The sequence below is a fragment of the Notolepis coatsorum genome, assembly GCF_963971535.1.
Source record: "Notolepis coatsorum genome assembly, contig: SCAFFOLD_293, whole genome shotgun sequence".
NCBI lineage: Eukaryota > Metazoa > Chordata > Actinopteri > Aulopiformes > Paralepididae > Notolepis > Notolepis coatsorum.
In genome coordinates this window covers 48,068-192,246 of record NW_028173127.1, presented here as the reverse complement: position 1 = coordinate 192,246, position 144,179 = coordinate 48,068, and the positions used below count along the sequence as shown (strand labels likewise).

General features: G+C 43.1%; 1 protein-coding gene across 1 annotated transcript; it reads left to right on the top strand.

The window, feature by feature from the left end:
* Positions 1-40,919: 40,919 nt before the first annotated feature.
* On the top strand, positions 40,920-100,378 carry tbx4 (T-box transcription factor 4; the record flags this gene model as incomplete). Its single annotated transcript, XM_084338856.1, has 8 exons — positions 40,920-41,063; positions 52,057-52,151; positions 77,855-77,974; positions 85,526-85,673; positions 97,465-97,617; positions 98,768-98,856; positions 99,093-99,325; positions 99,762-100,378. The coding sequence occupies 8 exons, from the start codon at positions 40,920-40,922 to the stop codon at positions 100,376-100,378; spliced, it is 1,599 nt and encodes a 532-aa protein (XP_084194982.1).
* Positions 100,379-144,179: the final 43,801 nt, after the last annotated feature.

Sequence of the window (144,179 nt, the reverse complement as noted above, 5' to 3'; positions counted from 1 at the left end):
GGCGTTCCTCTGTTGAGTGTTTTTGCCATTTTTTGTAGGTGATGATGGGTTGTGTGTGTCATGTGACCTACAACTGGGTTGTACTGGCCACAGAAGCACATGTGTATGTTGGACCGGGGTTCTTAGAGCCCTCTCTATTCTGTGTTTTTCCTTAGTAAAAATCAGATAGCAGGTTAGCTCATGCGCTGTGTGGAGCTGTGAAACGCTTCATAGAGCTGACTATGACTGTGTCATATTCTCTTTTTGTCGTTACGTCGTATCATGGGTGTGGGGTCGTAAAGGGGTGAACTGGTAACCTTTCCTCTCCCCATTGTTCTGTCGGTCAGGGGTACACCCCCTGTCCTTCAAGGTTCCCGTCACGTGGCGGTTCGGCACGTTACGGGGGGGGGGGGGGGGGGGGGGGAGGGAGTTCCTGGTCCCACGGCCTGGTATATTGGGCGTGTGCACCGCAGGAATTCCCCCGCCATAGAGTACGTCACCGTGCGCGTCTCTGTTGGTAGGACTTCCGTGTGCTGTTCAGGTCCATGTGATGGATCTGTTTTCAGGGGGGGTGGTCAGGGCTCCTCCTCACCAAGCGCCTATTCAGGCCTTCTGTGAGTTCGGACTCCTTCTTCCATGTGAGGAAGCCTCCATCAGAGTACAGAGCCTTCCTCCTCAGATTGTCAAAGTGAGTGGACCCTCTAGAAGGGTCCTTTTCTATTGTATGTATATTCGATTCAATTCGTTTATTGAGTGTGTATGGGTTCAGTGCCTCTTCCCCGGAGGCCCTAAAACCAGTTTTTTACATGGCTCAAGGTGCAATATATTCTTTTCAATCTGTACAGCTCGCGTGGGAAGTCTCTCTGGGGATCCCCGTCTCTTTCCTATGGGAGGGTGGTGGGATGTAAAAATGTGAACATTTTTTACCCCGGCTATGTAGACTGGGATACATACTGTTGATGCTTCCTTCTTTCTATTCCAGAAGTGTTGGAGTTAGGGAGTGTCACACCCCTCTTGTCGTTCCCCTGGGCGCCTTGGGGATTCAATGACAGGTCTGAATAGCCTGTTCATTGATGGGGGTGTGTCCCGACGCACGTATAGTGCTAGCTCGCTGTAAACAGGCGATTGACTGGCACGCCTTGGTTGCTTGTGGTTGAAACAGCGTTTTTATAAAGCAACTGAGATGGGGGTTTTTCCTCTTCCGACGACCACATCCCATGACCTGGGTGGGTTGTCGACGGATTCTCGTTCATGTCTGGGGGATGATGACGGGATGGATCTGAACATATGTAGTGGGGTCTCACGCCCTTGGGGTGGGCCACCAGGCGCGGTTCGTCCGAACGTCTGGGTGGCGCCTTCTTTTCATGTTAAGATCAACACGCATATCTGCCCTTCTCCTGGAGTAGGCATGTCGGCGTGGTTAGGGCACGGGACTGGTTCTGGTCACGCTGGTCCAGATCAGTTGAACCCGTTGTCCGCCGGGGATGCAGATCTGCTGTTCTGGTACCCTGAGGGACTTGGGCTTTTTTCAGGGGGAAAAATGCCAGGTCGGTCTGGGTGTCACAGGGTTAAGCGCTATGGAGACCCTGGTTGGGTATGTTTTTACTCAGCACTGTCGTCATGGCTTACAGCCATGCCATTCTGTACGCGCTCGATCTCGTCGGATCTCGGCCGCTACACAGGTTGGTCCTGGTTAGTACTTGGTTGGGAGACCGCCGGGGAATACCAGGTACGGTGTGCTTAGGGGCTGGTTCTCCATTATTTTTCGCTCCTCTCTCACGCATGGCGAAGAGGGGCCTGTGGGGGTGGTTTTTTGACCTCCTCTGGTGACCCTGTGCTTCCCGTACCGCCAGGCCCGGTCCGAAGTGATGTTTGCGACCCGTAGGCCTGGGTTAACCCTTTTTGGAAACTGGAACACTTGTACTGCGGTATAGCCGGTGTATACCCGCAGGTGTGTTTTGGAGTTTTTTCTTGAGGGGTTATAGGAACAACCACCGCATTGGGTAACACCGAGGTGGTTGATTCCCTGGTGTGTTGGAGCAGTGTCAACTCCCCGGTTCACCGTTTGAGGGTGCCCCTGCACGTTCATGACGTCTGCCAATCGTGTCAGCCTTCTCTGCCTCGACCCCTCTGGGTGGGGGTTGTTAAATGGAGGCTTGGTCATGCAACACCGCCAGCTTACGCTCCTTCCGCCGGGCGGCTGTGTTCAGCTGTCCCCTCTGGCGCCTGTCTCGTCCGCAGTCTCCAGGCTAGGGTTAACAGCCTGTTGCCTGGTTTTTCCCCGGTGCGCTGCCTGCTTCCGTTGGTTAACCTTTTTTGTGTGCTTACGGCCATGCTGACTGTCTGTTCTGCAGGGTTAGTGTGCCAGGCGGTGTACTGTTGGGGGGACGGGGCCCGCTCGGCTTACGGCCATACCGACCTGAACGCCCGATCTCGTCCGATCTCGGAAGCTAAGCAGGTTCTGGCCTGGTTAGTACTTGGTTGGGATACCGCCTGGGATTACCAGGTGCAGTAACTGGGGGGCCTTTGTCCGAATACGCTGGCGATGTGGGGGGCGGGGCACTACGTGCCCACCTGGTGGGGTCTTGATGCTGGCATCATGGACTTCTCCGGGCCCCCATTCCAGGGAGTCCAGTCCTTTTGGTGGGTCTGGGTCTTCCTTCGCGCTCCGCTGCTACGGCCTTGCCACGGGGTTGGGTTTGCCCTTGACCCGTGATTCTGGGGGCAGTGACGAGGTTGTTCCTCCGTTCGTTCCCGGGTGGCATGCGGGTTGTGCGTGTGTGTAGTCGTGGGGTCAAGCCACGGTCTGCTCACCCTGTGCGTTAAGTTGCTTGAGTGCCTCTTCGCACGGTCGGGTCCGTCGCCTTCCCGTGAAGCCTCTAATAGGGGGGATACCCTCCATTAGGGGGGGTCGGGGGGGCTCGGCCCTCCCTGTTCTGATGGTTTTGGGGGGCTGTCAGCGGGGTGTATTTGTCAGCCAAGTGGCTCCGCTTGGCCTCCCTTGTGCAGTGTGATGCCAAGCTAAGCCACTAACGATACAGAACGTTGGGTTATGACTATAACCAAGTTCTGTTAGTTAGGGGCGATGCTTGGCATCAGACGGCCGCTGCAGCCCTTGTCCTCACCTTGTGGTGAAAGCTTGGGAAGGAGGAGAGCAGGTGACCACACACCTGCTTATGAAGGTAAGCTGATGAGGGGTGTGGTCAGACTAATACTGGTATTAGAGGTACATTTGTGGTTTATTCAGTACGCGTGCACGTACGCGAGATAGTGCAGTGTGATGCCAAGCATCGCCCCTAACTAACAGAACTTGGTTATAGTCATAACCCAACGGTACTCTACTTGTACATTTGTAACTTGTACATCTACTTGTAACTTGTAAAGTTAAGGAATCAATACTGATTAATGTACATTTTACATAAAAATATTGCTGCTGATATGTATACATCATAACATTACATGTTTTTTTCCTGCTGTTAAACACACTATTGTTAAATAAATAATAATAAAATTCTTATATGACCATATTTCCAAAAATGTGTGAACAAAAATGACAACATGGCTTTAATATGAAAATTTATTTTTTTCTAGGGTATCATACTTCCAGTGACCATACCTTTTACACACAAAAAAAATAACAGACCTTATAACAGGCTTTCATTAACAATACATATATAGCCACTGCCAGAATAGTGACACACATATTGTGTGTGGTGAGCACACGCATTCATGCACAACGAAGACAAGATTGCGTTGTCTCAATCATTTTAACTATAAATTTATGAGCTCAAAGTATGAGCTCACTACTGACTGAAATGTCCAACAAAAAGCATCAATTGTCAAATAATATTGATCACATTAACTAGACTAGATGTTTGAGGAAATTAGAAAGGGAACAACAACTTAACCCTTGTGTCTGATCAGATTCGTATTTGTTTGATAACTTTGCAGTGATTATGTTTGTAGCCAACATAATATGTGGCATAATCTTTTAATTATCTTGTATTTTTTTTTTACTCTTCATAAATTGTTTATTCCACTTCAGCCCGATCATAACCACCACATATTCTTTTTTTTGTCATATTTAACAACTCTTTTCAGAAAAGTGGCAGTATTTCATTACAAAAATAATATAAAAAATGGTTATGATCAGGGCTGAAGTTGAATAAAATATTTATGGAAAAGAAAGTGGGAAATTATTTCAACATAATCTTTTTATGGAGTTTTTCAATTTAGTCCCCTAATAAGAGTATAATACTTTAGTTTTCAGACACAAGGGTTAAATAACAATGGCATAGGATTTGAATTTAAACACAGTGGAGCTTAGATGATCTACAGTTGTCCACGACTTATCCTCCAAGGCATCTGCTATATAATAATCTTCAGATTTACTTAAATGTTATTAGTAGGTTACAGCAGTAAGCATTAGTTTGCTCAGTCAATTATGGCCAATTCGTTTTATATTGTTTAATACAGTTAAATAAATAGATAAATGAAAAGCCCCCCCCCCCCCCCACTGTACCGAAAATAATACCGAACCGTGTCTTCAAAACCGAGGTACGTACCGAACCGTGGATTTTGTGTACCGTTACACCCCTAATGTTTCTATAACTCTCTCCCATATAACTCTCTCCCATACCCTTAACACCAACCGGTGAAGTGCCCTTGAGCAAGGCACTAAACCCCCAACTGCTCCAGTGGAGTTGCTCAGTGGCCAACAGTGTCAGACTGTGGTTGTACTGGGGCCTAACAAAATTAATAGTTGGTTTCAGGTTGGTTGTCAGTTTGGCCATGGGTAGGTAGGGAATTTATTTAATTTTATTTTTTTATTTTATTCTTTCCCACGGCGACTATGGATAGGGAATTTCTTTATTTAATTAAAATGTTCACAACAACATGGATGCATGTACTCTGCCAGCATGTTTAATATCCATAATACTAAATGTTTGACTAAGATTTCTATGAAACTTTATAAAAAAAAAAAAAAAAAAAAAGGATTTTTTTTTTTTTTTATAATTTTTTCTAAAAACTCATAAAATATATTGGGTCGCACCTAAATCGGCAGGGTCGGTCGGCAACCTGAAACCAACTATTAATTTTGTTAGGCCTGGGCAGCTCCCAGGTGTGACTGGAACTCTGTAAATGTGAAGCAGGGCGTAGCTGAAAAAGAGCATCCGTGCTCAGCGAACCTACCCTGGGTAAATAAAGGTTAAAATAAAAAATAAAAAAAATAAACACTGCAAGAACAGGCTGAAGCAGCATAAGTCATTCAAGTAGATGCCGTCCATGGAAGAACAGTGTCCATGAGGGTAATTCCTTGTACTGTATGAACCAGGGAAACAGTGTGCTGGGGTACCCCAAGTTTGACTCTGGTTCGCTTGACAATTAAGTTTGGGTCACTTCGGTTCCAAGAACAGGCTGAAGCAGCATAAGTCATTCAAGTAGATGCCGTCCATGGAAGAACAGTGTCCATGAGGGTAATTCCTTGTACTGTATGAACCAGGGAAACAGTGTGTGCTGTGCTGGGGTACCCTAAGTTTGACTCTGGTTCGCTTGACTTAAGTTTGGGTCACTTCGGTTCCTTGAGATGCCTCCCTCCCGGTCTGGCGCATAACGAAGCCACTTCTTGACAGTTTCGCTGTAGTCCTGGTCGGTCAGCTTGGGGTAAAACTGTCGAGCAGCAGCTGATAGACACAAAAATAAAAAAGTGAGGAAGAGAGGTGGGTGAGATGATGTACGATGATAAGAGCACCCCTCACTTCACACAAGTGCGATTTTTTTTAATCACTCAATTACTCACTCTGTAGGTCTACAGTAACAAGCTACAGTCAGCATCCAGTTAGACTGGACAGGAAAGAGAATTAAGCAATCGCCTAGCCTGACACCATCTAGGCAATACAATGTGTATCCATGCACCTCTAAAGCTCACCAATTACGTTTTCCATTTCTTATAGGTTGCACTTTCATCACTTTATTCCAACATAACACTTTTTTTTTAAGTTTTTGCAACAGCATAATTATATTCTGAATCACCAGCATCACCAGCATCACCACCTCACTACCTAAACTTAACCTATGAAGTAGTTTGCAGGGGAGGAAGCTCACCAAACATGCAGGCTTGTAGTGTGGTGTGCTTGAATGGCTTCTTGCTTTCTGAACAACGCTTGTCTTTCTTTCCAGCCCAGTTGAACCCACTGGCCAGGGCGTTGGTCATAGCAGTTTTCAACATCAGTCTGATCAGGTTCTCTGAATTGGTGCCTCCTACCAAAGCCAGGCGAGAAATCTAAATCAGAGAGAAGAAAATGAAGGCCCTGCGTTAGAAACAGCATAACGTTTATTTTATGAACACAGAGCAACCAACTTGTTTATACACACACTTTATGCATGCACTGATATTCCAGCCCATGCCAGTCATTAGGTTTAACCACATTAACCCTCCTGTCCATATGTAAACGGTATATTTGAACAATTTCAAAACGTTTCATAAATAGCAGATATACAAGCTCTAACACGTTTTGAACTAGAAAGTGCTAAACACATTTTTCCCCTGAACAAGACCACACTGAAACGATCTACATTTGATAAATGAATGCAGTTCAATAAATTACCATCTTTTGACGGACTGATTGCTCCATCAGTAATGATTCTGCCTCATTGAAGTCTTGTTCACTGGCGATTGGCAGCTGGAAGGGGAGCATAGTGGTTGTGGTGGCCACCCCGTGTCCCCTGGTCCCACCAGATATGTTGCCCTCAGCCAACTCGGTCTTGATGAACTGCACATCTCTGGATAGATCCTTCACCACGACAAGTAATTCAGCAAGCATTGAATTATTCTTCTGGATGGTAAGGTCTTCAGAAGAAGAGTTAAAATCATTAAGTGAGAAATAAAAATAAGCAGCAAATCACACGAGGAATTACACCATGTCCAATAGACTTGCCTTTCATAAGCTGCCCGTCATCGCCGGCCATCTGTCTACGCTGTGAAACACCAGATGGGGTGTTGTAGTTCTCTAAAGAGTGATGGTTTGTCCTTGAATTAGCAGCAACAATTAACTTATAATCAGTGAGGATAGCCTGCTCTGTCTCTCTCAGTAATTTGTTGACTCTACGTCTTTTAGCCCGAGAATAAGATGACATAGTGATGAGGTGCTGTAGTCAATGTAATGGTACATAAATTGTGGTATTTACTTGGCTAGAACAGGTCTTTGCTTCAATTGCTGCAACGTGCGGCTTCTTGAAACTGGTACGTGATTCTGGAAAAAGAAAGAAAAAAGGGGGGAGGGTCCTGATTAATGTGCTGCATTGCAATGTGCAGGGTGAAACGCTTGCATAATTCTACATTTTGATCAATATCAAGAGAGTCCATTATTATATTATTGTTATATTGTTCATTAGAAAATACCATGCATATAACCAAACGTCTAACTATATAGTCAATGTAATGGTACATAAATTGTGCTATTTACTTGGCTAGAACAGGTCTTTGCTTCAATTGCTGCAACGTGCGGCTTCTTGAAACTGGTACGTGATTCTGGAAAAAGAAAGAAAAAAGGGGGGAGGGTCCTGATTAATGTGCTGCATTGCAATGTGCAGGGTGAAACGCTTGCATAATTCTACATTTTGATCAATATCAAGAGAGTCCATTATTATATTATTGTTATATTGTTCATTAGAAAATACCATGCATATAACCAAACGTCTAACTATATAGTCAATGTAATGGTACATAAATTGTGCTATTTACTTGGCTAGAACAGGTCTTTGCTTCAATTGCTGCAACGTGCGGCTTCTTGAAACTGGTACGTGATTCTGGAAAAAGAAAGAAAAAAGGGGGGAGGGTCCTGATTAATGTGCTGCATTGCAATGTGCAGGGTGAAACGCTTGCATAATTCTACATTTTGATCAATATCAAGAGAGTCCATTATTATATTATTGTTATATTGTTCATTAGAAAATACCATGCATATAACCAAACGTCTAATAGTCAATGTAATGGTACATAAATTGTGCTATTTACTTGGCTAGAACAGGTCTTTGCTTCAATTGCTGCAACGTGCGGCTTATTGAAACTGGTACGTGATTCTGGAAAAAGAAAGAAAAAAGGGGGGAGGGTCCTGATTAATGTGCTGCATTGCAATGTGCAGGGTGAAACACTTGCATAATTCTACATTTTGATCAATATCAAGAGAGTCCATTATTATATTATTGTTATATTGTTCATTAGAAAATACCATGCATATAACCAAACGTCTAACTATATAGTCAATGTAATGGTACATAAATTGTGGTATTTACTTGGCTAGAACAGGTCTTTGCTTCAATTGCTGCAACGTGCGGCTTCTTGAAACTGGTACGTGATTCTGGAAAAAGAAAGAAAAAAGGGGGGAGGGTCCTGATTAATGTGCTGCATTGCAATGTGCAGGGTGAAACACTTGCATAATTCTACATTTTGATCAATATCAAGAGAGTTCATTATTATATTATTGTTATATTGTTCATTAGAAAATACCATGCATATAACCAAACGTCTAACTATATACTATCTGTATGTCATGTATGTCCCTCCCTATGCCATAAATGTCATCATGTGTATGTCATAAATGTCACTATGAATTGAAAATGGGGGACCCTGATGTAAACGAGACAAAAACGTCTTTCTCTGGTCTGCATCCCCTTAACAATTGTGTGTATTGAGCCATACTGTATTGTACCCCTTCTGCAATCTGTTAAATAAAGTTTTCATTCATTCATTCAACATTAGCAGGACCAGTGGCACGCCAAACAGCCTGCAAACTACCTGGCGTTCTATCGCCATGCTCTAAGACAAACTCTAACCTTAACCAACTTCGAAAGAGTGCCTAAGCTTAAAGGGGAGATGAAGCATATAGCGATATAAACATAGTCATAGCATTAAATTAGTATTTAGATAAGCCACAGAAAAAATCACGTTATAAAAATAAGCAATAGACACAATATTTCTGACAATGTGAATACATTCCCTGAGGTCCATAGATGTCCCTAGATACCAATAATATGCAAATGGTCTTTCGATTTTGATTACTATTATTGTGAAATAATAATTAAATGTGAAATATTGCTATGTTATTGTGAGATTACAAAATCTGATGTGATATTACAGAGGATTTTGATTACAGCATTTTATTGTGAAATAATAATTAAATTATGTGAAATCAAAGGATACTGTATGAATGTCACTGTAATATGACACTCATAACAGAATTAGTTATCAATAACCTACCTGTATAAATGTTAAAAGTTGTTGCAAATATGCTTTCCCCTCATAAATATACCACTATACATTAATTTCTTATATTAGTTTTAAAATGACCATTTAACAGTTTAACAGTGCTCTGAAAATGCTCTGAGAACATGCGGTCATCATTCACTGTTTTAAGCACAAACACATGAGGGAGGGAGGGAGAGAGACAGGCCCGGCCTGTATGCCTGCACCAGCCAGGTATCAACGTTAGCTCCCGGAACGATAGCCAGTTAGCCAGCACCAGCCAGGTATCAACGTTAGCTCCCGGAACGATAGCCAGTTAGCCAGCACCAGCCAGGTATCAACGTTAGCTCCCGGAACGATAGCCAGTTAGTTAGCACCAGCCAGGTATCAACGTTAGCTCCCGGAACGATAGCCAGTTAGCCAGCACCAGCCAGGTATCAACGTTAGCTCCCGGAACGATAGCCAGTTAGCCAGCACCAGCCAGGTATCAACGTTAGCTCCCGGAACGATAGCCAGTTAGTTAGCACCAGCCAGGTATCAACGTTAGCTCCCGGAACGATAGCCAGTTAGCCGGGAGCTAACGTTGATACCTGGCTGGTGCTGGCTAACTGGCTATCGTTCCGGGAGCTAACGTTGATACCTGGCTGGTGCTAACTAACTGGCTATCGTTCCGGGAGCTAACGTTGATACCTGGCCTCTTATATTCTTATATGCAACAGGTGGATATCACTAAACACCAAAATCAAGAAACATTATAGCTAACTGCTAACGCTACTAGCTAAATTAGCTTCAGCTAGCAGGCATGCATAACGGTTAATATAATATTCTCTACCATGTAAAAACGAACACGGCACTACTCCACTGGCGTTTGCAATCGAAAGCATACATACAACATACAACATACAACATAATCGACATTATTGCCATGCAGTACTCACCAGTCTTAACTATGCAGAGAGACATGAGGTAGCTAGCTGCCAGGAAGCTGCCGCACAGGTGCATTCTGGGAGGCGGGGCACAAGTGCAGTGCAGTCTGGGTGATGAGACAATGACGACAGCATACGTTGAGCAGCATACGTTGATTCAACATTTATTAGATATTGGCATTTCAATCATTAAAATGCAACCACAAAACAATATTGATTCAATGACATGTTTTCAACATTAGTCAATTGCTTCATCGGTTAATGGGTGATTCACCATCAATCGTCGACCTTAACCAAAAATCAAGCATTTTGACCATAAATCAACATTGAATTAACACCTTTTGCTATCTGGGGAACCACCATGAAGCTTTAGCACTAGAACCACCATGAAGCTTTAGCACTAGAACCACCATGAGGTCATTGTACCTCCCTCACCTGTTCACATACATGTAACTCTGTTTGAATAAAAAGCCCTCTGTCTCCCAGCCAATGACCTTAGAACCCATGTGTGAAGCTTCACATCCCAGTCAGCTCCATCTTTATAAATCATTGTGCTCTGAAGTTCCACATGTTTGAGCGATAGAAATACAACCTCGACCAGGGCTTCTTTACCTAAATAGCGTGTTGCCGATTGTTATATTATCTAATTCTGTGCGGAATATCATCATCATTATTCAGTCTTCTTAAATTATTTAAAGGTGCTATAGATCAGTGGTTCTCAACTGGTCTAGCCTCGGGACCCAACATTTTCCTTAGTCATTAAGACGCGACCCAATTCTTTTAACCACTATGATTTATTTCAAAAAAAAATGTTGCTGTTAAAAACATGAAATAAACACAAAGAATTGCAGCAAAAGTGCAACTAGGGCTAAAAACCCAATGAAATTAAATATGCTTCTTAGCAGATTTCTTAACTTAATATAACAAACCTAAGTTTGGGGGAACTAATGGGATAACGGGTTGCAACAAAAGTGCAGCTAGGGCTAAAAATCCAATGAAATAAAATAATAAATAATATATGTTTCTTAGCAGACTTCTTAGCTTAACATAACAAACCTACGTTTGGGGGAACTAATGGGATAACTGGGGTTGCAACAAAAGTGCAGCTAGGGCTAAAAATCCAATGAAATAAAATAATAATAATAATAAATAATATTATGCTTCTTAGCAGACTTCTCTACAGTAAGTTTGGGGGAACTAATGGGATAACTGGGGTTGCAACAAAAGTGCAACTAGGGCTAAAAACACAATGAAATAAAATAATAATAATAAATAATATATCCTTCTTAGCAGATTTCTTAGCTTAACATCCCAGGGAATGAATGGGATAACTGGGGATGTTGTTTGCTCCTGACAAGAGTCTCAAAGTCTGGGGTGATGGTAGACAAAGCAACTCTGAGGTCATGCTCAATGTCCAATCTGTTCCTCTGCTTTGTCTTCAGCTGGACCAGAGCTGAGAAGCCACTTTCACAAAGATAGGTAGTTAAAAAATATATATATATAAAAAAATAAAACTTTTTTTTTCTTCTTTTTTTACACATACATTCGCGACCCACTCAAAATGGTCCCGCGACCCACTTTTGGGTCGCGACCCACCAGTTGAGAAACACTGCGTATAGATAACATTTTTATGTAGAGAAATCATTAAAAGAATAAAAACATAATAAATCCACAGAGCTTTTAGAAAGGTGGGGAATAAAAAAATTGATTAATTGATTAAACTTTTGGCGGGTCCAAAATTTATGTTTTGTAAATGGATACATGCCGTATATACATGACGGCATGTATCCCATCCCTACTTACCATCTCCCCACGTGGAATGCACCCGATTGGATAGATGACATGCTGGTGCTCTAGTGCGACATCTAGCGGCTGAATATTATCTATAGCTCATTACAATTACTATTGATTAATGACAAATTCCATTTATGTGTTTCTTAGCTCAAAGTTGATTAACCTTTAAATGGTTAATGAACAGTTTATTAACAAATAAAAATGCATTTGCCATTTTCCGCCTAAAATAAAATAAAGCATAATGTGCCAAATTTATAAAATTTATAAATTGAAAAGATAATATGTTATTTCATCCATTTGTACTTGCTATTTTGAAGAAAGACTGACTTCTAATCTGCAATTGTAAAGGTTGTAGTGGTGTAACATGACCTCTCGGTGGTCAGATGAAGTACTGCATTATTAATCTACAGGCAACAAACGAAGGTTATCCTATAACCCTAGTTATATGAATACTGGCTGAGCGTCTCGCTCTGCCATTATGAGATATCATCTCTCCAGCACCTACTGTGCCTGTGGAAATTTTTTACATGCACCCCACTTGCACGCCTACTCCCGTGCGTGCCTCTACAAGACACCGGACGTGGTCACGTCCACACCCTTCCAAGTTTGAATTCCATACGTGGAAAACAGCCAAGGGACCTCAGGGCGCTGAAGAGCGAGACGCTCAGCCAGTATTCATATAACTAGGGTTATAGGATAACCTTCGTTATATAGCATACTGGCCAATCGCATCTCGCTCTGCCATTATGAGATCAAAAGGGGCAGAGTGGATGCCTGGCCACGTCAAATGCACCCCCTGAGGGCCCGTAAGCCCCCGCCAGGGAGGAGGGGAGTCCCGTCCACCCGCCCATCCTAACGAAGGGGGGGAGGCAGTCAACTACAACCAATGTGCGAAAAAGAGAACCAGGCACCCCAGAACGCACAGTGCAAGCGGGACCACGTGTGACACAGCACCACGCGGTCCACACCCACACACACCTGCTAGCCCACCTGATGGCGGGATGCAGGAGAGGTCCCGGACCTCAGGACTGCCTAGGAGACAGAACCCCCAGTCATGTCCATGAGGTAAAACCTAACAAAAGGACCCGGGGAGGACCAGGAGGCCGCAGCGCAGATGTCCTCCACCGAGGCCCCCCCCAACAGGGCAGCGGAGGCCGCCACTCCACGAGTGGAGTGCGCCCTGGCGCCTGCGGGGGGAACCTGTCCGGCCAAGTGTAGCAGAGGGCAAAGCCCTCGCATAACCAATGTGACAGGCGTTGCTTGGACAGCGCCTTACCCGCGTGAGAGCCACCGTAACAAACAACAGTTGATCAGTAGCCCTGAGATCCTGCGTGCGACTAGGGTAAACCTTCAGCGCACGGACAGGACACAACAGGTGAAGGCTTGCCTCCAACTCACTAGTGTGAGGAGGAGGGTGAAACGCCTGAAGCACAATATCCCTCGAGCGATAAAGCTCCGGATATTCTTTGGCACGAAGGCCGGATCAGGCCACAGAGTCGCCTGCTATCAGCCCGAATAGACAGGTACTCTGACCGCATGAGAGAGCACACAGCTCACCCACGCGTTTAGCGGAGGTGATGGCCAAAGGAACGCGGTCTTAAGACAGACGATCCAATGGCGCCTGCTGAAGAGGCTCAAACAGGGCCCCCAACAGCCTTTCCAGGAACAGTTGGAGGTCCTGACTTGGAGACAGAACACGTTCCACAGGCTTGAGACGCCGTGCGCCAAGCAGGAACGTCCCACGAGAGGGCGGCAGAACAGTGTTCTGCCCTCAAGCCCACATGATAAGAAGATATAGCTGCGGCGTATACCTTCACTGTCGAGGCCGACCGCCTATCCAGGATAGACTGGAGAAAGGACAGCACCGAGTCCCCTTAACCACAGTAGAGTTAAGACGCATCCGCTCCAGATTCACCCTTTCAGAAGCCAAGCCATTAGAGGCTGCCCCAGAACAGGAGGCAGAAACAGAGTTCTGCGTGCCTGAGAGAGGGCCCGCGGTGACCACAGAACAGGCCATGGCGGGGCCACCAAGAGCTGAATCAGGGCCGGGAACCACACAGCTGTGCCCCGGTCCGGCGCGACCAGGATCAAAGTCCTGCGCTCCTGATGTAACCGCCCAAACAGCTGAACTATCAGGTGTATGGGGGGGAACGCGTATAGAATCCCGGGCGGCCACGGACCGAATCGGCCGCCGCCTGGCGGAGACAGGGGGAGCGTACTTCTTCCTGTCTGTTGATATATGATGCCGACGTCGTGCTATCCGTCCTGATCAGAACATGCTCGCCCATCACATGATGGCCGAGCTGTCCGAGGACTAGAAGCACTGCCACATTGATATGTAGTGCAGACCGGGCAGCATGGTCCTTGGCAGCTGCCCCCTACTGCGTCGGTCCGACACGTCCCCCCCCATCCCGTGAGGGAGGCGTCGGTGAAGACTGTGACGTGTGACAGCCTGCTGCCATGGGAACCTTCAGCTGCTTCCACTTGACTCTCACAGGGTCTATTTTCATACTGAAAAACCCACCTCTGTATCCTCCTCATGAAGAGGAGGCCAAGAGGGACCACAGCTTGAGCAGATGCCATAATACCGAGCAGGCGCATCACGGACAGCGTCGTAACCGTCCCGCCAGGACGGAACCTCCCGAGCGCGCCGAGAATATCATCTCGCCGCCGCTCTGAGAGGGATGCCCACATAGACCTTGAGCTTAGAATTAAGCCCAAGTACTCCACCCGTTGACTGGGAAGAGGAGTACTCTTCTTCCAGTTTACAGCAAAACCCAGGCTGGTGAGGAATTCCACCACCTGCCTGGTATGAGACCTGATGATCTCCTCTGACCGGCTGAGGACCAGAACGTCGTCTAGGGTAGAAAATTCGTATCCCCTGACGACGCAGAGGCCCCAGCACGGTCTCCACACACTTGGTGAAGATGCGAGGAGCCAGAGAGTAGCCGAACGGCAGCCTCTGGTACTTGTACGCTAAGCCCTGAAACAGGAAGCGTAGGTATGTCCTAGGAGGGAAGATCGGGATGTGAAATACGCATCCTTCAGGTCTATGGAGGTGAACCAGTAGCGCTTCCAGAACTCTGATAGCGCTTAACAGGTGGTTGACGGTCACAATCTGAACCTTCCAGGGCACCAGAGAATATCGGTAGTAAACGCCACTCATCTCTTCGGCCAGGGCTGTCACTGCCGCGGACTCTGACAATAGTCTATACCAAACCCAAAAACGGAGGGTGGGGGTGTGCAAACTGTAACACAAGCCCCGCCCTCAGCATTATCTCCATCCACACCGATATATGGCACTACTGTAGCCATACGTGGTAAAAATCCCAAAGCGCCCCCGCCGCCAACTGGCGCCGGTTCGCTAAGAATCGTAGACAGGTGGCCCAGTCCCTCCCGCTGTGCGTTGTCAACCCTGGACTCGCCAACCGCGCGAGCAGGGTGTCTCGCGGAGCCGGGATATCGCACCCTGACTCTACCAACGAGGCAATCACACCCAAGGGGGGGACCCCGACAGAAAGGGCCGGTCTGATACGGGGGGAGCGACCATAACCCCTGGTGACAGAGGCTCCCCCGTTGAGCATCTTCCCGGATTAGCTTGCTGGGGACAGCCTGCACTGCACCTGGACATGCATGGCGTGTGGTCCCCACACTGCCCGATAGGGTGAGTCCCTACACACCGTAGCCCTGTAGTGATATTACTACCACCCAAATTACACATGCCTGACTGACCACCGTCGGACGTCCGGCCGGGGGAGGCACTAACGTAATACCCGGCCTGGCGAGGGCGGGGCTGGGGGAATCCATGCTGCGACCTCCTGGGCCCAGGGTTCCCCCTCTGACAAAATTGTTTAGATACAGGGAACCCTGCTCTGTCGACAGATACAACACCAGGCTCACCAAACACAGACGCAGGACGTGTGGCGTGGGAGCCTCCTGACAGCACAGCATTCTCATAGACAGACCCAGGCCTAGCTAGCAACTGGGTGTCAGCCCCTGTCTCCATGAGAAGCGATATGTGGGGCCGCTTGCGCTTCACTGGAAGAATGCGGCCCGCAGCCAAAGGGGACAAATCAGAGCCTTGAGTCCCGTAGTGTAGCGGGGGGGGAGTAACCGGAGAGCGTGCTAGACACAGCTAGATGGCAACGGTTTTTCAGGGCGTACCCATCTAATATAGCCGATCCCTCGGCCGCCGAGGCTGTCGGCACCGTGACCACCTGTTCTCTTTGTGTCCAGGTCATCTCAGGCGGGGGACACATGGCCGCTGGCCGGGGCCTCACCGCAGCCGCTGGCGAGGCCGTGCTCTCACCTCTGGCTGCGTGGTGTGGGGCGGCGTGGAGCCCAGGTCAAATACCGCCCGCGCCTCCGTGGACAGACCAAAGGTCCATCCGCGGAGAGGGGAGCCCTGAGGAGGAGAACCCTCCTCTCCTCCTCAAGGGGAGATTGCTCCAACCAAAGATGCCTGTGAACAAGCGTTGACAGCATCCTAGCCCTCCCTGCGGTTATAGCTTGCGGCTGGGTCAAAAGCTGAATAACCTCAAAACCTTGCACGATGGTTTTGACGTCGGCTGGCCCTAAGGCCCCACCATTTTTGACAGAAAAACAGCCAATTGAGCAATGTCATTAGTTGCCGCTAATTCTGTACTGCGGTGGTATAAGCTTCATCAGCCCACTCAGCCACCTGCCGGGCCGACTCGCCTCTTGGCGTTGGCCGGACGGGATACCGCTTTACCATGTCAGGGCAAAGGACCGATGCCACCTGCTTCTCTAAGCATGGAACACCAGTGGCGGCTGCTGACCAAAGTCTAATACTAGTGAAGCACTGCTTCGTGACTAGTAGTCATGCAATAACCTCCACTGCGGCACACCTGTGCACCCGTGTAAGGGATAAATGAATGAATGAACGAAAACTCCATTAACAGATTGCAGAATGGGCACACTTACCACGGCCCAATACACACAATTGTTAAGGGGATGCACATTACACACTACATCAGGGTCCCCCATTTTCAATTCATAGATCCATAAATGCACACCTGTCGTCAGGCCATCCACCCGTATAAAGGGTAAATAAGCCCCAGCCAAACCCCCAACATTATACACCGATTGACCGTCAGTAATGAAATGGTTAAGCGGAGGGAAAACTGGAGACAGTCCCGGCGGGACACATGGAACGGAGCCCCAAAACATTAGCATTAGCAGTAGCTGCGCGCGCCAGGATAATTGGAAAACATTCAACAAATACCCAGCCCCCCCGCGCCAACACATCGCCCGGTCGTCTCACGGGACAACGAGTAGTATTGAATACGCTAGTACCAACGCCTGTCAGCGTCGGTCCTACCTGAGCGCAGCGTGGCTCGACTGCCAAACGCTGCGCATAGTCCATCGGTCCACTGCCAAAAGATGAGGAAAGTTCAGAACAGGACCAACGATCCGTCCGGACGTGCCGAGAAGGGTCCAGGGGCTGGCGTACTTCTGGCGAAACTCCAACATTGCGTAATTTCTCCCTTTGCTTCATAACAACGTTCCACCTGGTTGAAGTGCATATAGCAGCTCCACGGATGGAAAGAAACAGGAAGGGCGTGGTCACGTGCAAGTGGGGTGCATGTAAACATTTTCCATGGGCACAGTAGGTGTTGGAGAGATGATATCTCATAATGGCAGAGCGAGACGCGATTGGCCAGTATGCTATATAACGTTAGGTTATGACTATAACCAAGTTCTGTTAGTATAGCGACGCTCGGCATCACTAGTCTGCACTATCTCGCATATGTGCACGCGCACTGAATAAAGACCACAAATGTACCTTTAATCCAAATATTCGTCTGACCACACCCCTATCAGCTTACCCATATAAGCAGGGGTGGGGCCACCCACTCGCCTCCTTCCCAAGCTTTCGCCACAAGGCGAGGTCAAAGGCTGCAGCGGCGTCGGATGCCGAGCGTCGCTATACTAACAGAACTTGGTTATAGTCATAACCTAACGTTCTGTTTCGTATTCGCTCTCGCTCGGCATCACTAGTCTGCACAAGGGAGGCCGAGCGAGAGCCAACGGCCGACAAATACACCCCGCTGACAGCCCCCCACAACCATCAGAACAGGGAGGGCCGAGCCCCCCGACCCACCCTAATGGAGGGCACCCCCCCTATTAGGGGCTTCACGGGAGGGCGACGGACCCGACCGTGCGAAGAGGCACTCAAGCAACTCAACGGACAGGGTGAGCAGACCGTGGCTTGACCCCACGACTACACACACGCACAACCCGCATGCCACCCGGGAACGAACGGAGGAACAACCTCGTTACTGCCCCCAGAATCACGGGGTCAAGGGCAAACCCAACCCCGTGGCAAGGCCGTAGCAGCGGAGCGCGAAGGAAGACCCAGACCCACCAAAAGGACTGGACTCCCTGGAATGGGGGCCCGGAGAAATCCATGATGCCAGCATCAAGACCCCACCAGGTGGGCACGTAGTGCCCCGCCCCCCACATCGCCAGCGTATTCGGACAAAGGCCCCTCAGCCGAGCGGGCCCCGTCCCCCCAATAGTACACCGCCTGGCACACTGACCCTGCAACAGGCAGTCAGCATGGCCGTAAGCACACAAAAAAGGTTAACCAACGGAAGCAGGCAGCGCACCGGGGAAAAACCAGGCAACAGGCTATTAACCCTAGCCTGGAGACTGCGGACGAGACAGGCGCCAGAGGGGACAGCTGAACACAGCCGCCCCGGCGGAAGGAGCGTAAGCTGGCGGTGTTGCATGACCAAGCCTCCATTTAAAAAAACCCACCCAGAGGGGTCGAGGCAGAGAAGGCTGACACGATTGGCAGACGTCATGAACGTGCAGGGGCACCCTCAAACGGTGAACCCGGGAGTTGACACTGCTCCAACACACCAGGGAATCAACCACCTTGGTGTTACCCAATGCGGTGGTTGTTCCTATAACCCCTCAAGAAAAAACTCCAAAACACACCTGCGGGTATACACCGGCTATACCGCAGTACAAGTGTTTCAGTTTTCAAAAAAGGGTTAACCCAGGCCTACGGGTCGACGAAACAGTACTTCGGACCGGGCCTGGCGGTACGGGAAGCACAGGGTCACCAGAGGAGGTCAAAAACCACCCCCACAGGCCCCTCTTCGCCATGCGTGAGAGAGGAGCGAAAAAGAATGGAGAACCAGCCCCTAAGCACACCGTACTTGGTATTCCCAGGCGGTCTCCCAACCAAGTACTAACCAGGACCAACCTGTGTAGCGGCCGAGATCCGACGAGATCGAGCGTGTACAGGATGGCATGGCCGTAAGCCATTACGACAGTGCTGAGTAAAAACGTACCCAACCAGGGTCTCCATAGCGCTTAAACCTGTGACACCCGGACCGACCTGGCATTTTTCCCCCTGAAAAAAGCCCAAGTCCCTCAGGGTACCAGAACAGCAGATCTGCATCCCCGGCGGACAACGGGTTCAACTGATCCGGACCAGCGTGACCAGAACCAGTCCCGTGCCCTAACCACGTCGACATGCCTACTCCAGGAGAAAGGGCAGATATGCGTGTCGATCTTAACATGAAAAGAAGGCGCCACCCAGACGTTCGGGCGAACCGCGCCTGGTGGCCCACCCAAAGGGCGTGAGACCCCTCTACATATGTTCAGATCCATTCCGTCATCATCCCCCAGACATGAACGAGAATCCGTCGATAACCAACCCAGGTCGTGGGATGTGGTCGTCGGAAGAGGAAAAACCCCCATCTCAGTTGCTTTATAAAAACGCTGTTTTAACCTCAAGCAACCAAGGCGTGCCAGTCAGTCGCCTGTTTACAGCGAGCTAGCACTATACGTGCGTCGGGACACACCCCAATCAATGAACAGGCTATTTAAACCTGTCATTGAATCCCCAAGGCGCCCAGGGGAACGACAAGAGGGGTGTGACACTTCCTAACTCCAACACTTTTTGAATAGAAAAGAAGGAAGCACCAACAGTATGTATCCCAGTCTACACAGCCGGGGGTAAAAAAATTCACATTTTTACATCCCACCACCCTCCCATAGGAAGGAGACGGGGATCCCCAGAGAGACTTCCCACGCGAGCTGTACAGATTGAAAAGAATATATTGCACCTTGAGCCATGTAAAAAATTGGTTTTAGGGCTCTCCGGGGAAGAGGCACTGAACCCATACACACTCAATAATCGAATTGAATCGAATACATACACAATAGAATAGGACACCTTCTAGAGGGTCCACTCACTTTAACAATCTGAGGAGGAAGGCTCTGTACTCTGATGGAGGCTCCCTCACATGGAAAGGAGGAGTCCGAACTCACAGAAGGCCCGAAAAGGCGCTTGGTGAGGAGGAGCCCTGACCACCCCCCCGAAACAGATCCATCACATGGACCTGAACAGCACACGGAAGTCCTACCAACAGAGACGCGCACGGTGACGTACTCTATGGCGGGGGAATTTCTGCGGTGCACACGCCCAATATACCAGGCCGTGGGACCAGGAAACTCCCTCCCCCCCCCCCCCCCCCCCCCCCCCCCCGTAACGTGCCGAACCGCAACGTGACAGGAACCTTGAAGGACAGGGGGTGTACCCCTGACCGACAGAAACAAGGGGGAGAGGAAAGGTTACCAGTTCACCCCTTTACGACCCCACACCCATGATACGATGTAATGACAAAAAGAGAATATGACACAGTCATGGTCAGCTCTATGAAGCGTTTGACAGCTCCACACAGCGCATGAGCTAACCTGCTATCTGATTTTTACTAAGGAAAAAACACAGAATAGAGAGGGCTCTCTAAGAGCCCCGGTCCAACATACACATGTGCTTCTGTGGCCAGTCCAACCCAGTTGTAGGTCACATGACACACACAACCCATCATCACCTACAAAAAATGGCAAAAACACTCTACAGAGGAACGCCGTTTTTCATAATGAGAGAATACATAATTCTCGATTAGTATCGGCCACAGGCCTTGCTAAGCACACACGACAGCGACCAAACAATCTTTTCTTTTAGGAAAATAAAGTTTCTCCAGCAGTTTTAGCACAACCTCAGCAATCAAGCTAAGGGTTACATCGCATCCCTACCACACAAAAGACACAATTTAGTGCACAACATGTCTGATAGGAGGATGAAAAAGTCCCCAGGGAACCGGGGGGAAACACAATCCTCTTATTTTACCCTTAATACGGCCAGTTAAAACAGGAAAACCTGTTAATATGTGAACACACTGTTCATTGTCATCACAGGCTGAGAAAAGAACATTCTTTTACTCACTTGTCACTAAGCATAGCTTTATAGGTTAGTTACCTTAGTTGTGAGTACACGGTACATATAAACACCATGATGTTTCTCACACAACAACCAGATCATTTTCACATCTGTAACAACAACCCGATTTGCACGGAGAAGCTAACTGCCAGTGACAAAAACAGTTCACACATAACTCGCGTCGTATCCTAAATGCATTGCAGCAACACACGTTTTGGGAAAACATCGTTATTCACAAAACATTTAGAAAAGTAAAACCAGAAGACGTGTTATAAGGTCTGGTCAAACCTTGTCCTACCCGGAACGTAGATCAGCGAAGTGCAGACTCAAGACCCCGTAGACAACACAGCCGATCCTGTGTTGCTCGAACTGGGCAGCGTCGTCGCTCCAACCAGTCGCTACAGTCCTCTTTGTTGACGCAATCCCCGTCCAGGCTCAGGGCAGGGTCGACGAACATCCCTGTCAAGGATGACGTCGTAGTCAAGAGTGTAAAACATGTTATAATCAAAGCACGTTCAACAGAGTAGCATTAAGCTAACGGTCGCCCCAACCGTCGGTCGCTACCGCCCCTGCTCGCGAGACGCCGAGCGAACGGCGCACGCGACCAGAGGGAAGCGCGCGGCGGCGCGCGAAGAGCCGGAGCTACCCCGCGCTGGCCTTGTCCGATAGCAGCAAGCTAACGTTTCCTAGTGATCACAACCGGCTAGCGCCGCAGCTAACAGCTGACTGGCTAACAGTAGGCCCACCTCTGTAGGCCACGCAGTGATCCCAGCAGGCTAACACCGCAGCTAACAGCTGACTGGCTAACCGTAAGCTAAGCAGCTATCACCTGAACTTTGTACACAATGACATAACACTCACCCAGACAGGCCGCCGTTCTGAAAACCCTCCTCACTTTTTAAGCGAAAAGAGAAACAAGATGTCACACAGCTTTACAACTGTGATTTTACCAACACCCGACGGAATCAGCACAATACCAAACTGGCTTGTGTAGCTGACTTGAACATGGATCTGCAGCTATCGCACATCCATGCACATATCTCCTCGTGAAGGAATACTCTCATTTGGATATGAAAGAAGGGGCTTAACACGGGACAGAGAGATATCCACTCGTCCAGAACACACAGGGATCACCAGTGTTAATGGTCGCGGCCCACTAGTTAAACTAAAATGGCTTCAGACCAAGGTCTTCTGTCGTCTAGGAGACTGAACAAAGGACCCTAGCCTGGGGCCGGTTTTCATAAACATTGTCAAGTAGCCCCCATAGCACTAACAGACAAGTGAAGCCTGCCAGCAAACATAACTCACCAGAACCAGGAACCCACCGCGTCTCACAACAGCGGCGCGTCCTACAGCCCAGCTGTGCCTTTACCGCAACTAGCACACAGCAAGGACTGCAGTTGGAAAAGCATGTAGCGGCACGAACTCCCAATACGAAAACCGGTGGAGGATTTTTAGAATGATCATCATCTTCCAGACACTCCAGTACGAAGACAATATCGCCGTATTTTCTCGAAAATAGTGAGAGAGAAATAAAGATATGATGTCAACGTATCCTTGTTTCCCAAAGCTGCTCCTAATTCTTTCTTCCAGCATGGTGTCAAGTGTGGGGATCTACCGAGGCACTTCTTCCTTGTGGTGAAAGCGAGAAGGAGGCGAGTGGGTGGCCCCACCCCTGCTTATATGGGTAAGCTGATAGGGGTGTGGTCAGACGAATATTGGGATTAAAGGTACATTTGTGGTCTTTATTCAGTGCGCGTGCACATATGCGAGATAGTGCAGACTAGTGATGCCGAGCGAGAGCGAATACGAAACAGAACTGCAGAAACAGGGTCACAAAACCAAATTTCTTTAATCCACAGTGTGCAGGTAAAGGGTTAACCACCTCCAAACAAAACCACAGTCCGGCTGCAAGCTAGCCTATAGCTTAGCACAAATTAATGGAAGTTGATACGGACCAGCTATCTTAGCTGTCGGCCAAAAACACCCCTCACTGAATTTTAAGCTAGGCTAGTGGTCCCTATCCGCTTCCATTAATTTGTGCTAAGCCAGAGAGGAAATTGGTATCTATCTTTTTGTCTGACTCTGGGGAAGACGGTAAGCGCATTTCCTATAACAAATGACAAAACTGAGGAAAACTGAGGAAAACTAAAATAAACCCTGTGAACTTTGGAAATTACTCAATAATCAACTAGGCTGCAGTAAAAAACTTAAAACCAGATTTTCAAACATAAAGACAGATAACACGCTCATCACAGACAAGCTGGATGTGGCCATTTACTTAAAAGAAAATTCACAAACATAGCCACAACACTGGTAAATAAACTACCCTCCCACTCAGGGCATTTGGGGTAGAACACATCATAGACTACTACAATAACCTAGGGGTCCGCAAAGACGACTTCAAACTAGAAATGGTAACAGCTGAGGTACAAGAAAAACTGAGCGCCCTACAACCAAACAAGGCCACTGGCCATGACAATATCCCCTCCAAATTCCTCAGAGACTCAGCAGCCGCCATCGCCCCAGTCATCACACACATAATAAACCTCTCCATAAAACAGGGAAACATACCCAAAGACTTCAAAATTGCGAGAGTAACCCCCTGCACAAAAGGGCAGCAAATTGGACCCAGGCGACTACCGCCCTGTTTCTATTCTTACCTCCATCTCGAAAGTCATGGAAAAAATATACGAACAGGTCGAAAAGTACCTTGCGGAAAGAAATCGAATCTACGAATTCCAATCTGGCTTCAGAACATCCCACTCCACTGACACATGCCTTCTCTATTTGAACGACCACATCAAACAAGAGGTGGACGCGGGCAAATACTGCGGCATGGTCATGCTGGACCTACAAAAGGCCTTCGACACTGTCAATCACTCCATTCTGATTGACAAGCTAAACGCAATTGGTTTTGATAGTCTATCAGTGAGCTGGATGCAATCCTACCTGGAGGGGAGAGAACAGATGGTTGAGGTAAACGGTACCCTTCCTCCCCCCCCCCCCCCCCCCCCCCCCCAGTGAGCTGTGGTGTTCCACAAGGAAGCATACTAGGACCGTTACTGTTCCTAATTTATGCAAATGACATGTCGTCAGCTTGTGACTGCAACTTGTTCCTGTTCGAGGACGACTCAGCCCTGCTGGTCTCTGACAAGAACAAGCTACAGGTTGAAAAAACCCTCAGCTCGGAACTCGGCAGAATCTGCACCTGGCTCGCTGATAACAAACTATCATTACACCTGGGGAAAACAGAGTCCATTCTCTTCGGTTCAAATAACAAACTCAGCAAGCAAGATATTGTCACAAGGAAAGATGAAATTACATACCTGGGTTCCATCCTAGAGGCAAATCTTTCCTGTGACAAAATGGCATCCAATGTAATCAAAAAAGTCAACCAACGAACTCGATTCTTGTACCGGATCTCCTCACTGGTAAACAAGAATACCCTGAAGACTCTGGTAGGAGCACTCATTCAAGGATACTACGACTATGCCTGCACTTCATGGTACCAAAGCACCTCAAAGGCGCTAAAAACAAAATTACAAACATCACAAAACAAACTGGTCAGACTACTGCTTGACCTTACTCCTAGAACCCACCTCACCCATGCCCACTTTGACAACCTAGGATGGCTTAGAATAGACAACAGAGTACAGCAACTTGCAATGGGCCTGGTCTACAAGATACACTACACCACCCAGGTACCCATGTACATGTCAAAATACTTCCCAAAGGTCAGTGAATACCACGACCACAACACCAGAGGGACCTCCACAAATCATGTCAAACCCAGATTCGGCTCGAACAAGGGACTAAACACATTTCGCAATTTATGCCACATCACAATGTGGAACGCCCTACCCACAGCTGTAAAGGAATGTGAAAGGAACCTGCTTTCAAAACCACTCTCAAAGAGCACCTACGGGAGACTGCAATTCTAAACTGGCCCCTGTAAATGTCCAAACCCAACCCCCTCCAATGTACAGTTGCCCCCACCCGTCTACCCAACCCCCCCCCCCCCCCCCCCCCCCCCCACCCCACCCACTCAACCACCTCCAATGTACAGTTTCCCCCCCCACCCCACCTCGTTCCAGCATGGCCACCGCTTGAGACAGTGATGGTCACGTTAAGTCTTCTAGCTACAGCCGACTCCCGAATGTGTCAAACCCTTTTGTTTGACTCTATTCAAACACATGCTGTCCAAATCTGGAAAGCAAACCACAGCCTTTTTGTTAATTGCACAGGAGATTTACAGGGAGGTCTCTTTTTTTGCTGTAATTTTGCCTCCCAAATTAAGAATAATTACTGTTTGACACAATTCAAAGCAACATCTCCCCCGTCTCCCTGTCTCCCTGTGAGTGGATGTCTCGTGGTGATGACCAGAGTGGTGGACGTCCCGTGGTGATGGCCGGGAGGATGCAATCCTCTCGACTCTACGTCGCCCCCATAGCTCTATTTTCAATCTTACAAAATGTTCTTATGTACCCCAGTTGCTATTGCATGTACTTATTTGTGTTTCATTACACGTATATGTACATGCTTACCAACTGTTTCGCCTGTTTTATAGCAACACTACTATCCCCGACATCTAAGAAGGGAGATCCCCCCTTGAACGGCCCTTCTAAGGTTTCTCTCCTCCACATTGCCTGTTGTGCTTTTTTCTAGGGATGTGCGATATTATCGGCCTACCGATATTATCAGCCGATATCGGCAATAAAATGTGATATCGGAAAATATCGTATCGGTTTCAAAAAATAAATATATATATATTATATTTACCCAAACAAGTAAGAACAAATTCTGATTTTATTTATTGTCAAAAGTATGCATAATGTTGTGTTAATTCCACAACAAGAGATATGTAATGTAATTACCTGAAATTATTCCGTTTTTCCTTACCTTCGCGTGGGGTATGTTGCATTCAGTTATTTATTTTACATTTTATTTTGGATTTCATGGTGTTTTTGTTTTGTTCTTGATTTATTGTGATGTTTCTTCTTGACTTGTTTAAAGAAGACGTGTCCGGCCCATGGGGACATTAACGTGTGTTGTCGGGCCTTACAAATACATGTGATTGATTTGATTTTGATTTAACATTGCAGTAACATGTCACTTATAATTGAAATAAAGAGAAAAAGGTATTGAGTTTGAAGAAGGAAACCTAGTAACATTGCCCTTGGATGTTGATTCACACAAAACCACCTGCAGTTGGAGTGAATGACTCTGATTCTGAACTCCTGGGCTGCCAAGAGACTACTTTGCAAGAGTTTTTGTAAAAACAACAATTTGATACTAAAATAATCAGACTACCAAATTAAATGTTAGCACTTACTGGATGTTCCACAACACAAGAGACTTTTAAAATCAATAACAGTTCAACAGTTCAGCAATAACACTGCAATACTACTTCTGCAGTAGCACAGCTGAACATGTCAGGGTATGAAGTAACTGTAACATAACATGTAATGTCCACCATGACGACATATATACCTATCATGTTCATTCTTGGTATTGTGTTGGCTGTCACCCATAATGCTCTGGGAGCCTGAAGGAGCTGGGAAATCTAGACTCAGGACCACCAGCTCTATCTAGAGAGAGAGAGAGAGAGAGAGAGAGAGAGAGAGAGAGAGAGAGAGAGAGAGAGAGAGAGAGAGAGAGAGAGAGAGAGAGAGAGAGAGAGAGAGAGAGAGAGAGAGAGAGAGAGAGAGAGAGAGAGAGAGAGAGAGAGAGAGAGATAGATAGATAGATAGATAGATAGATAGATAGATAGATAGATAGATAGATAGATAGATAGATAGATAGATAGATAGATAGATAGATAGATAGATAGATAGATAGATAGATAGATAGATAGACAGACAGACAGACAGACAGACAGACAGACAGACAGACAGACAGACAGACAGACAGACAGACAGACAGACAGACAGACAGACAGACAGACAGACAGACAGACAGACAGACAGACAGACAGACAGACAGACAGACAGACAGACAGACAGATAGATAGATAGATAGATAGATAGATAGATAGATAGATAGATAGATAGATAGATAGATAGATAGATAGATAGATAGATAGATAGATAGATAGATAGATAGATAGATAGATAGATAGATAGATAGATAGATAGATAGATAGATAGATAGATAGATAGATAGATAGATAGATAGATAGATAGATAGATAGATAGATAGATAGATAGATAGATAGATAGATAGATAGATGATAGATAGATAGATAGATAGATAGATAGATAGATAGATAGATAGATAGATAGATAGATAGATAGATAGATAGATAGATATAGAGAGGGAGAGAGAGAGAGAGAGAGAGAGATTAAGGCCAAGCAGTTGCCAGAGTTGTAAAAACCTGTAAGTTGTATCATCATAAGAGCATCAGCTAAATTACTAAATAAATGTAAGGAGTGAAAGTGACCAATCAGAGATTAGATATGAAGCTGCGGTGGCCCCGGCTGAGTGCATGTCAACGCTGTAGCAAGCTAAGGAAAGAAAGAGAGAGAGAGAGAGAGAGAAGAGGGGGGGGGGGGGGGGGGAGGGGGGAGAGAGAGAGGGGGAGAGAAAAAAGACAGAGAGATAGAGAGAGAGAGAGGGGGAGAGAGGGGAGAGAGAAGGAGAGAGAGAGAGACAGAGAGAGAGGGAGGAGAGAGAAAGAGAGAGAGAGACAGAGAGAGAGAGAGACAGAGAGAGAGAGAAAGGAAGTGGGCGAGGTGAGGTGGGGTGGGACGTCATCTCCCTCCCTGGTTGTTTATTAGCGCCCCCCCCCCCCCCCCCCCCCCTCTCTCTCGCCCACTGCCAATTACACAAGAAAATGTTTTCCCAAGGAAAGAAAAACCCAGACTCCCATCACTGTAAATCAGCCCCTGGACAACTGGGCTCAGACGCCCCGCGCTGCTCAGGTCTCCATGCTGCCTGGTTCCTGCACAACACTGAGGCCAAACATGGCCCCCAAATACAGCAAGAGGGCCACCACCTCTCTCACTGCGAGGAGAGGGCAAACACGGCCCCCCGAATACAGCAAGAGGGCCACCACCTCTCTCACTGCGAGGAGAGGGCAAACACGGCCCCCGAATACAGCAAGAGGGCCACCACCTCTCTCACTGCGAGGAGAGGGCAAACACGGCCCCCGAATACAGCAAGCGGGAAGGGGACCAAACAGAAATGGGCAGGATTTTCCATCTGCTCTGTACAAAAATAAATGAGATCATATAATTTCCGAGCTAATTGCATTCATTCATTCATTCAACCTTTATTTAAACTCAAAGATCGTTGAGGGTTGCTCTCGTTTACGGCGACGTTTGAGATCACAAGCTAACTAAGAAATAAAGAGAATTGCATACTGATGCAGGGAGGTTTGTAATCGTGTTCTTAAATTCTCCATAACTTATTGGCAAATTGATATTTAGTGTGAGTTGAAGATCATCCAAGAGGCTGGGGCATTAAAACAAAAGGCTGACTTTCCAAGTTCAGACCGTGCTCATGGGACCTTAAAGGAACACGCCAACATTTGGGGAAATTAGCTTACCGTCTTCTCCAGAGAGAGACAAGAAGATAGATACCAGTTTCCTCTCTGTGCGTTCAGTAGAAAGCTATCTGGCTGCATGTTAGCCTAGCTTAGCACAATGAATGGAAGCGGACATGGCCGGTTAGCCTTCGGGAGAGGTGTTAGTTGGACAATGCGGCTAATTGGCTATGTCCGATGTCCGCTTCCATTCATTGTGCTAAGTTAGGCTAACGTGCAGCCAGATAACTTTCTACTGAATGCACAGAGAGAAAACTGGTATCTGGGCTTGTCTCTCTCTGGAGAAGACGATAAGCTAATTTCCCAAAATGTTGGCGTGTTCTTTTAAGAATAAGCTATTTGAGGCGCCGCGGACTAAGCGCTCGTCACCAACGCGAGAGACACTGGTATCGAATCCGGCTGTCAGCGTTGCCTCCGGCTTGGCCGGCCGTCATACTGGCTCAATTGGCAGAATCATTGGGAGGGAAGCCGGTGGGGTGGTATTCTGGTCATTGTAAACTGCGACTCCTACAGGTCGGTCAGGGCGCCTGCACAGCGAGGGAGGGAGATGGTGAGGGTAGTGTGACCTCCCGCCTGTATTCTAAACCCAAACGGTGCATGCTTCCGCGTTCGCTTTTTGCGCTCTGATTGGGCCACTGATGTTTCTGGTCGCACCAATCGTGTGACGGCAAGTTCTTTCCCCGGTTAAGCTTAGGCACTCTTTCGAAGTTGGTTAAGGTTAGAGTTTGTCTTAGAGCATGGCGATAGAACGGTTAGGGTTAGGGTTAGGGACGGTTCGGGTTAGGGTTTGCTGCTGGTCGAGGCGGAAATGGGTGCGTCACGCGATTGGGCACACATGTCACATGACCAGAAACGTCAGTGGCCAATCAGATTCGCAAAACGCATGAACCGTTTGGGTTTAGGAATAGACGCTGACCTCCCACACGTTACACCTCACCAATGAGAGTCCGCGCTGGCAGGTGAAAAGATGCTGCTGGCTGTCTCCTATGTCTCGGAGGAAGCATCTGATAGACTTCAGGGCTCCCTAGATCGACCAGTGGGGGGGCACATGCGAGCAACGACCAGGAAGGGGAGGGGGGAATTGGCATAACAACAAAAATTGGAATGGGAGAAAAACACAGAAAAACAGGAGGAGAAAAAGTGGATAAAAAAATAAGAATAAGCTATTTGAGCGACTTACATAGGGGACCATAGTTCCATTCCAGCATCATTGCAATATAAAGGTGATCATTTTCCAGCAATGGCCTTAAAGATAAACAGACACCCCATGTTTATTTCTCCTCTCTGCCAGAGAAGACCAACCCACTTCATCATACGAAATGCAACGGTGAGCACCATTCATCACCAGTAATAAAACCTGAGTGCAGAAAGAGTGTCTAGGGGTTTAAGAGTAGAAGGAGCAGCATGTATATAAATGACATCGCCATAATCCAACTCTGATAGGAAAAATATGCAAGCTATAAAACAATCAAAAGAGAAATATGCACAGTTTCATTTATTCACATGTTTGGGGTAAATGTTTTCCGCTAACCAAATGCTAATTCGTTAGGATTGCACAACTCCAATAACTCTGATCCCCCCCCAGGATTATAAACTGAGTTTGTCCTCTTCTGGATGATCTGCAGTATGCTACGCAGTGGCTACTCCATGAAGCAGTGTAGAATGTCATAAGCCAGACATACGCAATAGTCTCTATGAACACAAACGTCTATTAATATCGGTGTTCGACATGTGGCCCGTTTTACCTGATTGGAAAATAATCGGATAGAACTCTGGATCAAAAAGGACTAAACATATACAGGTGTGTGTTGAGGAGCGACACACTGCGTGTTAATAGCAGCACAATTCATTTTCTAACCCGTGTTTAACACATCTGCGTGTGTTTATTTAACACGCTTTATGAGGGAACCTGAGGATCTGGTGATTTTAACTGTCCTTCAGTAAAAAAAAAAGTCAGTGTGCTGTGCCTGTGCATCCCTTTTAATATATGTCAGTTCTACCTTTAGATAAATTCAAATGTGACCAAAAGATTCATCAATTAATTTATTAATTAAAGCCCCAATTAGTGTTTTTATTTTTTTTGTCAATGTGTGGTATATTCACATCCATTCTTGAAGAGTTTACTGTATAGACTATATGGGAAATAAGCTTTATGGAATTTCTCAACAAACTTCTTACAGCCACAAAAACACAGCAAATACAATGAGAAATGCACACCTGTTGGTCTAGCGTTGGCCCTTAAATCACAAGAAAATCTAGAGAATGAAATCATGTATCCTCTACTTTACAATACATGGATCACTGATTGGACCTTTGATATATTTATTTATTTCAAATTGATTAGATAAATGGAAACCACACTTACTTTTCTTTTGGAAGGCATTGATATGATCCTTTACATAAACAACCTATATGTAAACCTATATAAATCACCACACTCTAAAAGAAAAGAAAAAGGGAAGTGTTAAAATAACAAGGATGATTTGTACTTAACTAAACACATATATGTCTTATATGTTTTTTATTTATTTTTTTAATAGACAAGTTGTGTTGCTGTTAACACATGGCGTGTCGCTTTTCAACACACCAGTAATACACATGTTTGATTATTAAGGACAACACAGTCCGTTGTCTTTAACACGTGCCTTTTGAGAGTGCAGAGGGGAAAAAGGAAATTGTCTGTTTAAGAGCACAATTATCCAGGGCTGAATAGCTTATAATGGGCCCTACACATGCAAATAGTGTATACTATTAGAAACCAGCCATAGCCTATTTTTCTATTTCATAAACAAAACAAAACAAAACAAAAGAACACAAATAGAGTGGGTGGCGATAATAAAAAGATGGACAAATAAACATGAGAGTGTTTAACTAGGTTTAACTGCGTCCCACAGTCTACTCCCTGCCAACTCCAAGCCCACTGACTGCAGCCTCTCAGCCTCCTCCTGTTCCTCCTGCTGCACCACGTGACGGTGGGAGTGAGTGAAGTTTCAATTCCCGTTCAGAAAGCAAAGCTCAATTCAGCTGCTGCTATAAAAAAATATATGTCAACCATTGTATTGCAGCCTATAGCGCGGCCAGGGCTCGTCGTGCGGGACTGAGACTCCCCGGTGAAAAGGACATTAAGAAGACAAGGGGTCACGTTTGACGGGAGCAGCAGTGCATCAGAGCCGCGCAGGTAAGGATGACATGACTACAGCCCGCTTTAAACACCACGTGCCGCTCTTTGTGGAACAGTGCCGAATAGAATAAGCGTTCGTTTCTATTTAGTGGCATTAATTTTGGCCTTTTAAATTACTCCTGTTATTTTCAAACACGTGTTTTCCTGGTTCCATCTGGATTTATTGTCGTTCGATTTTTTTCCCCCAGACATCTTACAAATTAAAACCTAGCATCTCTGACAAAAAAGCAATAGCTATTATTTTATTTATTTTATCAACATGAAACTATAGTAATACGCTATATTTAGTTGCATCTCGTATGATATTTTATTTGTGAAAGGAGTTAGCAGGGCAAACGCATTAGTTTGTGAAAAGGTTGGATGCTGAGGAGACTTCAGGGGCCTTGCCCTCCGGGCGCCATGTGTCACACAACCCTCTGCTCTTCTCCAAGACGCGACACACGCGGCGGCACAACATGCAGTGACTGAACAAACAAAACGTTATACACACAGGTAAAAAACAATACACATTTAAGAATAATTATAACAGCAATTACAGCCCAATAACTCAAAGCACTCCTTTTGACTGTCACATAATAACTTTCATAAATAGGGCTATAAACTGTTGTTTAATAAATAATATAAACGAACCCCATATCCTATGTATATTTTAAAATATTGCTATTGTTTAGTAGCATATGGATGCGACTCTTCAAGTTCTAGTACGTTTTGTTTTATTTGTCACAGTGAAATGCTTGGTTCTGGTTCTGTATATGAGCCCCCCAGATTTGTGATTCGCACAGTAAAAAAAGTAAAGGATTTAGTAATGGGTTAATAGGTAAAAGTAATATATCCAAATGAGAGCCTCGTGTGAGGAGAAAGAAAAACACTATTTTCATTCGTCCAACGCAGTTACATAAATGTTTAGGCTGTTCGACTGCATGGTTAGTGGCTTATTTCAGCTCACAAATCAAATTGCATTTCGGATAGCTGTCATATAGGCTATTGCCTCAAAATATACCGAATTAACAAAACATAGCCTATATTGAACTAATATTATGGGCTAATATGAAAATTAGAAAAAGATATATATAGTCTTAATTTAAAGCACATGTCCGAATAGCCTACTGTTCAAAATAAGTGGGGAAAAATAACTAAATAATTCTCGTTGAATAATCTGATGTCTTGCCATTCACCAATATTATCAGACCTGAGCCTGAGACCATTGAGCAAGAGTTGAAAACACAGTGAAATAATGACAAACGGTCACGGGGAGAACATTTAGGCTGTTCTCGTTTATTTGGCCACGTCGCCAACACAGATATAATAAGTCATACTCCCACCGCCTCTTTCACATGATTTATACGTCTTTCGGCCTTATGCTTCGACCCGTTTACTCTAAAACCACAACCATAATTCACCTGGAAATGTATGAGCGTTTTTAATGTCATTCATCGACGACTGGGGCTGTTTACAGAGTGATGCGGGGTATAGGCATGAACTGTTAGGCCTTACAGACTGTATACCGTCTGGACACAGGATCACCTGCATGGAGACTCTTTTCAAATTAAACCCTCATGGTTTGGAGATGGTTCACATCACAGGTCGCTCACAACAAGCGATAAGATAAGATAATAAGATATTCCTTTATTGATGCACTTGGGGGGAAATTCGGGCATCATAGCAGCATGGGGAGGGGAGGATATGGGCAGGGTAATAGAAAGACATAAATATAGGCAATCAAAAATAAATATCAATATCAAAATACGAGGACAATAAACAGTGTAAACAATATAATTAACTCTGAATATAAAGATATGAGAAAAATAAACAGTGTATAAACAAAGGTGCAGGTCTGTACTGGCAGGTTTTGGTCGTTAAAAGTCAGACACACTTAGTCAGTCATTCCTATAGTAGTTCTCGATATAGTTCATGGTTTACAATGTGCCACCATGACGACACATGTGCCAATATATGGCAGAACGTAAACACCACCTAACACAATCAGCTGGAAATATAAACAGCACCAACACCATCAGCTCAACATATAAACACCACCTAACACAATCAGCTGGAAATATAAACACCACCTAACACAATCAGCTGGAAATATAAACACCACCTAACACAATCAGCTGGAAATATAAACACCACCTAACACAATCAGCTGGAAATATAAACACCACCTAACACAATCAGCTGGAAATATAAACACCACCTAACACAATCAGCTGGAAATATAAACACCACCTAACACAATCAGCTGGAAATATAAACACCACCTAACACAATCAGCTGGAAATATAAACACCACCTAACACAATCAGCTGGAAATATAAACACCTGCACCTGCAATCAGCTGGAAATATAAACACCACCTAACACAATCAGCTCGAAATATAAACACCATCTAACACAATCAGCTGGAAATATAAACACCATCTAACACAATCAGCTGGAAATATAAACACCACCTAACACCATCATCTCAACATATAAACACCATAACACTATCAGCTCCCATGCATATACACTATAGTTTGAGGATATAGCTATGCTGTGGATTGTGGTCTATAATTTTTATAGCCTAAATATAATAATATGGTTGTTCTGTCCATTTGCAATTGCGTGGGTTTTTTACTATAGTGACGTAATCAACCAGAGAGAGAGGGTGTTTATTAATGTCATAAGAGAGAGAGAGAGAGAGAGAGAGAGAGAGAGAGAGAGAGAGAGAGAGAGAGAGAGAGAGAGAGAGAGAGAGAGAGAGAGAGAGAGAGAGAGAGAGAGAGAGAGAGAGGTGTTTATTACAGTAATGTCATGCTGCATACACACCGATTTAAAACCTTCTCATGGGCTATTCTGGTTCTGGAAGAGCAGCATGAGCGCCAGGACATGCGACGTGGTGAGGGGGGGAGAGAGAGAGAGGGGGGGGGGGGGGGGGGGAGCGAGAGAGAGAAAGAGAGGGGGGAGAGAGACAGAGGGATATGTGCATAGAAACACGAGCTAAACAATTCACCCGTTTTTGTTTTTTTTTTAAATCAAGGGGTTGAAATCTGTGTGTGTGTCTGTGTGTGTGTCTTGTGTGTGCGTGTGTGTGTGTGTCTGTGTGTGTGTCTTGTGTGTGTGTGCGTGTCTGTGTGTGTGTGTCTTGTGTGTGTCTTCTTGTGTGTGTGTCTTGTGTGTGTGTGTGTGTGTGTGTCTTGTGTGTGTCTTGTGTGTGTGTGTGTGTGTGTGTCTTGTGTGTGTGTGTGTGTGTGTGTGTGTGTGTGTGTGCTTCCAAGAAAACATCACATCACATCGCACAGTCACTGCACACGCACAGTTGTAGCTCCAGTTCACGAGCGCTCCATCGCACCGAGGTGAGGACGCGCGGGAGTTTATACTCTGAACCGTTATATCGCAAAACCAGATAAGAGAATCTATTCGCACCACGTGACGCCAGACCACCTGCACCCGCGCGGACGACGCCCCGGAGCGGGATTATAACTTTATGTACCGGGTGGAGGAAGAGAGAGCTCGTGGAAAGAGATGGATCTCAGCAGCATATAATAGCTTATTTCATGAGGTATAGTACAGCCTTATAACTTACTGCTTATCTTCAGTGTTAATCTACTGGTTTGTAAACAAAGATGTCTATTATGGCGAAGGCATTATTAACGTGGCTCTTTTAATAGATCGCTTTACCATGGTAACCTATAGGCCTAATAATGGTTACACTATAGTGAGTGCAACGTGAAATGGTGTAATAATGTTTGGGAACAGGCAAACGTTTCAGATAATATAGCGTTAGCAATCCAACATGCAGGGTTAGGCTTACAATATGGGAGAATGTGAAATTTAGTAAACACTGACACATAACCCACACGAAGTAAAATAAAAAAATATATTATGCAGGCTATTTCAGTATAGGCAAGCTAAATCAATTGTATAAGTAAATGCATTCATTATTAGAGGTTAATTCAATAAACATTCGTATTGAAGTAAGATATAACAAATAATCCAAATTAACTACACAAAATCCGATTATTTGAAGTCTAAAACATTTATTTTGTAGTAAGCAAATGTTTCATCCATAATGTTAACCTATCACCTTCAATATTTGTAAAAGTATTATAGTTTAGTATTCATAGTATTTACGAACGTATACTATTATTATTGATTTATTCAAATTATTCACATTTTATTAGAAAATTACCATTATTATTATCATTATTGTTATTATCATTCATTATTATTATTATTATTATTACTATTATTTATTCATAATAAATAGGCTATACAGATCATAGTGTTATTCACATTGTGTCATTCTAATTTCGTTGTGTTATCAGCACAGCAGGAAGCAGGTGGGCCACAGGCCAGCAGCCTATATGACTATTGCCGTTTAACCACCAGTTGGTTTAGACTTAGAGTAAACTGCTTATCCAACGTTTTTAAAAGCCTTTTAATGAGTTATTTGTAAATATCCTATTATCAGTCTGGAGCTTTTCAACATTGACCTATATAAAACATTATCTTTGAGGAAAAGTTTGTACAGTTCTAGTTGTATTACAGTAACATGTATTGTATCATCATATCATTAGTGTGGTTTTGTTTGTACAGTTCTAAGATACAGTTGTATTACAGTAACATGTACATATTGTATATCATCATATCATTAGTGTGGTTTTGTTTGTACAGTTCTAAGATACAGTTGTCTTAACATGTACATATTGTATTATCATTATTATCATGTTTTATTATTAGTGTGGTTTTGTGGCACACTATTCAGATAATATGTATAGAAGATACATCTATACTGCAGATTAAGGGGTACTGCAGACTGAATACATTTTATTTGAAGGTATACATTTCTATGATGATTCAATTTTCCTCGCTCCCCCTTTTAATCAATGGCCTTGCGTCAACAGAGTCTTTAAGTAGCAGCTATGCAAAGTATGCAACTTACTTTTGCATGTTGCAAAAAGTGTGTGTGTGTGTGTTAATATTGCTTGCTCTATAGTATTAGCTGGTACAGGTATACGAGAAACCATACTGCCACCATATGTCTGTGTGTGTGTGATAATATTGCTTGCTCTAGTAGTAGTATAGCTGCAGGTATCAGAGAAACCCAGTGTACTGCCACCATTATGTCTGTGTGTGTTAATATTGCTTGTATAGCTGCAGGTATCAGAGAAACCCAGTGTACTGCCACCATTATGTGTTTGCTGACACAGGATCTCGTTAGGATTCAGGGCCTTCTTTGAGACAGACACAAAATGGCGGCCAGATTGAAATTTATGGCAGCTGTCTCAATAACATGATTCATGTCTTATACATTTCATATGCCAGACAGCGAGACGACACTCACATGCATGAAGACACTGCACACACACACATGCAAACACACACGCAAACATTCATTAATTCATGTGTGTGTACACAGACATGCGCACACTCACATACTGTACACACCGTCATTATCGATCTCATGCATTTGTATGTGAACACAGGCACGCACGCACACACACACACACACACGCACAAACATGTCCACATGTGTGCGCACACATGCACATGCTCTCAAACAAAACCACCGTCAGTCAAACGCACACATTGGCAAGAAACATGCAGACACACATGTACACAAACACACACACTATGTTTTGTAAATGCAAAATGTTAAAGGTGCACATAAGTGGTGTTTTTTTCTTTGTTAAAATAATAACTCTACACTCCGACAGCCGTCACTGATATAGAGTTGTTTGATCAGTAACATGGGTCTCCCAGTCCCTCCGCTCTGCAGTAAACAGGAAATACATTTGCTGGTATACCATTGCCACTTTAACCAATCAGGAGAGAGAACTACACACTGCAAAATTGTCTGACAAAATTAAGAAATAAAAACAAGTTTTAAGTAAATATGTCCTTGAAACACGTAAAATAATCGACCAGTGCAGTAAGCTAATTTGGCTCGGCAAGATTTCTTGAAATAAGTAAAATATCTAGGGTTCTCTCTCCTGATTGGATAAAATGGGAAGGGATACCAGACGATTTATTTCCTGTTTACTACAGAGCAGAGGGACTGGGAGACCCATGTTACTGATCAAACACTCTATATCAGCGATGGCTGTCAGAATGTAGAGCTATTTAACACTTATACAATAAAAAAAAGAAAAATACCATACAACACCGTTAATTCCCATCAACATACAGGTTACAGTTCTTTAATCCATGACATACTTAGAATGATCTAACAATCTCTAACAGTCGCAAAATCACAGCTGCCGAAAAGAAATGAGCACGTTTCTGATAGGAGTTTTGGTCAATCACAGTATCATATATTATATATCATACTGAATCACAGTATCATATGGCGAGGGGTAGGGGGATAGGGGTTCTGTGGGAAGGGGTGGGTAGACTGTGTGTGCATACATCAGACGACTATCTGCCATGAATAGTTTAGCGGATTATATGTCTGGAGTGACAGAGGTATAAACAGAGCGCTCGCTTACTGTGCTTAGTTAAACAGGGTAAGTGAAAGGCCCCGGTTTCACACTGTAAAAAAAACGAGGCTTGGCGCTGCGGGGTGCGCAGGCCGAGGGTCGTGGCCGTCCGCTCTTATCTTTATTAGCTTTCCTAACTGTCTGAGCAAGTTTACACTGGGGGCTGCTTCTCCCCTTTCATCCCCTAAGAGTGTGCACTCACTTTGTTTACATGCGTGACAATATGGCGGAGAGAGAGAGTGCGTGCGTCCGTCCGTGTCTGTGTGTGTGTGTGTGTGTGTGGGTATAAGCTTCAGGAATGTACAATTTTGGAGTTGGTGAAAAGGGCAGAAAGCATTGTTGTTGTTGTTGTTGTGAACGGAGTGGAGGTGGTGGTTCCGTTGCTCCAGCGCTGGTCTCGGTCGGTCTCCGTGGTGGAGGATGATGTTACCTTGCCAGGCAGCTGGATTGTGTGACAAGCCATCTGGCGCGTCAGGTTAGGGGACGATGGGCCGTGAGAAGGAATTGGATGACCCCCGGCTAATGGAAGAGACGCTGTTTAAACCTGTTACATAAACCGGCCTGTTGTAAGGCTTGCGGAGCGGGGGGAGTAAATATTTAATCAAACTATTCATGACGCCAAATGGATTCTTGACCTTGGAAGTGAAGTTGAGATCTTATGAAAAGTCAGTTTGATTAATTAAGTGATACGCCGTCCTGTTATTTATGTATTCAGGAATGTGCTGCTCACTCCATCATGTGAGATCCAAGTCTCAGCTTGGAAATGATACTCTGTTGTCCATCACGATAAACAAAAGCCTCTCTATACGATTAAACTCTGTCACACGTCAAACATGCCATGGAGACGGCAGACATGTTCTTTCAGATTCAAACAAGCCTTTGCGCTGAAAATTATATTTGCTGTATCGTGCATCATGGGGGCCCTTCACCATAACTTGGGTACAATAACAATAACTGGCACATTTATAAATCGGCAAATGACCCTGAGAGATCCACCTTGAAATGACTTCACCTATAATATAAGATAAGATATTCTTTTGTTGATCTGAATTTGGGCATCATAGCAGTATGGGAGAGGGGGGGGGGTACAGGTAAGGGCAGGGTAATAGTAGAAAGACAATAAATATAAGCAATAAAATTAGATCTGAATATATTTTTTCCATTCCATTTCAAACCTTTATTTGAACTCGAAAGGCAACTGAGGTTTCCCTCATTTCCAGTCACGTCGAGTGTACAGACAGAGTTAATCAAAACATAGAGTTAAGAAAAAAAAGCATATAAAATCACACAGCATATACAATCCTAACAATTAGACAAGTAAGGATAACAATCAATTAAAACACTACAAATTGATTGACAAATCTTTCCAACAACAGCTAATAAAAACAAGATCCCCAAGGGGATCGATGAAGGAATATCTTATCTTATCTTAATTAAAACAACTGACCTGATTTCAACTGTTAGCAAGAAACCTAACTGTTTCTCATACATTTAGCAAGCGTATGCTATGTGCTGCAAATAACTGTAGGGGTGAGAATAATTAGTCCGTTTTCATATACAAAAAAGAACCATATTGATTTGTAATATGTGATAACTAATAGCTTAGCTGCCATTCTCATTCAGATCAATTATTATCTGTGCTGGTCAAGTGTAAGTGTGCTGGAGATCCGAGATTTGCGGTGAGACCTCTATAATATAATAGCACCTCCTTGTTCAGAGTTCATTTATTTCAATCCAATGTAAATGTTGGAACTAAGTGTTTGATATTTCAGTTTATATCTTTTTTTATTTGTTTTACCTAGGCCAATTTACAGTTGGCAAATATATTTGGTGGTCTAATAAAATTAGACATTAATTTGTGTATAGAAGTGTATTTGCTTTTTCTTTTCTTTTTATATATACAATACTGTTATCAGCACACATGTTATTGCTTATTGGATTCAGACTGGGTTGAAATATATTGAACTATTCATCAAATTCTGTGAGTCAACTAAAAAGCCTTAATACAATTTCAGCATGCTATACATCCTAAAACTTAAACTCTGAAAGGCTGCATCTTGACCCAATATAATGATCTTCTAACAAGGAATTGTCTTTAAATGATTAAAACTAAATACATTACAAGTCCAAGGACCTGTGCAAACTGATTGCTTTGTGTCAAAACATATTGTAACTTAAAATCAGTGAGCATTTTTATTTTTGTGCTGTATAATGACAATACATTTGAATCTAATATAATTTTAATTTCAACAATTATCTACATTTCCTGAAATACATTGTATTTGCAAACAAGGAACAAAACATGCTTTCTTATCACATTCATTTCTCTAATAATTGGTGGATCTGTTGTAACCTGTTTTAAGAAAACAAATTAGATTTGATTTAGAATATCCTTATTGTCACTAGGTTTTAACCCTTTGTCGTGTGGTAGTGAAATGGTTAACCTTCTGTATTGTCGCAGTGAAAGGGTTAACCCTTTGGTAGTGAAAGGGTTCAAATGTGTTCCTCTCACCTACTACAGAGATGTTGCAGAAGAAGACCTCAGCGGTCTCAGATGACAGTGTGACGAGGGCCCCATCTGGAGCGCCCCCAGAGCCTCCCCCAGACCCCCCAAACCAGGCTCTGCCTACAACTCCCAGCATCCCCGCTGGCACTGAGCTGGACCAGGTAAGGAATGGAGAACCCACATTTCACACCGACTCTGATACTTTTTTTTTTATCCACTTTTTCTCCTCCTGTTTTTCTGTGTTTTTCTCCCATCCCAATTTAGTCGTTATGCCAATTTCCCCCCTCCCCTTCCTGGTCGTTGCTCGCATGTTCCCCCCACTGGTCGGTCTAGGGAGCCCTGAAGTCTATCAGATGCTTCCTCCGAGACATAGGAGACAGCCAGCAGCATCTTTTCACCTGCCAGCGCGGACTCTCATTGGTGAGGTGTAACGTGTGGGAGGTCACACTACCCTCACCATCTCCCTCCCTCGCTGTGCAGGCGCCCTGACCGACCTGTAGGAGTCGCTGTTTACAACGACCAAAATACCACCCCACCGGGCTTCCCTCCCGCTGACTCTGCCAATTGAGCCAGTATGACGGCCGGCCAAGCCGGAGGCAACGCCGACAGCCGGATTCGATACCAGTGTCTCTCGCGTTGGTGACGAGCGCTTAGTCCGCTGCGCCACCCAGCCGCCCCAATATACAGTCACTTCTTGATACAAAATGAATGTTTGCTGCATTTGCTGTTGCTTTTATATGTATGTGTACTTTATTATAGTCGTGGCAGAGACACTGTACTAAGCATCATGTTTAAAGGGGAACTCCACTTTTTTTGGAAATTAGCTTATTTAACATCTTCCCTGGAGTTAGACAAGAAGATACATACCTTTTTTGTCTCTGTGCGTGCATTTTAGCTTTGGGAATAGACGCTCCGTTAGCATAGCTTAGCGAAGTGAGGCAGGACAGTAGCCTTACAGTGCCTTACAGTGTATTGCAAGGTCTGACATTGACCAAACTTGATATGCATGACCTTGGTGGGCTCTAGGTCAACTCCTGAAAAGGGGGTCAATGTCAGACTTTGCAATCAAAAGTTAGGGGGCTAATAACCCTTGCCATAATTTCAGTGCGCCCCCTAACTTTTGATTGCAAGGTCTGACATTGACCCCCTTTTCAGGAGTTGACCTAGAGCCCACCAAGGTCATGCATATCAAGTTTGGTCAATGTCAGACCTTGCAATACACTGTAAGGCACTGTAAGGCTACTGTCCTGCCTCACTTCCAGTGATGAAGCTAAGCTATGCTAACGGAGCGTCTATTCCCAAAGCTAAAATGCACGCACAGAGACAAAAAAGGTATGCATCTTCTTGTCTAACTCCAGGGAAGATGTTAAATAAGCTAATTTCCAAAAAAAGTGGAGTTCCCCTTTAAATATGAATATTTACTAGGTAGTTATCTCCACCAGGTGAAGGGGGGGGGGGGGGGGGGTTATGCATCTGGTCACATCTGTCGGTCTGTAATTTTCTAATTATTTAACAATTTATTAATAACCATTTAATAATAATAATAAATTATATTTGTAACACACTTTATATTTGTAACAATCTCAAAGTGCTAGTAGCAATCTCAAAGTGCATTTGTCATAGAGACTTATGTGAGGTGTCAATGAACTCACTCAGTACAAACTACTACATTTATTGATCTAGGTTAACCACGCCCCCATGCTTAAGTGTGTAATAGTGTAGTAATGTAATATTGTGTAATTGTGGTTGTAATAGTATGATAGTGTAATAATGTGTGATAGTGAAATAATATGAGTGTAATCGTATGATAGTGTAATAGTGTGTAATAGTATGATAGTGTAATAGTGTGTAATAGTATGATAGTGTAATAGTATGATAGTGTAATAGTGTGTAATAGTATAATAGTATGATAGTGTAATAGTGTGTAATAGTATGATAGTGTAATAGTGTGTAATAGTATGATAGTGTAATAGTGTGTAATAGTATGATAGTGTAATGGTGTAATAGTATGATAGTGTATTAGTGTGTAATAGTATGATAGTCTAAGTGTAATAGTATGATAGTGTAATAGTATGATAGTGTAATAGTATGATAGCGTAATTATATGATAGTGTAGTAATATAATACTTTGTAATAGTATGATAATGTGTAATAGCTTAATAGTGTGTAATAGTATGATAGTGTATTAGTGTGTAGTAGTATGATAGTGTAATAGTGTGTAATAGTATGATAGTCTAAGTGTAATAGTATGATAGTGTAATAGTGTGTAATAGTATGATAGTGTAATATTGTGTAATAGTATGATAGTGTAATAGTATGATAGTGTAATAGTATGATAGTGTAATATTGTGTAATAGTATGATAGTGTAATAGTATGATAATGTAATAGTGTAATAGTATGATAGTGTAATAGTATGATAGTGTAATAGTGTGTAATAGTATGATAGTGTAATATTGTGTAATAGTATGATAGTGTAATAGTATGATAGTGTAATAGTGTGTAATAGTATGATAGTGTAATAGTATGATAGTGTAATATTGTGTAATAGTATGATAGTCTAAGTGTAATAGTATGATAGTGTAATAGTATGATAGTGTAATAGTATGATAGCGTAATTATATGATAGTGTAGTAATATAATACTTTGTAATAGTATGATAATGTGTAATAGCTTAATAGTGTGTAATAGTATGATAGTGTATTAGTGTGTAGTAGTATGATAGTGTAATAGTGTGTAATAGTATGATAATGTAATAGTGTAATAGTATGATAGTCTAAGTGTAATAGTATGATAGTGTAATAGTGTGTAATAGTATGATAGTGTAATATTGTGTAATAGTATGATAGTGTAATAGTATGATAGTGTAATAGTGTGTAATAGTATGATAGTGTAATAGTATGATAGTGTAATATTGTGTAATAGTATGATAGTGTAATAGTATGATAATGTAATAGTGTAATAGTATGATAGTGTAATAGTATGATAGTGTAATAGTGTGTAATAGTATGATAGTGTAATATTGTGTAATAGTATGATAGTGTAATAGTATGATAGTGTAATAGTGTGTAATAGTATGATAGTGTAATAGTATGATAGCGTAATTATATGATAGTGTAGTAATATAATACTTTGTAATAGTATGATAATGTGTAATAGCTTAATAGTGTGTAATAGTATGATAGTGTATTAGTGTGTAGTAGTATGATAGTGTAATAGTGTGTAATAGTATGATAATGTAATAGTGTAATAGTATGATAGTCTAAGTGTAATAGTATGATAGTGTAATAGTGTGTAATAGTATGATAGTGTAATATTGTGTAATAGTATGATAGTGTAATAGTATGATAGTGTAATAGTGTGTAATAGTATGATAGTGTAATAGTATGATAGTGTAATATTGTGTAATAGTATGATAGTGTAATAGTATGATAATGTAATAGTGTAATAGTATGATAGTGTAATAGTATGATAGTGTAATAGTGTGTAATAGTATGATAGTGTAATATTGTGTAATAGTATGATAGTGTAATAGTATGATAGTGTAATAGTGTGTAATAGTATGATAGTGTAATAGTATGATAGTGTAATATTGTGTAATAGTATGATAGTGTAATAGTATGATAATGTAATAGTGTAATAGTATGATAGTGTAATAGTATGATAATGTAATAGTGTAATAGTATGATAGTGTAATAGTATGATAGTGTAATAGTGTGTAATAGTATGATAGTGTAAGTGTGTAATAGTATGATAGTGTAATAGTATGATAATGTAATAGTGTAATAGTATGATAGTGTAATATTGTGTAATAGTATGATAGTGTAATAGTATGATAGTGTAATATTGTGTAATAGTATGATAGTGTAATAGTATGATAGTGTAATAGTGTGTAATAGTATGATAGTGTAAGTGTGTAATAGTATGATAGTGTAATATTGTGTAATATTGTAATAGTATGATAGTGGGGCGGCGTGGCTCAGGGGTAGAGTGGGTCGTCCAATGATCGAAGGGTTGGTGGTTCGAATCCCGCTCAAGCCCATGTCCATCCCACTGCCGTTGTGTCCTTGGGCAAGACACTTAACCTACTTGCCTCGTATGAATGTGTATGCATGTGAATGAATGTTGGTGGTGGTCGGAGGGGCCATAGGCGATGATTATTCGCCACGCTTCCGTGAGTCTGCCTCAGGGATTGTAGCTTACCACCACCGGTATGACTGTGTATGAACGAATAATGGACTCTGTAAGCGCTCTGGGGTCTCTGGGGTGTCACAAAGAGCGCTATATAAATCCAATCCATTATTATTATTATTATTATTAGTGTAATAGTATGATAGTGTAATAGTGTAATAGTATGATAGTGTAATATTGTAATAGTGTAATAGTATGATAGTGTAAGTATGTAATAGTATGATATTGTAATAGTGTAATAGTATGATAGTGTAATAGTGTGTATAGATGGTCTCATTTAATGCATTTGTTAAATATTGTAGGCTTGTTTGGTTTGTTTGCTCTGTGTGAGAGAGACAAGAAATGTGTGGTGGAGAATTGCGCTCTTCTGAACACACAGTTAGAAATGTGTTGAACCTTACAAAAGCGTTGACCGGGATATTTCTTTTAATCCATTCCTCAGATATGTAATTTCATAACCAGTGTTGGGGGGTCACATGGTACAATAATCACATAACCAGTGTTGGGGGTTCACATGGTACAATAATCACATACTGTAACCAGTGTTGGGGGGTCACATGGTACAATAATCACATACTGTAACCAGTGTTGGGGGGTCACATGGTACAATAATCACATACTGTAACCAGTGTTGGGGGGTCACATGGTACAATAATCACATACTGTAACCAGTGTTGGGGGGTCACATGGTACAATAATCACATACTGTAACCAGTGTTGGGGGGTCACATGGTACAATAATCACATGACTTTTTCCATCATGCTAGTTTTAGATCCTCTTGCCGGTTCTGTTTGCTCTCACATAGCTGCGGTTTGAAGAGTGCTGGTTGAGAGGATGAAAGGAGAGACAGCGTTAACCCTCTGCTGACAGTCCAGCGCTGCTCTCTCTTCCTGCTGACAGTCCAGCGCTGCCCTCTCTTCCTGCTGACAGTCCAGCGCTGCCCTCTCTTCCTGCTGACAGTCCAGCGCTGCTCTCTCTTCCTGCTGACAGTCCGGCGCTGCTCTCTCTTCCTGCTGACAGTCCAGCGCTGCTCTCTCTTCCTGCTGACAGTCCAGCGCTGCTCTCTCCTCCCTGAAGAGCAGCAGGAAGGTCTGGCTCTGCACCAGGCCTTAGCCTCCTCCAGGCCTCAGCCTCCTCCGGGCCTCAGGCTCCTCCAGGCCTCAGCCTCCTCCAGGCCTCAGCCTCCTCCAGGCCTCAGCCTCCTCCAGGCCTCAGCCTCCTCCCTCAGCCTCCTCCAGGCCTCAGCCTCCTCCAGGCCTCAGCCTCCTCCAGGCCTCAGGCTCCTCCGGGCCTCAGCCTCCTCCAGGCATCAGCCTCCTCCAGGCCTCAGCCTCCTCCAGGCCTCAGCCTCCTCCCTCAGCCTCTTCCAGGCCTCAGCCTCCTCCAGGCATCAGGCTCCTCCAGGCCTCAGCCTCCTCCAGGCCTCAGCCTCCTCCAGGCATCAGCCTCCTCCAGGCCTCAGCCTCCTCCAGGCCTCAGCCTCCTCCAGGCCTCAGCCTCCTCCAGGCCTCAGGCTCCTCCAGGCCTCTCAGCCTCCTCCAGGCCTCAGCCTCCTCCGGGCCTCAGCCTCCTCCGGGCCTCAGCCTCCTCCAGGCCTCAGCCTCCTCCAGGCCTCAGCCTCCTCCAGGCCTCAGCCTCCTCCAGGCCTCAGCCTCCTCCAGGCCTCTCAGCCTCCTCCAGGCCTCAGCCTCCTCCAGGCCTCAGCCTCCTCCAGGCCGTGGGGCAAGAACACACTGGAGATGTTTCAGGGTGTAATGCAGAAGTAATTAACGAGTAGTGTAACCGATTACTTTCCCCATGGAGTAATATGAAAAGTAATTACTATTACTGTTACTATTAAGAAAAGTAGAGCAATGTGTACGAACACTGCTTAGAACTACAATAATAGTTACTATTACACATTACCTCAGGACATCTTCCATTTCCATCACATTATTTACACAAACAGCCTAAACGGCTGTTTACACTGTATCTGATTGGCTGTTTCAACAGCCTGCACAAAAATTATTCTGGAGAAGATATGTACGGTAGTCAACAGAGAGAGACAAATTATTATTATTATTTTTACAGTTTGAGCTGAGCCATGAACGTATGACGTTTGTCAATAAAAAAATATATGTTGCGTGTCTAGAAATTTGCTCGACAAGCAAGTTAGTTAACGTTAGCTAACATTATCTATAGCTTTTGATGCTATAGCGTAACGTTAGATAGTTGACAATTACACTTTTAAATTGACAAACATCCAAAACGTCAGAATGTGTAATTCATGGCACAATTTAAAACGGTGTCAAAAAAGTACTTGTCTCTCGTCATTGACTACCGTACATATTTTTCCCGAAATATGTTGTCATGGTTGCCTGGCGGAAGGGGAGGCTTCTCCTCCTTCTCCTCCTATGGGGGCAGTCCCTCAACATAAATACTCAGCATACAATTTCATGAATCTTCTGTGAAAGTTATCTATACATAATTACCAAGGCTAGATGGCATGAATGGAATATATTATAATATATTTATGTAAAAATTATTAATCATAAATGGAATATATTAATACAAAAAATCTGACATAAACATTGGTTAAGTACTGTAGAATGGTTTTGTTTCTACATATAATGCAGTATTTACCATATACCTTCGTAAGTTATTTACATTTTGTCATTTAGTCATTTAGCTTTTATCCAAAGCGACTTACAAGTTCTGTATGACAAGTCATCAGGAAGGGTACAACTATCAGCTGAGTAACAATGTTCATCAAAGTGTTGAGTGCTACAGTTTATACAACGGCATGCAAATTTCTCGATTCTGATTGGCCATTCACACGTCTTTATTGGGAACAATCCACGGTCCTGGGCTCAGGACCCGCCCACAACCAAATCACATAACCCTCCCCGGCTCACTCCGGGAGAAAACAGGATCCCGGACAACAAATGGTTATGTTGAAAGCACCATAACGACTAAATATGAAGCGATTCTGTCAAGGGGAATGTGTTAGTATTTTAAACAATGTTGGATGATGTAATTGATGGGTCTTGACTCAATCTAGAACAAAAGAAAAATCGCGGATTGATTGATAGATTAATTGATTGATTTAAATTTCTTCCTTCCTACTTTCCGACTGCAGCGTTCTCTCTCACACTGTCCGACGCTGGCGTACCCACAAACACACACATACACACACACACACACACACACACACACATACACACACACACGCACACACACACTGTGACACACACACACACACACACACACACACGCACACACACACACACACACACACTCCTGTCTGCAACAGCGGGGGAGTCAGACTGAGAGAGAAGCAGCGCTGTTTTAAGTGAGCATGGTCTATTGAATTGATTGATTGGTTGATTGCTAATTTTATTACTGTACCCCTGGTTTCCAACTGGTTAAGTTTAGGCTAAAAGAAATAAATAAAAAAATAGGGCGAAGAAAACGTTTTTTTTCCTATAGGGCAAAGAAAACGTTTTAATAAATTTTCAATCAATCATTCCAATAATACACAGTTGGATGTGTTAGTTGGTTGGATGCACTTCAAGCTGCTTCCACATGAGGCAACTTCTCTCAATCATTCCAATAATACACAGTTGGATGTGTTAGTTTGGTTGGATGCACTTCAAGCTGCTTCCACATGGAGTTGTGGGAACTACTTTTTCTGGCGGATGGTTTTTTCAATAAATCTTCGATTAATGTGTGTTTATTGTATAGAAATAAGGTTGGATGAATCTGGCAGTTGTATAAAAGCTTTACACCACGTGCAGTCGTGATTTGTGACCAATACACCATGCCTAGGGGGGTCTAACGACCCTCGGCTGCGCCTCGGGCCTAACAACCACCCCTAGGCATGGTTTATTGGTCACAAACCACTCCTGCGTGTGATGTAATGCTTAAGTAGGTTAGTATTAGGACAAGTGCACAACATTAAGGTTAGTTAGGGTTAGACTTTTTTAAAGTTTCAGATAATGGTTGAAGAAGTGTGTGAAAAAAGTTATTACTTCAGGGTATTAATATGCAAGGTTTAACATTTAATAATCGTAGTTCGGGGTTGTCCATTTGAACGTGGGGATGGAGGGATATGGATTATTTATATTTACATTTAGTCATTTAGCTGAACGCTTTTATCCAAAGCGACTTACAGGTTCTGTATGACACGTCAGCAGGAAGTGTACGACTTTCAGCTGAGTAACAAGTATAGTAGGTAGTAATTTAGGCAAGGAAGATTATTTAGTGGAGGAGTGCATGATAGTCGAAGACGGTATGTTTTATTTATTTTTTTTGATGGAAAGATTGTGTCATCATCATCAAATATTTATTTAACCAGAAATAAAAACCCAACAGATTTCGTTCTTAACTAGCATTTCCTCTTACTTTGTTCTTAGGATTCAGCAACGTTTTCTTATTGTTGCTTTTTTCTCAGGCAAGAACAAATTATAAGAGTGGTCGAGAGCACTCTTACCGAAATAAGAAATTCGTACCCCCCAAACATAATAATAAAAAAAAAAAGCCTACCATTGGTTAATTGCCACCAAATTTTTCAACTTTTCAATAATCATAATAATAATAATTATTATAATTTATTGCGTGCGTTCTGTCTGAAATGGATTATATATTGCTGTTAGAACAGTTATGTTATGGCCGCCCAGGCCATTGATTGATTGAAGATTGTATTAACAGATTGCAGAATGGGTACAATACAGTACAGCTCAATACACACAATTGTTAAGGGGAGGCAGACCAGAGAAAGACTTTCGTCTTGTTTACATCCGGGTCCCCCATTTTCAATTCATAATGACATTTATGACATACACAACATACAGATATATATCATGACATTTATGACATGACATACAGATGCAGTACTGTATACGTAGCATAGAACGCATATTTAGAGATCGTCTATATCAGTGGTTCCCAAACTTCTGTTTTATGCGGACCACTAGATTGTTATCAAGAACATTTGTGGACCACCTCGTATGCAAACAGTAAAACATAAATAAATAAACAACTGACTTAAACCCAGTAATACACAAGACCCTCTTCTTGGACCAAGTAGGTTTTGTCGATAATCCAATACAGTTACCCCCACCCCGCCTACCCATCCCCCCCACCCCACCCAACCACCTCCAATGTACAGTCCCCCCCCCCCCACCTCCTCCAATGTACAGTTTCTACATCAAATGTATATACCGGTACTCTTTTTTTTTTAAACTCTTTTTGTATCACAAACAGTACTGTATTTGTAGATCTGGTATGTCATAAATGTATAGATGTAGCAGTACTGTCTATCTGTATGTCATGTATGTCATATATGTTATGATGAATTGAAAATGGGGGACCCTGATGTACAGTAAACAAGACGAAAGTCTTTCTCTGGTCTCCATCCCCTTAACAATTGTGTGTATTGAGCTGTACTGTATTGTACCCATTCTGCAATCTGTTAATACAATTTTCAATCAATCAATCAATCAATCAAGACCGCGTCGCGGGCACTGTGTTTCGTTCTCAGAATGGATTTGAGAGAGATGTGTCATCCAGTTTGACTTGGAGCACGCACTGTACTATGCGCACTGCCAGTCATCAGGCTATATATGCGGAGATATTCAGACTCTAGATCTATTTGCAGAGCCAGATGAGTTGCAACCTGTGCGATTGGCTCTTGACAACGCACAGTCGTTCAGTATTGACAAAGCCTACAGTACTTTGCTGGAACGATTCATTTTGCACGTACTGTATACAGTACGTGTGTATGCGCGCACTGCGGGAGGTGGCCAGAAGCGCGCAACTAGCCAACACTATTATATTACTATATTAATACAGTATATTCCACTATATAGCTATAGGTGCTGTATGATGACAATACATTTGATTCCTATCTAATTTTGATCCATCGCAATACGGCCGGGGGATCCGATGCAGACCCACGGCTCTCGTATTATAAAGAGCCCGCGAGGCGTGTCTCTGTATGCAAATGACTTGCGCGAGAACGCGCATCCAGTTTAGAATGAGTGGCATTCACCATTCAAAAAACCTGGGTAAGAACAGATTTGGACTTTAAGAACGGCTTGATGTGGCGGTGGCTTTTCTTAAGCAAGAATATAAGAAAGAGAGTATTGTTGAATGAGGCCCAATGAGACCGAGGTCTCTTTTTCAAGGGTGATCTGGCCAAGAAGGCAAGCATGAAACATACATAACAAAGCACAATACACATACACCTACCCAAAGCTGTAAAGGAATGTGAATCACTACCCACTTTCAAAAACACTCTCAAAAAACACCTAAGGGAGACTGCAACTCGAAACTGGCCCCTGTAAATGTCCGAACACAACCCCCTCCAATGTACAGTAAATTACCAAGTATGGTCTTGTCAATAATCCAATGTACAGTTTTGTTTGTACAGTTGTACAGTGTCGCCCCCCCCCCCCCCCCCCCCCACTCACCCAACCACCTCCAATGTACAGTCCCCCCCCACCCACCCAATCCAATGTACAGTTTCTACGTCAAATGTATATACTTTTTTTTTCTGGACTCTTTTTGTATCACAAACAGTACTGTAATTGCAAATCTGATATGTCATAAATGTATAGATGTAGCAGTTCTGTCTATCTGTATGTCATGTATGTCATATATGTTACGATGAATTGAAAATGGGGGACCCTGATGTAAACAAGACGAAAGTCTTTCTCTGGTCTGCATCCCCTTAACAATTGTATGTATTGAGCTGTACTGTACTGTACCCATTCTGCAATCTGTTAATAAAGTTTTCAATCAATCAATCAATACATAGACTACCATACAACCGACATTTTAAATAAACTTTTTTATTCAGCTTAATAAAATACAAGCACAATAAAACAGCAACAATCAACCTGTAGAAAAGTGCTACACATCAAAGCAGGAGCAGCAGTCTGAGTCTAGTGAGCTCAAACGGTTTGTTCACCTCTTCCCTCAGAACATCGAGAGCATCAAGGTGGTTCTTCACGAGAGGGAGCTGTGGAAGAAGTTCCACGAGGCTGGAACAGAGATGATCATCACTAAAGCAGGCAGGTGAGTACGGCAGCTCTCTGACACACCGACTACACAGCGTGCTGGTCCACAGAGCCACATTCATGACCAACCTCATCTCAAGTTCAAGTTTTATTTGTCACGTATAAAGTGTATATATATATATATATATATATATATATATATATATATATATATATATATATATATATATATATATATATATATATATATAATATGTTACATTACAGTGAAATGCTTGGTTCTGTATGAGCCTCTAGAGATTGTGCTTCATACAGTAAAAAAGTAGTAAAAAGACCAAACACTATACAAAATAAAGTACAAAATGCAAACAAAATGCAAAAATGAGGTAGAGATGTAGTGCAAATCCTTTAGTAATAAATAGATAAAATATACAAATATGGTGTAGTGATAAAAAGTGTTTAAAGTGTCTAAAGTTAGTGTTTAAAGTGAGTGTGTGCGTGTGGATGGATGGGTTAGTGTTGCATAGAGTCATTGAGCCTCCTGAGGGTACTTTTGAGTCTCTCTGTACTGGCCATGAGACTCCGGTAGCACTTGCCTGACCGCAGCAGTGCAAGGAGGAAGTTGTTTGGGCGACTGGAGTCTTCTTCTACTCTACTACTACTCTCCATTACATTTTTAGCCCCTCCCCCAATTAAATATCAACCATTTCAATATCGTCACCTTCTTAAAAGAATGGCTTAAGTCACATTTTGAGGAGAATTATGTTTTTTCTCGTCATGACACTGGCCAATTCTGTTTAAAATGGCTTACATCCTTATTTGAAAATATGATGCTGTTCCAACCCAGTGTTGTGTGATTAATAAATATCATATATTCTATATTTGGTTCAGTTAATTTTTTCAGTTTTTCTCAAAACTAGAAAATATGACTTAAGTCATTATTTTAAGAAGGTGACAATATATATATGGGCGGTCAGGTGGCGTAACGGAGATTGCGTTCGTCACCAACCCCGGAGACGCTAGGATTCGCCTGTTCGAATCCAGCTCACAGCTCCGGGGTTGTCACCAGCTTGGCTGGCCGTTCACACTAATACAATTGGCAGTATTAGAGGGTGGGAGAAGCTGGCGGGGTGGGTCCGGGTCGTTGTAAACAGCAACTCCTACAGTTCGGTCGGGGCGCTTGCTAAGCGTGGATAGGACTTGAGTGGGATAGTGTGATCCTTCCACACGCTACGCCCTCTCAATGAGAATCCGCGCTGCCAGGTGAAAAGAAGCGGTTGATTGGCTGGACGTGTGTCGGAGGAAGCACGTGATAGCCTCCACTCTCCCAGACCGACTGTGGGGGGTAAGTGCGCAGCGACCAGGAAGGGGGATTGGGAATTGGCATAACGACTAACATTGGGATGGGAGAAAATCGGAGGAAAATGGAGGGGGAAAAATTTCAAAAAAAAAAAAAAAAAAGTGACGATATGAAGCCTGCCTACCACTGTACAACTTGTGTAATATTGAGACTCGGAAGCTAGAATCCCATGAGCAGTGATATCAGCTACAAGCTTTTCACTTGAGTTTCAGCAGTACGCATAATACCTCTTGTTCATTCCAGCGCTAAAGACCACCTTAAACAACGTCTCACAGTTGCTCCGAGACGCCTCACAGAACGCCATGACTCAAAGTCTCTCAGATAAGGCAAAGCCCTCGGCCCGTTTCAACACCACAGAGGCTGGTTTTTACAGGAAGCTAAGTAAACAAGACTTTCCAGGGAGTTTTAACGTGTTGTCAAATGTTCGTTGTTGATCACATCTCATGCTTCTGGTCTTTTACTGCACACAATCATAATATTTATGTAATCCCACGATACGATCTTGTATGTGGTAAAGTAGGCTCCAGTTAAAGTGGTGGATTCATGGTATAGCAGGAACACCACGTCTCAGCCGGCTCAGTTAAAGTGGTGGATTCATGGTATAGCAGGAACACCACGTCTCAGCCGGCTCAGTTAAAGTGGTGGATTCATGGTATAGCAGGAACACCACGTCTCAGCCGGCTCAGTTAAAGTGGTGGATTCATGGTATAGCAGGAACACCACATCTCGGCCGGGCGGCTCAGTTAAAGTGGTGGATTCATGGTATAGCAGGAACACCACATCTCGGCCGGGCGGCTCAGTTAAAGTGGTGGATTCATGGTATAGCAGGAACACCACATCTCGGCTGGGTGGCTCAGTTAAAGTGGTGGATTCATGGTATAGCAGGAACACCACATCTCGGCCGGGCGGCTCAGTTAAAGTGGTGGATTCATGGTATAGCAGGAACACCACATCTCGGCCGGGCGGCTCAGTTAAAGTGGTGGATTCATGGTATAGCAGGAACCACCACGTCTCGGCCGGCCGGGCGGCTCCTAACATCCAGTAGCAGGAGAACAGTCTCTGCACCGGTCGATACATAATTGAACACAGGAATGACCGGCCTCGTTCCTTAAATTTAATGCGACCCCTGGATTAGACGGCGGGGCACGTGGACATTAACCAGAGAGCGAGTCGACTTCTTCAGACCGACCTCCGCCTCTCATTCTTCAGGCCCGTTTCTTTTTTCTTTTCTCCCTTCTCGTCTAAAGAAAAGAAAAAAGTAAAAAGGTCACCACATTTTTCCTGTAATGCTGCATCGCCGTGAGATATGGGCTTTCCCTTGTCCAGCTGATGAAGTGGGCTCTGAATCCTCTAAAGCCCTTTGAAGGGCCAGGCACTGCTTCAGCTATGCAGCTGCGATGGAAAACCTGACTGGGGCTTACGCGTACATTCAGCCCTCAGCTAGGGGGGCTGTTTACATTCGACAGGTCACAGAGAAAAAAAACCCTCTCTCTGTCATTCTTGACCGGTGACACAAAAAAAAAAGATTATATGAAGACAACATTAATTATTCCGCAGGGTTATGAATAGTGTAGGACACTCACTGTGTTGTCCCGGCAGAAGGCTTCGGGGGGGTACTGAGGTCTGTCGCAGGAAGAGGTATGCCGTGTTATATCTGTAATATAGAGCAGCGCGGTATCACCTTACATCTGATAATACCATGGATATCCACGAGGAATGTATCCGATTCCCTGCATGACCATTTCAACCATTCCTAATTTCGGCATAGAAATCCTAAAGTATGAAGTAATCTGGGAGCAATTCTTTGTATATATATATATATATATATTTTTTTAAAGTACAACACTAATGCTGGGAAGATGAACCACAGGGTTGATAAGCAAAGGTGCATATCTGGATATTTTGGCTTCAGAGTTTTTCTTGTTTTGAATCTCAATGTAGGGCTCATTCATACTTCAGTAACATAGTTAACCAGCCGTGGCTTTAAGGAAGCTCTTCTTCAGAAATAATTAAAAAAAAAATGTATCCCAGAGGGGAGATTCAGGTGTCCATCAACAGCCATTTAAAACAATTAATACAATACATACAATTAATACGTGTTCAAAACAAAGACGGACATAATAAGTAGGGCTAAAAAAAAGGCTAAAATAGAGCTAAAAAATGGCGAAGGATAAAAAAGAGTCTATTCAGGTAATGGGGTTGTTATTAGTCCACAAATCAAATGAGACAGTGGTCTAGGTGCCACAGTGTCAGCCATCAGAAAACAGTGACCATAAGGAATCATTTGAGATGCAGCCCAACTCTGTACGTCAATCTTATAATATGTAATAAAGAAATTATATATTGAATCTTGCCTATTCAAAATGTTGAATGAAGTGCACCATTTAGCATTTAGAGGGACGGTGTGATGCCTAATGATTGCTATTCCCATGTTCAGTTATGACTAATAGGTTGCTGTAGCAACTTTTGGGTTGATAGCATTAGTTACACAGATTGGGGGAAATACCGAACCATTGTTGAAATACTGGGGAAAAAAATGTATCCGAAATATATATATTAATTTATATATAGATCGAAAAATGCAGCATTAGTGTTGTACTTTTAAAAATATTGGAATTGGAAATGTGTCTTTGGCTTCACCATGCAATCAACAAGACAACACAACACAACACAAACCACACACACACACACACACACACACACACACACACACACACACACACACACACACACACACACACACACACACACACACACACACACACACACACACACACATCTGAATGGCCTACATCCATCTCTAGTTTATGGTTGTAAACTTTCATTAGGCTGGGATTATTCTAGATGTCACTTTTTATACAGGGAAGTAAAGTAAAAACAACAACAACAACAACAACAACAACAACAACAACAACAACAACAACAACAACAACAACAACAACAACAACAACAGGTATCATCACATTGAAAGACGGCTCATCAACTCTCTGTCCGGCTGAAGAGGTTACGTCACACAGTTGAGCTCAACAAGAGAAAACCCAGAGGGACCCACACAAGCCTCTCTGGTCGGCACAGAGAGATCTTTCCGTATTAGAACTACGGACAAGGCTACATGTTCCTTTCTAGGGCATAAATGTGAACGACAAATGAAAAACAGTGCACAAAGTTATCTTAGAAATTGTAGAAATAGTGCAGCTTTAAGCCATGAAACTATCAAAGCAGCAAAACAACAGTGACATTGTTAACTAATCAGAGTCAGACAATAAGACAAGTAACTGAACCCAGATCATTTAATGCGCCAGGATCTTTTAATCTTCTCATTCAGTCCAACCGTGAACCGAAGTAGGTTACAGTTATATTGGAGGTTATGTTATAATAACACCGCTCTTTAATGTTTGGAACAATTACAATTTATTTACGTTTTTGGTTCTGTATTAATCTATTGTCTACTGATGTCAATTAATACCATTACTTTGTATTTTGTCAGTGAAGACACTCGGCTTTAATATGATGGTTATTCCCTCCATTTTGGAAAATTCCGCCAAGAACATTTGAACAGAAATATAATATTAAATAAAGTAGTTATCTCTTTACATCATACATTTAAAAAAAAAATATGTATACATGCAGTGACTTCTAAAGGTCTGCAATACAACCAATAAATACCAACAAACTCTTGATAATGTAGTTAAATCAGATGCTCAGATGCACAGTCACTGGACCCCAATGAAGACTCAGTCATGGAACACATTGTGCTCCAGGTGACAGTGGTGTGGTCTGAACACAATCCACAACTCCTGCTGAGACCTGATTGATTGATTGATTGATTGATTGAAAACTTTATTAAAGATTGCAGAATGGGTACAGTACAGTACAGCTCAATACATACAATTGTTAAGGGGATGCAGACCAGAGAAAGACTTTCATCTTGTTTACATCAGGGTCCCCCATTTTCAATTCATCATAACATTTATGACATACATGACATACAGATAGACAGTACTGCTACATCTATACATTTATGACATACCAGATTTGCAAATACAGTACTGTTTGTGATACGAAAAGAGTCCATAAAAAAGAGTATATACATTTGACGTAGAAACTGTACATTGGAGGAGGTTGGGTAGGTGGGGGACACTGTACATTGGAGGTGGTTGGGTGGGGGGGGGGAGGTTGGGTAGGAGTGGGGGGGAGGTTGGGGAGGAGGGGTGGGTGGGGGACACTGTACAACTGTACAAGCAAAACTGTACATTGGAATATTGACAAGACCATACTTGGTAATTTACTGTACATTGGAGGGGGTTGTGTTAGGACATTTACAGGGGCCAGTTTCGAATTGCAGTCTCCCGTAGGTGTTTTTTGAGAGTGTTTTTGAAAGTGGGTAGTGATTCACATTCCTTCACAGCTTTGGGTAGGGCGTTCCACATTGATGTGGCATAATTGCGAAACGTGTTTAGTCTCTTGTTTGAGCCGAATCTGGGTTTAACATGATTTGTGGAGCTCCCTCTGGTGTTGTGATCGTGGTATTCACTGACCTTTGGGAAGTATTTTGACATGTACATGGGTACCTTGGTCGTGTAGTGTATCTTGTAGACCAGGGCCCTGTTTCTTGTACCTGGATAACTGAGTTAGCCGGATAACTTTAACTGGATAACTGGGTTAGCTGGACTTTCCGGTTTCATGTACGTGGATTTTCCAAATCACCATGACAACATATCCAAAAGTTTGAGCCTGGTCGAAAGCAGAGTTCAAGTTCAACTTAGCCTGAACCATCGCCACGCCCCCGCAAAGAAGTGACGGCCCGTTTCCTGAAACTATTCCCACAGTCTACGATCTGCATTATACCATTCTGAATTACGTTCTTGTGCTCCATTCTTCCAGAGGGGGCTTTTGAAATGTAAAATAGACCCAAAATGCTGATACTAAATTCACTTTGTCCTAAATAATGCACGTTATATATACCGTGGCGACGGTGGCGCTCGCTCGTGCGATGTACACATTATGTGGTTATTTTAATTGTAACTGGGATTAAGATGTCTGATGAGATGCGCTGTTTGACGGATTTGAGAAATTGAATGAGCCGTTGACGTCACATTAATGAATGAGGATAAAGAGATAAACTTCATTCATAACAAAGGATATTCTAAACACGGGTCTCTCGTTCATTAATGTATAAACAATGAATTTATCCCATCTGGCACAGTGGTCCAGCGGTAGTGCTCAAGCCTGCCAACCCAGCGACCCGGGTTCAAAACCCGGTCTTTCCAATATGATTTTTTTGAATATAATATTAATGATTATACGCCAAAGTAGCCTGGTTTTAAGTTAAAATATTATAAATCTACATGCATTGAGGATGTCATTCTTTATATAGCTCTCAACGTGCACCAGATTGAATTATTCCTATATTGCAAAAAGAAGGAGACGACTAGGGTCTTGAACCCCGGTCGTCTGTGTGAAAGTCAAAAGAACAACCCGTTAGACCACATCGGAGATAAGTTAAAGATTGACTATACATCAATCAATGGGTAAGAGAGCCGTATCGTAATTCTGTATAACAGTTAACTAATTATTTTCGCTAGCAAGATCTCATTTGATTATTCAATCCAGCAGGCAAGTTTAAAGAAATATAATCTGATTGATTGAGGTAATGAGGGACTTAAAATTAGCCTATAGATAACGCATTTAACTTGTCGGCGAGGCGATTGAGCCGTACTGCAATATGTTAATAAAGTTTTAAATCAATTAATCAATCAATGCCGCTAGAGAATCAGGATTTCTGCGATCGACACCTGCTGTCTTCTCAGCTGAGGCGGGCGCGCGCACTGATCCTGAGAATCAAGTCTGGCTTGAGTTAACGAGACTGAATCCACCTTCTTGGAACAGGAAAATCCCGGCTTCAAACATCGGGTTAACTGAAGCTGGATAATGACATCTTGATCGACTTAGTTGAACCACGTACAAGAAACAGGGCCCAGGCCCATTGCAAGTTGCTGTACTCTGTCGTCTACTCTAAGCCATCCTAGGTTGTCAAAGTGGGCAGGGGTGAGGTGGGTTCTAGGAGTAAGGTCAAGCAGTAGTCTGACCAGTTTGTTTTGAGATCTTTGTAATTTTGTTTTTAGCGCCTTTGAGGTGCTTTGGTACCATGAGGTGCAGGCATAGTCGTAGTACCCTTGAATGAGTGCTCCTGCCAGAGTCTTCAGGGTATTCTTGTTTACCAGTGAGGCAGGGTTAGAAATTAAAAAAAAATTTCAAGGGCTTTTTTTGCCCCCCTTAATTGATTTTCGGGGGCTTTTTTATTTATTTCGGGGGCACAATATTTTTATAATGAAAATTAACATAAAGATTATAAAACATTGTTGACACTTATTTTTTTACAGTCTTCGTCCCTATGTTTGATAATGTAATGTTAATGTCTCCATATATAGGGCTCTACGCTAACCTTTTTCCCAAGGAGCACATGTGCTCCTAAATAAAATGTTAATAAATAAAATCTAAATACAAATTTAGGAGCACACAGAAATTTAGGAGCAGAGTGACAATTGTTCAAGTAACACACACACACACACACGATGTGTGACATGGCTTGGTTTCATGTTTTGAGGTACCTTCAATTATCTGTAAATAATACATACATACTCTATCTAAATAGATTAAATATGATTGTCCCTGAGGGCAAGTTGTGTTGTTGTCTTGATATATCTACAAATAGCAGACGGATAGCCGGTTGCCTCTGGATCAATGAATGTCTAATATTGAATAATATTATTAGCTATTTTATTTTTAACATCCCTAATTCCAACAGTCAAGAGGCTTGTTTCAAATTGATACATGAAAAACCCCACACGCAACATCCACCTCAAACACAACAAAAGAACAGAGCATCTCAGTGAACTTATGTCATGGACTATGTCTATGGACTGTCAGCTGAACTCGCACCAATGCATAGGGAAATAGTCAGACCTCCCAGAATTATTTCATAATACAAGTTTTGAATGGACGTTTGGATTAAAATCATCTCGAAGACAGCACTGGAACGTTTGTGAGTATAGGCTCTGGCCAGATCGATCAATAAAATACGTTGCACGCTCAGCGCTGTGGAATGAAGGAAATGCGCATCGGGATCGGATTTGGATGTTATTCTTTGGAGTTGTGTTACAAATGGAACGGTCTTTCCCCGCCGAACACAAGTTACTTAACGTTACACAGGTCGCGCTATGCAGATGCTTAGCTTGCTAACGTTAAGTTACACTATGCATGCTTGATGAAAACAGAGCTCTCTGTCTGTCTGCGTTCGCAGCACCTCTCAAGCACCCTGTAACACGCAGCGGGCCCCGCCTCCCTCCTTGCATTCCACCCAAAAACTGAATTTCAGTCCAGTTTCTGAACTATTAACAGCGGAGCTGTTTTGTAATCTTCACTCATCTCGCACACTGCAAGTAAATAATTTTTCCGGTTCGCACACACACATATTATTAGGGGCAAATACGAGGGAAATGCTCGCACTGTAGAGCATATATATAATTATATATATAATTAGTAAACTGTCGGGAGCTTTTCTTGCCCCCCTTAACTGATTTTCGAGGGCATTTGGTCAATTTTCGAGGGCATTTTGCCCCAAGCCCCCGTTAATTTCGAACCCTGCAGTGAGGAGATCCGGTACAAGAATCGAGTTTGTTGGTTGACTTTTTTTTATTACATTGGATGCCATTTTGTCACAGGAAAGATTTGCCTCTAGGATGGAACCCAGGTAGGTAATATCTTCTTTCCTTGTGACAATATTGTCACCTACTGTAACTGAGAAGCCGTCGGTCTTGCTGAGTTTGTTATTTGAACCGAAGAGAATGGACTCTGTTTTGCCCATGTGTAATGATAGTTTGTTATCAGCGAGCCATATGCAGATTTTGCCTAGTTCTGAGCTGAGGGTTTTTTCAACCTGTAACTTGTTCTTGTCAGAGACTAGCAGGGCTGAGTCGTCCGCAAACAGGAACAAGTTGCAGTCACAAGTTGACGACATTTGCATAAATTAAGAACAGTAGCGGACCTAGTATGCTTCCTTGTGGAACACCACAGCTTATTGTGAGGGGGGGGGGGGATAGGGTACCATTTACCTCCACCATCTGCTCTCTCCCCTCCAGGTAGGATTGCATCCAGCTCACTGATAGACTATCAAAACCAATTGCTCTTAGCTTGTGTCGTCTCCTCTAATGGACTTGTCTCATGAAGTATAGTAGTATCTTAACAGTACAGTACTCTGCTGTTGTTCTTTCTCTTAGTTGCTTGCTGCGTTACCCATAGGAGAATAGTACGGTGATGGAAGAATCATCAGGCAGAATGCAGAGCTCTCATCTAAAGTTGTTGCATTTATTGCATATAAAACACAATGTATTTCTATATTAAAAGGTTTGAAATGTCCCACAAAGTTGAGTCTTTGTTGAAAAGAGTCTATATCCAAATAAATGTTGTTCAAAACAGCGTTGAATCTATCTTGCTAATTCGAGTTCTTTGTTGTCTGGAGAAACCAGGAAGTTCTTTGTCCGATCTCTTTTGTTGTTGTTTAATTTGTTGCTATGGTGATGAGTTCCTCCGTCTATTCTCGCTTTGCCGTCCTGCCGCTGGGGTGGTGTGTGTTCTGTCTCTGTTCCCAGCGTTCCCTTTTATCAATGAGAAAGACACGTCTGTGTGACGTCATCAAAGGCCGTCCCCTAGACGTTTTCCACCAATCACTGACTTTCAGTTTGAAAGTAAAAATGGGTTGTCTTAAACAGACCATCTGACCTCTGTTTTGTTTTCCCATCAGAGAAATATATTACTGTCTAAATATGCTTAATACAGTTGGCATTAAACTCCAGGGTGTATTTAGTTGAACTGGGAGGCATTTTCTAAACATAACCATATTATTCCTGACTTAAAAGCATTTGGTTTCAGTTGAGAATCACTGTTTGTATCATCAAGCCCAGTTTTATAGCAGTTTAATCATTCCTTTTAGCTTAAATTAATATCGATGTTAATAGTTGTACTTAGTATCCTCTTAATTATTACAGATTAGATTCCGAAATGGCTTGATTTGTACAACTCAATGATCCTCTTCATAAATACAACATGTTTCATCTTATTCCATTCAGCAGCCTTTGTACAATATAACAGTAATATTTGCAATTTAACTTGAAGCTTCATTCAGGATATAAACATTCATTTAAAAGTATGAGTTCTTCTGTATCCTGAAACTAGGCCCTCCTATGTTCCAGCTGCCTATTTCTGTGTGTCACTAGAGACCCCACAGATAACAGAGTTACGTGATGTGCCCAGCTCTATTGTTCTAGCTGTTGCCAACACTTGTATGTAAATTTACTCAGTGGTCACATTCCAAACCCCCTAACCCACACACTCTATTCTGAGAACAAAGTCTTTAATCACATCATGTTTCTAGTATTCTTGCTGTGTCAATTATTAATCATTAACTTTTATAGACTAAAAGTGTATTGCATTCATTTTGCCTTTAGGGACATTTCTCAACACATTTTATGAGCTATAATTAGCATAATTTACGACACTTGTCAATCAGAATGGTGTGATTGACAGTGTCGAAGGCCTTTTGTAGGTCCAGCATGACCATGCCGCAGTATTTGCCCGCGTCCACCTCTTGTTTGATGTGGTCGTTTGAATAGAGAAGGCATGTGTCAGTGGAGTGGGATGTTCTGAAGCCAGATTGGAATTCGTAGATTCGATTTTTTTTCGCACGGTATTTTTCGACCTGTTCGTATAAAAAATGTTCCATGACTTTCGATCCTGCTCAGACCTGATCCCAGACCTGATCCCAGGCTCCTGCTGAGACCTGAATCCTTTACTAGTCGTTTCCCCATAGAACGGAGCGGCCATGTTTACACACTGGACCAAAACCGTTTACAGTAGAGCAGCATGTCTCTGCTGAACTGAATAACTGAATATTGTTGTCTGCAGGAGCATGTGGAAGATACCAGAGGTCTGATCTCTTTGTGATGCAGATATATGTTTATTCAAGTCTGCTTTTGACAACAAACCAAAAAATATACTAGACGTAAGTGGTGATTCCGGGGTTCAAGCCAACATGGAGTGTTAGATGTTTTGAGAGGTCAAGACTTTGACTCTTTCCAATGCCTGTATTAAAGATGACAGGTTTGATGATGATCGGACTGACGCTCATTAATTTATGGCCAAATATGTGGTAAGCCACGCCCCTGTTCAGCAACACCATCACCCCCTATTGGCCAATTTCCAAAACATTCTGGGGACATGTTTCAACAGCTTAATTAAAAACATCCACCAAGTTTAATGATGTTTGGACATAACTGTCATTATGTCCAAATTTGCGCCAGGCCTATGCACATGTTTGAAACTGGTGGCCCCCCCTATTGGGTGATTTAAAGATAGTTTTACACACATGGTTTAACAGTGTTATAAAACATATCCTGTGAGTTTTGTAATGATTGGAGTTTGGACAAGCAATCTTTGATTTATAGTCTGATTTGTGTTATGCCACGCCCAGTTTGTTGAATTTATAGCCCCCTTGTAGTCGACTTGAATACAATTTTCAGAATATGTTTCAGGTACTTATATGGACATATCCTGCAAGTTTGATGATTGGCCCAACAGTGACTTTTGTCTATTTATGTGCCACGCCCTGTTGATGTTCATTGGTCAATATCTTTAAAACTAAATAACTTATAAACAAGCTTTATTTAGTGCTGAACTGAATAACTGAATATTGTTACAGAGAATTTGGTAGCAATTGGACCTACAGTTTAGGAGATGTCAGAAATATGTTGGCGGAGCCTTTAGTCAGACGGACTTCAGTGATTCATATTTGTAGACTGAGGATAGATTGATGTCTGTAGCAAGTCTTGTGTAGAGTTATGTTTAGATGTTCAAAACCTTTACCTTTAATTATAGTGCCCCCATCCGGCCGATCAGGGTCATATTTCTTGGGAAGAACTTGTACACAACTTCCAATCAATGGGCAGAATTTCACATCTCTACCGTTTACCATCTCACGGGAATTTCCGCAAACATTTCTGAAGAAGAAGAAAAATAATAATAGCACCAAAACTATAGGGTTTCATTCCCTTCTGAGCTTGAACTCCTAATTACTGCTGTATCTAAGAAAATGTACTTGTGTTTTGGACCCTGAAAAGCATCCTATTTTGTTGATAGCGGTATACGCCCCAAATTTGTACGAAGAGGATTTCTTCACTACACTAACCAATGCAATGTTAGACATTCCCGATTACTCATTTATAATAGGAGCGGATTTTAATGCCATCTGGAACCCAAGGATGGACAAATCTTACCTCGCCTTTTCCAGCGAACAAAAGAATTCATCGAAGGCATTAAAGGATTGGTCGAAGATTACAGGTGTAATTGACTTATGGCGGTTACTTAATCCCACGACCCGAAAGTACTCTTGTCGATCTGCGAGACATAATACACTATCCAGAATAGATTATGTCTTTGCATCACAGAGACTATTTGATAATTATGAAGTGGAAATGATACCCAACGCACTATCAGATCACTGTTATTTACTCCTTAAAGGTACATTTGGTTTACTATCCTCCCGAGCCCCAAGATGGCGATTTAACTCGTTGCTGCTTAATAACAAGGAATTCATTACACAACTCAAAGAAGCTCTTATAGTATTCCAACGGGAGAATGCAAACTCGGTGCAAGACCCCAGAATAATATGGATGTCGGTAAAGGGAATGATCAAAGACTTCACGGATAGCTTTTCCTCCAAAATGCGCAAGAATCAATGCACAAAACTGGCTGAGCTGGAAACGCTTTACTCAACGTTATTTAATTCTCTGAAATACAACAACTCAACTCGACTAGAAAATCAAGTTAACGTACTAAAAATAGAGATCAATGCCATATACAGACAACAATCGGAAATACAAATACGCAGCACAAGACAACAGCAGTACTCCCATGGTTCCAAACCCAGCCACCTATTAGCCATGCGATTAAGAATTAATGCAACATTTGCAGATATAACTACCATTAGAGCACAACAAGTACTTGTAACAGATCCTGTAAAAATAAACGATACATTCAAAGTATTCTATTCCGACTTATATAAATCAGAAATGACCTTCGATCAAAACAAAATGGACACATTTCTTAATCAAATTATTCTCCCTAAACTTTCAGAGGATGACGCTAAACAGTTAGAAACACCGATCACACTAGAGGAACTCAAGAAGGCCATAACCGCAATGAAAAGTGGTAAGGCTCCTGGAAGAGACGGTTTCCCATCAGAAATGTACCTTTCTTGTTGGGACATAATTGGCCCCTTATTACTAAATATGATCTTATACTCAGTCAAGGAGGGGAACTTTCATAAGAATGACAATATTGCACTCATAACAGTCCTCCTTAAAAAAGACAAAGACCCCAACGAGTGCGGTAGTTATAGACCTTTAAGCCTCCTCGGAACAGATATCAAACTGTACTCTAAGGTATTAGCCATCAGATTACAAAAGCATATGACGTCTTTAGTTCACCCGGACCAAACTGGCTTCATAGGAGGCCGCCTGATCACTGAGAACATAAGACGAATACTGCACGTACTTGATGCCGACAAGGAGGACACCATACCTAAGGCGATGCTGTCCCTGGATGCTATGAAGGCCTTTGACAGGCTGGAATGGTCGTATCTGTGGGCAGTGCTAGAAAGGATGGGGTTAGGAAAAGGATTCATCGATATGATTAAAGTATTATACAAAGACCCATCGGCCATGATTACAACAGGCACAATCATCTCCCAAATATTTCCGGTATCACGCTCTGCCAGACAGGGTTGTCCTCTTAGTCCCGGACTGTTCAATCTATCATTAGAGCCTTTAGCACAATATATAAGACAATCCCAATCCATAGAACCAATCGTAATCAAGGGCACACAACAAAAAATGTGTTTATATGCGGACGATGTAATATTGTTCATGCAAAACCCCAACACCACATTGCCTCATCTGCTCAAGTTGATTGAGGACTTTGGTGATTTATCGGGATTTAAGATAAATTGGCCGAAGTCGGCTTTCCTTCCACTTAACACCCCTGCAAAAAAAGACACAACCCTCCCAGGACAGATACCGATGGTAAAACATTTCAGATGCTTGGGAGTGGAAATATTCCCTACCATAAGACAAACGGTGAAGCACAACTACACAAAAATCCAAAACAAAATCAAAGACAACCTTGATAGATGGGCAAAACTTAAAAACACAGTACAAGCACGGATATCAATAGTTAAGATGGATGTACTACCTAAAATCAACTTCTTCAGTTCAATGCTACCGTTACCCCCTCCAGAGGGTTACTGGAAAAGATTACACTCCTCCACATACAAATTTATTTGGAATAAGAAACCACCACGTATAAAAAGATCCACCGCACAGAGAAATAAAGCAGATGGTGGCATGGCATTTCCAGATTTTTTCCTATATTTTAAGGCGTACACATTAAGTCCATTGACAACATGGTTTGACTCCCAAGCATTAGCATCCTGGAGAAAAATAGAAGAAAACATAGTAGCCCCACATAGACTGAAGGACATAGCATACACTAAACTACCAATCAAGCACTGTGAACGAAAATTTGGCCCCATAATTACTCATGCGATCCGGATATGGCGTGAATCACAAAAAAAAAATCCTAACCCACAAAAATGGCACAATCATACTCCCTTATTCAATAACAATGCACTCTTAATTGGAAAACGACCTATAAGATTCCCTATATGGGAAGAGCAAGGCATACACTCATTAGGGGATGTTTTTAACAAACAGGGTTTTTGTAGTGATAAAGAAATACGCAAAAAATGTAATCTCACCAAGTCCACATGGCTTTTTCACAAACAGTTAGAGCTTTGTTTGAAATCTCACGGTGTTCCATTAGACAGACCAATTGAACACCACAGATACCACAAATTCTTCTACGCAAGAGAGACATCGAGAGGTTTTGTTTCAGAATTTTATCATCAATTACTAACATCCTCGTATGAAACCCTCCAACTGGACTCTGTCTGGAGGAGGGATATACCAGACCTGGAAAATGACTTTGATTGGCAAGGAGCCTGGGCAAATGTCCGACTTACATCAAGGAACCCGGATCATCAACAAATCAATCTTAACTATATTCACAGGACATACTTGACTCCTATAAGACTGTGCCGAATGGGGTTTAAACAAGATTCCAAATGCACCCAATGTGCAAATGGGGACGAAGGGACATTTATGCACATGTATTGGGACTGCTCACCAGTTAAGGCATTCTGGAAAGATGTGACCCAACAAATATCAAAACTCGTATCTTGGAATATACCTGTACACCCCTCGGTATTACTATTGAATGATGTTTTTGAGTTTGCAGTGAATCCACAGCTAAAGAGATTGGTTTTATCGGGTATCACAGTAGCCAAAAAGCTGATCGCATCACGCTGGTTTCAACCGGAAAAAATTTGCCGTAAAGTTTGGTTTCTTACATATCTCGATGTAATTTACCATGAAATATCTACAGCAAGCATTCTGGGTCTCAATGAATCCAAAATGTCAATGTGGTTAGAAGTGGTGGAGAGAATAAAAGCTAGCTTATAATGGTAGTGTCTGGTTAGGTGCGAGGGATAGTGGAGGTACTTCTCAAGGTTGGGTTCCGGGAGGGGGGGGTTCGAGCTGAGCATATGTGTGTAGTTTTTTTTTAGATAACAGGTATTAGGGGTATATCTTATATAAGACAACTAACTAAAATGTGATCTCATTGGATGTGCCCTGACAATTAATGCTTGTATATCTTATCGTGTGTTGTCATGTTTGTTTATATGTTTGTTTTAAAAAATAATAAAAAAATAAAATACAAGAAAAGCATCCTATATGAGGCATATTGAATATTGGAAATATGGTATTTTTCTGTTTGTTAGAATAAGTGGTCTACATGTTAAAATAATAGTTCTACACTCCATCAGCCATCACTGATATAGAGTGTCTGGTCAGTAACATGGGTCTCCCAGTCCCTCCACTCTGCATTAAACACAAAATAAAATTTCTGGTATACCACTCCCACTTTATCCAACCAGGAGAGAGAACACTGCACAAATGGTCTGACAAAATAAAAAAATAAAACTAGTTTTAAGCAAATGTGTCCTTGAAACAAGTAGAATAATCTACCAGTGCAGCAAGCGAATTTGGCTCGGCAAGATTTCTTGAAATATGTAAAAATATCTAGGGTTCTCTCTCCTGATTGGATAAAGTGGGAAGGGATACCAAAAAAATTATTTTGTGTTTACTGCAGAGAGGAGGGACTGGGGGACCCATGTTACTAACCAGACACTTTATATCAGCGATGGCTGTCAAGAATGTAGAGCTATTTAACACTTACAAAGAAATACAACTTACAGCACCTTTAAGGAACATCATTTCATCCTGAACCAAAATAGTGTAGTCCTTTTCTACAGTACTATGGAACCTTTTCATGAAGAAATATTGCTTCTTTAGCAGCTAAATCACAGAGTTGGGTCAAGTCGGGCAGAACCAGCAGTTAAACGGTGCCCAAAGTTACCCTGCTTGAAGATTCTGTTGCAGTTATCTCTTCTCCTCCATGTTTAAACCAGGTGCAGTTAGCCTCTCCTCCATGTTTAAACCAGGTGCAGTTAGCCTCTCCTCCATGTTTAAACCAGGTGCAGGTAGCCTCTCCTCCATGTTTAAACCAGGTGCAGTTAGCCTCTCCTCCATGTTTAAACCAGGTGCAGGTAGCCTCTCCTCCATGTTTAAACCAGGTGCAGTTAGCCTCTCCTCCATGTTTAAACTAGGTGCAGGTAGCCTCTCCTCCATGTTTAAACCAGGTGCAGGTAGCCTCTCCTCCATGATTAAACCAGGTGCAGTTAGCCTCTCCTCCATGTTTAAACCAGGTGCAGGTAGCCTCTCCTCCATGTTTAAACCAGGTGCAGTTAGCCTCTCCTCCATGATTAAACTAGGTGCAGGTAGCCTCTCCTCCATGTTTAAACCAGGTGCAGTTAGCCTCTCCTCCATGTTTAAACCAGGTGCAGTTAACCTCTCACCCATGTTCAGACCAAGTGCAGTTAGCCTCTCCATGTTTAAACCAGGTGCAGTTAGCCTCTCCTCCATGTTTAAATCAGGTGCAGTTAGCCTCTCCTCCATGTTTAAACCAGGTGCAGTTAGCCTCTCCTCCATGTTTAAATCAGGTGCAGGTAGCCTCTCCTCCATGTTTAAACCAGGTGCAGTTAGCCTCTCCTCCATGTTTAAACCAGGTGCAGGTAGCCTCTCCTCCATGATTAAACCAGGTGCAGGTAGCCTCTCCTCCATGTTTAAACTAGGTGCAGGTAGCCTCTCCTCCATGTTTAAACCAGGTGCAGGTAGCCTCTCCTCCATGTTTAAACCAGGTGCAGTTAGCCTCTCCTCCATGTTTAAACCAGGTGCAGTTAGCCTCTCCTCCATGTTTAAACCAGGTGCAGGTAGCCTCTCCTCCATGTTTAAACCAGGTGCAGTTAGCCTCTCCTCCATGTTTAAACCAGGTGCAGGTAGCCTCTCCTCCATGTTCAGACCAGGTGCAGGTAGCCTCTCCTCCATGTTCAGACCAGGTGCAGGTAGCCTCTCACAGCCACGGGGTGCCAGTGTTATACAGTGAAGCTTTAACTACAGAGATGAGTGATCGTCGTGATTATAGTTTGAAATAAACACATTGCGTCTTCAATCCCATCATGATAAACATTCGGAGGCAACCCTGGCCCTGGTGATCCCAACTCCAGCCTCTCAGTGGAAAAGCGTCCGTTGAAAGAGAAGAGAAATCAATGCATGTGTGTGAAATACATCCCAGTAGATATCTGTAAACCGACTGTGGGATTCACTAACATTCCATGACTTCACCAGAGATTCTATGAAATCCCCCGACCGTCTCTGTCTAGAATTCACCGCTCACACATAGATTCTTTTTTATTCCACATCTACATTTAACAGACCCCAGACCCACAACATCCGAGACGTCAACACATCTCGTGCTGCTGCTGTCTGGATAGTTTTAGAGATCACGGCGACTCTGTATTCATTTGTTATCAGAATTTATTCTCGGAAAAGGTAAGGACACACTATGATCTCCTCGGAGGGGTAGGATCTAGGGCTTAGGGGCTCAGGTCAGAGGTCAGACATTGTATACGCAAGCTACACGCCCTCCAGAGAGTCAGTGCGAAGAGGGAGCACCAAGACGTATAACCCCTGATGAAGTGAGTCCTCAGTGGGCACCGCAAACCTGGCCAGCGCCCTTAGGATCGGACACTTGACCAGCACACCAGGGTATAGTGTCCTTTATGAAAAGGTCGGACGGCCTTCTCTGGTTGAAAGGTGTAATTATCATTGGTATTTATTTTTTATTTTATTTAAAGCCCTTATTGGTAATCTTCCCAGTTACATCACATCACTGTTGGAATGGAATCTTGGAAACTATTCTACACATTCAAATGACTGGTTCTTAGGGTTCCTCCAGTTTACTCTGAACTAGAAGAAACAGAGTTTTACTTTGATGCTTCCAACACCTGGAATGCCCTCCGACTGACTCTGAAGCTGGAGGTTCTTCCTTCTCTTACTGCATTTAAAAGTATTATCTCCGGGGCGGCCGGGTAGTGCAGCGGACTAAGCGTCTGTCTACCACCACAGAGACAGTGGGATCGAATCCAGCTGTGGTGCTTCCAGGTTGGCCGACCGTCCATACTAACACAATTGGCAGTGTTAGAGGCTGGGAAACCCGGCGAGTAAACAGCGACTCCTACAGTTCGGTCGGGGCGCCTGCACAGCAAGGGAAGGATCTTCCACACGTTACACTCTCTCAGTGAGAGTCCATGCTGCCAGGTGAAAAGAAGCGGTGGGCTGGGTACACATGTGTCGGAGGAAGCATGTGATAGCCTCCACTCTCCCGGACCAACAGTAGGGGTAGAGTGCGCAACGACCAGGAAGGGGATTAGGAATTGACATAACGACTAACATTGGGATGGAAAAAAGTAGGAGGAAAAAGATACTGTAATTAAAAAAATAAAAGTATGATCTCCGACCACCGCGTGTGGATTTATCGTGTCTATATGTAGGAAAACGTTGTATTTTTTTTTTAAGTTCACTGTCGCTGTAACCTCGGTGTCTCAGAGTTGAAATAAAGGTTTGAAAGTCGCGGAAAGCGGCCGGAGACGGAGCCCCGTGCGGCCCGTTCCCCCCGGGGAGCACCTACTACCGCGAGCCGCTGGACGACTTGTTATGGTGAGCGTGTCACAGCCGGGACCTTAATCCTCCCTCTTCAAAGCGGAGCTCCCTCCTCCCTCCCTCTCTCACGTCTCTGTACACAGTCCGTCAGCGGAGCGACGGCAGGGTGATAAGAGGAGCCCGGCGCCCGCAATCGGCCGCGTCTAGCGGGGTCGGAGCGTTCCATCACCCCCCCCTGCCCCGCTACACCGCCCCCCACCCTTCCTTTTGATCTGCCCGCGGCGCTGGAGATTCCCAGAGAAGGGATGGATCACTGGAAGGACTGAGCGTGCGGGACGGTTAAGAGAAACAGCTGGCCGGGCACAGAGACGCGCACACACACACACACCCTGACACTGATATCATACACACACTCCAGCGACTCCCATTTCTCATGCTCCTCTGAAGACACACATACACTCCTCCGTCCGACTCGCCTGCCCACCGCGTACGTATGATGAGTCGTCTGCGGTTACAATAACAACACTTCCTGTTTTTTTGTATCGTCTTTTATTAACTACATTTCTTTCCCATCATATTGCATCGATTGTTGTTCCACTGGAATGTTCCCCTCGGCAGGAAGGACATCCATCAGTCCTTCCCACGCAGAAGCCGCTCGGCAGCCTGGCCGCGGAAGACAAGCGTCTGTCCTTCTCGGCCACGCCCCTGAGGCCCACCGCAGGCCTCTGCTCAGCCATTGGACATGTCATGAGATCCAGCGCGGCTCAGTTCCCCTCCCCCCGGTTCACAGAGTTGTGCCGCTAGCGGCGCATAGGGGATGATGAGCGGCATTCCGTCTTAGTGCTGCGAATTATGGGACAGGTGTCCGTCCCACCGTCTCATTATGTCCCGTCAATCACCCTCCTGCTGGGCGTTCGGGTCATTACGGTGAGACGTTTGACTTGGGAGATTGATTCCCCCCGGGACCCGACTGAATAAATATTTCCACATGACTGAGGTGTGTATTTTCGACTCGTCCGTTTCCACTTGTGAGTCACGTTCGTCCAAATCTACGTTGAGTGGCGTCCGTAATTTTATATAAAAAAAATTTAATCCTTTTTATCCCCATCCCAATTTAGTCGTTATGCCAATTCCCCCCTCCCCTACCTGGTCGTTGTGCCCCCTACTGGTCGGTCTAGGGAGCCCTGAGGTCTACCACATGCTTCCTCCAACACATGCGGAGACAGCCAGCGGCTCTCTTTTCACCTGACAGCGAGGACTCTCATTGGTGAAGTGTAACGCGTGGGAGGCCACGCTGCCTTCACCACTTCCTGTCTTTTGCTGTGCAGGCGCCCAGACCTGACCTGTAGGAGTCGCTGTTTACAACGACCAGATTACCACCCATCGACTTCCCTCCCGCTAACTCAGCCAAACGAGTTAGTATGACAGCCGGCTCAAGCCGGAGGCAATGCTGACACCCGGATTCGAGACCGGAGTCTCTCGCATTGGTGACGAGCGCAATCTCCGCTGCGCCGCCCAGCCGCCCTCGTAGCGTCCGTCATTTCTACGGTTGCAGTGAGTGGCCAGCAGCGGAGAACTAACTGGACCATGTTGTTCCGGCCACATCAACGTTAACGTTGTGTTGACACAGGCCTCCGTCTATACAGTAGGTCCCGGTGTTTGGTGTGACCGCGGCCGGGGGACGAGCAGAGGTCTGTTTTGAATGTTCCTCCCAGATTAACCCGTCGTTCTGTGAGGACGATACCGGGGTCCGATCTCTCCCACTGATTGGATGTGAAGCCTTCGAGGAGGAGAGATTTAGGTCACCTGCCTGCAGTCCCAGCCCCCTCCTCTTCCCGTCTGACGTGCAGAGTATTTACAGTAACATGATCCCAGGGTGTCGGGCCACTATAGGAACCTTTGAAGAGCAGTGTTTGCATCAATGAGAGCAGTATGTTTGGAGCCAAGGGGGGCTATCCTCTCAGAGAGCATACAAGGCTTTCACAAGGCTGTGTGTGTGTGTGTGTGTGTGTGTGTGTGTGTGTGTGTGTCCCGCTGTTTGAACCTGTTGCCATGCGTTAGCCACATGAGATAAACTGGAGACCTCGACTGGAATCTGCGGAGCACCGGCGAGTCAGCTGTCCAAACTGCCGTCTGATCCAGCCTGCCATTAAAAAGCACTTAGGGGTTTATAAGGGGCGGTAGAATCCCTTTCGCAACGTTCTGCTTTGACGCAGATGGGGAGCGGGAACGTTTTCGGTTTCAGAGGCAAGGTCACGGAAGGTAGCTCCACTCGCGTGTTTTATAGCCTTGTCTGCTATATTAGCATATTCTGTCCGTCATCCGGGAGGTCACTGCCGCGGATGAAAGATACAGCGCGTTCCCACACATTTTATGTGGTGATGCAGACTCAGAAGACCTTCGTACTCCAAATGTACAGCATGTCTGTGGGGGACGTTTTGTTTTGATGGTGCGGACAATAATAGAAGGTGTGAGCGAACAAGGTCAGGGTTCATCTCGAGGTGTGATGGGTCAGCAGACTGGATGAAGGGCTTCTCCACCTAATGTTTAGATACAGATACTTGCAAATAAAAGCCCCATTTTCTAAGAACACTACTCGTCACTGCCCTGTATGGTCTCCCTCTGCTCTCTCTTTAGACCAGGGGTGGGCAATTATTTTTCCCAGGGGGCCGAATGAGCATCTGAAAATATGTTGGAGGGCCGGGCTAAAATTCCAAACTCAATTATGCATAATATACATTTTATTTCTATATAAAAAGCAGTAAATGGCATTGTTTTGACCCCTGGTAAGAGTGTATGTTATTATTTGGCAATTAAAAGGTGAGGTTAGCTTTCAAAAATATCATTTATTCAAATAGAATTTATTTCCAAAATGATAAACAAAATGTGAAACATTAATAACAAAGGGCATTTTGAGTTTCATATACTATTGAAACAAGGATTTGCTTAGCTTTCTAAAGACATCAGATCATCTTATAGCAAAAATAAACAAGACATGTCACTGAACTGTGTAAAGAAAAGTGTCCCAGTTTGTAGCCTTTTTTACTTTACATGCCTATATTAAACATTTAATGTTTTCAGAACTGTGCAAAAAAAGAAAAAAAATATCAAGTGTCCCATTTCACTTGTTATATTTCCACATTTTAGTGTTCTTCAGTTCTTTTTTTTTCATTCAGTGTGAGAAATCCAGTCTCTGTTGAGCTTTAACAAGTCCATCAAAGTCAGGTTGCATGTCTGAGGTGGAGATGCGAAGCACAGCTGCCAGATGTTCATCAGTGAGAGAGGATCTGTACCTGGACTTGGTAAACGTCATGACTGAGAATGTCTGTTCACATATGTAGGTGGATCCAAAGAGAACCAACATCTTCTGAGCATGTCTCCTCATGTTTGGAAAGTTCTCCTCCTTGAGAGCAGAGTAGAACTCTAGCAGTGATGCTGACTTAAAGTGCTCTTTCAGTAGTGAATCAGACTGCAGGTCAATGAGTTCAAGCTGAACAACTATCAACACTGCAGGTAAAGGGAGAGGAAACCAGCTGCATTTCATCCTCAACCTTTTTGAAATCTTGAAAACGCCTTGAAAATTCATCATGCAGTGCTCCCAACATGGATGAGTACCTGTGCCGGTGATCAGCTGATGGTTTGACTTCTTTCAGGGTTTTCATGTGTTTGAGATTGTTGCTGCCTAGTTGCCTTGAAATTAATTGCAACTTTGTCATGAAGGCTTTCACATGGCTATGCATTTCATGAGCAAAAATGCCCTTGCCCTGCAGTTGTGTGTTCAGTAGGGATGGGTACCGTTCACATTTGAACCGATACGGTACCGGTACCTGTGAATCGATACCGGTACCCAACGGTACCTTTTTTCTGTACTTTAGTCTCTAAAAATGTAATCTACCTACCTCAGTTGTGAAAAAAAAAATCCAAACTTCAAATAACCACACTTTCTACCGTTTTCGGCTTGCCCCGACTGCTTTGTTGTTGAATCAAGTCAAATCCTAGGTAAGTGTATATTGTGCGTGTGAACGTTGACATGAAAAAAAAAATAATAATAATAATAATAAATATATATAAAAAAAAAAAAAAAAAATTATTGTCATGTAATCTTTCGCGGGCCAGTCAGAATCATCCCGCGGGCCGTACAATGCCCAGGTCTGCTCTAGACCCTCGCTCATCCCAATCCCTGCTGATCTCTCTCTCTCTCTAGACCCTCGCTCATCCCAATCCCTGCTGATCTCTCTCTCTAGACCCTCGCTCATCCCAATCCCTGCTGATCTCTCTCTCTCTCTCTCTAGACCTTCGCTCATCCCAATCCCTGCTGATCTCTCTCTCTAGACCCTCGCTCATCCCAATCCCTGCTGATCTCTTTCTCTCTCTAGACCCTCGCTCATCCCAATCCCTGCTGCTCTCTCTCTCTCTCTAGACCCTCGCTCATCCCAATCCCACGAGGACACAGCTGAGCTGTACTCAGTTCATCTGCTCACGTGACAACGCTACTTTCTCCTGACTAGAATCTCACGCAGACCACTCATCCTGACTAGAACCTCACACAGACCACTTATACTGACTAGAACCTCACGCAGACCACTCATCCTGACTAGAACCTCACACAGACCACTTATACTGACTAGAACCTCACGCAGACCACTTATACTGACTAGAACCTCACACAGACCACTCATCCTGACTAGAACCTCACACAGACCACTCATCCTGACTAGAACCTCACGCAGACCACTCATCCTGACTAGAACCTCACGCAGACCACTTATACTGACTAGAACCTCACGCAGACCACTCATCCTGACTAGAACCTCACACAGACCACTCATCCTGACTAGAACCTCACACAGACCACTTATACTGACTAGAACCTCACGCAGACCACTTATACTGACTAGAACCTCACACAGACCACTCATCCTGACTAGAACCTCACACAGACCACTCATCCTGACTAGAACCTCACGCAGACCACTCATCCTGACTAGAACCTCACGCAGACCACTTATACTGACTAGAACCTCACGCAGACCACTCATCCTGACTAGAACCTCACGCAGACCACTTATACTGACTAGAACCTCACGCAGACCACTCATCCTGACTAGAACCCCACACAGACCACTCATCCTGACTAGAACCTCAGACAGACCACTCATCCTGACTAGAACCTCACGCAGACCACTCATCCTGACTAGAACCTCACACAGACCACTCATCCTGACTAGAACCTCACGCAGACCACTTATACTGACTAGAACCTCACGCAGACCACTCATCCTGACTAGAACCTCACGCAGACCACTCATCCTGACTAGAACCTCACACAGACCACTCATCCTGACTAGAACCTCACGCAGACCACTCATCCTGACTAGAACCTCACACAGACCACTCATCCTGACTAGAACCTCACACAGACCACTCATCCTGACTAGAACCTCACACAGACCACTTATACTGACTAGAACCTCACACAGACCACTCATCCTGACTAGAACCTCACGCAGACCACTCATCCTGACTAGAACCTCACGCAGACCACTCATCCTGACTAGAACCTCACGCAGACCACTTATACTTTCTCCTTGAGAAATCGTTAGAGAATCTCTCTCGCAGACGCCGTCTTCAATAAACGCATAACATCATTCTCAAAAGATCTCGTTAATTTATATTAGATAAAAAAATCTATTCCAATTTGTAAGGCAGGTGTTGCACATTAAGGAAAACCCTGATTTTATTTTTACTTATGGAGCTTCGGTTAATAACATAAAAAGAATGAATGAGGAACAGGTGACCACTTCTCTAAGTCAATCCAGCTGAGCTGATCTGTGTCTCGTACCTCAGCTCCCAGAGGGGAATCTGATGTTGTTTAACCCTTTCACTACCACACTACAGAAGATTCACCTTTCACTACCACAGGTTAACCGTCTGTAGTGTGGTAGTGAAAGGGTTAACCGTCTGTAGTGTGGTAGTGAAAGGGTTAACCTTCTGTAGTGTGGTAGTGAAAGGGTTAACCTTCTGTAGTGTGGTAGTGAAAGGATTAACCTTCTGCAGTGTGGTAGTGAAAGGGTCAACCTTCTGCAGTGTGGCAGTGAAAGGGTTCATGTATAAAAGTCCAGTGAGAGTATTTATCACCCCCCTCTTCCCTCCCTCTCTCTCCTGCAGGAGGATGTTCCCGAGCTACAAGGTCAAGGTCGCGGGGATGAATCCTAAAACCAAGTACATCCTCCTCACAGACATCGTCCCGGCCGACGACCACCGCTACAAGTTCTGCGACAACAAGTGGTGAGTTGAGACGACCTGGATGACACTGTGCTGCTGCTCACCCTCTCGTCAACCGAGCCACCTAAAGGTTCATTCTGCTGCATTTTAGACATCTAACCTTATTTCCTACCTACTAATGACGATGTCTGTATGATAGCATGTATGACTGCTGGATATACCCATATTTATATTTACATTTATATTAGTATATTTACTGCATATATATATATATATATATATATATATATATATATATATATATATATATATATATATATATATGAATATACTTGCATATAACCCCTCAATATACCTACTTATACACCTGCATATAACCCGTAGCTCTGTATGATAGCATGTATGACTGCTGGATATACCATATATATATATTTATTCTCACCACAGGGCGGCTACGTGGCGTAGTGGGCAAGGCCCTCGCCACGAATGACGGAGACGCTGGGCTTGCCTGTTCGAGCCCAGCACTCCACATTGCTTTCAGTTTAGCTGGTCGTTCATACTAATACACATTGGCCGTATTAGGGGGTGGGAAACTGATGGGTGGGGATCGGGCGTTGTGGACAGCGACTCCTACAGGTCGGTTGGTGCGCCTGCGCAGTAGAATCAGGAAGTGTCGGGGGCAGCGTGAGCCTCCCACGCGTTACTCCTCGCCACTCAGAGATCGAGCTGCGCAGGTGAAAAGATGCGACTGCTGTTACCTCAAGTACTGGAGGGGACTTGTGCTATGTATGACTTAGTCCACATTGCAACCGGCTTGTGGGAGGCAAGAAACAGCGTTCGTGACAGGGGAGGGTTGAATTGGATGATACGAAATTGGGATGGGAGAAAATATAGAAAATGGGAGAAGAAGTGGATCAATTTTTTTTTTTTATTCTCACCACATATAGCAATCCATACCGGTCTGTATTTACCTGCCAAAGACCTTTTACATATCTGTAGATCTGTACATATCCTACTCTTACTAGTTACGCTGCTGGCCAGTATGACTTACTACCGTAGTGTCTTATATCATATGTACACCTGTATCACTGTACATATTATACTACAACTCTGTACATACATCTGATTAGCACTACACTCAGTAGTACTAATCTATATATGTTATACCCAGTTTAATCACCTGTACATTGTATATTATTATTGCACTTTGCTGTCTCTAGTGTCTCTAGTGCCAGTAGTCTGTGACTCCTAGTTATATAAACACAGTGAAGTAAGACATACAGTAGAGAGAGAGGAACGGACAGGTCAGACACAGGTCATGATCCAGACCCACGCTGTGAATACATCATTGATCTGTTGATCAGAGGTGGGAAAGTACAATATCATTCTTAAGTAAAAGTACTGTTACTTTGATTACATTTTACGTAAGTGAGCGAGGATGTGAAAGATGCAATGCAAAAATAACAAGGTGATAGGATATATACAATTTGAATTTGGTTACTTTTAATGAAATACACCTTTACAAAATAAAGTGCACAGACAAAGTAAAGCCAGATTTAACATAACCATGTAGGGAAGCATTAATAGTAGCTTCTGTGCTGACATCCCATAAAACATTTTCATTTAGTCAACATTGGTAGAGTGGATGAGCCTGTAGGCATGTTGTCCAGTAGTGTGAGATGCTGAGGAAAGCCGACTGCAGTGAGCAGTAGATTACAGGCTACTGTTGATGACAAACTGAAGGCTCTGCTCCTGTGAGTCTGTGGCTGCTTGAGGCAAAGTAATAGTCCACGTAAGAATGCAGATGTAGTTCAGTTAATTGCAAGTGTGTTATAGCCCAAGTAGACATGCTGGATAAAGCGGCTGAGCGGGATCGGGGTGTTGGTCCTGGGGGGTCTGGGGGTCCTGGGGGTGGGGGAGTGGGGGAGGAAATGTCTTTTGTGGTGTCTGTGGTAATATAATTTGTTTAAATTTTTAGGTTCTATAATTATAATACATTTTATTTATAAAGCGCTTTTCAAGAACCCAAAGACGCTGACATCTTTTCTGTATTAATTATTTTTGTGATTCTACTGTCATTATTGTTATTGTTAGTGTTATTATTAGGGATGTCCGATATTATCGGCCTACCGATATTATCGGCTGATATCGGCATACAAATGTGATATCGGAAAATATCGGTATCGTTTTTTTTTGCACTACCTATCTTTGTGAAAGTGGCTTCTCAGCTCTGGTCCAGCTGAAGACAAAGCAGAGGAACAGATTGGACATTGAGCATGACCTCAGAGTTGCTTTGTCTACCATCACCCCAGACTTTGAGACTCTTGTCAGGAGCAAACATCATCCCCAGTTATCCCATTAGTTCCCTGGGATGTTAAGCTAAGAAGTCTGCTAAGAAGGATATATTATTTATTATTATTATTATTATTATTTTATTTCATTGTGTTTTTAGCCCTAGTTGTACTTTTGTTGCAACCCCAGTTATCCCATTAGTTCCCCCAAACTTACTGTCGGTCTGTTATGTTAAGCTAAGAAGTCTGCTAAGAAGCATAATTATGTATTATTATTATTATTATTATTATTATTATTATTATTATTATTATTATTATTATTATTATTATTATTATTATTATTATATTATTATTATTATTATTATTAGGTCCCAAACTTAGCTAATATATTCGAGTAGCCCACCTGCTTGAAGCTGAAGTGGCCCCTTGGTACTCGATGATGTGTTCAGGGAATCACGTCATTTCTTAGAATCCATTTCTTGGAATCCGGCTTGTCTGTCTTCATCTCCTTAAGCTGATTTAGCACCAGCTTGCCAATTGACCCGTGGATGTGCTGCAATTACAGACTTTGTAACAAATGCTATTTAATATACATTTATATACAATACACACACACACACACATATAACCCTTTCATTACCACACTACCAAAGGGTTAACCCGTTCACTGCCACACTACAGAAGGTTAACCCTTTCACAACCACACTACAGAAGGTTAACCTTTCACTACCACACGGTTAACCGTCTGTAGTGTGGTAGTGAAAGGGTAAACCTTCTGTAGTGTGGTAATGAAAGGGTTAATGACATCTGAATAAAAGGGCAGAAGGCCATGATGCTCTGGGTCAGTGCTCTAGTGATGGAGTGTGGCTCTCCACAGGCCTTCAGTCCTACTGACCCTACATGACCCCTACATGGACCCTACATGACCCCTACATGGACCCTACATGGACCCTACATGACCCCTACATGGACCCTACATGAACCCTACATGGACCCTACATGACCCCTACATGAACCCATGCTGGTTCTGTCCCAGCCAGAACCATGGCAGCGGTTTTGGGGCCAAGCCTGATTTAAAAACATGCATTTCCACTATTAAAACCCTAGTTATCCTGTTTCAATGTCTTATAATTGGGCAGTATTTATATTTAGTCAAAACATATATTTTTTATAGCTTTTTTTTTATAGAGAGTTGCATTAAGCAGTTTCAGAAAACTTGGATCAAGTCACTAGTAACATACTTTATATCTTACAAAGTCTCTTTAAAAAACAAACAACAAAAATGGGGAATTGGCGCGAACCCGACCCAATTCAAGGCCGGGGGGATTTAGAGAAGTTCCAGCCCGGCCTGAATCCGGCGGGTCAGGTAGGTCCCAAACGGGTTCAGGCAAATCAAAGCTCTAAGCCGGACCCGGCCACGACACACATGCATGTTTTTTAGAAATATATATAAGAACAAAAAACCTGCTTGTCTATATGATGAGATACAATTCACAATCAACAGACACAGTTACTCCACCAGGCATGTGTCAATGGAAAGATGTACTGTAAAGATGCCAAGAACAAATGCAATGAAAATAACTGTGATGTATAGAGCCGGCCCATGACTGCATGGAATTCCTTACCACCTGCACTGACTATGGTTGAAGACAAACAGACATTTAAAAAACACCTTAAAAATCATATAAGAGTGGTACTGTCAGTTAAAGGGGAACTATTTTACTATTTCTTTCACTATTTGGGCACTTTTACACAATTCCTGTGAGTCTATGGAACACCTCTGTAATATATATATTTTTTTTATTCATTGTTTTGTATTTCTAATCAAGTCCTCAAAAACAGCATTTTTCTACCTCAAGATCTCGAGCTGTTTTGAGTCTGGGCTGCAGGTGCCACCTAAACCACTGCGGAACGTCCCAACATTAACATGCAGCAGTGACTATATGACATCACATATAGGCACATTTTCAAACGACTCAGTTCAGTGAGGGTGAATATTGTGAGAGGAGAATTGGAAGAATGCGCCAATATGAGAATTTTGAGACATAGATCATATTAATATAAGTTCATATAGCTAGGAAACAATGCTAAACACTCAAAAAGGCCATTTATAAGATAGTTCCCCTTTAAGTAAACATAGTGGGTGATTGAGAAGATGGGTATGTGTGATTGTTGAACTTAGATTTTATATTTGTATATTGTATTGAGATGTATTGTTGTGCTTTAAGTGAACATATATGTCTTGAAACATGATTGAGTAGATGGGTATGTGTGATTGGTGGACTTAGATATGTTATTATATAATATTTGTATGTGTTATTGAGGTGTATTGTATTGTATTAATTGTATTGTATTGATTTGTGTGGACCCGAGTAATAGTAGCCTATGCCTGTGGCAATGGCTAATGGGGATCCGAATAAACTAAACTAAACATGCGTGTTTCAACAATGTCAGTCAGTCAGTCAATTAGGGACATTCACTGTTGTAGGCTGGCTGACTGGGTCCAGCTAAAAAACAATGGGTTTGTGTTATTTTCATTGCTCACATCACATTAAAGGACCATAATGAAAGACTTTATTAAATACAGCTTCCCTCATCAATGATGACATAAAATATTGAGCATCTGTCCCACAATGCAAAGCATCTTTTGCTGTTAGCAAGGATTGGTGCTAACCGGAGAGATTAGAGCTAGAGCAGGCAGTTCCTATCCACACACAGTGCAGCCAGACCACGTCATTAGAGACACATTCAGAAAACTCCACCTGTTTTCTAATTACCTTCATTCTTCTGGAGTGGAGTGTTATGGGGAAACAACGCCAGCGCGTCAGGCAGGGAACAAAAACACACCTCCCCTCGTCGCTAGCTACCTTTTAAGTAGGTGCTAAGTAAGTCTGAGTGCCTCTCTCTGTTCTTATCAAGTCTGTGCTTAATAGCGGGCATATTTAAAATGCTCTGTGAGAGCAGATAAGGCTGTGGGTGCCAAGGAATGACTGTGGATCGTTTTTAGCAGCCAGTTCATGACCGCAGGGCAAGGAGTAGCGTCCTGGAAACAGCTGGGTTGTGCCCACTGCCCACTGGCTGACCCTAAGCCACGCTGGCACCGCTAGCCTCCGCCCTGGCACCATGCAAAGAACAACCGTATCCATCTGCAGAGAGAGAGAGAGAGAGAGAGAGAGAGAGAGAGAGAGAGAGAGAGAGACAAGCCCTGCCAAGAAAAGCTCCACAGAGCCCTGGGCTTCTCTCGGAGAGACGCTGGCTGTTTTACAGCCATTTGTTGCCGATCTTGTGGGATTGCCTGGAATTGTGGGTTCTGGCGTTCGTCAGCGACACCTTGGAACAGCGTAATTAGCAGTGATGTTACAGCGACTGAGAGGGAGCTCCAGGCCGAGGGGACCGTTACCGCGAGGGCTGTGGCCACCGGCACCCGGCATCGTTATCCTACATGTGCTCTGGCTATGAGGGACACTTGGAAGGCAATCAGTGAGCCTCAGCGTCGTCGCGTGAGAGCAAAGGGCCGTGTCACCGCCGGGACTTTTTCTGTCTGTGTGTGCGTGTGTTGAGGGGAATATATATCAGATCTGATTCCAATCTCAGACCCAGTCACTGTTCTGGTTCCAAAACACAGAGCCAATTGCAGACAATTATAATTCGAGGATTAATTCTAAATATGGGCCTTGTGTGTATTTTGATAGGGCAAGAAGACCGGGAGATGCCTTCATTTAGTGGTGGTGGTAGTGATGGTGGTGGTGGTAGTAGTGATGATGGTGATGGTAGTGGTGGTGGTGGTGGTAGTAGTGATGATGGTGATGGTAGTGGTGGTGGTGGTAGTAGTAGTGGTGATGGTGATGTGGTGGTGGTAGTAGTGGTGGTGGGTATGTATTTTGAGAGGTCAAGAATACCGGGAGGGGCGGCTAGGTGGTGTAGTGGGCAAGGTGCTCGCCATCAACGCTGGAGATGCTGGGTTCGAATCCAGCTCTCGGCGTTGCTATCAGCTTGGCTGGTCGTTCATACTAACACAATTGGCAGTATTAGGGGTGGGAAAGCTGATGGGTGGGTCCTGGGCGTTGTGGACAGCAACTCCTACAGTTCGGTCGGGGCGCCTGCACAGCGAGGGTAGGATCTGGAGGGAGGTAGTGTGACCTTCCACACGTTACACTCTCCCAGTGAGAGTCCGTGCTGTCAGGCTGGCTGCACATGCGTCGGAGGAAAGCATGTGACAGTCTCCGGCCTCCCGGACCAACAGTAGGGGGGAGTGCGCAACAACCAGGAAGGGGGTTGGGAATTGGCATAACGACTAAACAGTGGGATGGGAGAAAAATCGGAAAAAGGAGGGGGAAAAAGATAATAAAAAAAATAAAAAATAAAAAAGAAGAGAGATGCCTTCGTTTTATTATAATGTTATCATCATTTCCTTCTGATAGTTTAATAGCAGTGGGGCTGAATCTCCAGTGATGGGTGTGACTGGTGTTGGAGGAGCGCTGAGGACACGCTGTCTAGAGGCTGAGATCAGGTTCTGATTGGATCAGACAGCCATGTTGGATCAGAGCAGAGACATATTACCAAAGTGCAGCTGCTCACTCTCACTATCTCACGTTCTCTCTCTCCCTCCCTCTCTCCATCTCACTTTCCCTCTCTCTATCTGGATTTCTCTCTCTCCCTCTCTATCCCATGTGTTCTCTCACTTTCTCCCTTCCCCTCCCCCTCTCTCAATTTCTCCCCCCCTCTCTCTCCAGGATGGTGGCAGGTAAGGCAGAGCCAGCGATGCCAGGCAGGCTGTATGTTCACACTGACTCTCTCTGCCCCCTCTCTCTCTCTCCAGGATGGTGGCAGGTAAGGCAGAGCCAGCGATGCCAGGCAGGCTGTATGTTCATACTGACTCTCTCTCCCCCCTCTCTCTCTCCAGGATGGTGGCAGGTAAGGCAGAGCCAGCGATGCCAGGCAGGCTGTATGTTCACACTGACTCTCTCTCCCCCCTCTCTCTCTCCAGGATGGTGGCAGGTAAGGCAGAGCCAGCGATGCCAGGCAGGCTGTATGTTCACACTGACTCTCTCTCCCCCCTCTCTCTCTCCAGGATGGTGGCAGGTAAGGCAGAGCCAGCGATGCCAGGCAGGCTGTATGTTCACACTGACTCTCTCTCCCCCCTCTCTCTCTCCAGGATGGTGGCAGGTAAGGCAGAGCCAGCGATGCCAGGCAGGCTGTATGTTCACACTGACTCTCTCTCCCCCCTCTCTCTCTCCAGGATGGTGGCAGGTAAGGCAGAGCCAGTGATGCCAGGCAGGCTGTATGTTCACACTGACTCTCTCTCCCCCCTCTCTCTCTCCAGGATGGTGGCAGGTAAGGCAGAGCCAGCGATGCCAGGCAGGCTGTATGTTCACCCCGACTCTCCTGCTACTGGAGCTCACTGGATGAGGCAGCTGGTGTCGTTTCAGAAGCTCAAGCTGACCAACAACCACCTGGACCCCTTTGGCCACGTGAGTGTACCCACCATGCAGAGGTTCTGCAGAACTATGGATGTATAGCATCAAACAGATGATAATGTAACTACAGTATGGATGTATAGCACCAAACAGATGATAATGTAACTACAGTATGGATGTATAGCACCAAACAGATGATAATGTAACTACAGTATGGATGTATTTGATTTGATCTTTATTTATCTCTGACATTTCAACCATAAAACAAACACACACATTTGTAATAATAAAAAATAACAAAAACGAAATAAATTAAAAAAATACAAATAAAATATATCTTCCTAGACATGGAAGCAATAATCAAACACCAAACAGATGATAATGTAACTATGGATGTACAGTATACTGTAGCACTAAACAGATGATAATGTAACTATGGATGTACAGTATACTGTAGCACCAACCAGATGATAATGTAACTATGGGTGTATATTGTAGCACCACATAGATGATAATGTAACTATGGGTGTATATTGTAGCACCACATAGATGATAATGTAACTATGGGTGTATATTGTAGCACTACACAGATGATAATGTAACTATGGGTGTATATTGTAGCGCCACATAGATGATAATGTAACTATGGGTGTATATTGTAGCGCCACATAGATGATAATGTAACTATGGGTGTATATTGTAGCGCCACATAGATGATAATGTAACTATGGATGTATATTGTAGCGCCACATAGATGATAATGTAACTATGGGTGTATATTGTAGCGCCACATAGATGATAATGTAACTATGGGTGTATATTGTAGCACCAACCAGATGATAATGTAACTATGGGTGTATATTGTAGCGCCACATAGATGATAATGTAACTATGGGTGTATATTGTAGCGCCACATAGATGATAATGTAACTATGGGTGTATATTGTAGCGCCACATAGATGATAATGTAACTATGGATGTATATTGTAGCGCCACATAGATGATAATGTAACTATGGGTGTATATTGTAGCGCCACATAGATGATAATGTAACTATGGGTGTATATTGTAGCACCAACCAGATGATAATGTAACTATGGGTGTATATTGTAGCGCCACATAGATGATAATGTAACTATGGGTGTATATTGTAGCGCCACATAGATGATAATGTAACTATGGATGTATATTGTAGCGCCACATAGATGATAATGTAACTATGGGTGTATATTGTAGCACCAACCAGATGATAATGCAACTATGGGTGTATATTGTAGCACCAACCAGATGATAATGTAACTATGGATGTATATTGTAGCACCAAACAGATGATAATGTAACTATGGGTGTATAGCAGCAAACATATGATAATGTAACTATGGATGTATATTGTAGCGCCACATAGATGATAATGTAACTATGGGTGTATAGCACCAAACAGATGATAATGTAACTATGGGTGTATAATACCAACCAGATGATAATGTAACTATGGGTGTATAGCACCAAACAGCGGGGGGTACAAAGTCATCTGGATAACTAACAATGATTACATTTACATGCAAGCCTGGTGATCTGTTAATAGGATTGACTGAGCTCCACTCCAAATTGAATAATCCTGTGTAAACACTTCAGCTGTGACCTGATAAGACCCCTTTACCGTTTGGTAAACAATGATGTCGTTTGTAGGCAAAACCACTTCCAAAAACCAAACAGAATGTGCATCTTTTGGGGGGAGACTCAAGGCCACTGCTCCAGGATCAGTTTCAATCAAAGTATGCCATGTCCAACGACACGTCCTGTCCATGCAATGATCTGTCTGTGAATCACTCTTTCGTTAACTTTCTGTAGTGTGGTAGTGAAAGGGTTAACCTTCTGTAGTGTGGTAGTGAGAGGGTTAACCATCTGTAGTGTGGTAGTGAAAGGGTTAACCTTCTGTAGTGTGGCAGTGAAGGGGTTAACCTTCTGTAGTGTGGTAGTGAAAGGGTTAACCTTCTGTAGTGTGGTAGTGAAGGGTTAACCGTCTGTAGTGTGGCAGTGAAAGGGTTAACCTTCTGTAGTGTGGTAGTGAAATGGTTAACCTTCTGTATTGTGGTAGTGAAAGGGTTAACCGCACACCCGTCCTCCAGGACAAACAAGTAACTAACTGGCCATGAGAACAACAGCACCATGAGAACAACAGCACCATGAGAACAGCTCCGTCATCCTGCGTTGTAGGCAAGTGGTAGAAAATGACGTTAACTTCATCTGTGGTTCATTTGCCTAAAGCCCCAATCTGGAATTCATTGACCAGCAACGTGGGGCAGAGCTGAGCGATTTGGAAAAAATATCTAATTGCGGATTCTTTTCACTGATTCACAATATTAGAGGGAATGATAATCGTTGCCTTGACTGATGTTGTAATTGCGATATGATTCACAATAAATAAATAATAATTTCTTAAATTTATATAGCGCCTTTCAGGCGCTTAAAGGAAAACTCCAACATTTTGGGAAATTAGCTTATTTGCCATCTACCCTGGAGTTAGACAAGAAGATACATACCTTTTTCTTCTCTGTGCATGCAGTAGGAGTAGGAAGATGTTGGGAACTAGGCTAATGGAGGAACCTACTTCCAGTGACTGACGCTAAGCTAGGCTAACGGTGCGTGTCTTCCTACTCCTACTGCATGCACAGAGAAGAAAAGGGTATGTATCTTAACACTCCAACATTTTGGGAACCCTGAAGTTAGACAAGAAGATGCATACCTTTTTCTTCTCTGTGCATGCAGTAGGAGTAGGAAGACGTTTGGAACTAGGCTAATGGAGGAACCTACTTCCAGTGACTGACGCTAAGCTAGGCTAACGGTGCGTGTCTTCCTACTCCTACTGTATGCACAGAGAAGAAAAATGTATGTATCTTCTTGTCTAACTCCAGGGTAGATGCCAAATAAGCTAATTTCCCAAAATGTTAGAGTTTTCCTTTAACAGAGGAGGAGGACAAACTAAGGAGAAGGAAATCAGAGGAACAATTGGGTAAAGAAAATGGGAAGTCAGGCAAAGTCATTAATACATTTGGTGAAGAGATTTGAGTTGTGCTTTGAAGGAGTCCAGGGATGTAGTGTTGCGGATGTCTGGAGGGAGGGAGTTCCAGAGGGTGGGGGCGGCAACACAGAAGTGCGCAGGTTGGTAGTGGGGATGGAGAGGAGACTAAAAGCAAAGGATTAAAGCAAAAAAAAATCTCCTGACTGAACTTTTTTTCAGGCCAAGTCATATTCTTATTTTAACCTCCACTGTATTTCTTCTTAATAGCGTTGGCGTTTTAAGGAAGCCTACTTGTTTCGGTTTCGTCGATAATCCAATGTACAGTTACCCCCCTCACCCAGCCTACCCAACCCCCCCCCCCCCCCCCCCCCAACCACCTCCAATGTACTGTCCCCCCCCCCCCCATCCAATGTACAGTTTCTTCGTCAAATGTATATACTCTTTTTTAGACTCTTATTGTATCACAAACAATACTGTATTTGTAAATCTGGTATGTCATAAATGTATAGATGTAGCAGTATTATCTATCTGTATGTCAAGTATGTCATATATGTTATGATGAATTGAAAATGGGGGACCCTGATGTAAACAAGAGGAAAGTCTTTCTCTGGTCTGCAACTGCAACCCCTTAACAATTGTGTGTATTGAGATGTACTGTATTGTACCGATTCTGCAATATGTTATAACAATCAATCAATATTTAACAGATTGCAGAATGGGTACAATACAGTACGGCTCAATACACACAATTGTTAAGGGGATGCAGACCAGAGAAAGACGTTTGTCTTGTTTACATCAAGGTCCCCCATTTTCAATTCATAGTGACATTTATGACATACACAACATTTATGGCATAGGGACATACATGACATACTACAGGACAGGTATATAGTAATGTTACATTTGTGACATATACGATATGCAAATATACAGTACCGTTACCCATATATCCTAACAGAGATTATGTACATTAGGGTGGGTGGGAGAAAAAATATACATACGGTGGGGAGAGAATATACAGTGGGGAGGAGACCGTCTACAGATACACCTGTGATGTTGCTACGGAGTTAAGCTAATAAAGGATACTCACAACCACAGCAGAGGACTCACATATTTGTACTGTGAAGTAACACGACAATGACAAATGTGTTATTTCTGTTTTTCTTTTTGACATAGTTGCGGAACACGGAACAAGTTAACAACTCACCACCGTCTACAGCCCCCGCATCATACTGTAGCCTAGCCAGTCTCTTGAAACACTGCTATCTTCAAACTTCCATCCTCTCGTAACTTTCTTTTGTTGGGTGGTGCCGCTCATCCTTTTCGTCTGAGAACACTGCGTGTGTTTTCTTTTTAGTGGCCGGCTTACTCCTTCCATTATCGTTATTATGCTGACGTTAGCTAATAACTATGTGTTGGGGATAATGGTTCCGCACGGACCATATTGTTTGTTACATTGCTGTCGGCAAACTCGCTCAGAGTGTCAACATAGTGTTGACATTGAGTTGATGTTAGCTGCTAGCTGGCTATCCAAATCCACAACAGCCAGGCAGCCAACCGTACAAAATACAGTCTCAGCCAATCACACCGATTTGTACAGAGGACCTGCACGCTTGCTATCTTCGGTGCAAATGATACGGGTCTGTGACAAGACAGGTCTGTGAGGGGGAGGGCACTGTGAGCAGCGTGTGTGCGTCAAGCTCACATTTGATTGGTTAGAATGGTCAAAATGCCCTACGCATCTACAAACATATTATACCAGGTAGAGATGTTCCGATACCATTTTTCCCTTTCCGATCCGATTCCGATACCTAAGCTTTGGGTATCGGCCGATACCGATATTTATCCGATACCAGTGCATAAAAAAAAAATTAAAAAAAAAATTATATAAATTATACTTTTTTTTTTTTTTTCAGATACTGTTATACTGTTTTTTAGTAATAACTAGAACGTATGGTATTTATTCAACAACAGGTGATTGTATAGATTTGTATTAGTATCATTAATCAATGAGTATGGGCTGCAGCACTGCAGATATACCCTACTCCAATGATCCACACGGACATTAAACGGTGTTGCACTCGCTACTCAGTGGCTCTGCAGATATACCCTATTCAGTCTGTAAGCTAGTGGGAGATAGAACGGTCATGTTGTGATTTTTGATGCAAAATAAATATTCAACATTCTCTTTTGAAACTCCGCCTCAGACTCTTATCCTTTGGCACTTGCTGTACTTTGCTTGCAGGTCTGCAGCCATTATTGCTGGATTATGTGAATAGCACCAACTTTAGACACGGTAACGTTATCAAGCTAAGCTAACTGACCTAGCTCGCCTTCCCGCATCGACATTAAGATAACGTTAGTAATAGTCAGCTAACGCTAGTCCGTAGCTGCTTAACTTAAATACAATTCACCATGGGTGCATTATTGTTGATAGACGGTCACGGACAGTGTTAGGTCCTGGAGAAAGGACAGGCGATCATCTGATTTGATGTAACGTTAAAAGCGGATGTTGTTCCAACTAGCTATCTTTCCAGCTAATGCTATCATAACACCAGCCAAACACATCCCGATTCCCGTCCGAGCTCCCCGTCACACCGCACTGTCGGGGACAATGGAATTTAAGAAAGTATCTGCTGTTAAAATGACACAGCATCACACTTTAAAACATGTTCATTTTATAATCCTCACTCTCCGCAGGACTCGGCAGGAGATAAATTACATCATGGGATCGGAGGCTAGAATGTACGTGTACTCGCCGATACCGATACTAGCATTTTAGGCAGTATCGGCGGCATTTCCGATACTAGTATCGGTATCGGAACAACTCTAATACCAGGTAGCCAATTCCGTCAGACTCCAAATCAAATTGACGGAAAAAAAAATAAAAAATACTGAAATCCGTCTGGAGACGGAACGCTTTAATGCATGCCTGCTACTGTTGGTGTAGATACAGGACACCCCCCCCCCCCCTGCTACTGTTGGTGTAGATACAGCCCCCCCCCCCCTCCCTCTGCTACTGGTGGTTGAGACACAGGGCCTCCCACGCCTGCCTGGGTTTCTAATGCGCTGTTCAGACAGTGATCTTGATCTGAAGAATACTAGGTTTTTGAACGTTACCCTCTTCAAATCATCTATGGGTTGGTTAGCGCCATTGGAATGTTTGATTTGAATACAGAGCCTATATTTGCATACAGCACTGATTTAAGGACTCAAACAGATAAGATCAAACCCAAACACCCAACATTCACGTCTAAATGGCTCATATATTGAACATAGGGGGTGAGGTCAGATGAAAGAGAGAGCCTGCTTCAGTTCTTAATTGATCCAAGGCTTTGCTGACCAATGTAATCAGGCAGCCAAAGAGGCTGCCGTCAGCCCAGACACCAGGCAGACAGCAGACCAGACAAAGGTCACTGGAGAGCCTCCAACCAGCAGCTTATCTCTCTCTCCAGCCTCAGCAACAGGGCCACGCAGGGTTCAATCTGAGCCTCCGTAGCCTTCACCTCTCTCTGAGAGCCCCCTGGAGGAGTGGGGCTTTTTCAGGCTCGCTAGTAGGCTGAGTGTGCCTGGGAGGTGGAAAGGGGAGGCGAGGCGGAGAGGGGAGGCGAGGCAGAGAGCTTGATGCTTATCGCCCCCGACAGAGCCGGGCTAGTGATGACCCTGGTCCAGCGCTGCGAACGCTTGGCCGAGCACATGACTGGGGCTGCAGCGAGCAGACTGGAGCCAGCGGGCTGACCTGCCTCCACCCAAACAGGCTAAACGCTGAGTGCACTCAACACATGCTGACTGGTACACTTGCATTCCAAGTCAAGTGTGATGGAGGCCGGGGGCTCTGAGGAACTGTCCATTTTCGCAGAGGTAATTGATAGCAGCAATACCGCCTTAAAAGGCCAAATTTCTCTCTCCACCAGGAGACGCCTGTGGGGGGGATAATGCGTTCGGTCGCATGTGTCCCACAGGGCCGGTTTGGATGAAACATTGCACATAGGCTGACCTTTTGCTAAATTGTGGATTTTGTTGTGGATCTATTGTGATGTTTCCTCTTGATCTGTGAAGCCCATGGGGGCAATTCGTTGGTGATTTCGGGCTACACAAATACATTTAATTTTATTTGAATGAATTCCTATCATTGTCCATTGAAATAGATATTCAGTATGACGCTTCACCTGTTGAACAAGAGAAGATGATACGACACAGGTTCTCTGCTCAGGGCCTCAGGTACTGAGCGCTCTGCCTTCTGTTTACAACACGGAGATGCTATAGTGAACATATTTCATTGGTCTAGGTTAACCACACCCCCATGTTTAAGTGTGTACTAGTATAATAGTGTGATAGTGTAATAACGTGTAATAGTGTGATATTGTAATACTGTGTAATAGTGTGATATAGTATATTACACACTATTACACAGTAATATACTATATCACACTATTATACAGTAATATACGATTACACACTATTATACACCGTTCTAGTTTTGTATGGAATTTTGCAGAGCTGTTGCAGATTTTGCTTTCGTCTGGCAGCCAAGAACTTGATATTCAAATGAAGAATGAATGAAGTTCACACATTTTACATTTGCGAGATTACTTTTCAAACACATTCATTCTCCAACCACCTGGCAATTGGTGAGAAAGAGGCCTTCTTTCATCACTTGGCGACTGAGAGGAAGAAACGGGTACTGTTAGCACACCAAGTATTAGCAAACTATCAAAAGAGCTATGTGGAAAACCTGAGCAACTCAAGCGGTCCATTCAAATGTAAAGCAACCTTGGGTCTTATGAAAGGCGCTATATAAAACAAAGTTATTATTATTATTAACCTCTTAAGCCCAGAGCCTATTTTCTGAAATTCATACCTAAGTAAATGGAATATTGCTCCACTCCTACAAGGTCCAAGGTACAAGGTGAATTCTCCCATCCGGACCAATGCAATTTCTTTTTTTTATCCACTTTTTCTCCCATTTTCTATTTTTCTCCCATCCCAATTTTCGTATCATCCAATTCAACCCTCCCTTGTCTTTGAACGCTGTTTCTTGCCTCCCACAAGCCGGCTGCAATGTGGACTAAGTCATACATAGCACGAGTCCCCTCCGATACTCGAGGTAACAGCAGTCGCATCTTTCCACCTGCACGGCTCGATCTTTCAGCGTCAGGGGTCTGGGCTTTGGAGGGGCCCCGCCCCTTCCTGATTCTACTGCGCAGGCACACCAACCGACCTGTAGGAGTCGCTGTCCACAACGCCCGATCCCCACCCATCAGTTTCCCTCCCCCTAATACTGCCAATGTGTATTAGTGCGGACGACCAGCTAAACTGAAAGCAATGTGGAGCGCTGGGCTCGAACAGGGAGGCGAACCTGTTCGAGCCCAGTCTCCAGTATTCGTGGTGAGCGCCTTGCCCACTGCACCATGTAGCCGCCCGGACCAATGCAATTTGAAATATTTTTATAGAATATAGAATAGCTTTTGATTAGGGCGGTCAGGTGGCGTAACGGAGATTGCGTTCGTCACCAAACCCCGGAGCGGCTAGATTTGCCTGTTCGAATCCAGCTCACAGCTCCGGGGTTGTCACCAGCTTGGCTGGCCGTTCACACTAATACAATTGGCAGTATTAGAGGGTGGGAGAAGCTGGCGGGGTGGGTCCGGGTCGTTGTAAACAGCGACTCCTACAGTTCGGTCGGGGCGCCTGCTAAGCGCGGATAGGACTTGAGTGGGATAGTGTGATCCTTCCACACGCTACGCCCTCTCAATGAGAATCCGCGCTGCCAGGTGAAAAGAAGCGGTTGATTGGCTGGACGTGTGTCGGAGGAAGCACGTGATAGCCTCCACTCTCCCAGACCGACTGTGGGGGGTAAGTGCGCAGCGACCAGGAAGGGGATTGGGAATTGGCATAACGACTAACATTGGGATGGGAGAAAATCGGAGGAAAATGGAGGGGGAAAAAGATCAATAATAAAAAAAATAAAAATTGCTTTTGATTGGGATGCAGTCTGGGAAAATATCCGGCTGTCCTCACGCAGTCCAGATCACCAACAGATTAATCAAAATTGTATTCATAGGACTTATTTGACCCCTAGACGATTCAATCTAATGGGTCTCAGACCTGACTCTCGATGTACCGTATGTCCAAACGGTGCCATCAGAACATTTATGCATATGTACTGGGAGTGGGAATGTCCTCCTGTTGAGCTTTTTATTTAATTTTGTATCCTCTTTTTCTCCGCCTGATTTTTCTATTTATCTCCCCATCCCAATTTAGTCGTTATGCCAATTCCGCCCCTCCCCTACCTGGTTGTTGTGCGCATGTTCCTCCTACTGGTCGGTACAAGGGAACCCTGAAGTCCACCACATGCTTCCTCCGACACATGTGGAGACAGCCAGTGGCTCTTTTTTGACCTGACAGCGCGGACTCTCATTGGTGAAGCGTAACGCGTGGGAGGTCACGCTGCCTTCGCCATTTCCTGCCTTTCGCTGAGCAGGCGCCCAGACCTGACCTGTAGGCATCGCTGTCCACAACGCCAGATTACCACCCACGACTTCCCTCCCCCTAACTCAGCCAAACGAGTTAGTATGACGACCGGCCCAAGCCGCAGGGCAATGCTGACTCCGGGAGTCGAGACCGCAGCCTCTTGCATTGGTGATGAGCGCAATTTCCGCTACGCCACCCGACCGCCCCCTGTTGAGCTTTTTTGGGAAGAGATTACCACCCAGCTATCAGATATTTTCTCTCTGACTATACCTGTCCTACCTTCTGTATTATTATTGAATGAGGTTTCTCAATTACCGACCTCTACACATGTGAAGAGACTCATTCTAGCCGGCCTCACAGCCGCCAAAAAAATTTATTGCCTCACGATGGATACAGCTAGCCATTAACACTGAAGAAGGAACACCTGTTCTGAAACATGTCTGTTGTATCCGGCTGCGATTCAAATTGTCGAAACCTGAGAGTGCTGGTCCGGCTTCCTGCTTTTTTCTACTTATATCTTTGGGATTGCAGCACCCAGTGTCAATTATTGTGAGCGCGGTCTAACTTGACTTTCACTCACGATGGATACACCCAGACAAGCTATGCCCGAAGGTATGGATTCTTACCTACCTCGATGTGATATATCTGGAGATATCCACTGCACGAGTTTTAGGGGTTAACGAAGTGAATATTGCTATCTGGTTGGCAGCGGTTGCAAAACTTAAAGAGCGCATATAATGTTCAATTGCTAGATAATCTATTATATATTATGTATTTAACTCACGTTGAGGTCCTGGGGTGAGTGGGGGGTGAAGAGCGAGCGAGTGCCATTGTCCACTTGTTTTTTCTTTTAGTTTTTTCTTGTAATTTTAATTATGTATATTTTCTGGGCCCCCTTTGGCTGTGGGTCTGGTGGTCGTGGGCTCGGACTGGGGGGGGCCGTGGTTCGGGGGCTCTGCTGGTCGAGGCATTAAAGAGCCGTGATGCTTTGGCCCACAGGGGCGCCGGACTCCGGGTCCTCCGGGGTTGGGGTTCGTGGCTGCCGGGCCTGGAGATGGAGGGGGCTCAGGAAGCCCATTTTATAGTAAATGTTTTATTTTCCTTATACTTTGTGACAACTTATTTTAACTGGTTATGTATGTGTTCTGGGCCCCTTTGATTGTGTCGGAGGGTCACATGCTCGGGGTGGGGGGGGGGGCCTTGGTTTCCGGCCCTCGGCGGGTCGGGGTGTTAAAGAGGCATGATGCTCTGACTCGCTGGGGTGCCGGACTCGGGCTCTCGAGGGTTGGGGATCGTGGCTGCGATGGTTGGTGAGGGAGGGGGCTTGGGATGTTAAATGTATAAACTGTCTAATTTATTGTCTAATCATTGTTGTGTTAGTTGATGTTTTTGGATGTCTTTTTATGTATTATTGTTATTATTGTGTTGTGAGTTGTGTTGTTTCATGTTTGAAAATTTTAAATAAAAAAGATTTGACTACAAAAAAATAATATAGAATAGCAGGCTTATAAATTACCTTATTATAGCCAATTCGCACATTTATATATATACATATATTATCTTTCAAATGGTCGAATTCAATTTGGATTTAGTATCACCAGGCATGCATAAGAACAGATAATGAAATCTACTGTAATCTACTGTACTTTTTTATTTTCACCACGGTGCAACCGTTTTGAAACTAATTTCAGATCTAATTGTTGCTGCATGCTAACAATAGGGAAGAGAAACTGACTGCGTTTCAATATTTGTCAATAACGTTAGGTTTTGTGGTATATTATCCCGAATAATAGGAGTTATTAAAAAAATGCTATGAACCTTGAACCCCATAGATCCTTTCAGGAAGTGTAGTTTTGAAAAATTCCAATGCAGATCCAGAGCTATGGATGTCCGCTACAAAATGGCAACAAAAAATACTACAATTCCCATGATTCAAGGTTTTCCAAAATGGTCGCCTCTCACGAAATAATCAGACATTTCGAAAAAAAAATCTATCTAATAACACTTTAACCTATTCCTAAACTAACATATTGATGATAATATACATTATAAACGCTGTAGTGATATGGTTATGATGTTTATACTTGAATACGTTTGACCAAAAAAAACGATATTCTTGTAGAACATTCTGGGGATATTGATTTATGACATGATGTCATTTTGGGACCGGTACCGGTCCCCGTCGGGAGGTTAAACCACACACCTGTTCCCGTTAGGGAAAAATTACTTGGAACATGGCGCTTAGACAACAGCTCTAAAGTGTCCGCAGTAAAGGTGAGTTCACCTCATGTGTCGCGCTACAACCTCATGTGTCTGGAGTCTCTGGACTGATGTCTTCTTTCTCCTCCACAGATCATCCTCAACTCTATGCACAAGTACCAGCCCAGACTACACATCGTCAAGGCAGACGAAAACAACGCCTTCGGCTCCAAGAACACGGCCTACTGCACCCACGTCTTCCACGAGACGGCCTTCATCTCTGTGACCTCTTATCAGAACCATAAGGTAACGTGAAGTAATCCTTTATACAGAATACAACTCTAATGTGTGAGTGAGAGAGAGAAAGAAAGAGAGGATATGAAGTGGAGTTAATTTATTTCCCCTTTAGGTTCCATGTGTGAGCAAAGTTTATTGTTTTCCTAATATTACTATGATAATACTAGAGTGTTTTCTTAAAGGGCCACTTTGTTGCAAGGACAACATAAAAGATGGAAGGGTCATCACGTCACCGTGTAGCGTGTGTGAACGCACATTGGTGCCAAGTGTGGAAACCTTCAGCTCACCCAACATTGAGTTGAATGGGATCAGCCGTCATTTAAACAGGTTACATCTTGTTTGCCAGAATCATCTGCAATTTGTGGCATTGTTAGCTAGCTAACGTTTGATATATTGGTTGATTATTTGATACATTTATTGATTCATTTTAATACAGGCTGCAATAAAACTGACACCAAAGTCTAGCACCAAGCAGAGCATAGAATGCTGGTATTCTGACGTGATGACCCTTCCTTCTTTTATAGTTTCCTTGTTATAGAACGCTGGTATTCTGACGTCATGACCCTTCCTTATAGTTTCCTTGTAATAGAACGCTGGTATTCTGACATCATGACCCTTCCTTAGTTTCCTTGTAATAGAACGCTGGTATTCTGACATCATGACCCTTCCTTAGTTTCCTTGTTATAGAACGCTGGTATTCTGACATGATGACCCTTCCTTATAGTTTCCTTGTAATAGAACAGGATAACCCTTCCACTACCACACTACAGAAGGTTAACCCTTTCACTACTACGCTAAACTGTTAACCGGCTGTAGTGTGGTAGTGAAAGGGTTAATCTTCTATAGTGTGGCACTGAAAAGGCTCATATTTATAACTTACAATGACATACCCTTCATAAAACTCAACCCCTTCAGTGATTTATTATACACTGGGGCTATCTAGCGAGCGAGCACCAACCAAGAGAACACAACGGTGCGAGAGAAGAATCGAGCATCAGAAATACACGAGGGCCGCTGTATATTCCGTCCTTTACGCTCAAATCCCCAAGTGAAACGTTGACATCAATAAAACCCGACCCCCCCCCCCCCCAATCATGACCATTACAATTAACACTAATCGACCGACATAAAAGCTTGATTGTAATGTAATTTTTCCCAGATTACTCAGCTGAAAATAGAAAACAACCCGTTTGCCAAGGGGTTCCGGGGCAGCGAGGAGGGGGATCTGCGCGTCTCCAGGCTGCACGGGTACGTTTACTAAAGCATGCTTCTCATTACAGTTAAAAGGATCCTTGTTTGACATAACCTGTTGGCACAGTAAATCCATCTTGGGAAGTTTACGACCTCCTCCAGTTCGCTTTTTAAAAATGTATTTGTGTCATGCACCTGTGGATAGAAAAACTCTGCCAGGAGAATAAACGTGTAGCTACGGCACAGCGAGGTAACTCCGTTTTGTTTCCCCGCTCCTCGTCGTCGACGTGCAGGAAAGACTATCCCGTGATTTCCAAGAACCTGATGCGCCAGAGGCTGATCCCGTCACACAGCCACCTGGCGGGGGGGAAGCTGGGCCCCGGGGTCCTGGCGGGCCACCCCCAGGTCCTCTCCCACTACCAGTACGACAGCGGGGTCCCCCTGACCGACCCCCAGGACCCGCTCTCTAGCCACTTCCCTCAGAGCAGAGACCCGGGCCTCCTCTACCACTGTTTCAAACACAGAGGTACGTCTCCATCCGACACAAGCATCTCTTAGCATGTTAACTATTGTGATGACGATGGTGATGATGGCCGTATATACAGGGGGGTTCAAGAACAGCATGCTTATGTTACCAATGACTCTTTGCAACACTAACCCATCCATTCTACATTCACTGCACAGACATCCAGATGCACACACTCATTTTAAACATTCACTTTAGACACTTAACACTACACCATATTTGATATATTTATTACTAAAAGATTTGCACTACATCTCTACCTAATTTTTACATTTTGTTTGCACTTTAGTTTTGTATATTTTGTATAGTGTTTGGTCTTTATTCTTTTTACTTGTTTTACTGTATGAAGCACAATCTTAGGAGGCTCATACAGAACCATGTACCTTATAATGTGACAAATAAAACAACACTTGAACTTGTCTGTGTGTATCTGCAGACAACACCCGGCACCTGGAGCTGGGGTGCAAGCGGCCCTACCTGGAGACGGCGCCCGCGGCCCCGGAGGAGCACTACTTCCGCCCCGCGCCCCCCTACGAGCCCCCCCTGCTGTCCCACCCGTACTGCGGCGAGGCCATCTCCTCCCGGGACGCCTGCATGTACAGCGGCATGGAGGCGGAGCCTGGCCCGGGGGGGGACGCGGTGGACGACCTGAACCCCCCCCCGCTGAACATGTGGGCGCCCATGCAGCCGTACCCGCGCTACAGCGTGGAGGCCGCGCCCTACCAGCCCTTCACCGCGCACTTCACCAGCACCGCCACCGTCACCTCCGTGGTGCCGCGCCCGCCGCAGGCCGACCTGGGGGCCTACAGCCCGGTCCAGCGGGGGCTCCCCGGCGCGCCCCTGTCGTCCTCCTCCTCGTCCTCCCCTCACCTCCCGGGGCCCAGAGACAGAGCGGCCCACCCCCCCCTGTACCACAGGAAGCCCGGCTCGCCACTGCGACCTCACAGGGAGTTCTCCGCCGATCCCGCGCAAAGCACTATGTCCGTCCGGGACCCCGCCTACCAGTACCAGATGGGGCTGAACGGTGTGGGGACCCACTGGACCGACAGCTAATGCGGAACACCGCCCGCTCTCCCCGGTCCCCCGAGCCGCCGGTCATGAGATTACTTTGAAATACGGCCATGATGACTTTTGCCAAGTTGCTCTCAGAAGCCATAAGACTTTAGGATGAGGTGGTGCAGAAAGTAGTACCGCATGTTCGCCAGGATACGCTGCAACGTTTAAACCTAGGAGTCCTGGTCGGAGGAGCATCATGTGATGTGCGGCGCTGTCTGTGCTGATGATGAGTAGTATTTCAGATGCCGGCTTCCAGTGTGCGTGCCATGTGAATAATTCATTTAAAATCTAGGGTATAAATATAGGATGAAAATAGTGTGCCAAAAACGCTCCACACACAGAGGAAGATATTATTTTGTATCAACAGTGCAGGGAGAGACATTTATGTTTTGTATAATGTTTTTTTTGTATGTGCAGAGGTTTTTAAAGATACCAGCCAAAAAACGACACATGGTCAAAGTCTCTCCCACGGTGTGTGTACAGAAACACAGAGTCAGGCTGGGAGACGCACTACGAGAGCGCCGCGGTCACGAGGAGCAGGGCTGTCAACCCTCTGGGTTTGGCCCCGGAGACTCCAGCCTTTGTCTCCGAGAAAGGAGAGAACCAAAAGACGATTTTTTATTTTTTTTTCAAACTTGCTTCAAAAGTGAAATATTACTTGTGACAATTTAAGAGACACAGCTGTAGAGGGAGAAGTGGACGTGGTGAATTATCGGGTGCGACGTTACGGTTTGTAAGCGGAGACGCCCCGGTGGTTAATGACTCCAGTGCACACACCTGTCAAGACGTTCCACAGCTGATTGGACATGCGCTCAGGCAGAGGGGCGGGGCTAAACTCAGGCAGAGGGGCGGAGCTAAACTCGGAAGCGTCTTGCTTTATTCTTCATGGCAGGAATGAAACGTAGGCGTATAGAATTGTCCATAGCAGGTGTACATCAACCTATTCGGGTGGGACAGAACAGAATGCCTTTGAGTATGTTTGTATGTTTTTTTTTAGGAGGGCGGGACTCGCCAGGTTTACTCACAACATGTACCCTACACCTTATTATAGCAACATATAATAATTATAAACGATATAAAACAGAGAATACAGTAAAGAAAGAGAGCTGTCAAACGGCAGACCCTCCACCACCAGGGCTTTTTAAAGCAACACCGTCTGTCGTTTCCATGTGCGTTCATCAACACCAGAGCCAGAGTGACATTCCCTTTCATAATCATAATCAGTCAAGGGTGGATAATACACATGTTGGGTTCAGTTCATATGTCGGCCTCCCCTCAAACCAGAGACTCTGGTATTTATAAAGTTGTATGATCAGAGGTGTCTGTGCCCCCCCCCCCCCCCCCCCCCCCCCCACCGACAGGATAAAAAAAGGTCCTGGGGGAGCCGTTCATGTGGAGTTGGAAACTGAGCAGCTCTCATCCCATTATTCGCTCGTGGTGGTGTTGCGTGATCTTAGCGTCCATCCTTCTGAGAGAAGGCCACAGTGTTAGCCAAAGACTTTAAGCCACGGCCGGGGTGGTTAGCAGCGTGTAGCGCTCTGGCTCCAGCCCCGCCGCTCCAAACAGCCTTCCTGGTGAAGCGGGAAACAGCAAAGAGCCAGATGGGAGCTTAGAGAACCGTCGTTAACCCGAGGAACAGAGAGCGGCACACAAATCCCAAGTCCCTGAACGTCGGAAAAAACCCTCACAAGACTCTCACAAATGTGAAACAGCCCGAGTGGGCGAGGAGCGACATGGCAGAGTGACCTGAGGGTGAGGCTCAGAGTGACCCGAGGGTCCGGGTGGCTCAGGCTGGACTCTCGTGGACGAGGAGGGAGGGCCGGTGAGAGACTCTGCATTATCCCTTTATTTCATGTTAAGGATTGGAATACATTTTTGAATATTTGACATTTTTCTTTTTGCACACCAATAAACATTTTCATACCTCCTATTGTTGGTTATATTTGATCCTTAAGGAGTTACCGGTCTGTTCCAGTAAGGAGGGCTATGTATGTTATATGTACATCAAAATTACTTTGACTACTGAAGTTAGTTGAATAGCAAAAGTAGTATCAGTATATCAAATTGTATGGTAAACCACGACCCCCCTAAGAACAAGGTCTATTAAAATATGTATCATTTTAATATTAATATATATATATATATATATATATATATATATATATATATATATATATATATATATATATATATATATGTACACAAGAATGCTTAAGTACATGTGTTTAGAGTGTAAGTAAATCATAACAGACTACATCGCTGTTATTATAAAACTGAATGTTAAATGTTTTAAAGGGGTAGTTCCCCTAGAGTGTAATGCATCAACAAGCTGAACAAAATAACCAATAACTGTCTCGTTAGCCAAATGCATCATGTAAAAAGAGATTTATCCAAAGACTTCTCACTAAGAAAGTCAAGCTATTGCAATGCTGCAGTAACTTAATAGTACTAGAAACTATATTCTCAGCATCATACTTTTTAAACCGATATAACTATAATAATAATTTCTTAGCATTATGTTATTTTGTTAAATGATAGTGTACTTTCTCAGAAGTCTAATATGAACACGGCTAGCCTCTTCAAAATCCCCCCCCCCCCCCCGAAGTCCTACTCTTACACTTTCATGGTTTACAAAAGAAAGAAATTTTTTGTTCAAACTAATGGATGACTCTCCTTTTGTTTATGACATGAACTATGGAAAAAAGCGTAACTATGTATCCTTTTTAAAAAAATATCCTTATTTCTTAACGTCAACATATTACATCAAATGACCTCAACGCTGTTTCTTTGCTATACCTCCCACTGCTAAAACAAGGTGGACACTCTCCGAAGATGAGCGAGACCGTTACTGTCCAAGACATGATCTGAAGTCAAATCTGAGTCCATTTAGTGGTCATGGGGTAAATCACAGGGGGGAGGGGCATCTTACCCCGGTTTACCCTAATATGGCTATAGGTGAAGTTTACGTTTGATTTGTAAGTAAATCCTTCAACACTTACCTCATCCATGTTGACAACTCTTTAGGCCTGTGTACGGAAATCCTAAGCCTAACCTGCACGTTCACTAGGGATACTACTGGTGGAAAAGAACGGAGGAACGAGCGTTTAATAAACCGATGATTATCGACATACTGTAGATCACTTGAGCGGCAAAGGTGGGCGGCGACTCCACCCCACAACTCAAGTGCTTTTCATTGTCTCCGACAAGCTCCGTAAATCAGGAGACATTTCAAAGGGTTTCCCAACAGCTCAGCGACTTCCGCATATTATTTAGCGTAATGAAAAACGTGCGCGGCGCTCGACCCCACGAGGTAAATCTGAAATCTTCGCCGTGAGGTAATGTGAATTTGTTGGGAGGGAGTCGGTGGGGAGAAGGAGAGGACCTGGGAACACAGGGCACAGCCCTCTGCTTTCTCTCCCCCACACGACACTCATTAGGTGGTGAGTTACGGCGCTGGCCGGGGGCCCTGGATCGCGTCAGCACCTCCTTCCTCTCCGTCTCTCCCCGGCCTGCTGACGCGTTGCACAGGAAGAGAGGCCTGGAGCCCAGAGCTACCGCTCCGGACGAGTTAGCGGTCGGTCGGACGGACGGGGCGTTCGTGTGGGGAAACGTGGAGGTGCGGCCTCACCGATAGGAACATCTGCCTGATGATGATAGAAATTAAACGTCCATTCGTCCGCTCGCCAGCTCACCCGATACACGTTAAAAGTCCATGTGGGTTTGCTTGTGTTTTAGGGATGATTTCCGTAGAGTAAGTCTGAAAATAATTTCAAAAAGGTGATTGAAGATGTATTTATTTTAGGAACATTCGGAAGCATTTTGTGTACACAAAACAGATTTTCTTTTACACAGTAAACAAATTAAAATATCAGACGTTCTATTTACAAGACGGGTCTTATACTTTGGTGTAAAAAGTTGTCCCATTTGACATCATGCAAAGCAAAGAGCAAAAGGTTATACACAACAAGTGAGCGCATGGTAGAGTAGAGTAGCTGTGACACATTACTCACTATGTGCAGCTATTAGTGACCCTGGGTACAAAGACCCTCGGTCTGCAAAGGTGCTTCTCTCCCTCAGCTCTGCTCTCTAGCTGGGCTCTCAATGGAGATGAGAGAGCAGAAACGGACCGCCGCTGGGACCAGCCATATCTGGGGAGGGGTGGGGGTTACACACACGTGGGGGGGGGGGGGGGGGGGAACAACATTATTATGGGTCAAAATGTTTAAATATATCTCAGAATTCTTATTTTTCACACATAAAGTAGTCACAGATAAAGGTGCGATGGCATTGATTGATTGATTGAAAAGTTTATTAACAGATTACAGAATGGGTACAGTACAGTACAGCTCAATACATACAATTGTTAAGGGGATGCAGACCAGAGAAAGACTTTCGTCTTGTTTACATCAGGGTCCCCCATTTTCAATTCATCATAACATATATGACATAAATGACATACAGATAGACAGTACTGCTACATCTATACATTTATGACATATCAGATTTGAAAATACAGTACCGTTTGTGATACAAAAAGTGTCCAGAAAAAGAGTGTATATACATTTGACGTATAAACTGTACATTGGGGGAGGTTGGGTGGGTGGTGTGGGGTTGGGGGGGGACACTGTACACTGTACATTGGAATACTGACAAAGCCATACTTGGTCATTTACTGTACAACTGGATTAGGACATTTGTAGGGGCCAGTTTCGAATTGCAGTCTCCCGTAGGTGTTCTTTGAGAGTGTTTTTGAAAGTGGGTAGTGATTCACATTCCTTTACAGCTTTGGGTAGGGCGTTCCACATTGATGTGGCATAATTGCGAAACGTGTTTAGTCCCTTGTTTGAGCCGAATCTGGGTTTAACATGATTTGTGGAGCTCCCTCTGGTGTTGCGATTGTGGTATTCACTGACCTTTGGGAAGTATTTTGACATGTACATGGGTACCTTGGTCGCGTAGTGTATCTTGTAGACCAGGCCCATTGTAAGTTGCTGTACTCTGTCGTCTACTCTAAGCCATCCTAGGTTGTCAAAGTGGGCAGGGGTGAGGTGGGTTCTAGCAGTCAGGTCAAGCAGTAGTCTGACAAGCTTGTTTTGAGATGTTTGTAATTAGTTTTTTAGTGCCTTTGAGGTGCTTTGGTACCATGAGGTGCAAGCATATTCGTAGTACCCTTGATTGAGTGCTCCTGCCAGAGTCTTCAGGGTATTCTTGTTTACCAGAGAGGAGATCCGGTACAAGAATCGAGTTCGTTGGTTGACTTTTTTTATTTCATTGGATGCCATTTTGTCACAGGAAAGATTAGCCTCTAGGATGGAACCCAGGTAGGTAATTTCATCTTTCCTTGTGACAATATTGTCACCCACTGTAACCGAGAAGCTGTCGGTCTTGCTGAGTTTGTTATTTGAACCGAAGAGAATGGACTCTGTTTTGCCCATGTGTAATGATAGTTTGTTGTCGGCGAGCCATATGCAGATTTTGCCTAGTTCCGAGCTGAGGGCTTTTTCAACCTGTAACTTGTTCTTGTCAGAGACCAGCAGGGCTGAGTCGTCCGCAAACAGGAACAAGTTGCAGTCACAAGCTGACGACATGTCATTTGCATAAATTAGGAATAGTAGCGGTCCTAGTATGCTTGCTTGTGGAACACCACAGCTCACTGTGAGGGGGGGGGATAGGGTACCGTTTACCTCCACCATCTGTTCCCTCCCCTCCAGGTAGGATTGTATCCAGCTCACTGATAGACTATCAAAACCAATTGCTTTTAGCTTGTCAGTCAGAATGGTGTGATTGACAGTGTCAATCAATTTGTAGGTCCAGCATGACCATGCCGCAGTATTTGCCCGTGTCCACCTCTTGTTTGATGTGGTCGTTCAAATAGAGAAGGCATGTGTCAGTGGAGTGGGATGTTCTGAAGCCAGATTGGAATTCGTAGATTAGGTTTTTTTCCGCAAGGTACTTTTCGATCTGTTCGTATACAATTTTTTCCATGACTTTCGAGATGGATGTAAGGATAGAAACAGGGCGGTAGTTGCCTGGGTCTAATTTTCTGCCCTTTTTGTGCAGGGGTGTTACTCTCGCAATTTTTAAGTCCTTGGGGACGTGTCCCTGTTTTATGGAGAGGTTTATTATGTGTGTGATGACTGGGGTGATGGCGGCTGCTGAGTCTCTGAGGAATTTGGAGGGGATGTTGTCATGGCCAGTGGCCTTGTTCGGTTGGAGGGCGCTCAGTTTTTTGAGTACCTCATCTGTAGTTACCATTTCCAGTTTGAAGTCATCTTTGTGGACGCCTAGGTTCTTGTAGTATGCTACTATGTGTTCTACCCCATACTGCCCTGAGTGGGAGGGTAGTTTGTTTACCAGTGTTGTGGCTGTTTGTGAAGAAAGTGTTTAAGTAATTGGCTACATCCAGCTTGTCTGTGATGAGCGTGTTGTCCGTCTTTATGTTTATGTTTGAGAACCTGGTTTTAAGTTTTTTACCGCAGCCTAGTTGATTGTTGAGTAATTTCCAAAGTTCACATGGTTTATTTTTGTTTTCCTCAGTTTTGTCATTGATGAAAAAATTTTGAGCAGTTTTGATCATGGAGTTTACGATGTGGTCAGATCATGGCAGACGATGTAACTGAGGATAAAGAGCCATTAGACACCATGTAAAATAGCACTACAAGAGAATAATGTACAGAGATAAAGCACAGTTACTCCCGGACTGTGTGCAATGTTCTTTTTCAATACAGGAGAGCAAATGTGATTTGAGATGTTTGTAAGATTACTGTTCAAAAGGCGAAGAAAGGGATTACAAGATGATGTATTTCTATTGTTGGGGTAAACTTGTGGAACAATGCTGATTTTTGTTTTGGAGGCTTATATAGGACAGGAATATATAAGCATTCTGCTTCAGCCTGTACCTTTTCAGTCACTGTCAAAATCAAAGAGCATTGACAGTCTGGAATGAGTGTGCGCATGTTGAATTTTGTGTGATGATAATGACAATACAACTACTACTACTACTATTATTACTACTATTACTATTACTACTACTATTACTACTACTACTACTACTACTACTACTACTACTACTACTACTATTACTATTGCTATTACTACTAATACTACTACTACTATTACTACTACTACTACTACTAGTATTACTACTACCATTACTATTGCTATTACTACTACTACTACTACTACTACTACTATTACTACTACTACTACTACTACTACAGATGACACCCAAGAAGAACTCCCTACAAAAGACCTGACGTCAATTAATGTAGGGAGGAACACAAATGCCATTAGCTTTAGCCTAAAAGTGCATAAAAAGACAGAGCAGTCATATAGAAATTTATGTTATCGAACTTTCCACATAAAAGCCCAGCCGATCTCATTATAAAGAAGCCAGATCTAAGCCCCTCGTGGAGCCCAGTGCATGGGCGCTGGTATCTCCCTGTGAGAACGCGGTGCGGCCGCTTCCATCTGGAACTCATCTGGCCGTACCGCTCTCTCCCCTGCGCTGCGCTGCCCTTCCCGCTGTCGTCTGGTAATCCGGGCCGGGCCGGCCCACTCTGACACACTCTGACGGGCTTAAGCGGGCCGCCTTGTAAAAGAGAAAACCCAAGGCCCTCTCTTTCGACCAGGCACTCAGAAAACACGCTTTGAATACACGAGGGGGGATTTAATATCAAGTCCATTAGGGCTTTTCTCCAGCCCTGTAAATAGTCAATTAGTGGATGATTCTGATTTGATCCACATGCGGCAAGATCCGCTATAGACGGGGAGGGGGGGCAGGGGGCTTGCCCGGACAGCGCGATCAGGGTGTTCCCGTTCAGAACTCGCCCAGATGAACACCCCCTGTGCCACAAGTGCAGGGGAGGAGGTAGAGGGTAACGACGGCGGCGGGACATTCTGGGACGTCCCGTGCCCTCCTCCTCCTCCTCCGCCCTCGTTAAACCCAGGAGAGTGCCACGCGATGGACCGCGTACAAAGACATCCGAGAGGGAATCCGTGGGAATTGGGGACTCCCAGACCGTGGGCGTGGCCTGAGAGGGCCTGGCTGTGGGTTCAGAATTCTGGTGGTGGCGGGACCTTTAACTGTGTTAGTGTCCCTTGATCAAAGGTACAGCTGGTTGGCTGCAGTAAAAAAATAAAAAGGCCAACTCTGCAGTATAAACCGGGGCTCCTGCCTTACAGAATGGCTTTGGATAAAAGCATCTGTAAAAATTCACCATTACACAGACTCCCCGGATTAGACCCTTTTAGAGGAAAAAGGGGGTGGATTATGTTCCTTATCCGTCAGATTAACCCAGACTTTAGGCTTGAAGTACAATGTGCATTTATGGCAGAAGAACAGAGAGCGCCGCTCACACACAAGCTCACAATGCGAAGAAGAAAAAACCCCAGTCTCCAGTCTTGGCTCTAAGTGGACTCGTCAGCCAATCGGGGCGTAGCTCTTGTTATGCGACAAAAAAACAAGCACACCATCCAAAACCATACCCCATAACAAAATATGTACAGTACAGTTTTTGTGGGGGAAACAGGGTCTCATTACAGACTTTTGTGGTGGAAGGCTTAAGTCTTTGATGACTACAGATGCCTGGTCTGTGAATGACCTCATCTTCATATCCCATTAGCAGCTTTGATTGAAGCCAATTAGCATTGCATTGTAGGATGTTTATTATATATATAAAATATTTGTATTCATATTTGTCTAATGTCATCTAATGTGTAGATGCGCAAGCACTACATGCATCATACGGGTGTAAATGCTCGCGTATTTACATGTCTGCATCTTGCCTCCATCCAAATCCTTTCATCCAATATCAAATTGGAACTTTCTACAGCCTCCTTTGACGAACTCCAACACTGTGTCGCCTCCTCGCCTCTGGGAACATGTGCTACTGCTAAAATTATCCCTGAAATACAAGATGTTTGCTCATCCCTCTCCCCCTCCCTCCCTCACACACACGTCTTGAGCCAGCGGCAGGAGAGCTGTGAGGCTACGTTACACAGCGGAGGTTAGGAGCAATGTTACTATACATCATCCCTGTTTGCTGCTTAAAGTGCTAATCCAGAAGATTCTCATGTTTAAGAAATAATATTTTATACATTTTCTCGCTGGCATTTTTGTTTGAATAGCCATTCCACGTATTCTCATTCTGTAAGCGCTTCTCTACTAGTTTTCAGTGGTCAGTGGTCAATGGACTGCATTTATATAGAGCTTTTATCCAAAGCGCTTTACAATTTATGCCTCATGTTCACCCATTGATTGATTGAAAACTTTTTTAAGAGATTGCAGAATGAGTACAATACATTACAGCTCAATACACACAATTGTTAAGGGGATGCAGAGCAGAGAAAGACTTTCGTCTTGTTTACATCAGGATCCCCCATTTTCAATTAATCTTGACATTTATGACATACACAACATACAGATATATCATGACATTTATGATATAGAAATATACAGTACTGTTTAAGAGACAGAGATCCTAAAAGAAAATATATACATTCAAGGGGGAAGAAACTGTACATTTGGAGGGGGTTGGGTGGGTTTGGACATTTACGGGGGCCAGTTTCGAATTGCAGCCTTCCGTAGGTGCTCTTTGAGGGCGGTTTTGAAGGTGGACGGCGGAGGCGACCATGCAAGGTGCCAACCTGCTCATCAAGAGCAGTTAGGGGTTAAGTGTCTTGCTCAAGGACACTTCGACACGCTGCCCCGGAAGAACCGGGAACCTTCTCATTATTTACCAGACGACCGCTCTACCTCGTGAGCCACTGTCGCCCCTCCCTGTCCTGGTCCGCCGTTCGCACATAAATATAGCGCTCACGCAGGAGATGATGCGCGTAGAGCAAATGACACGCAAATCAAATGCAGAGGAGCAGATGATCCTCAGTGGAGGAGAGTTTGAAAAAAAACATGGCTGAACACTGAAAAAGAACAGAACCTGCAGATAATCAAAGATCATTGACTCAAGTGACAAAAAAAAGAAGACAATCTATTTTGATAATAAAGTTATGGCTTTTAAAATAAAAACATCCTTACTATACTATTTTCAATTTTCCTCCAGGAAACCCTGCCCCCCTCCCTCACGCACCCACAGAACGTTACACTCCACTTAAGTTCCATCGTCAAGAAGCACTGGAAATGCTAATTCCATGAACTACATGTCCAAATGACATCTGTCTTTTCCAGAACCCCTTTGTTGCCAAAATTAAGTTTAAGTTTTAAATTTAAATTTTAAGTTCCGAGTTCTAAGTTCTAAGTTTAAGTTTAGGTTCTAAGTTTAAAGTCTTAAGTCTTAAGTTTTAAGTTTTAAAAGTTATCTCCTTGGGGGAAATGTATCCTCTGCATTTGACTCATCCTCACTATAGGAGCAGTGGACTCATCCTCATTATAGGAGCAGTGGACTCATCCTCACTATCTAGCAGCAGTGGACTCATCCTCACTATAGGAGCAGTGGACTCATCCTCACTATCTAGGAGCAGTGGACTCATCCTCACTATCTAGGAGCAGTGGACTCATCCTCACTATAGGAGCAGTGGACTCATCCTCACTATAGGAGCAGTGGACTCATCCTCACTATCTAGGAGCAGTGGACTCATCCTCACTATAGGAGCAGTGGACTCATCCTCACTATAGGAGCAGTGGACTCATCCTCACTATAGGAGCAGTGGACTCATCCTCACTATAGGAGCAGTGGACTCATCCTCACTATCTAGCAGCAGTGGACTCATCCTCACTATCTAGCAGCAGTGGACTCATCCTCACTATCTAGGAGCAGTGGACTCATCCTCACTATAGGAGCAGTGGACCCATCCTCACTATCTAGCAGCAGTGGACTCATCCTCACTATAGGAGCAGTGGACCCATCCTCACTATCTAGCAGCAGTGGACTCATCCTCACTATCTAGGAGCAGTGGACTCATCCTCACTATCTAGGAGCAGTGGACTCATCCTCACTATCTAGCAACAGTGGACTCATCCTCACTATCTAGGAGCAGTGGACTCATCCTCACTATCTAGGAGCAGTGGACTCATCCTCACTATCTAGCAGCAGTGGACTCATCCTCACTATCTAGGAGCAGTGGACTCATCCTCACTATCTAGCAGCAGTGGACTCATCCTCACTATAGGAGCAGTGGACCCATCCTCACTATCTAGCAACAGTGGACTCATCCTCACTATAGGAGCAGTGGACTCATCCTCACTATCTAGGAGCAGTGGACTCATCCTCACTATCTAGGAGCAGTGGACTCATCCTCACTATCTAGCAGCAGTGGACTCATCCTCACTATCTGGGAGCAGTGGACTCATCCTCACTATCTAGCAGCAGTGGACTCATCCTCACTATAGGAGCAGTGGACCCATCCTCACTATCTAGCAACAGTGGACTCATCCTCACTATAGGAGCAGTGGACTCATCCTCACTATCTAGGAGCAGTGGACTCATCCTCACTATCTAGGAGCAGTGGACTCATCCTCACTATCTAGCAGCAGTGGACTCATCCTCACTATCTAGCAGCAGTGGACTCATCCTCACTATCTAGGAGCAGTGGACTCATCCTCACTATCTAGGAGCAGTGGACTCATCCTCACTATCTAGGAGCAGTGGACTCATCCTCACTATCTAGCAGCAGTAGACTCATCCTCACTATCTAGCAGCAGTGGACTCATCCTCACTATAGGAGCAGTGGACTCAGTCCGACCTCAGTCCGACCAGGGGCAGTCCGACCTCCACCAGACCTAGGTGTTCAGCAGTCTGATGGAGGTTGGCACGAAGCTACCTAAGCCCCTTTTATTCAGTGTTGAAGCTCTGTATCGACGGCCTGAGGGCATTAGTTTGTAATGGTTTGAGTTGGTTGTTACAGAGCTGTGACCTGAAGGACACATTCCAGGCCTACAGGCTCATTGACCTCTGTGTCTCAAACAACACGTATCACAACATCACAAAGCATGCAGTGAAGATGTCAACAACTTTTTGGCAGCACTTATATTTCAAAGCAAATCTCTTCAAGCATGAAACTGCGAGATCAAGACTCACAGATGAACATTTGCATCAGTCTTTGAGGTTGTGACTGTTGTGACTAGAATGGAACCTCACAATAAACTTCTGAACAGCCAGAGGCAGGAACACAGTTCACACTGCTGACGAACGTCGTGTATAGATAAGATCACTGTTCTGACTTGATATTAACATAAGATCACTGTTCTGACTTGATATTAACATAAGATCACTGTTCTGACTTGATATTAACATAAGATCACTGTTCTGACTTGATATTAACATAAGATCACTGTTCTGACTTGATATTAACATAAGATCACTGTTCTGACTTGATATTAACATAAGATCACTGTTCTGACTTGATATCAACATGTATAGATCACTGTTCTGACTTGATATTAACATAAGATCACTGTTCTGACTTGATATTAACATGTATAGATCACTGTTCTGACTTGATATTAACATGTATAGATCACTGTTCTGACTTGATATTAACATGTATAGATCACTGTTCTGACTTGATATCAACATGTATAGATCACTGTTCTGACTTGATATCAACATGTATAGATCACTGTTCTGACTTGATATTAACATAAGATCACTGTTCTGACTTGATATTAACATGTATAGATCACTGTTCTGACTTGATATCAACATGTATAGATCACTGTTCTGACTTGATATTAACATGTATATATCACTGTTCTGACTTGATATTAACATGTATAGATCACTGTTCTGACTTGATATTAACATGTATAGATCACTGTTCTGACTTGATATTAACATGTATAGATCACTGTTCTGACTTGATATTAACATGTATAGATCACTGTTCTGACTTGATATCAACATGTATAGATCACTGTTCTGACTTGATATTAAGATAAGATCACTGTTCTGACTTGATATCAACATGTATAGATCACTGTTCTGACTTGATATTAACATAAGATCACTGTTCTGACTTGATATTAACATAATATCACTGTTCTGACTTGATATCAACATGTATAGATCACTGTTCTGACTTGATATTAACATGTATAGATCACTGTTCTGACTTGATATTAACATGTATAGATCACTGTTCTGACTTGATATTAACATGTATAGATCACTGTTCTGACTTGATATTAACATGTATAGATCACTGTTCTGACTTGATATTAACATGTATAGATCACTGTTCTGACTTGATATCAACATGTATAGATCACTGTTCTGACTTGATATTAACATGTATAGATCACTGTTCTGACTTGATATTAACATGTATAGATCACTGTTCTGACTTGATATCAACATGTATAGATCACTGTTCTGACTTGATATCAACATGTATAGATCACTGTTCTGACTTGATATTAACATGTATAGATCACTGTTCTGACTTGATATTAACATCTATAGATCACTGTTCTGACTTGATATTAACATGTATAGATCACTGTTCTGACTTGATATCAACATGTATAGATCACTGTTCTGACTTGATATTAACATAAGATCACTGTTCTGACTTGATATCAACATGTATAGATCACTGTTCTGACTTGATATTAACATGTATAGATCACTGTTCTGACTTGATATTAACATGTATATATCACTGTTCTGACTTGATATCAACATGTATAGATCACTGTTCTGACTTGATATTAACATAAGATCACTGTTCTGACTTGATATTAACATAATATCACTGTTCTGACTTGATATCAACATGTATAGATCACTGTTCTGACTTGATATTAACATGTATAGATCACTGTTCTGACTTGATATTAACATGTATAGATCACTGTTCTGACTTGATATTAACATGTATAGATCACTGTTCTGACTTGATATCAACATGTATAGATCACTGTTCTGACTTGATATTAAGATAAGATCACTGTTCTGACTTGATATCAACATGTATAGATCACTGTTCTGACTTGATATTAACATAAGATCACTGTTCTGACTTGATATTAACATAATATCACTGTTCTGACTTGATATCAACATGTATAGATCACTGTTCTGACTTGATATTAACATGTATAGATCACTGTTCTGACTTGATATTAACATGTATAGATCACTGTTCTGACTTGATATTAACATGTATAGATCACTGTTCTGACTTGATATTAACATGTATAGATCACTGTTCTGACTTGATATTAACATGTATAGATCACTGTTCTGACTTGATATCAACATGTATAGATCACTGTTCTGACTTGATATTAACATGTATAGATCACTGTTCTGACTTGATATTAACATGTATAGATCACTGTTCTGACTTGATATCAACATGTATAGATCACTGTTCTGACTTGATATCAACATGTATAGATCACTGTTCTGACTTGATATTAACATGTATAGATCACTGTTCTGACTTGATATTAACATGTATAGATCACTGTTCTGACTTGATATTAACATGTATAGATCACTGTTCTGACTTGATATTAACATGTATAGATCACTGTTCTGACTTGATATCAACATGTATAGATCACTGTTCTGACTTGATATTAACATAAGATCACTGTTCTGACTTGATATCAACATGTATAGATCACTGTTCTGACTTGATATTAACATGTATAGATCACTGTTCTGACTTGATATTAACATGTATAGATCACTGTTCTGACTTGATATCAACATGTATAGATCACTGTTCTGACTTGATATTAACATAAGATCACTGTTCTGACTTGATATTAACATAATATCACTGTTCTGACTTGATATCAACATGTATAGATCACTGTTCTGACTTGATATTAACATGTATAGATCACTGTTCTGACTTGATATTAACATGTATAGATCACTGTTCTGACTTGATATTAACATGTATAGATCACTGTTCTGACTTGATATTAACATGTATAGATCACTGTTCTGACTTGATATTAACATGTATAGATCACTGTTCTGACTTGATATCAACATGTATAGATCACTGTTCTGACTTGATATTAACATGTATAGATCACTGTTCTGACTTGATATTAACATGTATAGATCACTGTTCTGACTTGATATCAACATGTATAGATCACTGTTCTGACTTGATATCAACATGTATAGATCACTGTTCTGACTTGATATTAACATGTATAGATCACTGTTCTGACTTGATATTAACATGTATAGATCACTGTTCTGACTTGATATTAACATGTATAGATCACTGTTCTGACTTGATATCAACATGTATAGATCACTGTTCTGACTTGATATTAACATAATATCACTGTTCTGACTTGATATCAACATGTATAGATCACTGTTCTGACTTGATATTAACATGTATAGATCACTGTTCTGACTTGATATTAACATGTATAGATCACTGTTCTGACTTGATATTAACATGTATAGATCACTGTTCTGACTTGATATCAACATGTATAGATCACTGTTCTGACTTGATATTAAGATAAGATCACTGTTCTGACTTGATATCAACATGTATAGATCACTGTTCTGACTTGATATTAACATAAGATCACTGTTCTGACTTGATATTAACATAATATCACTGTTCTGACTTGATATCAACATGTATAGATCACTGTTCTGACTTGATATTAACATGTATAGATCACTGTTCTGACTTGATATTAACATGTATAGATCACTGTTCTGACTTGATATTAACATGTATAGATCACTGTTCTGACTTGATATTAACATGTATAGATCACTGTTCTGACTTGATATTAACATGTATAGATCACTGTTCTGACTTGATATCAACATGTATAGATCACTGTTCTGACTTGATATTAACATGTATAGATCACTGTTCTGACTTGATATTAACATGTATAGATCACTGTTCTGACTTGATATCAACATGTATAGATCACTGTTCTGACTTGATATTAACATAAGATCACTGTTCTGACTTGATATCAACATGTATAGATCACTGTTCTGACTTGATATTAACATGTATAGATCACTGTTCTGACTTGATATCAACATGTATAGATCACTGTTCTGACTTGATATTAACATGTATAGATCACTGTTCTGACTTGATATTAACATGTATAGATCACTGTTCTGACTTGATATCAACATGTATAGATCACTGTTCTGACTTGATATTAACATGTATAGATCACTGTTCTGACTTGATATCAACATGTATAGATCACTGTTCTGACTTGATATTAACATGTATAGATCACTGTTCTGACTTGATATCAACATGTATAGATCACTGTTCTGACTTGATATTAACATGTATAGATCACTGTTCTGACTTGATATTAACATGTATAGATCACTGTTCTGACTTGATATCAACATGTATAGATCACTGTTCTGACTTGATATCAACATGTATAGATCACTGTTCTGACTTGATATTAACATGTATAGATCACTGTTCTGACTTGATATTAACATGTATAGATCACTGTTCTGACTTGATATTAACATGTATAGATCACTGTTCTGACTTGATATCAACATGTATAGATCACTGTTCTGACTTGATATTAACATAAGATCACTGTTCTGACTTGATATCAACATGTATAGATCACTGTTCTGACTTGATATTAACATGTATAGATCACTGTTCTGACTTGATATTAACATGTATAGATCACTGTTCTGACTTGATATCAACATGTATAGATCACTGTTCTGACTTGATATTAACATAAGATCACTGTTCTGACTTGATATTAACATAATATCACTGTTCTGACTTGATATCAACATGTATAGATCACTGTTCTGACTTGATATTAACATGTATAGATCACTGTTCTGACTTGATATTAACATGTATAGATCACTGTTCTGACTTGATATTAACATGTATAGATCACTGTTCTGACTTGATATTAACATGTATAGATCACTGTTCTGACTTGATATTAACATGTATAGATCACTGTTCTGACTTGATATCAACATGTATAGATCACTGTTCTGACTTGATATTAACATGTATAGATCACTGTTCTGACTTGATATTAACATGTATAGATCACTGTTCTGACTTGATATCAACATGTATAGATCACTGTTCTGACTTGATATCAACATGTATAGATCACTGTTCTGACTTGATATTAACATGTATAGATCACTGTTCTGACTTGATATTAACATGTATAGATCACTGTTCTGACTTGATATTAACATGTATAGATCACTGTTCTGACTTGATATCAACATGTATAGATCACTGTTCTGACTTGATATCAACATGTATAGATCACTGTTCTGACTTGATATTAACATGTATAGATCACTGTTCTGACTTGATATTAACATGTATAGATCACTGTTCTGACTTGATATTAACATGTATAGATCACTGTTCTGACTTGATATCAACATGTATAGATCACTGTTCTGACTTGATATTAACATAATATCACTGTTCTGACTTGATATCAACATGTATAGATCACTGTTCTGACTTGATATTAACATGTATAGATCACTGTTCTGACTTGATATTAACATGTATAGATCACTGTTCTGACTTGATATTAACATGTATAGATCACTGTTCTGACTTGATATCAACATGTATAGATCACTGTTCTGACTTGATATTAAGATAAGATCACTGTTCTGACTTGATATCAACATGTATAGATCACTGTTCTGACTTGATATTAACATAAGATCACTGTTCTGACTTGATATTAACATAATATCACTGTTCTGACTTGATATCAACATGTATAGATGAATGAATGAATGAAAACTTTATTTAACAGATTGCAGAATGGGTACAATACAGTACGGCTCAATACATACAATTGTTAAGGGGATGCAGACCTGAGAAAGACGTTTGTCTTGTTTCCATCAGGGTCCCCCATTTTCAATTCATATAGACATATATGACATACATGACATACAGATAGTCAGTACTGCTACATCTATACATTTATGACATACCAGATTTGCAAATACAGTACTGTTTGTGATACAGAAGGAGTCAAGAAAAGGGAGTATATACATTTGACGTAGAAACTGTACATTGGAGGTTGGGTGGGGGGGGTTGGGTACATTGGGATATTGACAACCATACTGGGTAATTTACATTGGAGGTGGTTGGGGGGGGGGGGGGGGCGGGGGGCACACTGTATAAACAAGTAACACTGTACATTGAGGGGGGGGGGGAGGAGACACTGTACAAACAAACACAATTGTACATTGAACTATTGACAAAACCATACTAGGTAAATGACTGTACATTGGAGGGGGTTGGAATGATTGGGTTAGGATATTTACAGGGGCCAGTGTTGAATTGCAGTCTCCCGTAGGTGTCCCTTGAGAGAGGTTTTGAAAGTGGGTAGTGATCCACATTCCTTTACAGCTTTGGGTAGGGCGTTCCACATTGATGTGGCATAATTGCGAAACGTGTTTAGTCCCTTATTTGAGCCGAATCTGGGTTTGACATGATTTGTGGAGCTCCCTCTGGTGTTGTGATCGTGGTATTCACTGACCTTTGGGAAGTATTTTGACATGTACATGGGTACCTTGGTCGTGTAGTGTATCTTGTAGACCAGGCCCATTGCAAGTTGTTGTACTCTGTCGTCTACTCTAAGCCATCCTAGGTTGTCGAAGTGGGCAGGGGTGAGGTGGGTTCTAGGAGTAAGGTCAAGCAGTAGTCTGACCAGTTTGTTTTGAGATGTTTGTAATTTTGTTTTTAGCGCCTTTGAGGTGCTTTGGTACCATGAGGTGCAAGCATAGTCGTAGTACCCCTGAATGAGTGCTCCTGCCAGAGTCTTCAGGGTGTTCTTGTTTACCAGAGAGGAGATCCGGTACAAGAATCGAGTTCGTTGGTTGACTTTTTTTATTACATTGGATGCCATTTTGTCACAGGAGAGATTAGCCTCTAGGATGGACCCCAGGTAGGTAATTTCATCTTTCCTTGTGACAATATTGTCACCCACTGTAACTGAGAAGCCGTCGGTCTTGCTGAGTTTGTTATTTGAACCGAAGAGAATGGACTCTGTTTTGCCCATGTGTAATGATAGTTTGTTATCAGCGAGCCATATGCAGATTCTGCCTAGTTCCGAGCTGAGGGTTTTTTCAACCTGTAACTTGTTCTTGTCAGAGACCAGCAGGGCTGAGTCGTCCGCAAACAGGAACAAGTTGCAGTCACAAGCTGACGACATGTCATTTGCATAAATTAGGAACAGTAGCGGTCCTAGTATGCTTCCTTGTGGAACACCACAGCTCACTGTGAGGGGAGGGGATAGGGTACCGTTTACCTCCACCATCTGTTCCCTCCCCTCAAGGTAGGATTGCATCCAGCTCACTGATAGACTATCAAAACCAATTGCTTTTAGCTTGTCAATCAGAATGGAGTGATTGACCGTGTCAAAGGCCTTTTGTAGGTCCAGCATGACCATGCCGCAGTATTTGCCTGCGTCCACCTCTTGTTTGATGTGGTCATTCAAATAGAGAAGGCATGTGTCAGTGGAGTGGGATGTTCTGAAGCCAGATTGGAATTCGTAGATTAGATTTTTTTCCGCTAGGTACTTTTCGACCTGTTCGTAGACTATTTTTTCCATGACTTTCGAGATGGAGGTGAGAATAGAAACAGGGCGGTAGTTGCCTGGGTCTAATTTGCTGCCCTTTTTGTGCAGAGGGGTCACCCTCGCAATTTTGAAGTCCTTGGGGACGTGTCCCTGTTTTATGGAGAGGTTTATTATGTGTGTGATGATTGGTGTGATGGCGGCTGCTGAGTCTCTGAGGAATTTGGAGGGGATGTTGTCATGGCCAGTGGCCTTGTTAGGTTGGAGGGCGCTCAGTTTATTGAGTACCTCATCTGTTGTTACCATTTCCAGCTTGAAGTCGTCCTTGCGGACCCCTAGGTTTTTGTAGAAAGCTACTATGTGTTCTACCCCATAAAGCCCTGAGTGGGAGGGTAGTTTGTTTACCAGTGTTGTGGCTATGTTTGTGAAGAAAATGTTTAAGTAATTGGCTACATCCAGCTTGTCTGTGATGAGCGTGTTGTCAGTTTTTATGTTTATGTTTGAGAATCTGGTTTTAAGTTTTTTACTGCATCCTAGTTGATTATTGAGTAATTTCCAAAGTTCACGTGGTTTGTTTTTGTTTTCCTCAGTTTTGTCATTGATGAAATTCTTTTTTGCAGTTTTGATCATGGAGTTTACGTCGTTTCTTAGTCTGTTTCTTTCTAGTTTGAGTTCAGTCACGTGGGCTTGGAGTTCACTGCTCGTGCTTTTAGTAAGCTTTGACTGACTTTTACGAAACTCAGAGCATTTTTTGTCTCTGGTTTTCATAGCGGCCAGTATTTCGGAGTGCATCCACGGCTCAGCGCGATTTTTTACCCTGGTGGTTCTTAGGGGGGCCATGTCGTTTAGTATTGCTGAGAATTTGGTCGCTGTTCACAGATCACTGTTCTGACTTGATATTAACATGTATAGATCACTGTTCTGACTTGATATTAACATGTATAGATCACTGTTCTGACTTGATATTAACATGTATAGATCACTGTTCTGACTTGATATTAACATGTATAGATCACTGTTCTGACTTGATATTAACATGTATAGATCACTGTTCTGACTTGATATCAACATGTATAGATCACTGTTCTGACTTGATATTAACATGTATAGATCACTGTTCTGACTTGATATTAACATGTATAGATCACTGTTCTGACTTGATATCAACATGTATAGATCACTGTTCTGACTTGATATCAACATGTATAGATCACTGTTCTGACTTGATATTAACATGTATAGATCACTGTTCTGACTTGATATCAACATGTATAGATCACTGTTCTGACTTGATATTAACATGTATAGATCACTGTTCTGACTTGATATTAACATGTATAGATCACTGTTCTGACTTGATATCAACATGTATAGATCACTGTTCTGACTTGATATCAACATGTATAGATCACTGTTCTGACTTGATATTAACATGTATAGATCACTGTTCTGACTTGATATCAACATGTATAGATCACTGTTCTGACTTGATATTAACATAAGATCACTGTTCTGACTTGATATTAACATAATATCACTGTTCTGACTTGATATCAACATGTATAGATCACTGTTCTGACTTGATATTAACATGTATAGATCACTGTTCTGACTTGATATTAACATGTATAGATCACTGTTCTGACTTGATATTAACATGTATAGATCACTGTTCTGACTTGATATTAACATGTATAGATCACTGTTCTGACTTGATATTAACATGTATAGATCACTGTTCTGACTTGATATCAACATGTATAGATCACTGTTCTGACTTGATATTAACATGTATAGATCACTGTTCTGACTTGATATTAACATGTATAGATCACTGTTCTGACTTGATATCAACATGTATAGATCACTGTTCTGACTTGATATCAACATGTATAGATCACTGTTCTGACTTGATATTAACATGTATAGATCACTGTTCTGACTTGATATTAACATGTATAGATCACTGTTCTGACTTGATATCAACATGTTCCGACTTCAGGTCAGGAATTCTCTGGATAAAAGTCTTCAAGTCAAAGTCAATTAGATGCATTTCGTAACAGAAAAAGTATGGATAAGTGCATATTTATATACAGAGAACAAAGTGTAGATGTTTGATATTTTAAGACTTTTATACAGATGTAAGGCTTCCATGAGTAAGTGCCACTTAGTCAGAAGTAAACAGGCCAGTAAATATCCACAGCAAATGACTTGAACTCGCTCAGAAAACCACATTTAATACATAACTGTGTCCTGCTTTGTACTGCTGGCCCGCAAACACTTGCCGATTCAACCACACGTCCTAATGACATGGAGATGTCCAATTAATTTTAATTGACTGCATTTGAGGAGCCCTGTCACTCTGTTTCAATACTACATAAGACAAGAATACATAACGAAGGGTGTGTGTGTGTGTTGGGGGTTCAAATAGAATAAAGCAATGCATTGAGCTGAATGTTAAGTGGTGCTGCTAAATGTTGTGCTGAATGTTTAACCTCTTAAGCATCCGACAGCGGGCCGTCACTCACTCGCGGCACTTTGCTCTCGTCTGTCGGCTCCGGGCTACATTTTCGCCGATCAACCAATACATTGTTGGAAAGTTGAATTTGTCGCCTTTCGATCGTCACCTCACTCAACCTATTGCGTGATTCCATTGACAAGCCGCTCCAACGAGTGACCACGTCCGGTTGTGAGCGGTCCCTGAACTGACCAGTCACCGCTGATGGCAAAAATTATTGACGGCGTGATGTCATTTGCGGTCCACCACCGGACCGCTCGGGCTTAGGAGGTTAATTTTCTGTGGGACTTTTATAAACTTTGGACCTGTACTACATAGGACTTCAGGCTATGGAACCATTATGTTTTCCAGCTTACCTCTCAGCTGGAATTTAAAAACAGGCATCTGGCAACCAGTAAAAATAAATGTGAGTATCCTGGTTTATCTCCTTTCTAGCTGCGAGACTTAGCTACTTGTTGAAGTTCACAAATCTAGACTGAACTGCTCCAAAGTCATATGAATAACATGATGTTGTTAGACGGTTAGGAAGTTGTTTGGAAAGTGCTACATGTGACATGCTAACGGCCCCATTGACTTCCACTAGCATTGCTAACAAATGCTAATAACCTGTACTTCCAATAGCTCACAATCCAACACACTGGTGACAGTGTTTGAAATTAAAATCTGAAATCTTCTTAAACAAAGTGAATGTTTCTATTAAAGAATAATTCCAATTATTTCTCCAGAAACCCTCTTTTACAGCCTCTAAACACTCAAATATAAAACTAATGTTTAGCTGTTACTTACAGTAAGTCCTTGTATCAAAAGATCAGACAATCAAATCAGAGTGGAGAAAAGGGCTTGTAACAATGGATAATGTAATAACTTTTCATAACATAATAAACTTTTCATTTAGGACTGTATAATGTAATACAACTGGATAATGTAACTAATAACATATCAATATCATTGCATTATGAAAACAGTCACATTTTGCACAGACAAACCTGTAGAGGGAGAGACCAGTGAACTGTTGTTTCTCAGAGTATAACGTTGTAGTCAGTTAATGTGACCAGATTTATGTAGCAAATACTAATGTAGCGTAAAATCTTGTTAAAAAAATCATTGTTTGTTTTATGCAATTTATATCAACTGTCTCACTTTGCTGCAAATTAAAACACAGACACTCTTAATGTAGTTTTAGAGGAATAACATTCTATTCTTAAATGATTCAGCTCCATGAACAAACTGTGCTACTTTACATTATTGAATAATTGTGTTTGAAGGGTTTTTTAAAGATTTAACAAGTTCTCTCTTTGAAACAAATAACCATTATTGTCTCTCTCCAGACCACAGATCGTAAAGGACATGAACTTGTTATAAAAAAAAAGTTTTCTCACCATCGCAATATAAAGTAGTCTTAGCAGTAAAAAAAACAAAAACGTCCCAGATTGCCTTAGCTTGATGGACTACTGCACACCCCCACTGTAGGTTATATTTAACCTTATATTGTCTGTAACCACCAAACATACGATCAGCATCTTACTGAGAAGTTCATTAACATAAAGTAGACTGCCTTACAAAACTGTTTGTGTCCACTACATGTCTATATAAAATGTGTTTGACCTATTATTTGATTTATTCACTTGTATCCTATGTGGCTAAGATGTCTTTGACCTTATATCACCTGTATCCCATGTGTCTAAGATGTATTTGACCTTATACCACCTGTATCATATGTGTCTAAGATGTCTTTGACCTTATATAACCTGTATCATATGTGTCTAAGATGTCTTTGACCTTATATCACCTGTATCATATGTGTCTAAGATGTCTTTGATCTTATATCACCTGTATCCTATGTGGCTAAGATGTCTTTGACCTTATATCACCTGTATCATGTGTCTAAGATGTCTTTGACCTTATATCACCTGTATCATATGTGTCTAAGATGTCTTTGACCTTATATCACCTGTATCCTATGTGTCTAAGATGTCTTTGACCTTATATCACCTGTATCCTATGTGTCTAAGATGTCTTTGACCTTATATCACCTGTATCCTATGTGTCTAAGCACAATCCAAATGCTAAACAGATGTTGTAGTTCAAAACAATAAATAACATCCTATAAGGATCTGAAACACGTAACTTTACAACAAACAGCATGTCTCAATGTCGTTTTAATACAAGAATAAATATTTTCCATCACCAACCTACTAAATGCAACTATTAAATGCCAAGAATAAAAGTAGTGCATCTTACAAAGAGTCAAAGGGAATCAACATTAAACATTTAACAACATTAAAGTAGAATGTCTGACAAACTGCTGCTGTCCATTTACATTCCATACCTGCTGTATCCTATGTGTCTAAACACAATCCAGGCCTTCAGTTACCAATTACCTTTAGAGAAGGGTTTGTTTTTACAAGTGAACTAACTGAACTGTCACTGACATCATCTGATCCAAGACGTTGAGCCAAAGAATATCTCACAGGCTTAGACAGTTCTCCTTTTTTTTTTTTTTTTTTATGTTAAACAGTTTTAATAATAATTGTTGCTATGGCAAAATTTTACCGAATGCAGTCATGCCAATAAAGCATTATTGAACTGAACTGAACGAGAGATAGAGGGAACATGTGCACATGCGTATACTGTACATTCATGTGCATGCACACGTTTATCCGTGCAAAATGTGTTTCAAAGTGTGACACTTTTTTCCCTCAACTATTCTCATTTAAATAAAACATAAATACAGTGATTATTTATCATCATACATCCAACACATTTTATAATGTAACAACCACCAGATAATGCAATAAGTTAGTTAGTTAGTATTCTGAAAACGTTGTTACATTATTCGTTCTGCATATTAATTACATTAATAGTAGTTAATAGTAATAGTAATAACACAAGTTATTACATTATCCGGTATTATTACATTATCCGGTATTATTACACTATCCAGTTTTATTACATTATAAAGTCCTTCTAAATGAAAACGTTATAACATTATGAAACGTTTTTATATTATCCAGTGTTCTAAAGCATCAATAAAAAAAGGACACTATGTAAACAAAGTCAGTAGTGAGGAACCCATTCAGCGCCAATCACGAGAAAAGTCGGGTTAACTCGCCAACCGTTGAGTTAAGTGGATTTCACTAAAGGGCTATTATCGCGTCTTTTCCTGGGATTACTAAGAATCACCCAAACTATACTCCTATTCAAAACGGTATAAAACGGAAATGTACGGATGAAAAAACAATTAGTTTTTTTGCATGTTGACCAGAAGCAACTCACTGACAATCGACAGTGTTATTAGACCCATAGCTATAATATAAGATATATTTTAAGCACTCGCAAGTTTCGCAGTCTCCCCATTGACTTACAGCGATGGCGTTCTACCCAGAAGGTAGACAGCGACCCCTGGCGCTGAATGAGTTAAGCACCTTGTTATTCACACTGTCCTTTCAGCCAGCAAGGCATTATCAGAAAACACACTTTCTTTTGTTTAAAGATCCACGAAAACGGCATTCACGGCACTGCAAGCTTCTGCGATTTGACTATTTGTGAATGTGGGAGGTGGATTTGATGGACATCCTGAAGTACCTGTGCATTGGAGTGTGGTTCAAAATATAAATGTATTGGATATCTTTGGGGGGGTTCACCCTCATGCGCAGAAAGACTCAGAGTGCTGTGGGTACGTCTTCCAGGAAGACAAAACTATGCATTTCTTTATACAAAAATAAGAATGAATCTTTTTTTGGGGGGCGAATTCTTTTGCATATAGTGATAAATATATGTCAAAAGGGGTAAATGGAGGGAAATGCATTTTTCATTTCATGTTTAAACACGTCAGCAAAGCCAACCTATAGTCCCGTCACACAGTAATTACAACTGTACATATATACTGTATATACACAGTTTAAAGGGTTAAAAAGAAGAACTGTTTGCTTAAAACCAACAGAACGCTTTTGTTCATATTCACATTTCCACCCAAATGGACAGTTTTCTATTACTGTTCTTGACGTGGAATAATTTGACCGGATTATTCACGGAGGCGGACAGCGGAGTCTTGGATTAAGGATGGAGTTCACCGACAGAGTGACATGTTGCAACATGGAGAGACTCCGGTTACAGCGATGGCCCTATAGCCCAGATCTCTGCAGGGTGGAGAGCGAACAAAGTACTTCTGCAGGAGAGGAGACTAAATGAAGTGGTGACGTACAGACTACGAGTTATAGATATGATATGCAGACTATGAGAATGTGCATGTGAGCGTGTGTTATGTGAAGGCTATGTGAGTGTGTGTGTGTGTGTGCATGTGTGTGTGATAGAGACAAAAAGACAGAGGGGGAGAGAAATATGAGTGAAGGCTAATTATGTGTACATTAGAAAGATATAGAAAAAGAGAGAGAAAGAGAAAGAGAGAAAGGGCGAAAGAGAAAAAAAGAGAAGTGTGTTGGTACTGTAACCTTCCCCGTCGGTTCTATTGTCTACAAGCTGAATAAATGTCCTACCTCATATAACCTCAGTAAAGTACATTCTCACTCTCTCAGTGTTTATCTCTCCTCCATGTTAAGTTTCACTTGCAGAGCCCAACCTGCTTTGATTGACAGGCAGTTGGCTTGTTAGATTGTATGGGTCGACCAATAGTTTTGAAGCACAAGAGTGTTATTACAGGCCTCCAGTGCACTCCTTCTGTGTTCAACGTCACCCCATGCTCTCCTACTGTGTGCTATAGCATCAATTTAAAGGTGCTATAGATAACATTCAGCCAAATCAGGTGCATTCCACGTAGGGAAATGGGAAGTAGGAAGGGGATACGTGCACGCAACATGTAAACAATAACATTCATTTTGGACCTGCCAACATTTAAAAAAAATAAAAAATAAAGTATTCATTCATTTAAAAAAAGCAATACTTTTATACCGCACCTTTCTAAAAGCTCTGTGGATGTTTTTTTTTTTTTGTATGATTACTCTACATAAAATGTTATAGCACCTTTAACACTTTGGCTGCCTAAGGTTAAATTCATGATATACCATAGATTGCCAGCGCTATTTGTCTATGGAGAAAGTCCCCTTCTTTGCAGGGCTATAACTTTTTAAATTCTATTGCTACATTGCCATTATTAGGGCCCATTCAAAGTCCTATATGTATTGTTCATTGTGTAGCAACGTTAAACTTTTTCATTCACATATTCATAGTAAAGTATGGTCTAATGTATAAGTATGTTTTCATCTCTTTCTGCAGCTTTCTCCAGAACGTGATATATAGCCCCAAATGCATTATATTGATGATGAAATACAGTTTGATGGCAATCAGCGCGATATAAAAAATTCCAACTAGACGTACTTCTAGAAGTTACTACACGTCATCTGATGTTGACCGGATGGGCGAGGGGGCGTTTATAATTCCGTGGGCAGCGTTATACCAATCATCTAATGTGGGTCAAATGTTGATAATAGCAGTTAGTATCGAAGAAGGTAACGTTACACGCTGAAACTCACCCCAGTCTCCGCGCGCCGTTGGGCGATCATCGTAGAGTAGAAATCTTATCATTATGGGATATATTTTTACCCGGTCCATCTCCAGCTTGTATAATGGTATATACGTCCAAATCATGTTGTTTATCGAGTTATTGCCAATCGATCACCGTGTAGCGTGACGAGCCAGAGTCCCATGACCTATAGCGAGCGCCCGGAAGTACTACGGACGTCTAGCAAAACCTCTATGCCACATCCTGTTTGGCGATTGTGCCGATCGGCCACCAGATGGCGCTCCTGAACCGCCAGAGAGCTCAGTGGGTCCTGCTGGTGGATCTCAGGCCAGCGGAGGGGACATATGAATCCGATCGCAGATTTTTTAAATATTGATATAAGGACGACGTAACGCGTCCTCCGGCAACTTTAGCATGGCCAGCAAAGACGTCTAAAGACGGGTCCCGGCAGCCAAAGTGTTAGCTAGTGGTGGAAAACTCCATTGGATTCCTTTAACATACTTGGTTTAGTTGCTGATGTAGCAGAGAGAAGGGTCCTTAAAGGGACATATAAACAACCACTGCTGTCCCCGTCGTCATCGGACAACACCACCTTTCCTCCCAGGCCTCAGGCTCCTCATTCACTTCCATTGATTTTGTTGACCTAGTCTAAATATCATACTTCTGAAGTATAAACAAACTACTGCCGTGCAGATTGATTGATTGAGGTATAGGGAAAGAAATAGAGATAAAGATAAAGAGAGCGAGAAAAAGAGAGAGAGAGAGAGAGAGAGAGAGAGAGAGAGAGGGAGAGAGAGAGCAAGAGAGAAAAAGAGAGTGAGAGTGAGAGAGAGAGAGAGAGAGAGAGGAGAGGAGAGAGAGAGAGAGAGAGAGAGAGAGAGACTGTAACTTTCCCTGTCAGTTCTATTGTCTACAAGCTGAATAAATGTCCTACCTCAGATATCAATAAAACAGACAATGCTGAGTCAAATGTATGACGTGTTTGTTTTGGCATTTGATGTTTCTTTACAGATGTATTAAGACTTTGCAAAATAAAAGCAGACCTGGTCAAGTTGTTGTAGGTTTGCGTGTTCTATGTATCTTTGCCTTGCGTGGGATGTTGGGGGAGTGGTTTACATGCTGCCTTGCTGGAAGAACGATTCTAAACATTCTGTTGAAAATGGCAACATTAGCTAAAAGAAAACAACAAATAAACACATTTTCCTTGACACAGAAAAACATATTACACAGAATAATATTGCTGTATAGTTTGCTTATACTTCAGAAGTATGATATTTATAATTGGTCCTCAAAATGTATGGAAGTGAATGAGGAGTCAGTGGTCACTAGCTTACTCATAGATTACTTTAAATAGAGGTAAGAATGTACATTTTTGACAAGTTCTACTAAAGTAAAATATCAAGAAAAAAAAGAAAAAAAAAGGATTCTATTAAACACAGTCCTGACAACTTCATCTGTAGAACCGTCAGCCCCTCCTCAGAACAGCCCCTCCCCCTCCCCCACCACCACCACCCCACTCCCACCTCTCTGTCGGCGACTACTGATGTCTGGTTTGCTGGCTCCTCCCTCCTCTACTCCCCTGTGCAGCTCAGCTTGGTGGCTGCAGTACGCTCCCTGCTCTGCGAGACACAGGGGGGGGGGGGGGGGGGGGGGGTGCTCCAGACGGACTCCTCTCAGTCTGTGGGACAATACAACCATCCCTTTAAAGGTATTACGCTTTCACTTTTCACTGGTGTTGACGTTGACCTATGAGCGGAAGACAGATCCATCTCCAACGTGCCGGGGCCTCTGTTTACCTAACGCAGAGACAAATGAACTGGCATCAGCTGACGCAGAGGAGGAGGAGGGGGGAGGTTCAAAATGGCTGACCGTAGCTCCCCGCCGCTGTGTTGTAATGGGGTATGACATCACACATACAGATGGGTGGTGGGGATGTGAGGAACTGCACGGGCGACCTTGTGCAAGAGACAACTCTTGACTTGACTTGAGGCTCACAGGCCGGGCTCTTCCTCTTGGAGTGCCTATCCCCTCTACTGGTCAAAAGGTGTAACTTCAAGCAAGGCACCCGGCTGACATTCCCTCAAACGTCTGGAGGTGGGAGGCTCGTGTCTGGAGATCTCAAGAGCTGTTGTGGACTACAGACCGTGCTGTATGAAAACGCAAAAATAAGGTCTTATATAAAAGTAAGCATCAGGGAATTATTTATTATTATTTTTAAGAGGTGAAACCTTGCATCCCGGGAGTGAAATTAAGTTGATTGATTTTTGTTCAGGGTTAAAAAACGGACATTAAACATCAACCAGACGGTTCAAATCAGAGAATAACAAACTAAAGCACTTTGAAAGCACACAGTCGTCAAACAGTGACCTCCAGGCAAAAGATGGCAACATGGTACTGCACTTTGTTTACAGTTGTAGTTTTTGTCTGATGTGCGGGTTGGATTTCAGTGGGTACAGGGGGGAGGGGCTGCTACTGCTGGCCACACCTCAGGCTCTGAAGAGAGAGGTCTGGAGAAATCCACAGTAATAATTTACTAAACTCCAACCCACATGTCAGACCAAAGCAAAAAAGTGAATAAAGCTCAGTACCAAGCGGGGCTCTTTTGCCTTGAGGTTGCCGTTTGATGGCATTACAGATTCTACCTTTAAATTTAAAAAGAATTCGCCCTATATTGCACCTTACAATAGCATATTTAAAATGGGGTTAGGTTTTCACACAGAAGTTATATAAACAGGAATTATCTGGTACCTTACCTGTGTGCTGTTAATTTTAAAGCAAATAACGTTTGCATGTTATATCTATGATCTTAAGACATGTGTCCACTAAATCTAGAAACAAGAGCCGTGTCTAGTCTAATGTTCATACATACCAACTATTTCGCCTGTTTTATTCTCCATCCATCGATCATCCATAGCAACACTACTATCACCGACATCCAAAAAGGGGGATCCCCCCTTGAACGGCCCTTCTAAGGTTTCTCTCCTCCACATTTCCTGTGGTGCTTTTTTCCTATTGCTAGGTTTTTAGTGCGTTTTTCCTTACCTTCGCTGGGGTATGTCTGGGAGTGTTGCATTTATTTATTTTACATTTATTTTGGATTTCATGATTTCTTTTGTTCTTGATTTATTGTGATGTTTCTTCTTGACTTGTTTAACTCATTGAGCGCCAAAAACGAGATATCCCGACAGGTGGCAGTTTCGCCTACCTTTTGAACTGAGCTAGTGTTGTGTGGGGCCCCCCCACGCCGCAGCCGAGAGCACTAGAGAGCAGCGAGCAGCAGTGAGTAGAGATGCATAATGGCGATCGCGACTTTTGGAGACTATTATGAAGAGGACAAAATCCATCCATCGTCATTTTTGGTGGACCTGCTGACAAAGGTAACGTCTATTTTACGGAATCCCATCATAAAACATGCCTTTGTAATTATCCCAGCGTCGGAAAACGACCCCCCCTTGAACAGAAACATTCCATGTACAGATACAGCACTCAAAACTCAAACCTCTCATGCCTCTCTACCACTCTCTACCACTCCTCTATTGTTCTTGACCGGGCCAGATTTCACACCTCCACTTCCTCCCACAGGCTGGGCAGATTTTCATCTTACATTTTTATTCGTCCCAAATGTCCCAGCCCCATCAGATTTCTTAGCTTTTTTCACTGTTTACTTATCATGCATTGCAACACTAATATATGGTCAGTACCCCAAGTCAGACTGCCCATATAAAAATTATTTTGGGGGTCTGAGGGCAGTAGCCCCCGACCCCCTCCCTGGGGAAGCACTTAAGTTAACTACCCTCCCTTTGTTCCCCCAGCCAACACCCCCGGAAAATTAACACCTGAGTAGACTTAAGTGGCACACAAGCAGCAACAAGCAGCAGACAAGCAGCAGAATTGGTTTGATTTTTGAGCGCTGCGTCTGTAATGGTCGTGTTTACCTTTGACCTGGAAATAATATAGGTTTCAGGCAAGCAACCCGCACGAATATGCGCATGCTGCACAAAACACGTCATATCTCGGGTTCCAGAAAACGAGACCGGATTATTTTGAAACGGGATGATTTTTAGCATGGGACAGCGCATGAACGAAGGCATGAAGAAATAAATGTTTTTTCTCTGTTGGAGTATAAATAGTGCCTGTCAAATGAGCCATACTATTGTCTCCATAGCTATAATATAGAATATACGATGGGTCTGCAAACATCGTGAAAATGGTCAAAAAGCTGGCCCCAGGGAGTAAAGATGGAAAAACAGCGTGGCAGTCAAAGAGTTAAAGAAGACTTGTCCGGCCCATGGGGACATTAACTTGTGATTTCGGGCTTTACAAATACATTTGATTTGATTTAGTCTGCACAGTCATCAAGCAACACGTTCTGCTAAGGCTCCACTGATGAGAGGGTGAGAGACTGTGAAGACACCATGACAGAGAGGGTGAGAGACTGTGAAGACACCATGACAGAGAGGGTGAGAGACTGTGAAGACACCATGACAGAGAGGGTGAGAGACTGTGAAGACATCATGACAGAGAGGGTGAGAGACTGTGAAGACACCATGAGAGAGAGGGTGAGAGACTGTGAAGACACCATGACAGAGAGGGTGAGAGACTGTGAAGACACCATGACAGAGAGGGTGAGAGACTGTGAAGACACCATGACAGAGAGGGTGAGAGACTGTGAAGACACCATGACAGAGAGGGTGAGAGACTGTGAAGACACCATGACAGAGAGGGTGAGTGACTGAAGACACCATGAGAGGGTGAGAGACTGTGAAGACACCATGACAGAGAGGGTGATAGACTGTGAAGACACCATGACAGAGAGGGTGAGAGACTGTGAAGACACCATGACAGAGAGGGTGAGAGACTGTGAAGACACCATGACAGAGAGGGTGAGAGACTGTGAAGACACCATGACAGAGAGGGTGAGAGACTGTGAAGACACCATGACAGAGAGGGTGAGAGACTGTGAAGACACCATGACAGAAAGGGTGAGAGACTGTGAAGACACCATGACAGAGAGGGTGAGAGACTGTGAAGACACCATGACAGAGAGGGTGAGAGACTGTGAAGACACCATGACATAGAGGGTGAGAGACTGTGAAGACACCATGACAGAGAGGGTGAGAGACTGTGAAGACACCATGACAGAGAGGGTGAGAGACTGAAGACACCATGAGAGGGTGAGAGACTGTGAAGACACCATGACAGAGAGGGTGAGAGACTGTGAAGACACCATGAGAGGGTGAGAGACTGTGAAGACACCATGACAGAGAGGGTGAGAGACTGTGAAGACACCATGAGAGGGTGAGAGACTGTGAAGACACCATGACAGAGAGGGTGAGAGACTGTGAAGACACCATGACAGAGAGGGTGAGAGACTGTGAAGACACCATGACAGAGAGGGTGAGAGACTGTGAAGACATCATGACAGAGAGGGTGAGAGACTGTGAAGACACCATGAGAGAGAGGGTGAGAGACTGTGAAGACACCATGACAGCTCCCTGAGAGGGTGAGAGACTGTGAAAATACTGGAACTATATCTACTGGTTTTACTATTAGAACCCTTTTCAGAATCAGCCTCCTCCTCTTTTAGAAACTATGTTTTGACGACATCACATTAGAATAGAGCAGAAACTATGTCTTGACGACATCACATTAGAATACAGCAGAAACGATGTCTTGATGACATCACATTAGAATACAGCAGAAACGATGTCTTGACGACATCACATTAGAATACAACAGAACCTCGTTGATCCAAACCCGTCAGGAATGAAGGTCGTTCATGAAGACTGAAATGTTCCTAATATTGAAATGTGTGAGGAAACACACAGGACCTCTTAGGAAATATTTTTATTAAATAAAGTACAATGCAAATATTTTTTTCAAGTACAATATCTGTCAGACAATGTGTTTGTAAAAACCCTTTACTGTTCGTAAACAATAATGGCGTCTTGGCGTCTCCGTGCTCAGTCTGGATGAGACCACGGGACGTCCGCTGACCTGGCCATGCGTTCCGTTACCCACAGCCTTGTCAAAATGCTTTCATCCAGAATGTCCCTGGTGTTTTTCCCGTGGCTGTAATAATATCCTAACCAGGTACGAGGGCTTTAATCACCAAAGATCCCGACCCAGCTCTGAGGCTCACTGTAGCAAAGAAGGAGAGCCATGAAGACCACACTAAATACACGTTTTGAGAGCTAATTCTATGATCTCAACTCAAAAGAGACACACATTTTAGATGCAGACGCAGAGCGTTGCCTACAAGATGACATGACAGGTGAAGTAGCGTGATTGGTGGGGAGAGAAACCTACATATAAAAACATCATTCAGGTCAGTCCAGTGAAGCGGGTCATTTCGGTTTCGGTTCTACTGTAATAGCTGTTTGTATTCTATAAAATGTTTATGTCTAAACAGAAATAGATCAAACCGCATCAACATCACAGGACATCCTGGAAAGTTTGTTTCAGGAAACATTTTCCCTTTAAAGAAAAGTACACTTTACCACACTTCTCTATATGTAACCAGTAGCAACACTTTACCACACTTCTCTATATGTAACCCGTAGCAACACTTTACCACACTTCTCTATATGTAACCCGTAGCAACACTTTACCACACTTCTCTCCATGTTACCAGTAGCAACACTTTACCACACTTCTCTATATGTAACCCGTAGCAACACTTTACCACACTTCTCTATATGTAACCCGTAGCAACACTTTACCACACTTCTCTCCATGTTACCAGTAGCAACACTTTACCACACTTCTCTCCATGTTACCAGTAGCAACACTTTACCACACTTCTCTATATGTAACCCGTAGCAACACTTCTCTCCATGTTACCAGTAGCAACACTTTACCACACTTCTCTATATGTAACCCGTAGCAACACTTCTCTCCATGTAACCAGTAGCAACACTTTACCACACTTCTCTATATGTAACCCGTAGCAACACTTCTCTCCATGTAACCAGTAGCAACACTTTACCACACTTACACTCTCCATGAAATATTAAAATATGTATGCCACCACCATGTGTTGTGCCTGAACAGCTACAGCAAGGTCTTGTTGTTGGTCTACTCTGCAGTATACCAGGTGGCTGCTGGAACACATACACAGCTCTGTCAGACACGACACCCCCAGAGCAGCCACTCTGACTGCACTACACCGTGGCCAAATGACCTGGGCTCAACGTGGCACCTCTGGCTTATAGGAAGATCCAGGGATTACGTGCGGAGAAGCGGTCCCAGGTATCCCACTAAGATGTTTGTCCTCTTCAGAGACTCTGCGTGAAGCCTCCTGAGCCGGCTCCTTTAGCCGTTCATCTTCAAGCCGGCAAGCCTAGTCTTTGGATCAAGTCTTTAGTTTGATAAACGCGGCTTACGCACAGCGGGGCCACACACGCCAGCTCACTGGCAGGTTAGCACAGAGAGAAACAGTCCTCCGCAAGGTGGATTATGTGTCTAAAGAAAGGCTCAGAGAGGAAGACAAGACAGCCATGTGATGTTGCGCTCTAGGTGGACAGCGGGACGATGATGATGCTAATGAGACAGAGTGACCGGAACACCACGCCATGCCCAGACACACAGGTTCACATGACCGGGTTATGTAAACACCCTTTCCTAGAACAACGTAAGAGAATGGACAAACATGAGGGGGCGACAGTGGCTCAGGAGGTACAGCGGTCGCCTAGTAATAGGAAGATTCCCGGGTCGATTCCTGCTCCTTCAGGCAGCGTGTCGAAGTGTCCTTGAGCAAGACACTTAACCCCCTAACTGCTCCCGATGAGCAGGTTGGCACCTCGCATGGTCGTGTGAGTGTGAGGCATGAGTCGTAAAGTGCTTTATAAATGCAGTCCAAACATAACGTAACATACTATGGAATGCATCATTCTGAAATGGCCTTTGAGATGTCACTCTCCACTATCATAATAAAGGTGAAAAGCCTAGCCGAAAGCCTAGGGTGGCTCAGGGTGGACAAAAGAGTATCCATGATAAAATTATGGCTAGTCTAGATTTATAAAGGGGAGGTGCCAAGCTACCTTCACAATTACTTCCAATATGTCAAAAATAATCACAGCCATGAAACCAGAGGTAGAGACACAAACAGTCCCTTTTAGATTTAAAGGGGAACTATCTTATAAATGGCCTTTTTGAGTGTTTAGCATTGTTTCCTAGCTATGTGAACTTATATTAATATGATCTATGTCTCAAAATTCTCATATTGGCGCATTCTTCCAATTCTCCGCTCACAATATTCACCCTCACTGAACTGAGTCATTTGAAAATGTGATGATTTGTGATGTCAGAAAGACACCGCTGCATGTTAATGTTGAGATACAAGATGAACTGCACACAGTGGCTGGACCTGGACCTGGAGCCCAGGCTCAAAACGGCTCGAGATCTTGAGGTAGAAAAATGCTGTTTTTGAGGACTTGATTAGAAATACAAAACAATGAATAAAAAAAATATATATATTACAGAGGTGTTCCATAGACTCACAGGAATTGTGTAAAAGTGCCCAAATAGTGAAAGAAATAGTAAAATAGTTCCCCTTTAAACGTATTTCTAAAGTCATGGCCAGCAGACCTTCCTTTATTCAGCTGCAGTTTTGTGGAACAGCCTGCCCAGCAGCATTAAATAGACCCCTAGGTTAACCGGCTTCAAAAAGTATGTACAAACATGGTATAGGAAAGAGAGGGTAGCATATTTATTATTCTTTTATCTTCAACTGTATATGCCTATTGTATCTTAATGTTTTATGTTGATGTATGTCCTGTTTCTTAACACTTTGAGTGCCAGGGACACGTTGTCGTTAGTTCATGCCGCCAGTTGAGTGCCACCAACGCTATATAGCGTTTGTTTGTCGTATTTTTTTTTTATTAGCGATTTGAATTCATATTTCATCAATCGAGCCTCACGCTAGTGTTGCAGACTCTCTCTGAGCTCAATTGGGAGGGGCAGCCTCCTCATGTTACTTCTCCGGCGAGGCATCTGAAGAGACCCAAGCGATTCGCCGAGCCGGAAAACGCGTGGAATATATAATTTACAGTACCCAACGCTGAATCAATAAACGCGATCGATATTTGGAATGGCGATCAGGAATTGGAATAATCTTTTTGGATAACATCGGATCTGAGGTAAGCAATTTATTTGACTAGTCTTGGGGTAATCGGATCTATTTTGACCTATATATCAGCGTGTGCCCCATGTGTGTGTGTGTGTGTGTGTGCTCGCTGATCAGGAAATGAGAATATATTTTTCAGATCGCTTCTATAGCGTGCATAAGTACACATATACTATCGATAATCTAGCATTTATTTGAAAACGATTCATAAATAGGCCGAAAAATGACAACGTTTTTTGTGTATGCCAGAATATTCCAGTAAAGGGCGTTTATCACGGAAACTATATATTTTCCTGAAAAACAAGGGCTTTTCAAAATGCTATAAAACGGAAATGAACCGATTAAAAAACAATCCGTCTCGACAATGTTGACTGCAAACAAGTCATTCATAAACGACGGGCAGATTAGACACATAGCCATAAATTAAGACAGAGATTATGCGTTCACAACGCTATCATTGAAGTGGGTGGTGGCATTCAACCATGCTTTACCATGTTAACAAGTGGCACTGATAGTGTTAATACCAGGGACCATGATGGAAATAAGTGTTGTTATCCCTTGGATGATGTCTCTAATCGACAATAAAATCACTCAATCAATCATCATCACTCAGATTCATTATGAATAGTTCTGACATTTTCTCATAAAAGATGAGACTGGACCATAAATATTCCAGGAGAAGCAGCACCAAGAAAAGCTTTATACTCAAATGTCTTTTGTTCTGACCAATATACATATAAATATCAACTTATCCTGGATATTATGAATTATAATGCTCTGTTCTATTGGAGGTTCATGTGGTGTCAGGTACAGTATATATCTGATGAATGATGTTCCGACCCAGAAATAGCATGCGAACAGCCGACCAAATTGGATAAACGCTGTTGTAAAGTCTGAGAACATTTTAATACCAGAGCTGTGAAGCTATGACCTTTGACCGGCACCTCCAATGGCTACTTCAGCCCAAATGTTCCAAACATGGGAGAGAATCATATAATTTTTTGCCAGAGTGCAGTAGAAAACAATATCATTAACTGGTTGAAATCACTTCCTGTTTGCCAGACGATTTTCCCGGGAACGTCCTACCAGACACCATTGTTTAGAACAGATGACAACAACGAATATAAAAGCATTTATAAACTGGGTATAGCTAGAATGACTTTTGTGTTATATCAATTGGTGATAGAGAGTGGCAGAATGGACATTTACTGTATCTGTGTGAAAATGTTTTAGATCATTACTTTAATCTTATTGTAACACTTCAATCAACAAAGAGTCAAAGACATTCCGGATTTGCAGACAGAATCTACTCTACTATAACCATAACCATAACCTTGTCTGTACTCTGTCGCTCAGGGGACCATCTTCCAGCCGTCAGTCCAGGAACGTCGCCTCTGCTAGCTACTCTGTCTTTGCATAACATCCTGTGGCAAGCTGGTGTGATATTCTGGACTACAATATTACAGTATGCTGCTCAAGTAAATGGTGCATTTATAGAACAGCTTTTATCCAAAGCGCTTTCCACAACTTATGCCTCACATTTTACCAATTCACTCACACATTCACACACCGAAGGCGACCATGCAAGGTGCCGACCTGCTCATCGGGAGCAGTTAGGGGTTAATTACTCAACAATCAACTAGGCTGCAGTAAAAAACTCAAAACCAGGTTCTCAAACATAAACATAAAGACGGACAACACGCTCATCACAGACAAGCTGGATGTAGCCAATTACTTAAACACTTTCTTCACAAACATAGCCACAACACTGGTAAACAAACTACCCTCCCACTCAGGGCAGTATGGGGTAGAACACATAGTAGCATACTACAAGAACCTAGGCGTCCACAAAGACGACTTCAAACTGGAAATAGTAACTACAGATGAGGTACTCAAAAAACTGAGCGCCCTCCAACCAAACAAGGCCACTGGCCATGACAACATCCCCTCCAAATTCCTCAGAGACTCAGCAGCAGCCATCACCCCAGTCATCACACACATAATAAACCTCTCCATAAAACAGGGACACGTCCCCAAGGACTTCAAAATTGCGAGAGTAACACCCCTGCACAAAAAGGGCAGCAAATTAGACCCGGGTAACTACCGCCCTGTTTCTATCCTTACATCCATCTCGAAAGTCATGGAAAAAATAGTATACGAACAGATCGAAAAGTACCTCGCGGAAAAAAATCTAATCTACGAATTCCAATCTGGCTTCAGAACATCCCACTCCACTGACACATGCCTTCTCTACTTGAACGACCACATCAAACAAGAGGTGGACGCGGGCAAATACTGCGGCATGGTCATGCTGGACCTACAAAAGGCCTTCGACACTGTCAATCACACCATTCTGATTGACAAGCTAAAAGCAATTGGTTTTGATAGTTTATCAGTGAGCTGGATACAATCCTACCTGGAGGGGAGGGAACAGATGGTGGAAGTAAACGGTACCCTATCCCCCCCCCCTCACAGTGAGCTGTGGTGTTCCACAAGGAAGCATACTAGGACCGCTACTATTCCTAATTTATGCAAATGACATGTCGTCAGCTTGTGACTGCAACTTGTTCCTGTTTGCGGACGACTCAGCCCTGCTGGTCTCTGACAAGAACAAGTTACAGGTTGAAAAAGCCCTCAGCTCGGAACTAGGCAAAATCTGCATATGGCTCGCCGACAACAAACTATCATTACACATGGGCAAAACAGAGTCCATTCTCTTCGGTTCAAACAACAAACTCAGCAAGACCGACGGCTTCTCGGTTACAGTGGGTGCCAATATTATCACAAGGAAAGATGAAATTACCTACCTGGGTTCCATCCTAGAGGCTAATCTTTCCTGTGACAAAATGGCATCCAATGTAATAAAAAAAGTCAACCAACGAACGCGATTCTTGTACCGGATCTCCTCTCTGGTAAACAAGAATACCCTGAAGACTCTAGCAGGAGCACTCATTCAAGGGTACTACGACTATGCTTGCACCTCATGGTACCAAAGCACCTCAAAGGCACTAAAAAACAAATTACAAACATCTCAAAACAAGCTAGTCAGACTACTACTTGACCTGACTCCTAGAACCCACCTCACCCCTGCCCACTTTGACAACCTAGGATGGCTTAGAGTAGACGACAGAGTACAGCAACTTGCAATGGGCCTGGTCTACAAGATACACTACGCGACCAAGGTACCCATGTACATGTCAAAATACTTCCCAAAGGTCAGTGAATACCACGATCACAACACCAGAGGGAGCTCCACAAATCATGTAAAACCCAGATTCGGCTCAAACAAGGGACTAAACACGTTTCGCAATTATGCCACATCAATGTGGAACGCCCTGCCTAAAGCTGTAAAGGAATGTGAATCACTACCCACCTTCAAAAACACTCTCAAAAAACACCTACGTGAGACTACAATTCGAAACTGGCCCCTACAAATGTCCTAACCTAGTTGTACAGTAAATGACCAAGTAAGGCTTTGTCAATATTCCAATGTACAGTGTAAAATGTGTGTGTGTCCCCTACCCAACCCCCCCCCCCCCCCCCCCTCCAATGTACAGCCCTCACCCAACCCACCCAACCCCACCCCACCAACCTCCTCCAATGTACAGTTTCTATGCCAAATGTATATACACTCCTTTTCTGGACACTTTTGTATCACAAACAGTACTGTATTTGCAAATCTGATATGTCATAAATGTATAGATGTAGCAGTACTGTCTATCTGTATGTCATGTATGTCATATATGTTATGATGAATTGAAAATGGGGGACCCTGATGTAAACAAGACGAAAGTCTTTCTCTGGTCTGCATCCCCTTAACAATTGTATGTATTGAGATGTACTGTACTGTACCCATTCTGCAATCTGTTAATAAACTTTTCAATCAATCAATCAAGTGTCTTGCTCAAGGACACTTCGACACTGAATCGAAGCGGGAACCTCCGGATTACCAGACGACTGGTCTACCTCCTGAGCCACTGTCGCACCCCTCAAGTGATGGAAATAAATTATACCTAACACACACATAAACAGATTAGCCACGAACGAGTCCGCGCACCGTGACACCAGCTCGAGTGTGTGAAGTGAACAGGTGGCCCTGCCGCTCTTCAGCCCGAGTGTCCTGCTGAGCCGCCACGCTTCTCTAAGCAGGTGAGGAAGGTAAACCTGGGGATTTAGAGTCTCAGCTCCCTCTCTCCAAAGAGTCTTAGCAGGTGATTTGTGGCTCATCCCCTCGTGGCTTTAGACCGTGCAGACCTGCTGGGTCTTAATTAACCTCTGTGGCTCATCTGTTCAGCAAGGTGTCTGCTTAACGTGGCCCGGGCAGGTTCAGAGGCACACGGCCTCAGAGCGTGCAGACCTGCTGGGTCTTAACCCCTTTAGACCTACCAACGCCTGCTAATAATGCATTATATAGCCTGTATATACACACAAATGTGTTTCCTGGTTTCAATGGGAACACGCCAACATTTTGGGAAATTAGCTTATCGTCTTCTCCAGAGAGAGACAAGATAGATACCAGTTTCCTCTCTGTGCATTCAGTAGAAAGATATCTGGCTGCACGTTAGCCTAGCTTAGCACAATGAATGGGAAGCGGACAGTGCCATTTAGCCTAGGCATTGTCCAACTAACACCTCTCCCGAACACTAACCGGCCATGTCCGCTTCCATTCATTGTGCTAAGCTAGGCTATTATCGTGCAGCCAGATAGCTTTCTACTGAACGCACAGAGAGGAAACTGGTATCTATCTTGTCTCTCTCTGGAGAAGACGGTAAGCTAATTTCCCCAAATGTTGGCGTGTTCCTTTAACCTCTGTGGCTCATCTGTTCGTGGCCCGGGCAGGTTCAGAGGGACACGGCTGTAGACCGGGTCACGTCCTGCTAATGTACACCTTTAAATGTTACAGCATCGTCCCGTCATGCTGGTTGGTGTCTACATGGAGGCATTCTTATGGTACAGCAGTTATTGATAAGACATCGGTTGAGGGGTAGAATGAACTGCAAATGCAAGATTAATGTGTTTATCTAGGTGAGAATGCTATACTTACTTATACACCTGCATATAATCCATACAACCCTGCATGATAGGGATGCACCGATATGAAAATTTGCCACCGATACCGATACCAATTGTTCAACTAACACAATCGGCCGATACCGATATTTGTGGCAAAAAAAGAATATTTGTAATTTTTTATTTATTTTTATATACCTAGCATACCGTGCGGCAAAGGGAACCGCTCCCGCCTACCTCCGGTCAATGGTCTCTAACTACACACCCTCAAGACCCCTACGCTCTGCATCTTCTGGCCGCCTCAGACCTACTCCTATCCAAGCTCCGGGAGGGTCATCAAAGAGAAGTCGCCTATTCTCAGTCCTTGCCCCACAATGGTGGAATGAACTACCCACCCCAGTTAGGACAGCCGAATCACGTCCAATCTTTCGCCGTCGACTAAAGACGCACTTCTTCAACCATTATCTGAATTAAAAAAAAATAAAAAATCTAACCCTAACTAACCGTACTGTCATGCACTTGTCCTAATAAACTAACCTACACTGTAGCACTCAACACTTTGATGAACATTGTTGCTCAGCTGATAGAGTTGTGCCCTTCCTGATGGCTTGTCGTACAGAACTTGTAAGTCGCTTTGGATAAAAGCGTCAGCTAAATGACTAAATGTAAAATGTAAATGTATATATATATATATTTTTTTGTAATTATTATTATTTTTTAAATTAAACTACTGTATATTTGTATTTGTAGGCCTCTTTACTTAAAAAAAGGAAACATCAAGAAATATGTTTATGGTATTAATTCCACCATGCCATGTAGCACTATCCCTCTCCCAGTATGGTCTGGCGGCCTGCAGCTGGATACTATTGTCTCAACCAGAGCTCTCAACCAATGCAATAGAACCATTTTGATTGACAGTCGATTCGGCCAATTACGTCACACCGCTAGCACCCACCTCCTGCTGTTCTTACCACCAATCGGCAAGCGTTTATTCATTTTCTACTTCCGGGCATGCCGCCATTGATCTGCTTGCGAGAACCACAGTTACCACAACAAGCTTACCGTAGCTAATACGTTAGCTGCCCGCCGACCAGCGCTCCACAGGATGACCAAACGACGAGGCATAATGATTTTACTGCAACGAATGTTATAATAAAACAAAAGCCTTTCTATACATTTGTCTGATTGAAAACTTTATTAACAGATTGCAGAATGGATTGGGTACAACTCTCAGGGCTCTATGAGCAACGGAAGGAACTGAGCTAGTAGTTCGGGTAAATACTATGCTTATGTTATTGAACGTGTAACACTAACTATATAACGTTAATGCCACAAAACGAATGTTTGTGTCATTTTAACAGCAGATACTTTCTTAAATGCCATCTTCCCGAGAGAGGGGTGTTGACGGGGAGCTGTGATGGGTTCGCTTGGTTACGTTATTAGCATTGAACAGCTAATCGAAAGCTAGCGTTAACTAACGTTAAATGTTTAGCCATAACGTTACCTTGGCTAAAGTTGGGGCTATTCATAATCCAGCAATAATGGCTGCAGACCTGCAATCAAAGTACAGCAAATTGGCAAAGGAGTATTCCAACGTAAATCACATTTTCACCAGTAACGTTAGTCTTTCCATCCACCGGTAGCTCATGCTAGCTAACCTAGCTCACGTTAGCGTCGTCACTGATTAATTAATGACATGTTGCGGACAGCCATATCGGTGACAATGTTTAGCTTTTAGTGCCAAATGATAAGAGTCTGAAGCGGAGTCTCAAAAGAGAATGTTGAATATTTAGTAGTAACTTTGATGCAGTAGCTTGTGTGTGTGTGGAGGACTGGGGGCGGCGTTGTGCAGGATGTGACTGAACTTATCGGTTACTGCCATCGGCACATTTGAGCTTATCGGCCGATAGGCCGATTGCAGTCAACAAGGCACTTATCGGCCGATACCGATACCCGACCGATACATCGGTGCACCCCTACTGCATGATAGCATGTACAATAATGCTGTATATACATGTATATTTATTCTTACCATATATATATATATCCACGTATGTCTGTACATATCTGCATATAATCCTTTTTATATGTAGACTAGATACTATATCTATGTCTTTA